Source organism: Pseudopipra pipra, chromosome 3 (genome assembly GCF_036250125.1).
Source record: "Pseudopipra pipra isolate bDixPip1 chromosome 3, bDixPip1.hap1, whole genome shotgun sequence".
Taxonomy (NCBI): Eukaryota; Metazoa; Chordata; class Aves; order Passeriformes; family Pipridae; genus Pseudopipra; species Pseudopipra pipra.
In genome coordinates, this window is record NC_087551.1 from 102804789 (window position 1) to 102924156 (window position 119368).

The following is a 119368-nucleotide window of genomic DNA, read 5'->3' on the forward strand; positions in this document are numbered from 1 at the left end:
AGAAGAGAAAACAGATTACCTAAGAGTGTTCCTAACAAATAACTAAAACCAGAATATAGATGAAGCACGTAATTAAGACCAGCATATATAAAAAGGCAGATTTTGGTAAATGTGACCAGGCAGAGTATTATTAAAATATTTCTTAATATTCTTTCCAGTGGAAGAAATTGGAGGATAGATTTCACAAGTTTCTGTCTTCTTCTTACTTCCTTACATGTCTCAAAGTGGTATAGCAGCAACCTGACACTCAATGAGGCATTTGTTAGAGAAATCTAGGATATGCAAAAGTTTGTGCCAGACCATCTTTAAAATATATGTGATTGTGACTACATCTGACTTGCTATCTTTAGCAACAGTGTTGCATCAATATTAAAACTTTCCTATGGATTAAATATTTGGACAGTTACCCAAGATATCATCACTTTAGATTCTATACAAAGATGATTTTCATTTTTAAGAACTTGAGATATGAATACATTTAATTTCACTCTGTATTGCTGAAAAAAAAGATGGACAAGAGAAAGCGATATTAAATAATCCAAGATGCAGTTTCTCAAATATGGGATAACTGTGATAGATCTGATGTTACAAGAATATCCTCCCATATATTAATACAACATTAATATAAACTCAACCAGTTGCATTTGTGGTTTTAAAGTTTTTTGAGAACATAGAAATTGCAGTCCCATGTGAGCTAATGCAATAATGCCATTTAAAAATAATCAAATGAAAGGCTTAAAACCCCTATCAAATTAGAAAATAATATATTTACAGCTGAGAGTTCATTGTGCAGTTTGATATAACAGACTCTCAAAAACAAAAGCTGGAGTTGTGACCTTGAGTGAGGTATTTTAATTAAATTTGTGATCATATCTGGCAAGACCTGAGCCATGTAAAATAGCCTAAAGATCCAAACAAGGATCCAGTCTCCTATTTTCTAGTGCTTTAGGATTTTTTTTGTTCCTGAAGTGACTCCCTTAGTCTGAAAAATTCAGAAGTATTTAATCAAATCACCTGTACTTGGTCAGAAACAGGGGGAGATATGCACTAATCTCTCATGCAAAAGTGCCACTTTCATCCAGACTAGGCAAGGAGTGAGCTAACCCTGTCAGTTGCTGGAAGAGAATATGTGATGATGAGGCTTGCTCTGACTGGATGGACCCAGGAACTCCTCGCGGCTTCCTTGCTCCCCAGTGGATTGACATCTGACTTAGGCAGATCACCTTGAGGGGTTGCTACAGTCAATGGAGAGAAGGAGTTGCCTAAGTTGTGTATCCCTTCAGCAAGCCTATCTCACTCCAGGCATTTATTTGAGAAAGACTAGTTAGGCAGCAATCAAATCTAAGTACTGGATTCCTACCATAATAAATGTACTATTGGTCAAAAAGAAAGCTGTCAGTTCTTCTCTGCCCCCCGAAACTAATTTTCTCAGATGTAATTTTTTTGGTTTTGCCTGCTGTCATGCAGACATTTCTATCTGATGTGAGACTTAGGTTAGCAGAGACTGCTGCTTCTCTGACAAAGTCATCAAATCAAAACCACACACAGACTGAATTCAGGGGAAGCAAATGTACTTCTTTAATTGCTTGTTTGTTCCTTCCCAAGCAGCTGTACAACCTCGACATAGATTATTAGTTAAGCTATAATGTCAGCCTTTCATTGTCAGACGCTGCCTAAATTGGATAATGTGAATTGCAACTTAGCAGTGGGTACTCCAGGATACACGAGGTCAGATTCACCTGCATGGATAGTTACTGATTTTCTCTAGACTTCTTTAACAGTCAGTACAAAAACAATAAGCTCTTCCAGACCTTCATTTTTCTAAAATAGGTCATATGACTCACTTTTTAAAAGCATCTATTTCCCTGTATTGAGCCTAAAGTTAACTACTTCCAGTGTAGACACCTAGACTGTAGATGGTGAAAGTCAGAGGAGATGGATTGCATGAACCATGCTCTATTCAGGCACAGGCAGCAGATTTTTAGAGGTATTTGTCTTCCAAAATTGGGTATGATCCTAATTTCAGCAATACTATCTACCAAGTGCCAAACTGAATGTCTGTGAGCTTAATTCTTTAAAAAACACTCTTTTGTGAGCACAGAGAAGTATGAGTCAGGGTGAGTTGGGAAGACTGAGTCCAACAGTTACATTTATCCTGGAAGGCAGACATGACTCTGACTGTGAGCTTGAGATGGGAGCTGCCAGTCCTTGCTATTTCTTGCCTTTAGTAGCATTCAAGAGATTGGGCAGGGAATATGCATTTAGAAACCTGTGTTTCTCTGCTCTGCAGTATGTTTGCTCCAGGATAACCTGAGCTGTAAGGTGTACTCTGTACCTGATCCAGAAGACCTCATGTGTCCCTTCTGCTCCTACAAAATTAGCTGGCAGACAGGTCAGAGTCCTTTCCAATGTTGCTTGCTATGAGAGGGTGGGAGTTGCCTGCAGTCTGAAGAGAGGCTCAGCGCAAGGCAGTAGACAAAGACTAGGTCAGCAAAAATTCTGACTTCAGATACCTCCTCAGACCAGTAAGATCAGCTAAATTTAGTCATAACACCTTTGACTAACAGTTTGGGTTTCCAAACAGCAGAGCAAGACAGGTTGTGTTAAGTAAGGGACACACAAACCCTCTGCAAGAGACTGCCTTCTTACCCTTCCCTTCCCTTCCCTTCCCTTCCCTTCCCTTCCCTTCCCTTCCCTTCCCTTCCCTTCCCTTCCCTTCCCTTCCCTTCCCTTCCCTTCCCTTCCCTTCCCTTCCCTTCCCTTCCCTTCCCTTCCCTTCCCTTCCCTTCCCTTCCCTTCCCTTCCCCTCTCCCCTCTCCCCTCTCCCCTCTCCCCTCTCCCCTCTCCCCTCTCCCCTCTCCCCTCTCCCCTCTCCCCTCTCCCCTCTCCTCTCACTCCTTTCTCCTTTCTCCCCTTCCCTTTCCTTTTTCTCCAATGATTACTGAATATCTACTTAGTGCTAATGGCAAGGTCAAGAAATATCTGTTTCTGAATATCTCTATCTGAACAGCTGTTCTTCTGACAGCTGCTCCATAGGATGTAAAAAGAGAAAGTTTCTTATTCCTGCTTCCAGACCTCCCAAGAGCATCTGCCCAGGTCTAAAAGTGAAAGATTTCGAATGCTGCTCTAATATAAAATGTGACTGTGAGGTTCTACATTCATTCACTGTTCATTGTGAAATGCAAGCAAAGTTTTTATTTTACCTCATGTTTGGTGTCTTGCTAAATTGCTGTCCAGGGGCAAATTCTTTTTGTCATACAGACCTGTAGGGTTGCTAAGCACACACAAAGATAAAGATACATTCTGATTACTCAATACTTGTTTTACAAAGTCTACTGCTGAAAACAGTATTGCGTCACACAATCTACTTTTGCAATACAGGGTGGATACCTAAAATCCCAAATTAAACAAGTTGCAGCCATAGGTGTGTTTTGGAATCATTCAGTTGTAGAGAAATAGACAACTCCTGAATGTTCAGAATGAAAAATGGAGATGTTAATTAAGGCTGTATAAAGACCAGAAAAAATGTTAAATCATTTAAGGAGCGGGATAATAACTATTTTAAATACATCAACTTTCCTGAAAATTTTGAATGAGGCAAAGTCTCCCATTTTACAGCATATTCACACCACTGAAGTCATTAGAGTAATTCAAGAACTTAAATTCAAACCAAAGGGCATTTTCAGATGTTGCCAATGGATTTCAGACACACCTGTTGACCAGTATGGCATGAATGGAGCTTGACCACAAGGTTACTAGCGATGTAAAAAATACTGCTATTTAACCTTTTTTGTGTCTTCGGTGTTTCTTCAGCTCATGTGCTCATATTGTATATGCAGTTGTGGCATTCAATTGGAGAAATTACTCCAAGAACCTGACAAGTCTGGGAATATGAGGCCTGGGGAAGCGAACATTCAGATTGCAACAAGGTGACACAGAATCAATGAAGAGGTTTGGTTTGATTCATGAATAAGAAAGACATAAAGATGACAAGTCAGTAGTATAAATTATGTTAGAAGGAAACTAACTTCTATGTAATTGGCTTGAGTGCCTGATCTTTCATTAATCTTGGCAGTCATCCATAGGATGGGTTCTGTTTTCAAAATGTTCCTCAGAACAGCAAACTTAATAAACACTTTGAAATTATTTATGCACATAGGCTGATAGGTAGGCAGGCTTTAGACTTTAGGCGAAACAGCACTCTTCTTTCCTGACCAGAAGTGCCATGAATTCAGGTGAATAAGAAATAGGCTGTGAATCAAACCTCACATCCCTAAAAATAAAACATTTAGGATTATGATTCACAGAATGACTTACAATCCTTAAAACACATTCTTGTAATGATGACTATGAAAGGAGAAAATAAGAAAACAGTCTTGTCTGTGAATTTCAATTGGAAAACAAGTCTTTTGTCTGTTGATGATTAATCTGGAATAGGGGAATTATGACTTGCAAAGAAAACCATTGGACTCTCATGCAGAGCTACTGGTTACTTCTAGTGGATCTGTACATTGGGAATAAGGATCCTCCCTCTTAAACAAGGCAGTGAACATTCTCTCAATCAAGTAATTGGGTTTGCTGGAGCTGTTCTTGCTTTTGACTCCAGCGACTTTTCCTACAACAGAGTTTTAGTACCATATTCTCCAAAATATCTATAAAGTTCACAATTGAAACTTTTCAGGGAATAGCTACTAAATTACTTGCAGTAGAATCTTGGCTGTAAAAGGCTGCAATCACACAATCATAAAACCAAAAAAAATACTGCTTGGCTTTTCTCACAAGTCTACTTTTCAATTTTTTGTTACCTGCAAAGGGGGGAAGGCAAGATCATTTTTTGAAAAAGTGGATACATACAGTAACATTTTTGTGTGAAAGGCTGGAGAAAAACATAAAAAAAACCCAAACCAACAAAAAGCAGACAAAAAACCCCCCAAAAACAAATGACCGTGAACTCAGACTCCAATAAAACACTGTTAAAATGACTCCCACAACATGAAAGAAAATAGCTGCTTGAATTATCAGGAATGTATCTAGCAAAACATCCCACTCAGAGTTTATGAAGTGCTTGGAGAACAAAACATGTACCACTACATAGTGATCAGCCACAATCTGCAGGAAAAAGAACAGAACAAAACTCATCATGATTTAGTAGAAAATTTAGCACTGGGGTGGACTTTAAATCTAGCTACTGGAAATGTGTCATGAAGAAAGTAGAAAATATTGGTGCCACCTATTGGTGAGAACTGATATTTGGAAATTATTCAAGCTAATTTGCATAAATCCAAAGAAAAGAGAATATAAGCTGAAATGTTTTACTTCATGCTTAAGAAGTTTTGAATGCAGAATCTAGAGTGAACTCTTTACTTTGGCTTTCATTCTGCAGAGGCTTACATATGTGTTTAACAGTGAATTACAAATTATCTGTGCTTGCAGTTAAGAAGAAGATTGAGAATTTAGGTTGTATTTTGCTTCAGTTTGCTTGCAGTAAAAGTTAATTGAAACACCCAGCATACTAGGAGTTGTTGAACAGGGAGATGGGTTATTAGACTCAAAATATATGGCTTTGCCAAGCAAATTTCATTGGATAGTACATTCCCTACAGAAATCTTGGAGGTGGTATGTTTGGCATAGTGCTTTGACACTGTTGCTATTCAGTGGTCTGAAAAGAGGATTCTGTTTGACACTGCACACCCCATTTACCCTGTATCCTGGTGAGATATACAGACTCAGAGCAAAAACAATCCTTCTTATTACATGGAAGTGACCTTTATTACATTATGGCAATGCACCAAGTTCTGCTTTAGTTAATCACAGTAATAGCCCTGGAGTTGCAGGGGACACATTCAAGGCACATACCTTGATGTTTGCTGCTGCAGTCTGTTTCTGCAGATGCTGAAGACAGGAGTGCTTTGGTATACTGAGATCTTGACTGTAGCAGTGGTTAAAGACACATTTTATATAGAGGAAATCAATCATCTGCTGCCACTGCTGAAAGAAGACTGGCTTGGAGACCCTTGTCAGGACTGAATAGTGGTGGTGCTGTGATTCCTCTAGAAAAAACAGGCCCATACCCAAGGTGTCAGGGTAGCAGATGAAAATTTTTAACATGCATGTTCAGTCATATCCTAACATTTGCTTCTTTTATAAGCATTATCTGCAATCCAAAAATTAGTAGACATGAAGGTTCTTTGCCAGGTATCAGACCAACTGGAAGGTGAGAACTTTAGTTAGTCATTTACAGATTTAATTTCAGGGTTAATTTACACATATAGCTCACTACAGTAAGATATTAAGAATTCTTTTTGCAGGTCACCTTTGTTACTGGCAGCTATATATATTATGCATGTGTAAAACCTGCTTGAACACAGCTGAATGAAATACCTAAATGAGACTGGAACAGAAGAAGTACTTGGTTTAAAAGCACTGAGATAAGATTTATCTGTTTCCCATGTCAAATATGCTGTCACTTACTGTGTTGTCACTCATCTTTGCACCAGCAAACACTTCTTTCATTCTTTGTCCTGCCTACTTATACAGAGACTAAGACTGTGTCATGTCATTGGAACATATCCCATAATGTGATATCACCTCTTTGCACATGAGAATTCTGGGCACAACAATTGTTAAAATCTTATAGATAATAAACAGGGGATTACATTATATAGCTAACTATAAATCTCTTCACATGTTGCTAGTTTCCAGTTGTAGGTGATCTTCTTAGAGAAATTTTGCAGTCTAATAATATATCTATATTAAGCCAAATAGGTCATAGGATTTAGTATTGACAAATGAATAGATCTATGCCATTTCCAGGGTATAAAATAATCCCTGTTATACAAGCACAGTCACTGATAGCAATGTTGTCATTGTGGGTTGCCTCCAACTGAGCACAGGCCAGTTAAAGCAAATGGCATGTACAAAAAATGCCATTGTCTTGCAGGAGGCTGGAGGGTTAATCTAATTCTAAGTACTGTCTGTTTCTTTGTTCCTTTTCCTCACACCTGCTTTATCTGGACTCTCTGCTGAGAGACATCTCAGACAGCAAACAGCAGTGAACAAGGAACCCGAAGAGTTTGGAACAGCAAACAGAGGCACAAGAAGCCAGAGCCAGTTCCCACGTATCAGGCAAACCCTGGTTGCCTGAGGCAGCAAAATGTTTAGTGGCTGTTTGTTGAGCAAGCGACTGCAGCCTGCGAGAAGCATTCATTTCACAGATTGCCCATAAGGCAGTGAAAACCCAGCAACTGTGACAGTGCAAGTAGTGGGGAAATGGGTTGGATCTTCATTACCAAAGAAACAGATCATGGTGTGGGTTTTCTATATGACAACTCTACGTTGTTCCACAAAGGAACTCAGTGAGAGTTCCAATGCTGCAGTTATCCTTATCCTGGCAGCTGCTGTGAATACAGAGTTTCCCAGTGGCACAAAGTCAGAAGGGAGCAAAGCTGCAAATGTAAATGATACTGCTCTCCCTCTTCTCTCAGCAGCCAACAAAGCCCCAACCAGTCTTCATTGAAGTGGCCCTCCCAGAGCCAGTAACAGTGAAGAGCTCGTTCTGTACCAGCCAAGTACATAAGAAAGTCAGAGGAGCTGTTGCAGAGCAAGCAGAGACTAGGCTGAGCAGATAACCCTGTGGGTACATGTTTTTATTTCTGCTTTAACCGGATTGCAATAGAGGAAACGTTGTAAGCACAAACTGCACCTGCTGGAAGGATGCCTCAGTGCTCTGACTCCATCTGGTTGCCAAGTAAACAGCCAGGGAGCTGAGCAGCAGCAAGGGAATGGGAGGTCATTGCCTTTCTTATTCCCACAGAATTTCATTGCGGTGCATTATGCCAAAGTTCATCTTGGTTAAGGACAACTTTTTTTTCCCTTCCCTGAACCTTGACATTCTACATAGTAGTGAAATTCATTTCCCAGTCAGCTCTAAATGAGAACTTTAGTGATTTAGTCAAGTTCTCACAGACAATCTGTTGCAAGCCTGGGAATCAAACCTGTATCTCTCTCTCCCAATTTATATTTTTTCCGACTTCTCAGACATCCCTCAGCTGCATAGTGAAGAAAAGAAATGGAAGGTAAACACATTTATTTCTAGTGGGAGATTTCTCCTGTACTCACACCTTTTCCATTCTTTTCCAAATTGATTCAGCTGGTAATGTTTCCACTGACTCCTTCTAAAGACTACTGCTAGAGCAAGAAAGCTTACTATTAGGAAAAGTTTCAAGGCTTTCAACTACGATTATCTTTTACTTAGTTTCATCTCACTGTTTCATTACAACCTGTTTACCCATCCTCATTATTTACCTGCTGATTGTTCCTATAGAGGTTAATATTAATCCAACTTTCTCTTTGTTATTTCCTCTTTTTTCTGTCTCTCACAAGCATTTCTACCCTATAGGGAATGAAACTCCTCTGGGTTTCAGGGGGCTGTAATCTGGAAAACTGCAGACCAGTGAGTGCATCTGCACACACTGTGGTGGAAACCATAACTACACATAACACTATATACAAATGGTGAATCATACATTAAATAATACCATGAGCAAGTAGAAAAACCCTGTGTTCTTCTGATTGCAAAATCAGTTCAATGATTTCACAAAAAAAAACTATGATAGAAACTTTGGCTTTAGAGCAGAATAAAATTACATGCTTGTGAGTAAGTCCTGGGTAATATGCACAAGAGCAGGGAGACTGTTACAGTGACTTAATCCTCTTATTTTGCCTCTTGGAGAAATGCTTGGACCTCAGTCAAACTTACTTAAGCTATTTCATTTACATTCAATCTACAACAGTTATGCCCAGACCAGTCACAGTAAGTTTTATATTGCTAGATCTTTCCACGCTCTTAAAGTGTGGGTGCTAAATTCTTGCCATTACTATATCTGTGTTGAAATCCTCTGTCTTATTTACCAGTCTTAAGACTGTGTAAAGAAACTGTTGACTGGTCTTCTCACACTTCATTGATTTCTGTTCATTGATACATTGTTAATGATTTCTTGGGATATCCTGGAAGAGTTTTAAAATTATTTCTGTTTTAAAAATTAAGAAGAGACACAGAGAAAATAAGGGCCGGGCTTTCAAAAGCTGTTATACACCTATTCCAATCAAAAAGCTGAGTCCTGCTCAATCCCATCCCATCTCAAGGGTGAAAACAGATAATAGGCAGGCACATTGGAGTTGCTTATTTTTCTCCATTGATAACAAAGACAGCCTAAAAAATTAGATACTTCAAGTAAGTAAGCAAAAGGGAGGTAGGATGAAGCTTAGATTTTCAAAGTCGTGTAGGAAACACATGGACAGAGAAGGTAACTCTGCCCGAATAACTAACCATGGGATCACCCTTCTATTGAGTTTATTTGGATTATCATGATTTATACATAGCAAATGCATATTTTTTATGGATATGCTGTCATTCCTTATTTAAATGCAGAAATTTAACAAGAGTTCTGTCCCCAAGAGTTTAGAATGAAATGTAAAAGAAAACCCAATTCCCCAAACTTTCTGCAGTATAAGGAAAGTGCATGTTGTAGAAGACAAAGCCTCAGAGTATGATTTGCAAAAATTAAAATGCCTTTTGAAATAATTTCCAGATTGTTCTCGCTACTGCTTATAAACAGGAAAGGTATACAATGTTAAAATAATGACTCACTTGAATTGTTTATTAGACCCTGGAAACAAAGCAGGCAAGTCCACGTGGAATGATTCACTCTGATTATTCTTTGATGTAAACTATGTTCCAAAGGGTGCCCAATGTGATCTATATATGTTTTATGGTATTCACAATGCTGCTTATTACCTGCAAAGTTCATTTTACCCAGACATTCAGAAAATATCTTGAAACAGAAGGACAAAATAGTTAAAGGATTTACCACAAATAGTCCCCAGGAAAGAGGATTCACCTATACCAGATGAATAATGTCAAGTCTTTTAGATGACGTTGCCCCCTTTGCAATGTAGCAATTATCAATTACAATTTGAATGTTAAATTTAAAATGCACTACTTTGGCACAGTGGAATCTCATTAGACATAGTGAATACAAACAAGGCATTGGGTAGGGAAAATATACTTCCCTACATCTCAGTAATCACTCTGTGAAAAATATTCTGAAAAATATAGAGGAAGCTGACAATAATATCTTTGCTACAGATCCAGCTGTCCTTCTACGTTTATTACTCTGGCACTGAAATCAATGGGAAATTTGCCAGAATAAGAAAGGAGCTAGGACTGCAGGATCTGGTCCTTATGTGTAAGCTTAATCATTTTCTTCCATCTGCTACAGATCAGAAATGTGGACTCTGAGCAAAGGCTGAAGGGGAGGAGGAACTTTCAGAGGTAATAGGCAACAGGCATATTTTTGATGGCAAAGGAAAGAACTGTGCCCTTCATTTAAATTATCTGCCTGTGATTACAAAGGTATAATAATTTTCTACCCATCCAAGAACCTTAATGATTGTACGGGGAAATTCATGAGAATGGTAGAAGTGAATCAGGAAGCTCTTGCAATTGTCAACAGTCTTCAGGAGACTGCTGCAGTCCAGAGAGTGCTCTGCAAGGATTTGTGCTGAGAAGCACTACCAGGATACATTCCAAGGCTAGTGGGCATTTTAGTGTATTGGAGTTTTGCAGCATCAAGCAGAGAAATTTAAAAAGCATTTATAAAGGGTAGAGGAGGCTGGAAGCCACAATTAAAAAAAGAATAAAAATCACTCCCTGATTGGTATGAAAGTATGCAGAGTCCATTCAGAAAAAAGCAGATGAAGAAACATTAATACAGACTCCAGAATTACAAGCTGAGATGAATCAGAGCATTTCTGGCCTGCAGACAGTGCTGTTATTAAGAATTATTGTTCATGCAAGGAGCCAAAAAATGTGCTCAGCTCTGTATGAGCTGCAAATAAAGACAATCCCTGCTGGAGAATTTTTATGTCTAGGATTCTGTCCTAAGTACTGTTCTTCACAGCTCACTGTGTCTGTGCAAAGGCTGGTTAACTCTCATAGGACACAGAAGTCTGTCTGCATCAAGACTGTCAACACAGGACATGTGACAGACATGTTAAAACATAGATTCTGATGGGATACCCAATGCCCGAGGATTCTCTCTGTTAAAGCATGAGTAAAAGGCACTGCTGGAAGGTCACTTTAGCCTTAAATGGCCAAATTGCTTCCTGGAAGATCTTCTCGCTTCCTGCTGGCTACAGAAGCTCCTGAGCATGAATACACACTCAACATCAGTGCTGCTGTGCCTGACAGTAGAAGAGATGGATTTTCCTTCTATGGCCTTATGGTGAGGTTAATACAGTATTTTTGACTGGAAATCTTGGATAAGCATGACAGATACCCCAGAAAAATCCTGTGACAAAAAGGATCATCCAGTGACAGTGAAAGCACAGTCATTGAAAACACTGTGGGATACCCTTGGTCTGTGCACAGTTCCCAGGCAGAGCAGAGAGACTTCAACCTTCAGGGAAATCTTGGAAGAATAACAGAGCAATAATAAAATGCAGGGCTTTGTTTTTAGTTCACATGGGGCCCCAGTAGGAAAGTTGAAAACCTGCTGAAAGAGCGTCTTATGAAGCATTATTAATAAGTTATGCATTGAGTCACTGATTACAGCAGCTCCTGAGAAGAATTCTTAAAATAAAAATGCGGTCGTTATTATGTCTTTGCTCATGCTTCATGCATCCTACTTTTTAGATTTTTTGGTTTTAACATATTCTATTTAGATTACTTAAATGCAGAACTTAGTTCTTTGTTTTATAAATGGATTAAAATATTGTACACGAATAGGTATATATATAGCTGAAGTTGACTGAGACATAATTCATTGACACAGAAAGAATTTGTTTTCTGTACCTCCTACAGTCAGCTTATTTATAACTAGTATTTGTGTACCTAGGTTATGTGAGCATGGTGCTCTGCCAAAAAAATTAGTATTCAGCCTTTTCAATCCCTCATATATAAGCTGCTCTTGAGAGTGAAAACTCCCACTTTTAGAAAAAAATTACATAAATCCAGTGGCTTGCATTACCATCTGCTCAATCATCTTTTCTGGATTGTAAAGTGGAAAATGTCGGATTTATAGAAACCACATGCAAAGATTCATATTTAATTCTGCCAAGTTTTGCTGTCACAGCAGCCTTAAAGCAGATATGCAAGCCACACAGAACTCAGTCACTCTCCTGGTGTTTCTGACAAGGATGTATAATCAGGAAAGTGCATCTTTTATTATAACATCTCCTGATAACTTAAAGTGATTAAAGTAATCTTCTATTTCCCGGTGGGTCAGTCCTGCTGAGATGGATTGTCTCACCTTCACAGAGACCTGGCATAAGTCCTGTTTAAAATACAAGGGACACAGGCAAGTTTAGAATATACAGGTCAAATTTCTGCAGTAATTTGGAAATTTGGTCCAAAAACTGCTCCAGATGTTCCTATTCAGTATTCTATTTACTATTTCTGCATCAAAGTAATTGAAACAATGAATATTTATCTTGGATAAGAGCAAATATCATGTTAGTTTTGTATTGCAATGAGTTCAGGATACAGTATAAGAGTCCAGAGCAAAGAACAAAGGAAAAACATTGTACAGAAAGAAAAAATAAACATCCAGCCTTGTCCCATAAGGCAGAATTGTCTCCTTTTATTATTTTTAGCAGTGCATCAACTTAGAGAAGAATCATACTGTAGTACAGTATTAAGAAAATTCCTATTCAGAAGAGCTTCAAATATGCATTTAAAAAGACACATAAAGAAGTGGCATGCAATCACTCAATAAGAAGCAGATGCAAGATCACTACTGTTTTTTTCTGAAGGCCAGATCCGGTACTGGCAACACCTTTTCTAGCATAGTAGGAAGAAATCTTAAACATAATTTTATTATTAAAAGACCTCTGTTTGGGGCCCAATGTGGCTGATGGTAGTTATTCCTTGTGAATATTCATGTTGGTTTTAGGAATACTTTCACACAAGGAGAGGAGGGGCAGAAGTCTTGTAGGATGTTCTCTACTGCACTTATTTCAAAGGGAGGCTTCAAGTCCGGCTCTGAAATGATTGTTATTATATTCAGATGTTGTCAGAAATCACACAACATTTCCTCATCAGCTATGTTGGAAACAGCAGAATAGTAATCTGTACCTGAATTAAAAACTATATGTGTTTTAAAAACAAAGCAAAAAATCGGATCATTGAACAGACTTGATTTCCAGTATTCAGGATAGACAGTTTATATCTTCTTGTGCTATAATACTGCAATTTTTGTGTCTCTGAACCTCACTCTCACTTTGCATTCACGTTTCACTGAAGCCACAGAAATGTTTGTTATGAATCAGATCAATGGTCATTGTTATTCACTCTTGTGCAATAACAGGAATCCATGTTAGATGTTCCAGAGGAAGGTGTCAGCTTTTCTGAACATGGGATTAATTTTGCACGCTTTATATCACAACGCTTGAGGGTCAAAATCTTTTATAAATATTTATCCTAGTTTGTGCAAATAAGATTGACATTCTTCTTTCCATAGCTGTGCAAAGAGTGAGTGAAAATTCTCTTTGGAGAGATAAATTATACCTTGCTTTCATGGCTGTGATTTTGTGGAAGACTGATTTTTTTCTGCATTTTGGCAGGGAAACCAGTTCCCTTGACTTCAGCAGACCTCACATTCTGCTGCCATTTAAGCATGATAATCCATATCCTCATTTGCAATATCTGTCCTACCTTTGTATTCCTATTACTTATCATCAGCCTGACTAAAAGCTCAAACCAAGATTTAGACCTCAGTCTACTTTTAGTATCACTCCATTCTCACTTTTATTCATACAATGCGATAGCACTAGACTACGAAGATCATGCTGGTGGACCTGACTAAGGTTGGATATCCAGTCAATATGTTATTCCTGTTAATTGCATAGCTAAGCCAGTTACAAATGAGAAGAGTGTTTGGTCTGAACCTTTTAGAATTACTAAAGCAAAAAAAAAGGAAGAGGGCATAGCAATGATTTGCCTATTTCATGGTTATGTAACTCTTTCTTCTTCAGTTTTTTGTATGGTAAGTCTTTATGTTACAATTATCCATGGGGTATGTTCACATGATGTGGAATATTTTAACAAAACAGGTAGATTCTACATTTTTCAGCTGTTATTAAGTGCCAAATTTACTCTCTCTCGGAGTTATGTTTCAGTCATAATATTGAAACAGGGAACTTCTTGCCTTTCCAGAGGAAGTTTTTACACATATGATCTAAGAGTTTTAGATAGAAGTATTAAGGGGTCTGTCAGGACTTTTAAAATGGAAAAACAAGAATAGTAGGATGTTAACTTCTAACAGATGGATCCTGTGCCATAGTGACATAGGGTGATCTTACCACTCATCAACATTAAATTCAGATTTTTAAATAAGGGAACAAAGTTGATCATGGGTTCAACAAGGTTTTTTACTTAGTATTGAGGAAGACATTCAGTGCAGGTAGCTTGGTGTGCAGCTTCAGTGTGAGCTGCAGGTTGAGCTCTGGAGGGTGGGAGCCCCTGCCAAGGGGCCATGAACTGCCACCCTTTGCATAACAAAGGGCCTGGGGACCTGTGGCCCTGCCAGGGGATTGGACACTTGGAGGCACAGCAAGAGCTTAGAATTCCAGGTTGTGACTTGCCCAGACTGTGAGGGTATAAAAGCCCAGGGTTTCCTTTGTTCAGGGTCCCTGTTTGGATGCACAGCTTGAGAAATTATTTTAAGGATCCAGGTGTCTGAGACTCTGCTGTGGCAAACCTGGGGTCGAATCTGTAAGAAGTGTGAGGTGCAGCTGTGAAGGGGCCTCGGTCCCAGCTCAGGTGGTGTGAGAGTAATCCCAGAGTGGCTCCTGGATGGTCAGACAGTGAAGTTTCTTTAACATTAGTTTTGGCAGCACCCCTTGAAATGTACCCGGATACTGCTTGATATTTTTGAGAATATTCAGAACATCAGAACAACATGTCACGCTGCCTGCCCTGTAGCTGGAAAACTTACCTTTTTTATGTTTGAAAAAAGATTTCAAAAGCTCTAAGAAGGTTATATACTGGAATCACAAAAATAGAAATCTACTTTTTTGACAAAGTAAAACATAGTGTAAACAAAAATGAAAGGAGGGATTCTTATACCGCTAGTGTGTCTAGATCTGCTCTTTCTGGTATCAATCCATTCTTATTATTTAATATAAATAGGGTTAAAATAAACATGGAGTCCTCAAGGATTTACAAGCTAAATTAGATTTATGTGGAGATAGGAAAACAAATACAAACAAAGAAAAAGCAGACAACCTCTAAAATTGCTTCTAATGATTAAAAGCAGACACATAAATACTTCTGGTAGGAAATGTTAGGATGAGTATAGCTCATGTGGCACTGAAAGTGAGGAAGAGAAATGTGTACTGAAGACTAAGCTTTAGTATGACCAAGCAGCATACAAAAGTGACAGTGCTGTAAAAATAGTGAATGAATTAATGAAAGACAACTTGCTAGCATTTAGAATTTTAGAAATGAAAAGGAAAAAAATAATAATTCTGGCTCCTAGTTTACTTATACAATTGAAACATGCAGTTTCAATTCTGGGAATCAGAAATAAAGTTTTCATGGCAGCATGACTGGAGAATAGGTTATTGTAGGCAACTTGAGGTCAGTCTCTGTTGTAACATCTCCTGCAATCTGTTGCAAAGCTCAGTCCCACAGTGTCCCTATGTTCGAAAATGGAATACTTTTAAACATATTTTAACTTTTTAAAGGCTATATATGTAAAAAGGGTCTTCTATTGGTTTTGACACTTAAAAGACTAATGCACACCAAAACAGCTGACTGCACTACTGCAAACACATTCAAAGTCAGATTGGATGAGGCTCTGAGCAACCTGATCTATTTGAAGATAGAGCAGGGGGCTTGGGCTAGATCACCTTTATAACAACGTTATAAAACTGCATCTTCTCGAGTATTGATGTGCAGTGCTGTTGCACCTCTTCAGAAAATATTACCTCTGTGGTGCAATTGGAGATGGTACTATGGCATTAATCAGTCATCAACATGTCACTTAACAGTATCAGTACTGGTGAAGAATTTACTGTCGTGTCAAAGGCTGAGAGCTGGGACTCAGAATTGCCAGTCAAGTCTGTGCATTCAGAGTGATGCTATTTTTTTCTACTAAAGCAAGTCCAAACTTGCCAGGGATTTAGTCTGTTGACGTGATACTACTAAGAACTGAAACATTTTCAGCTTAAGTTGATCAACTTTTTCCAGAACAGGGTGCCATGTGTCGGTTTCTGAAATTTGATAGGAGGCAATAATTACCCTTTTGCTTAGATTGTCTACTTAAGATTGCCTACTCTTTCTTAACACAGCTTTTTATTACTGGTATCACATTATAGGTTTGAACTATTCTTTTATCTGTAGGATTTTCTGAATGTGTGAAACATTTTGAATCTGATTCAAAATGACTGGATTACTTTGTTGAGTTCCAAATCTTGTCTTGACATATAAGGCTGAAACAGATAAAATTTCAGAGCTTTGTTCAGCTGCAAATGATTCAGCTTCCCATTTTCAACTAGTTCTAAACTATTAAGATCTGTGTATAGAATGTGATTACTCTGTTTCTGATACAGTATATAGAATTTGTACCAGTTGTTACTGTAGTTAGATAATTCTTATGAGATTGAACTAATTCAATCATTTTCCACACTTTCACACAAAACCCATGTACCCTTGAATAACTTCAAAACACATCCACTAACCTAAACACATTGCTGTATGCAGGAGATGCAAGGATGCCACATAGAGCTTTGCAAAAGGACAGGATAAAGAATGAAGAAATTTTTTTAAATTATGTTTACTACTCACCCCACTCCTAGAACCAAACATTTTCTCTTTGAAGAGGATTAAAACATTTTTTTTCTATCTTAAGCAGCAAGACCTCATGGTTTCTCTAGTGTGTGCTTAAAATAAGGCTAGTTGCCATACCACAATATTCTAGATATATTCTGCATCACTCTTTTAAATAGGGTTAAGAAAGAGGGAGACCACGCAGGGTTTAACTTTCACAATTGTTGGCTTCTAAGAACTTCTTAACAGAGATCATATACAAAGATCACATACTTGCTAAATCTACCAAAGATGAGTAGGTTTAAATCTATAGACACCTACAAAACTTCTTTCTCATGCATCTGAAAATCAGGTCCTAGCAATCTGAGTAAGGCTTGCAGCTGAAATTAATACTAATAAAATTACATCTTTAACTATGGAACAGAAATAACCAAGTGATTCAGAAAGTGTAAGGAATAGAAGCAAATTCAAGGTAAGCACAATATTTTTAAAAGCAAGGAACAAACAGAAATAATGCTAGGAGAACACTCTAGTGCAGCATATCACAAAAAGACCTCCAGCTAAAGCAGAGATCATCATCACAAATAATCATCTCTGCATGTGCTCTCAGGTATTGGATTCAAACTAAAAGCCTAATGTAATTTTTGAATGCATAAATAATAATATCTAGAATTTAATAATTGACCTTTCCTCTGCACACAGAGCTTCTAAGAATTTTACCAGAATATTGTACCCAGTACTAGTGTGGAAAAACTCTGGAAATCATAAAATCTTCAGGAAGTTTTCAAAGAGAGTCACAATTTTATTTTTTTTTTTTTTTAGAGGAGGAGGTCTGTCATCTCAGCTACTTGAAGAAAAGGCTGAGAGAAGGGAAAACTTGATCATTTGCATATAGGGTGATCAGATGCGGCAGAATTATCCAAAAGCAAGGGACTATTCTGCAGAGAAATCAATAACAGGAACTTTAGAGCCGGAAATTGAGGTTAGACAGATTCAACCTAGCAATCTCACAGTTCAAAGGGTGAAGACAGCCCTGGACCCACCCTCCACAGGAAGTGGTGACTCCCCAGACTGGCGAGAAGATTTGTCTGTAGCTGCATCCCAGAAACTGCTTCTAACACATGAGTAGGATTTGAGTTTAGGCCGCTGACCTGATTTAGGCTTTAATTCTGATTTTCTGCATCCTGTAGGCCAGGGTCTATCCCCTAGACTAGGAACTATAACAGGATCAGTCTCTCCTGCTCTTTCAGCAATGAAGCTCAGATGTCCAATTTAAGAGGACATTCTTAATGTAACATAAATCATTCATAGCATGGAGCAGAAAGGTTTTACTTTATTTGGTTCTTACTGGCTAGCCCTTTGTTTGGCTAGCTTAGCCTGCTTCTGAGGAGGCATTTCAGGGGTGTTTTGGGGCTGGCTTCAGTAGGTGAGAGGAATTCTGAAGCTAGAAGTTATATAGTGAACTCTACAGCTGTGAAGATCTAGCCCACATTCTCTAGTTATCATCCAAATATATGAATAAGACTACTTAACACAAAGATCAAGGAAAAAAGTTATTCCTTTTGTATCTCTTCTACCAGTACTTCATAGCAACTGTTCTATTTTACTTTGTAAGTGTGTGCAGCACCTAACACAGTAAGGCAATAGTCTCAGCTGGAAACAATCTAACAACCTTTTTAATATATATATATATACACACATATCTTTTTGATGACAGGCAAATGTATCTTGAAAATATGGTTTCTTCAATGGAATATGAAAAATGTTGGTACTTAAAACTGTATTGCAATATGTAGCATGCATATTGATTTTGACAATCATAACACTGGTTCACTGTAGGTATGACAAAGTGATTTTCATATTACCTTTGTTAAATGTGATGCACGCACACACTAACTTTTATTTGACCGTGAAATTACATTGATTTCCAGAATAAGATGGATGTAGTCTTTGTAATCACAAATGGCCATGGTAAGCTTAGTTTTACTTTTCTTCACTTATGGGAAAGCTTATTTTCATATACACATTAATCACATTAGGTATGTGATAATACAGCCTCCAGTGTTAATATGAATTCTGGAAAATTTGTGAGAAACAACATGCCAAACTGAATTTAAAGCAAAGGATAGCTCTAAGGAAAAGAATTAGCCCTTCCCCCCCAACACACACACCCCAAAACAAAACCAATCCACACCTCACATTCTTGACAGGGTATCACCACAGTGAGATTTATCAGTGGGTATTCAGAGCTGATCTGTTACCAGCTACCAGCTGATCTCACACCAATCCTGTTTATCTGCATGAGACATCTGAAAGCACTGCTGTGTCCTATGGCAAATTCTGTGCTGTGTTACCTATAGGAGCTTCCAGCGGGGCTTAGTGCAAAGGCCTCTCCCCAGGACTGTCTCACCCTGCCCTTTGATATGGTATGATACCAAACACCTAAGAATGGAACAAAACAACACTGCTGCCCATTCCCTTCTGAAAGTCACTGTCCGGTTCAAGCCCAGGCTTACACCTACATTTTACTAGCATAATTACATCTCTTAGTTGTAAGAGATCTCCTGCTACCTTCCCAGTTTGAATTTAGTGGATATAATCTACAGCATATGGAAATGAAAGGAATAAATATACTGCAGTAACTAATCTGAGTCCATGCTAGTGATACTGCAGCCCTACCTATTTGCTGGCAAGATTATCAGTGGACAATCTGGGGATATAGAAACAATGCTTGTTTACAGATACATTCAAGTAAGTTGAATTCATAAGACTAGGTAGTCTTTCTGTTGCTTTTGTTTCTCACATTTATTCTTTCTATTCTCCCATTAAATTATTATCTTCCTTTCATGCTTTCTTTTGAATAAAGATAAGTGGAGTTAAAAGGAAACCACAATAACGTGTGCAATGTGGGAAAAATCATATGACCAAATAACTCAACCACAGTTCTCATGAAAGAAAGAAAAACTAGTTAGATAATGATAAATCAGCCCTACAAAGATAGGAAAATACTTCTTGAATCCTCTAATTTCCTGCTAACACATTATGACTCATTATATTATCACTTTTTGCCACTGTAAGGATTTGTAAGGTAAAATGTTGTTGAAAAAGTGTGTGATACACACTATACAGTATTTAAGATGACACGCTGCATCCAAGGAAAGCTTAAAAGGCACAGTTTAGCTACAGCTGATATGATGCTGCCCTGAAAGAGGCTAAAATAGGCTTTTTACTCACAGCTAGTTCTTTTGTAAAAGCAAATGCAGTTTTTCCATCAATATTTGCTGATGCATTTGGCATTAGCTTGTGAAGTTATGAGTAAATCCCAGCTCTCAGAACAACAGCATTCATATAGCACAATAAAAGTCTGGAAGACTTGATAGAGAGAAACAGAAATATGTGTTAGCCATTTACTGATCTGAAAGAGCAGGAACAGAAGTAACGGTGATATCATGGCTGGGCTTCGCGAACGAAGATTTGGGAAGGGCTCTACCCACGTTTGTCACAAGTCCGCTGGTGGCTAAAAAGGCCAATACGAGACAGACATATCCGATTGCAAAAGGCACAGCAGAAAGACTCCTTAGGTGGTAAATTCTGCAAGGCACAATTCTGCGTTGCCTTTTCTCCTCAAGAGTGATCCTGCGTGCTTTCTCAAAGGAAGCAGCAACATTATAGATAGTGCGTCTCCAGACCTCCCAATTGGAGGCCAGAGTAGACCAATTATGTTGATCAATATGACTGAGGCTGAGATGTTGTCTCAGGGAGTCCTTGTATCTTCTCTTTGGTGCTCCTCTCTTGCAGCAGCCGGTGGCAAGTTCACCATAGAGCAAGATCTTAGGGAGGCGGAGGTCCTTCATCCTTGAGACGTGTCCTGCCCATCGCAGCTGTGTTCTCAGCAACATGGCCTCAATACTTGTGACTGCTGCTTGTTCTAGAACAGTCGTATTAGTTACATAATCTGACCAGTGGATGTTTAGGATTTTATGGAGACAGCGTTGATGGAAGCGTTCTAGGAGACACAGGTGGTGGCGGTAGATGACCTGTGATTCAGATCCATATAAGAGAGTAGCCAGCACAATGGCTCTGTAAACACTGATCTCTGTACTTTTCTTCAAGTGTTTATTTCACCAAACTCTTTTATGAAGCTTTCCAAAGGCCTTTGCTAGCCTGTTGTCTATCTCCCCGTCAATCTTACCATCTGAGGAGATGAGGCTGCCTAGGTAATTAAACTACTGGACTGATTTGAGCACTGATTCACCAATGGTGATATGGGGATGATGGAAGACTTCCTGAGGTGCAGGTTGATACAGAACTTCTGTTTTCTTTGAACTGACTTCCAGCCCAAAGAGCTCAGCAGCCTCTGCAAAGCAGGATTTTAAACGCTTCAGAGCTGCTTCTGTGTGAGCGACAAGGCCGGCGTCATCAGCATAAAGCAGCTCCCGGACAAGATGATTTAAGGTCTTGGTGTGGGCCTTCAGTCGCCTTAGGTTGAAAAGGCTTCCATCAGTAAGGTATCGAATGTAGATAACCGTCCTTGTCCTCGAGGTCTGCTGTGGCCCTTTGGAGCATCATGCTGAAAAAGACTGTGAATAGGGTTGGTGAGAGAACGCAGAAAAAATACAACATCCTGCAATGGGCTGGTACTATATGATCAATGATTATGGATGAAGCACAAAAGTGCTTTGAACATTCATAATATTGTTTTACTGCTATTTCTTCAAAGACTCTCCAAATAATCTCCTGTATAGAGCACTGTCTAGCACTTATTGATAAGGCTTCATGTATTCATTGCTTCCCAGTACAAGCATTTAGCTAGTAACATAAAGTAGAGGTCTAATCACCCCAGGTTTCTGCAGTGTCAGAAGACATGGTCATTTCCAGACCCTGATTCAAACTGCAAATAGGATCATTGCTCTCTGGAAGTAGAACTCTCTGCTCTCTTCCTCTTCATTGATTATGGGACTGAACAGACAAATTAAAATTAAGCAACATGATTCAAGTTCTGAACTCTATAAGTCAAGGCTCATCAGCTTCTCCTGCATCAGTGCAGCAGTAGTAAACGCAAAAGTCAGTCCAGGAAGAACTCCCTAGGTGAAATCATTTTATTGCTAGTATCTGATATTGAAATATATTAATATTTGCTGCTACCGAGGAATGCTATCAGCCTGAGAAATTACAAATAGAATGACACAAGGAGCAACGTAACAGTGAAACATTATGATTGCCTTTTTTCAGTGATATGGTTTGAAGCTGGCTCCCTGCCAAGTCTCCAAACCTTACCACAAGAAGTTGTGTTCCCCCCCCCCCCCAAACCGCAGGGAGAAGAGGGAAAGAAAAAAACAACCAAGAAAACCGAAACGAGAGAGAGACAGCTAAAGCAATATATATAAATATAATATAAATATATTTACACTTATGTTACAGTTATATACAATTTCACAAGGGAAAGGGAAGGGGGAAGGGAAAAGGAACAAAACCAAAATAAAATATATGTATATCCCGATTAGTAGCCCAATACCTAGCAACTAAAAGAGTTAGCAAAGAAATATCTCATTACTCTCCTTGGGACAACTGAGAGTTGCTCTGTAACGATCGCCGGTAACCTCCGCCTCCCAAGGTCGGCAAGGCCTAACCAGGCCTCGCTCCCCAACACGGCAGACCCAACAGCAGGGAACCTGCACCTCCAAGCCGCTGGAAGGAAAGAGAGCAGAGGCCTTCCCTCCTTTCTTCTTATAGCCCGGCTTATGTAAAAATCATAGGGAATACTGGGTAAATCTGAGCCCTTCCTTGGTTACAAACTGGTCACCAAGGAAGGCCTAGACCAAACTACCACATCCAGAAACTAAATAATATTAAAACCTGGTGGCTCTGGCACATTTTCTTTTAAAGAAATTCATAATAGATACGTCAGTTAATTTTTCAGCTAACCCTTGTAAATTAACCAGTTTTGACCCTAAAAACCTATGCAAAAGCTATATGCGAGATGTATACAGCAACTTCCATAATTTTTGTTCTTTTTCATCCATTAAACATTGCTTCTTCAGAGCACATATGAGTTTCCTTTTTCATATTGATCTATTGAGTCCTGTAGGACAGAGTAGTCAGAGGTTGCTGGAGTTACTATAGTACCTGCCTGTCTTCATTTTGGTAAGATGGAGCAATATGAGTAGATAAAGTGAATCCCTTCTCACCTTAACTGCAACAACATACAGTTCACACAAAATAAGTCAAGCCTTATTTTAAGAGACACTAGAAAGCTATGGAACACCATGTTTAAAAGTATCTTTAAGGAAGGTTTCGCTGTAGTTAAAAATTATCATGGAACCAATGAAAACAACATATATGATTCAGTAAGGAATGACCATTCCCCTTCAATAAGCCAGACTTAAAGATTTATTCCATAATGACAGGATTAATGAATTGCTGCTCATGTAGTTTTTTTTGTCTTGCCTAACTCCCCATAGACCTACCATAAAGCATTGTGTCAACAAGCTCAAACATTTGGAAAACAACCTTAAGAAATCAATGAAGCAGAATTAAGGGGCGATTTGGAAGACAGTTAAAAATATTTTTTCTTTATAATGCATGCTCCCTGCTTGAGAAGTGATTTAATCACAACAGCTGTGGGTCAGATTTGTCCTCTGGTTCCCCACCTGGTAAATCTACCAAGGGCTCTTTCCAAAAGCACAGAAGCCACTTTATAGGCCACAATGCAAAGATTAACTTATTTGGTCATTGCCCTTCCAGCCAGACAGGTATAGTAGGTCCTGCAGACCAAATATAAAAGTAAAGTAAGCACTGAAACTTCAAGCACTGTATTAGCTAACTTTTAGGCATCTGTCTGGTGGGACCTCTTATTCTGACTTAGGAACCTGTGTCTGCACAACCTTTGGGGGAAATTAGATGTTCCAAAATGCAAGCCATCAAACCCAAAAGGCTTGTTGTGGATGTGAACCTTTAAGTCTAGCTATCTGCTTGATAGAGAGTTGTCTTGAGTTCACAGTTCTTGTCTGCAACATTACTTGCCTTACACTAACTCAATTATGTGTATATTAGGACCTAAAAAATCCCTATCCCATTCTGCATTGTCTCCAGGCTATGCTTTTTTCATTCTGTGCAGAAACTCCTGATCAACCCTCAGCTGGAGGTCAATGGTCGTTTGTAGGCTTTAATCTTTCCTTCTCTCAAAGAAAATAATAAAATCACAGAATGGCTTGGGTTGGAAGGGACATTAAAGATCATCTGACGTGGTCTTCCACTAGACTGAGTTACTAAGAGCCCCATCCAACCTGGCCTTGAACACTTCCAGGAATGGGGCATCCATAAGTTCTCTGGGGAACCTGTTCCAGGTGATGAGCCTCATCACCCTCACAATAAAGAATTTCTTCCTAGTATCGAGTCAAAACCTACCTTCTTCCAGCTTAAAGCAATTTTCTCTTGTCCTATCACTGCACTTCCTTGTAGAAAGTCCCTCTCCAACTTTCTTGTAGCCCCTTTAGGTACTGGAAGGTGGTATAAGGTTCCCCAGATCCTTCTCTTAGCCAGGTTAACAAGTCCAACTCTCTCAGCCTGTCTTCATAGCGAAGGTGCTCCAGGTCTGTGATAATCTTCATGGCCTCCTCTGGACTCTCTTCAACAGGTTTACATCCTTCTTATGTTGGAAGCCCCAGAGCTGGACACTATACTCCAACTGGAGTCTCACGATAACAGAATAGAGGGGCAAGAAACACCTCTCTTGACCTGCTGCCCACACTGCTTTTGATGCAGCCCAAGGTACAGTTGGACTTCTGGGCCACAAATGCACATATCCAGGTTAAACTGAGCTTCTCATCAGCCCAAGTTTTTCCCCTCAGGTCTGCTCTCCATCTATTCTGCACCCATCTTGTGTTTGTGCTTGGGATTGCATCAACCCAGGTGCAGAACCTTCCACTTGGCCTTTTTGAACAGGCTCACCTCTCAAGCCTCTAAAGGTCCCTCTGAGCATGCCTTCCCTCCATCATGTCAACCACACTACACAGTTTTGGCAAACTTGCTGAGGGTGTACTTGATCCAACTATCCATGTCACTGAAAAAGATGCTAAACAGCACTTGTCCCAGTACTGACCCCTGAGGAATACCACTCATATTGCTCTCCACTTGGGCATCAACTTGTTGACTGCATTGTCAACTGGCATGTCATTTTTAACCGTTCCATTTGTGCACTAATTATTTTAAATAGCTAAATAAAAATACAGCCTGAGATGCTGAAGAGCTGTAATGACAATTGTGTTTTTTTCTGGCCACACTGGTGAGCATGGTGATATTTTTCCTCTATCAGTCTTTGTATGTACACTGGCAAGGTAGAAATGAGTCATGGACTCCCCTGTTGTAAGAAGTGGACCACAAAGTTACTGTAACATGTGAGCTGAAAAAATACTATCACTTGTGGCGATCAAGGCCTCTACTTACATGCCTAATTGAAACAAGCTCTCATGTCCTGTGTACCCTGTGCAGAGGAAACAGGCAGTTAGTTGAAGGTCAGCTCTCTCATATAACTGTCTCAGTAAAAAGAAGATAAAATCACAGTCGAGCTGCTAGTTATTTAAGATAGGAAACTATGAGGGCTATTGTAGCCTGTGTTTAGGTCATCAGAGGAAGTACTCAAGGAGCACATTTAGTACCTGAAGGGCAAAATATTAACCCTGTCCTTTCCTAATTCAATTAACAGAAGAGAAGCCTCTTTGCCTTTGTTTGCTTACAGTTTCTGGTTTCATTTTAGGCAGAAGACACTCTTCATCCTGAAAGACAGTCTGATGCTGTACTTTATCATTTTGCTGTGGATACAGTTAATGTCTAGTATGTCCATTGTAATGTAAAGCAACATTATTAGCATAGATAGGTAAATAGGGTTCTACTCATTAATTTATAGCGTAAGGGATTATACAGATTTAGGGAACGTCATAAAACAATAAAAAATGACTTTATGCTAACTTGGGTCTGTTATGCACTCTCAGTAAATGCTGTCAGGATGGGAAGGAAGTAGCTATGGATGCCAAGAAGATTCTACAAAGTTGAGACAGACTGCAGGGTCTGTCATGGTGAGCTGGGATGGGAGAAGGATAAACTATGTCTTCTCTGAGTGTCTATTCCTTCCTCTGACTACTAGGCATTACTGCATAGAACAGACGTAAAAAAAATCTTAAATTGTCATTACAAATGTGATCAGCGTGCCCGAGGCTAGAACCTCTTGCCTCTCTGCAAATAGTCTCTCAAAAAAAGCCAGATTGGCTATGAGTATATTATCACTATATGTGATTAGTCATCACAAAGTATAAAAAATCCTACTGGATTATGTTGTCCTTCCACAGAAAAGGATAAAAAGTGCCAAACACAGGTGATTAACTCTGCATGGGCAGGGACATGATCCTGAAATCAGTTACTGCATGACAACAGGGAGATTGGAATAACAGTAAGAGCACAGGAGCAAAAAAAAGAAGGATTACTTTTATTTTGATGTCTGTTGCCTTCACAAGGTGACACAGGAACGGGAACAGCCATAGGTGAAAAAACAGAAACTCAGTAACTAAAGCAGCAATAAAAATATAGAGATGTGGGAATAAAGGGGTCTCACCCAAATTCCCCGTCTCAGGGGTCTCAGTGACAGTCAAGCCCTTTCAAACCTGGCATTGTTTGGCTGATCAGAGACCACCTTTCCACACTTTGATTTCAGGTCATGGAGCAGTTCTCTTATTCCAAGCACTTATAAAATGTGAGTTTGGAGATTTTTGTGTGTGCTGGGTTGTTGTTTCAAGCACTCTAGGTCAAGTTGTAAACTGAAAACTGAACTTTCTACTTTTACTAAGCATCCAGCAGTAGAACAGAATAACTGCAAAAAAACCCAAGCCGTAACTCACCTCGCAGAGTCTGTCTCAGTCTCTTTCCATCTCTAAAACAATTGATACTGTTCTGAAAGTTTTCATTCATGTTCTGAATCTTCAGCCACTCTTCCTGGGAACTTTTTTTTCCACCATTAAAGTAATCAAATGCTGGAACAGGTGACTAAAGAAGGTTTATGTTCCCCATTTATAGTGATATTCCAAACTTGATTGAATATGACCATGAGAAATTTGAAGCAAGCTTCAAACTTCTAGTATCCTGTTTAAGCAGGATACTAGAAGTTTAAGCAAGATACTAGTTTAAGCAGAATACTAGACCAGATGACCTCCAGAGGTCTCTTTTGGCCTAAATTATTCTATGAATCTGTGTGACTGGATGAGATGGGTTATGTGAGTTGAGCATCAGGAAAACTAAAAGAATAATAATGTCTCCTGAGTCTGGCAACACTGTATTTATAAATTGATCTTCACAGAGGATAATTCACCTGATTGAATACTTCCTGCATCAGACATGAAGGATTTTGTATTATTTTAGAACATTGAGGAGTACACTTCATGTTTGCCATTTAATTCTGAAATTTCATGGGACATTCAGTATCAGACAAGAGAAAAAATCTAGATATTTTTTTCTGAAACTGAGAAAGCAATATGAGTATATGCCATATGTCACAGTGAAATAGAAGAGATTTGAGTCATAAGTAGTTTTCTATAACTTTTTCCTCTAAACAATAGAAGAATATCCTCGGGAAGTTGTGCAATGAGAATACAGTTCTTGGTTTCAAAATAATAGTGGGCTAATTAGTAAAAAAAAGTGTTCCTACCTCTAATTAACATAGTTCTAAACCCTATCCATGCTAGAAATAGCAAAACAAGCATACAACAGACTTATCTCAGTGGCATTACATCAGACATAATAAGTTTACCTAGATTAAATGACTGATAAATGTCAGGATGATGTATGACATTACTGATGCAATAAAAAATATTCTAGTCACTATAAATAAGATATTTTTCACAAAGCCTTTATTGACTGTTTATGCTCGGGACTATCAAAGGAAGGACCTTTTATCTGGTGTGAAAATCAAATCAAAATATTTCCAAGTAAGTTTTCTATTCCTTATGAGTCTGATTGTAGTTATTTAGAACTGGTTTTTTTAAGTATACCAAGATTCTTTTTATGTTTGGACTGTGACGATTCACATTTGATAGAGTTATAATGAAATTACCGCACTCAGCTTGACTGCTGGCGCAGTAAATACTGCTCTGAAGGGGAAAGTTAGAACATCATGGCAAAGTTTGTAAGCCATCAATGATCTCAGAGGAAGGGCGTTTCTTCCAGTTGTTAACTTAAACAAAAACAACTGAAGACTATACACTGGTCCTGAAAGGGAACAAAAGACACCGAGTTTCACAAAGTACACTCTAAATATCTTAGCTTAGAATATCTTTTTTTGTGAACCAGCTAACTCCATTGTCAGTGGTGGTCTACTGTGGAGAAGTAGACTTGCCCCAACAATCTAAAGTTATAGTAGATCTGAGACTTGATCAAATGCAAAGCTGATACAGACATATTTGTCTCCAGCTGACTCTGTCTGCCCCTCTACAGTCCCAAACCATCAACTGATCCCTCTTCCTTGCCCCCATGGAGCCCTGCAGAAAAAGAGAAAAAAACGCAAAAGCCAATAGTTGAAGTAGAAACCAAAAGGCATAAGTTCAAATTATGTTTTGTGGCAGGCTTCCTATGTGATTACAGACTAGTCAGTCTCACAGAGCTTTAGGAGGGATAAATACAGCTTCTTTGCAACCTTTAATATATTCTACAGAAATGGAAACTAAATTAGTATCTGAGATCTTTCTCCTGCCATGCTTCACGGTGATGGAGAGACATGAGGAAAACGTGATCTTTCCTTCCCTTTGATCACAGATAACTCATTTCTCTCTTCATTCTTCTCTATCTTTCCTCCTTACCCTGTAAGAAGCTCTGGACAACCACTGCAGGTTTCTGACAATCTTGTGAGCAGAAGTGCAAGATGGTGCACTACCTAATAATACAGACAGTGTCAAGACTCCGTCTCCCTCATTGCTCCTTTCAGAAAGAGGTTTTACACTGAAAATTTTCTTTATTTGCAGATTTAGGCAGGACAATCTGGGCCAAGATTCTTGCTTCAAGTAATTATGAAGGGCATAAAAATATGTTCATCTAGGCAGCTCATGTTTCTTTCATAAGAGTGTCTTTCAGGATTTTATCTGTCTTGGAAAAGGGCAGTTTTTTAACTGATTAAAGGGAATAAAAAATGTATCACATTCTACAAAAAAATTGTCGGTCTATTAACCAGCACTTTGACATTTCTGGTTTTGTGATCCAACAGCCAGGAAAGGAGGACTGTCAAAAAATAATAAGGAAAACCCCACCCTATTTTTATACTTGGTCCTTGCTTCAAGCATTTGTTGAGAAACATAATTGGTGATTGCTAGTATGAATGTCCAGTTCAAAAAAAAGCCTTGTTCTCAAGGGACTTGTTTGTTTAAGATCAATTCTCTTTAAGAAATCTTAAAAGGAACATCCACACTGAAGTGGGCAAGTAAGATATCATCCAAAAATCCACCTCAAACCACTGAGGTCCATACGGTCATCAGCTGTATATTAGTGTTCTCTTTATAAATAAAAGTGTTCAGTGGGTTTTTCCTGAATCTTGCACAGGTTCTTGTGTCTGTAAAGACAGAATAGAAGGGCTGAAGAGCAAGACAATGCCAAGGACATGACCAGATTAAGTGTTAAAAGCCCAGACAGAAGGCAAAAAATAGGAGCATCAGCTTTTCTTTGTCATCTTCTTCTTTTTTTTTTTTATAAATCTTAGAATGGTCTGAAGTGTTTACTTTATTTAGTCCTTGGAAATCGATGTTTCCTTTGAAAATGACATAAGTGATCAAGAGAGCAGCAGCATGAAGACATAGGTAACACTGCAGTGGAATGTGGCCTATGTGTGCAGAAACTTCTCGCTGAGATAGTGGCTTTTATTTCCAAAGCTGCTTTCTGCACAACTAAAAGAATAAGCTGTGTTGTTCTAGAAAAAGATAAATAGTAAGCTACAGAATAGCAATTTATTCTGAATATTTTATCTCTTGATTTCTTTAGTTGGTTGTTAGCATCTCATGCATCCTTCCATTATTATGTGCCAAACAATAGAAAATTAAAGCCAAAAATGTTATTTATTTTTCTTTGATGTAGTTGAATAAATTAAGGTTTTGAAACATGCCCTAAAGATGCTATTAATATGGATTTTTAAATGTAGCTTGTAATAAAACAGCAGTAAGTGTTTTTCGATTAGAATAATCTGACAGAAGTATTTACATTGGTCACTGGCCTTTTTAATCTGTGATTTAGAGTACTAAAGAGATTAAGTTTTAATTCCTGTTAAAAGAACAGTTCCTGTTGTAGCAGTTTCTATCAAGAGAACACACAACTTAGAGTTTAAAGACTTCAGTTTCAAGTTTTGGAAATTACGATTTATTTTTTTTTTACTACTTTGTTAGTGATCTAATGGACCTTCTCTGAGTGGGAGTTTGGACTTGATGGCCTCAAAGGGACTCATACCAGTGGTAAATTACTATTGGACCAACGATAGCGACCTTATGCACAGAGATTCTGGTGCATATGTAAGCATTAACTGCCAGTGAAACAGAGTTATGTCTACTTACTTTCATTTACACCTAAATTTAGGTTCTAGAAGTGGATATTGATAATGAAAGTGTTCTCTCTGTATTGCGTGCCTTTGTAAAATGCATGTTTAAATGTGCATATAAATACTCATACAATTGTGCTCAATGTGTGTGTGTCTATATAGAAAGATATAAACATATATTAAAGGCTAAAAATTACACTGCCACTAAAGAAGGCATTTAAGTTGGAAAGTGATGCAAATCTGGGTTGAGTTAAAACTTAAATATGTGCAAATGTAAAAGTAAAGAGATCACTTTTGACAAGGAGAAAATAACATCAGCAGTTGGCTTGAAGTCTGTCTCCTTTAAATCAGAACTGGACACTGTAAACCAGCAGAATTAACATAATATTTCTTCTATGTGTACATAACCACATCCAATGATGTCTATAAAATCTTATGAAGAGCTCATGATTAATTGTTTTGGGATTTTAGGAAAACATCAAATCATCATTTCAGTTAGAATAAAGTTATTTCAAGTTCTCAGCTAACTCACACAGCCTCCTCCAGGCCCTAAAAGAAAAAAGACTCTTATCTTGGTGCAAAGTCATAACCCCTTAAATTCTCTATTCAGAACAACTGCATGTTGCTCAAGCTAGATGCTTTTGCCCAGGGAGCTTACTTTCTCAGTTTCTGTGTCTTCTTTCAAGGCAGCAGTAGATTTGCAAATCAAAACCAGAAGAGGTATCTGCTGAGTAAGGATTTGTTTCCAACTGATAAACCAGTTCAGCTGAGTTAGCATCAAATTCATCACACTAGAGGTAAAGACAGAGCACTGAATGAAGGGAAATCAATATCTTTTTGCATTAGATGAAAGAAAGAGGTATTGTCCTGATGACAAGTTTTGATATTTTGTCCTGATCACAAGTTTAGATAAAGTATTTCTACTTCAGTTTAACTGCTGCTTATTGCTAGAGACAATACCCAGCCCACTCCATGAACACTCAGAGGCAGTTTGTACTTATGTTTGCATATAGCTCATTAAGAAGAACCACATGGCACATCTGCTGTGCTTGATATCAAATCACAAAAAACTTGATGAGTGTAATGAGTAACAAGAAAAAAGAATTAGGAGTTCTTCAAATTGTCATAGACACATATGCCAAACATTAGAATACATTGCCATGCAGTGTAAAAAAAGACTTGTTCAGTTTATATCTGAATGAAAGAGCTTTATAGCCTTTTTATTCTTTTAATGGAGTTTTGTATGTTTATGTGAAGAGATGAAAGATGAGGGAAGCTGGAGAAGAGGAGTAGAATGCCAAATAGACCACCAGATTAAGGACTGGAAGCATAGCCATAAGAAAAACCAGGAGACAGATATGGATATGCTTTCTCTGATACTGCTGGAGGAACTTGAAGCTGTGAGCAAATAAACTGTCTGATGTTGGATTCTTGATATAAGGGAAATGGAATTTTGTATGTCTTTTGCAAATAAACTGGAGAGCATCTATCACCAGTTGCTCAGCCTAACTGCAATTGGCCCTGCACCAAATTTTGAATAATCACTTGGGTCAGCAACAATTCATATCAAAATGTTAAAACATAAAAGCCTAACTCTATGCTCTCAGAAGTGTTAGAACATTGTTTATGTAGGTTTCTACATTGTTTCTGGCCTCCCATTTACAATTTTTGTTTTGTTTTGTTTTAAATACTGCTTTTTGCATTCATCAAATTATACCTCAAAATATGAAAAACAAATTTGACAACTGGCCAAGACAGAAGAACTTCATTGAAGTTTTGTGGAATTACTATAATGACTACTATCAACTGCTGTTATTAACTAGCATACTGAATTTCCCCTTCAAATACTGATTATTAAGAGATAAAATGTTCACAACAGCTTAGAATGAATGGGAGATATTTGTTCCAACTATAAACTATCTTTTTTTTTCTCTCTCCATGAAACTGTATATGATTAATTTACCTTAACTCTCTTGTAAGCAAGCCTTTTCATTCCACCTGCTAAGTGATTACATCAGCAACAACTAGAGCCAAAGTCAGCCACACCAAGAGGGAAAGAGAGTGGTGATGTTCACAGCAAAACCAGCTGTACATGATTTGACCTTGGCAGGATTTGTTTTTACCAGTGTAACTCCTGCCATGTGAAGTATGAGTCCAGTCTAAGCAGTTAGTGATGGGAGTGATCTTCTGAAGTGCATTCAAATACATAAAATGGGAACCACTGCAGAAGATGATGCTGCTCTAACAAAAATGAAAAAAGGGCTCACACAGAGCAACTTTCAGCAGACAGGTCCAATTCTTGAGGAAATAGATAAAGAATATTTTAAGGTAACTCATGGCAAAGGACCCTTCACCACAGTAGTAGCACTGACAAAGGGGCACAGAATGATTTCTGAAGTATCCATATTGGCTGTAGCTTTCCTACCACCTTTGGACCTGAGGAGGACACTTGTGAGTTTGGTGGGCGATTAGTTGAGTTTCCTTAACTTGTCTGGATCTGGAGAGCCAAAAAGACATCAGAGATCTCCAAGAGCATTTGAAGAATGTGCCGTCCACCCTAATCAAGAATTGTAGAGCCAAGAATTTTGCTCTACCTAACACATACATTTGCTTCCTGCAGGTGAGACCTCCTAGTCAGTCAAAAAGATGCATACCCCACTTTGATTTTGTTGCTGTGTATTCCATATCAATTTTCCTTTGCTGAGCGTGTAGTAGTTGAGGGCAAAAAATGTAATGAACTGTCCTATACCTTTTCTCAAGAGATAAGGACACCAAAAGACCTTGTTAGAATGTCTTTACCAAATCACAACTGAAAACCCAAATACACCAAGCCGTTAATTGTTCAGAAATAATTATTTATTTTTACAAAAATATTACTATAACTGTGGGTTTTTCTTAATTACAAAAATTGCAACTGAGGTTTAAAATAACTAAATGCAGTTTTATATTCCAGGAGGTTTTTTTGTTAGACCATTAACCCTATGAATGGGAAATATATTAAGAACTATTTATCCCTTTTCCAATTTTTTTCTTTTATGAAGTTTCAAAATTTCTCCCATGTGGGAGTGAGGATGGGAAAATGGACAGACTGTGCTCTGCTCCTTACGTTATAAAATTTTGATAAAAATTAAACTTTTTCTTTTCAAGTCAAACTGTCTCTTTTAATTTATTAATTTTCTGTAAAACTTTCTTGATAAAAATATACAATTTATGAATGTTGAATTTACAGTACTAGCTTTAATGAGAAACAAATGAAAAAAGATATCTCTGAAAGAGTTCACAATGAACATTTATTTATATTAAATTCTGGGATTGGATTTGGGACAGTGGTAAAATGAAGTCATATGTGAATTGTATTCCTATATATATATGGATTTATGGTAACGGAAATCCATGTTTGAGTCATTTAGAGAAAATGCATGGCAAACAGCAGACCTCTTCTGTGTTTCATTTATACAGAAATATAGAAAGTGATATAACACTAGTGAAGTTTCTTTTACTAAAGGAGTGTTAAGCTGCCAAAGACCAAATATTCACTGGACTCACTTTTCAGTTGTTCCTGGTGACTTCTGAGTACAAAACCTCAAACAAGGGCTTTTTCTGTAAGCAGATGTTTATAATAAATGTTTTTTACACATCAAAATTTATTTCAACCTGCAATGAAAAGATTTGGTTTTACCACAGAATTGCTGAATGACTGGATTTGTTTCTTGAAATTCTGAAGAAAAAAAAAAGCATTGAATTTTATATGGAAAAAATCTAAACACATTTTTGAGATTTTATTTTGTTTTGGGGTGGTTTTTCTTTGTTTTATTTTATTTTATTTTAAATTCACCTTTCGGCAAAGCATTTCAGGTCTATCCAATTTTTGCTATGAGACAGGATGGAGATTTGGGGTTTTTTCTAACAGCAAAACAAATTCTTAACTGATCTGACTGTATGAAAATATGCAGATAGCAACAAAAGCTAAATACATTAGGAAACTTCCCTAATACATTGTGAGTGGCCACTCACTTTCCCAAATTACAAACATATAATTGAACTGCCTTTCCTTGGGATTACAAGATGGTAATTGAAAATAAGAGGTATCATTCCCAACTGCAGGATCATAAAGCTCTTGTCATCTAGTGCTGTGTTCACTGTTGGTTTGCTTAACTATTAAAGCATTATCCAATTTTGCCTAGTTTGCCATAGGTTTCTTCTTACAAGACTACCTGCCATCCTTTAAGGAAAATTCTAGACCATAGTAATGAGATTTTGTCTTAGCTGAACACACAGAATATTTTTCTCTGTGAAATGCAAATTCAAATTAGCTACACCTCAGGAGACAGTAGCAGGACTTCCTAAGAGGGACGCCTTATGTAAGGGAGGTCATGAACTCTCTTTCTCTGGAGACATTCAAAACCCACCTGGACACATTCCTGTGTGACCTGTTCTAGACGACCCTACCTTGGTAGGGTTTGGACTAAATGATCTCCAGAGGTCCCTTCCAACCCTAACTATTCTGTGACTCTGTGACAAAAAAAAATATGTGCAAAAGAAGGTGGTTTTCAGTATAATTGAGTGGACTTTAGCAGATTTTTTTCCCCCATCAAGTAACCAGTAGACAGAATATTCTAATATAGATTCTTAATGTGATTTAATACACTTATCAGTCAGAAGGAAGAGATAGGCAAACTTCTTAGTTATTAATTTGGCTTAACACTTTATCTATTTGCGCCAGAGAAAATCAGTTTAGCCCATTTAAAGGGCCACATACCTGAAATGTCTGTGGCTCTTCTGCTAAGAAGGAAAAAAGAGACGATAGTGGGAAATGCAACAGGAGAAAGATTCTCAGGAGTCAAGAGGATGTCCAAGCCACAAATACATTCCAGTAGATCACTAATGAGTGAACATGTCTCATGTCTTACCGCCTGCTATAATCACTCATTTGGTTTAAACAACATTTGGTTCCAATGTGTGTTTCATTTCCAGAAGGCGGGTAAAACTCTAGCTGAAAATTATATTCAGTCTTGTCTTTGCTGTTTTGATTAATTTCTAGGCAGGATGATTGTGGTTTGGGTTGCTTTGAGCACTGGCATGAAGAGTTTCCACAGTTTGGCTTGCAGTTTACTATGACCAAGTTTTGTGGCAGCTAGATTCTTTGTTAAAGCCTGGTTGAAAGTCAAAATTTGATTTCCACAGGAAATACTGACATTTGGGGGCGAGGGGATGTAGAAGGGCATGCTCCAGCTAAAATTGAAAACTAATAATTTTCTGAACTCTGTATAAAGGGAGATTCCAGGGCGTAAGAACTGCTTTGGGAAGAATGAACTGTTGGAGACTGATTCTGAGCAACAGTCTGGGTGGTCCCTGAAAATTGGGGACCATGAGATCATCTAGTTTCAGAAAACCAAAGATAGTCTGAAGCATTCAATGTGTTGAAAAGGAAGGCCAGAATCTCTTGACACCAGCAGGGCCCTGTAGCATTTCCAACTGCATGGTAGGATGACTGAGAAAGTTAAAATTGAAAACCTCAGTTCCTTTAAGAAGATACAAATTTAGTAGCGGGAGGACTGCCCAGAGTTTCCTGACTCATCACAGGATGGCCTTGAACTGCAGATCCTGGACTTTGAGATTGCTACATATTGTGCTAGACAGAAACGGGAATGCAACGCACTTCAGTCACCGTGGAGGTTTAGAGCCGGGAGATATGTTGCTGCAAACAGAACACTTGTGAAGACCTTATTTTCAACTCTTAAATATCAGCCAAACAGGCTCACTCTATTGTTGATCTAAACTGGCTGCTTTCAAGCATATTAAGGACCCTATTCAGTTGGTTTTGCATTACTCTGCATGAGATGTCATTTGAAACTTTTTTGTATTGTAGGATTCAATCCAGGGAACACACAATATAAATGTACAGTCTTGCCTACAGCTGTAGAAAGAATGAAATATTCAAAAATAAAGTTTATCTAGAAATCAAGTTCCTTCAGTCCCACAGAAGAAAAATACCACTCCCTTGATCTTTCAAGAAGCATTTCCCTCCTCCGTTTTTCAAAGTTTAATTAAAGAATGATATTAAATTCTAATTTGGTTGCTGATCTCATTTCCAGAGAAGTGACCAAGAAAGACTCTGGAGTAAGTAAAATAAGGAGAGTAGAGTCATGGAAAAACTCTTACCCTTAGCTCCTTTCAGTGAAGCAACTGAGTCAATTAGTCTAAAATTGAACTGTTTTACTTGCCAGACTGTGAAAAGGAGTTGAAATACATAAAAGTCAGAGAGAATAAGTTCTAATCCCAAGGTAGCACACAGTGCACAGCTATCACTTAGATTTTAAGGTAGGTCAGTATGGAAGTAGATCCACTGAAGAGGAAATGATCAGTTCTCAACAAATAGCAATTCCATTACCTCTACACCTACAGCAGTAAATTGCCTTCTCTCCCGCTCACTTTTCTTATTCCTCTTTCAGTTATGAAATAGTTCCTTGTTCAGAAAATCATGGATTGACTTAGCTTTCAAAGCTACTGTTTTTCACATTTGGATGTGACACAATGAGCACTGATGAACTTCCTCACCATGGATTGACTTGCAATATTGTCCTAGAAACTGACTTTATTTAGGACTATTGTCTATGCTAGTCCTGTTAGTAAACTCATTCTTAGCCTTGGTACCAAGGTAGCAACACGCTGTCAATGCATCCCTCTATCTCCAGCTGTGTCCTCTCTTGCAGAGATGAAACAAGACAATCACTCAATTACTCTGATCATATAAATCAAAAAACTGTCTTCCTGTTAAGAACAATGGGCCTCGTTCTTCTCTTCATTATACAGTCCTTTGCTGGGCTGATGCCACTGAGAAGCTGTTACAACAACACAAAACTAGTCCTATACATAGAAACAGTCCTGAAAAATTCTGGAAATAATACTGAGAGGATTCTTTTTTGTAAAAAAACCCACACCCAGTTAGCTTTATTATTCTGTTCCTATTTCATTTCATCTCTTTTCTGAACTGCAGAGACATAGAAAAATAGTTATAGGTCTTGACTTTTTACCCTAGGATAAATTCAGCAAAATGGATTAGTGTTTCGTACCTTAAAGCCACATTTACTCTTGAAACACTCATTCTCTTACACTTCCACAATGCTATTGTATCCAATCCATCCCTAAATACAATAATGATATGTCCTTGATTATCTCCTCATCAAACAGAAAAATATTTAATTTTACCCATACCACATAGTTTAGACTAAGTATCTAACTTTAGTACTTTCAAGAAGACAACTAGAAACTGCAGTGGTATTTAGCTGCAATATTATGAAATTTTAAAGTCTTGAATTTTGTGAGGAAAAACCTTTAAACAACTAAAAAAAAAAAAGCTTATCTACAAACAAGTATACAGGCAAACACATATACATGTATGTATATGCAGATATATATGTGCAGGCTTTATATTGTGTTCCAACATGGAATGAGAAAAGTCTCCAGTATTTGCCTTAAGAATCCTTCTGACACATGGATCTTATTAAACTGTTCCTCAGTCTAACTATGGCTGAGCAAACAAAAGTGGTTCCACATGGCTGATAAAAAGTCTGATCAAGAATAGGAAAGAAAAACGTTTCTACTTGCCTTGCTGCCTCCGGAAATCTGCAGATTGAAGAAGGAATTATTTTGCCTCTACTGCAGTGTATGCAGTCACTGAAGTCTGACCATATCTCCATTCAAATGAGAAGGAAAATATCAGAAGTATTCAGCCAAACAAAGCCTAGTGATTCCACATTGAAACCTAATGAGAGCAATAGTTATACATGCAAAACCAAAAGCTTTCCTCCCCTCACATCTTGCAATCTATATCTGTTCCATAACACTGTGAGAGTAAAGAATTTGGAAGATAAATTGAGAAACTTTGTCTAGACAAGTGAGCTTTAAATTCTACAATATTTACCTGTTATGCTAATTATAATAAATAAATATGTTTTATATGATCCTTCTTAGCTTGCACAGTACTTCTAATAAGGCAGAGAACTTGTAAAACAATTTATGTGTCCTGCTGGAACATGAAGGTACACCTGTTTGTCAGCACAAAGTACTCTGTACAGTAGTCTAAAACTGCACTCTTATCTTTTCACTGGATGCAGTTATGGTTGCACAGACAATATATCTCCTCTGCTTCCTAACAAAGTACTGCAGCACTGCAGCTTACTGTGCCATGTATGAGAGAAAATAGCTGATGCGTAATCTGCTGATACAGAAATACAAATAGCTTCTCATGTTATATCACTGCTAATATGCGATCAAATATTTCTAAACTTAGATCGTTATAAATAGGGAGTCAAAAGGAGAGTCTAATAGAGACCTGTAGTACAAGAAAGCTTGTTAGAGATAGCAAGCAGTCTTGAGAAATGGTCCCCGTGAAATAACGCAAGAAAGGTAGAAGATAGTAATATAATTATTCATCTCAAATGGCACTTTACTTCATGGAAAATACCATGATATCCATGGAGATATATCTGAATTTAGACACTGAATTTAGTAAGATTAAAGTTACAGATATATACTGATTCAAATATAATAGAATCTTGATTAACAATCAGGGCATTAAAAATCAAGCAACTGGATTTGTTTTTTTAACTACTGAAAAACAGGTAGGAGTTAAGGAAACGAGCAAGTGGTATGCAAATTGGGTAAGCTGTGCAGTAGATCTCTATAGAATATTCTTGATCTTTCCTCACTTCCAGCTGTTTGATAAAGACAGAATGCTTAAAAACCACAGAAACCCCACAATAATTCTATTTGAGAGTACAAGTTATATCGTGAAGCAGACCCCTTGAAGCAGAAATAACTGTTTGAAGAATAGTGTAAATTCAAACTTGTTTTTTAGCACAGTCAGAAACAGTTTTCAGAACTTCCTGCCATATTAGCAAATAGTCTGATCTTCTGCCACAGCAGGAGGAATTTTCTCTGCTGATTGTGCTGAAGAAAATGGGCAGAACATCATGTTTTTATTCCATATTCAGGCTTCTAGGCAGGAGGAAATTCAGAGGATGTTGGGTTTCCTCCAAAAGAACTCCATCTCCTATCATCATTGTCATCAGTGTTAACATACATTATTTTGAGGGAAAAAATAGAGAGAATGTGAGCACACCCTAGCCTTCTCTCTTTGAGCAAGAGTGGGATCAAAGAAATCCCAACACAGTGAAAAATAACATTATTTAGATTCATTACCACCAGGTCCTTCAAGTTCATTGATTCACAGGATCATTACATTCAACCATAACTGTTAGATAGTTCACTCTTTATTTCAGCAGTCATAAAGAACATGAATTATTAAAATCTAAAATGTCCTATGATGTTTTGTTTGACAAATCCTTTCTGATCACGACAAAAAGACTAACAACAAAACCATGCTGTAACCTGTGGGAACCACTGATGGCCTCAAGGACAGCATGATTTTTGAAAACAAGGAGTGGACTAAAAACTTATGAGGTCTTTTTAGAACATAAAAAAATACTCTAAGTAGGCAATGTACAAAGTATCCTATAACATATACGACAAACGTTCTGTAGCCCATTTTCACCACAGAAATAAAAGGAATGCCAACATCACTAATGAAAAACACTTATAGAACAGTAAGTTGCCTGGAAACAGATAAATAGATTTAAACTTTCATACTTTCTTCATGAATCTACAGAGAATAATGGGAGAAAATAAAGGTAATTTTCATATTTGCATATGTACTGCATTTGCGTGTCAAGGCTTTGGAGAGGCAGGGGCAGAGCTACAGGGGTAGCTTTTTTAAAAGATACCAGAAGTTGCCCCTGTGTTGGAAAAAGGTAGTTCCAGAAGACTACAAAACATATCCTCCACTGGGCCAAGCTGAGCCCATCAGCAATGCTGGTAGCACCTATGTGATAACACATTGAAGACAGGGTAAAAATGCTATGAGGGATAGAGGAGAGAGAAAAAACATGAGAGAAACAACCCTGAAGACATCAAGGTCAGTGCAGAAGGAGGGGAGAAGGTGCTCCAGGCACCAGAGCAGATATTCCACTGCATAGTGAAGACCACAGCAAGGCAAGCTCTCTGCTTGTGGCCCATGGAGGTCTACAGTGGAGCAGATATGGCCCCTGCAGTCAGTCAACGATTACATGCCACAGCAGTGGATATGTCCTGCAGGAAACTGTAGCTCGTGGAGATTCCATGATGGAGCATGCTCCAGGCAGGAGCTGTAGTCTGTGGAGAGAAACAGGTCTTCTGGCAGCGCCTGTGACCCCATGGATGACCCAGGCTGAGCAGTTTGTTCCTGAAGGACAATGTCTTGAGAAAGGGAACCACACTAGACCAGTTCTTGAAGAACTGCAGCCCATGGAAGGACCCACATTGTAAGAGCTCACAAAGGACTACCTCCTGTGGGAGGAACCCCATGTTGCCATTTGCATCCCCCTGTGGCGCTTGGTGAAGGAGAGGAAAAGGTAGAAGAGTCAGGAAAAAAGGAGTGAAATTAAACATAGAAAGAAAAGCAGTGTGGGAAAAGTGGCTTTAGTTTTGTTTTTATTAATCATCAGTCTAGTCTATTTCTAATTGGAAATTAGTTAAATTAATCTTTCCCAAGTCAAGTCTGTTTTCCCATAACAGTAATTGGTGAATGATTGCTCTGCCCTTATCTCAACCCATGAGTTCATTCATTTTATTTCCCCCCCCGTCCTGCTGAGGAGGGGTAGTTGGAGAGCAGCCAGGCAAGGTTAACCCACAACAGTGCATTTTTAGAGACATAAAGAGCAATTAGAATGACAGAATGAAAAGAAATAGTTGGCTATATTTATAACAGAAGTATTTTGCACTCTCCATCTGATTTCAAAGTTTTTTTTATAAAGATAATATCAAGTAATATCAAACATTGTAATTATAGTTATTTGATAAGAATCATAAACCAATTTTTTAAAATTACGTAAGTACAGTATTTTTATTTAAAGCACTCAGTTCACATCTGAATAACAACCTAACAGAATATCCTGTAAATCATAGGATTCTCTTGTGAGTATTACAGTTGTGTGATAACTTACAGATCAAATTATTCAGGACAGCAACTGCAAAACATCTCAGCTTATACTGACACTTCTTACAGCATCCCTATTACTTAAATAGGAAGAACAACTGCTATGCCTCTGACTAGTACATTACATTTTTTTTTTATGTTAACAAACCAGTCAAAAGTGACACTTCATATTTTACAGCTGCCATATTGGATCACCTTTAACAAAAGTGTTCATCTTTCTTTCATAAAAAGAAGTTACATAAATCAACATGATCCTTTGCGTATTCACTGAATACTCTAAGCTTCGGTGAAACCCAGAGAAATAGGACTAGGTAGGATTTCAGCAGTTCATCTAGTCCACTGACAAGATCATCTGATCCTACAGGACCCCTCAGAGATACTTTTTTATAATCACTGGGAGAGATATCCCAGCCACCCAAGTACTCTATTTTACCTGAAGAAAGAGAAGGAAAAGACACAAATTGCCCAGGGATGAAAGTGAAAAGAGTAGCAGAGGATCCCCTGTCATTGAGAAACACAAAAATTGTGTAAGGGGAAGAGGGAGCAGGAGATGGGAGACGTCCACATTTAAAAAGAGGAAATAAGTTATGAAAGCAAGGCCTTTGAGTTAATGGTTTAGGATCTTGTATCAGCCCTGCTTACCTGTTGTTGATGCTTCCTCATAGTCACAATAATGCCAAAATTTGGGTTGAAATGAAAGGATAGTGGACAGAACCTTTTCTGCAGATTATAGAAATTAAATTTAAGATGTTATTTTTTACAGTCTTTAATTAGATGCATATTTCAAAAGGAAATACAAACACCAGATATTGTGTTAACAATTCAGTTCGATTTTTGCAGGTGTTCATGGACAATTTCTATGAACTTCAAATAAGAATTATTCAGATGCTTCAGGACAATGTCTGCTTGAGTGTCACCTGGGTTTTTACAAAGATATTTGAAATCTGGAATGAATGTTCAAAATTCAGAAGTGTTAATCTAGAAGGCAAAGTACCCCTCCTATAAATCTACATGTGAACCCTACTGCTTTTTGTGACCTTTCTGTAGGATCTATATATTTAGGGGGAGTATAACTCTGTGGTGAATTTCATTATGCAAATGTGAAGGGGAGGAAATTGCCCTTAGTAATTTTCTAATGATATATTTAAGTTCTGTGAAATTAAGTTTCATTCATAATTCAAGAGTACAAATATGTCAGACCACCTGATGGTAAATCAGCTATGCACATCTAAAGCAGTTCTGCACTTCCACAGAACCTGCTATAGGAGTGAGGTCTATATATAGACCCTAGTTTGACTGGTAAGATGTAGACCTAAGGGGCATATGATCAGGTGCTATATTACTCTTAACACAAATGGAAGGGAGTTAGATTGCTGCACACACTTCTTCATGGAGCTGGATAAAATATTATGCATGTGATGCTTTTGGGCAAGTCTGGGAAGGCACATTGCTCCTGGTATTCCCTTGAGTTGGGGATGAAAAAACATTGGCAGACATTTGAGAAGAGCTCCAAACCTGAGCTTACAATGCTGAAGTGTCAGCTTACATAATGCTGACAGTGAAGAAACAGTGCATGGTTTCTCTTTTTTCCTGTTTCTCAACAATTTTTAGTATATACTTATCCAAGGATGTGAATTTTCAGGAGTAGTTTAACATTGCAAAACGGGGAGAAGACAAAGACTCTTAACGTACAAAAGTGTATTAAACTCCAGTCTGGAGTCCATCAGTCTGGCAGGGTGCTACGGAATTCAAAGGTACAATTTCTTCTTACTCAAGGTCAGTAAAGTTCTAGGAGCATACTTTCTTCTGGGCAACAAATGGGCTTTGCAAACAAAACTGATATGAAAACAGAGAAACTTTGAAAACCCTGAGGAGATTTTATCATTTCAATGGTTCTGAAAACTAACAGGAATTTCCCTCTGGAGATTCAGTTTGTCCCCAGGATGTCTTGGCATAGATCACCAATTCAAGGATTAGCGCGTATATTTCCTCCTCCCAGTGTGGGAGTCATTTGTACAGCTGCTGCTTTGGGAAATGTTCAATAATCATTCATTCTCAAAAGTCATAACCACTCATGAAAGCCAAAATGTCCTTTTTGGACATGTGCTACCTCTTTGCTTTGGCTTCCATATGTTTGATACGCACACGCAAGGCACAGAGAAAGCTTTGTAGAGAGTTTGTCACATTCTAAGAATGAGAAGTCATGGAAATAACTGGTTACAGTTCAATGCCTTTTAATTCCCAAGGCAGAGCACTAACAGGACAGATACATTCAAAAGAATGAAAGCGGATGAATCTGGAACTGAAGCAGGGCCTAACATATGGGAGCAGATAAACCTGTCTATAGAAAATAAGGACAAACGGAATTTTGCCAGTAGTCAGCTGAAACTGGCTCTGTTCAGAGCCTTGAAATGTATATACTGTTTCCTCTCCAAGCCTTTCTTTTTGTTTGATTGCTCTGTTTCCAGTCCAGAAGACTCATCAGATTCCAAGAGACTATTCTATTGGGGTTGTTTTGCCCACCTACTAGCAGGATGATCTGAAAACCTTATGAGAACTGTACTTTAACTTGGCAGACAATCATAGCCCCGATAGAGCCCAGTCAGTAGAAAACCCTGAAGTCAGTAGAAAAGCTCCCTGTGCCTGAAGCCTAGGCTGAAATGTATTTGGAAGTCCCATGCCTGCATATGGCTCCAATGGTATACTTGATCAAGGAAACATATTGTGACTACAGTCAGGCTCCAGCTAGGATGAAGCATGCTGTAGGGATCAGGGATAAATGAAAAGCCAAATTTCTGAGTGTTTTTCCAAGCCAAACAAAGCCGCTGAACTTTCTGGGGTTTTCTTGGCACTTCTAGTGCTTCTGGGAATTTGAATGGTGCCTGTCCGAGGATAATTGACTCCCTCTGTATGCTATTGTGATTCTCAAAAAAAGCAGCATTTTTCTCAATCTTTCCAGGCATAGTCATATTTTTATAGCAACTGAACAGAACAGGAAATGGAAAGGGTTGTTCTACAAGAGCTAGATAAACGTCCATGAAAAGAATCCCGCACCCCTGGATCACCTCAACAGGTGATGACCCAGTTACATTAATAATTTATCATAGGATTTTATTCTCCTTCTTTACACATGGTACTTCCATTTCGATTTATTTGAGTGGTTCAGCCACAGCAGGAAAGAGTAGATTTAGGTCTCTGGTTTCTGCTATGCATGTTTTAAGAAAGAAATTAACTGTACTGTACAAAGGCAAAAGCACCTCGAGCTACAGAAGCTGACTACGCTAGAAATAAAAGCAGAAATGGCATCATAGCAGGGAGTTGTTACGAACACAAGTCACTATTTTTAAACTTCATGCTTTATTAAGGCAGGACATGATTCAACTTGTTGATGAAGTGGAAATTTTCACTTGATTTAGTTTTGCCAGTTCAGTAAGTTTGCCACTACTTATGCACTTCTGAAAAGAAAGCACAGACTATCTCAAGGTAGTTTTCCAACTACTATTCCAATTAGGATATTTGATTGTTTTGAGTTTGAACATTGTGCTGATACTCAAGCAAATCAACTCTTTTTTTTCTTGGTATGAAGAAGTTAATGAAAAATCTTTTTAATTTTAGGAGTCTAAAAGTAATGTTTTCTCTACTGACTGAGTGAATCCATAGCAGTTAGTTTGACCATCTTCTCTCTGTGCAGATTATAATGTTTGGATCCTTTGGGAGTGCAGGATGAGAGGGACAATCACCTTACCAGTAACTCATGTTAATTAAATTCAGCTAATAAAATTCTTGAAAGAATTATTATTAACATTTTTACTGCTGCTTTTGAGATACAAAAGTTCTAAATATTTTTCATTTTACAGAATTCCAAACAGAACTTCACCATAAGCACACACAATTATTATTAGACTGCAAGAATGCCCAAAGTGTGCTTGGCTTTTCTGGTTTTCCTTTTCATGAAAAAGAAAATGAAGTGAAAACAAGAAAATTAAAACTCCAGTAACTGCACAAGATAAGGAATTTCTTATGTCCCTGAGGGCATCCAGACCAAACACCATTATTTTTGCTATTATGGCATTATAGCAGATTGAGTGCTGGCTAATTGCCTCGTCTAGTGGATTTTTTTTTTCTAGCTGGGGGCATGGGGGAGATGGGAAGAGACTGACTTAAAATTTTATAACATCCCCATGACAAAAGAACCCCCAAAAGGCAACAGCTGCTCAGAGAAGTGAAAACATTGCATCTTCAGAGGCTATTCAAGCAGAGTATGTTTTTCCTTGATGAGCTTGTCACCTAGACTAACAATGAGTTTAAAGACTCATGCAGTCATTGACAAATGCCAAGAACACGCTAAAAGTACAGGAGTGTAAATGTATGGGACTTCACTAATGGCTATTATTGCAACCCTCAGTCCTATGGACATCCCAAAAGTTCACTTGTGTTATACTCTATGATAAACATGAAAGTCATTGTCTAAAAGAGGGAAAAAGCCTACCAAGCAGGAAACTTGCATTTAAAAATGAGTTATGCTACAATATGCCTTTGTATTTACATCTAAAAGATAAGGCACAGGATACTGGACCTAAGAGTCCACTTAACTGCACTGAGAGTGGACAAGAAGCAGGAAATCAGCTTTAGGATAAAGGCAGGTAGAGGAGTGAATGAAAGGCAGAAATGAGCTCAAGCTCTTACAAGGAAGTAAAAATCTCAGTAGCAGCTGAAACCCCAGTAGCAGCTGGGTAAAGGCAACGGTGACAGGAACAGCCAAGGCTGGGCTGGCCGCTCCCCAGGCCAGCATCAGACTGAGCTCCAAGGAATTCACCCTGCCAGGAAGGGTCATTTGAGGAACACTGAAGCCCAGCTTTTATATTCCTAATACAGCAGATAAATTGTACCTAAGAAACACTGAAGCCCAGAATTGCCCTTTAGGTTTCAGCCACTCTTTCTTAACCAGTGTTAGGTCTTGTGAAAGCTGAGAGTCTTTTTTTTCTCTTAATCTTTTCTAGAAGCTTTTCTGGGCTAACTTATCTAGTGCACTATCTCACTCTAGGTATGTCTCCAATAAGTAAAGTAGGGAGTATAGATATTACAAAGAGTTTGTGTCCCATAGCGTGGCTTAGGGGTAAATAAGCCAGCGTAGGCTGTAGTGAGCCCATCGCCAGATTTTGGGAGGTCAGCTCACAGAAGCATGATACTTAAGGAAAGAAGCAGAAGAATGCATCAGTCCTCTGGGAAAACACAAAAAAAATACTAATTTCTAAAATTTAAATCTCAGATTTAAGTTTAGCATCCCTTGAGAGTATTGTATCCAAAATATAGACTATCCTATTTAAAAGAGACACTCTCAATGCCTATCAACGATCTCAGCATGCACATAATCCGGCTACTATCCTGTTTCCTCTTACACTAGTCTCAACTTTGCTGATGCACTAGCAAAGAGGGACATAACTTGTTTATCCTCTGTGGTATGTCTCAGTCCAACAAAAGACTGAAGCACAAATTTTTGAGTATGCAGGTAATGCTGCAAAAGCCATGCTACTGAGCACTTTGCCCAGGAAATACATAAACCACGCTGCACTGTGAAGTCAGTACAGGTGCCAGAGCTAGACACTGGGATACCACACTGGTCACTGTGCCTCTGATTGCCACATACCTGTATCACCTGGACTCCACCCTGTACAGAGCCAGAACAGAGAAAAAAGAAGAAATGGCCGAGAAAAAGAGAATTTTTTGTTTTTTGCTGAGAGGTGAGGGTGGGAGAAGAGAAGGAAGTTCACATTAGTGTGCCAGGGTGTAAGATGAGATTTTCTGTAAGGGTTGATAAAGTTGTATAAAAAATCCCCAAAACATATTGGAAGGGACTTCTGGAGAACATCAAGTCCGACCTCTTCCTTAAAGCAGAATTACCTTCAAAGTTAGATCAAGTTGCTTAATACATTAACATCAGAGTGGGAGAGACTGCCCAGCCTTTAATCTACAAAATAACAGACATAGCAGGTAACAGTAACAGATATTCAGATAAAATACCTAATTGAAACCTAGGTTTTTCCTTAACATTTCAAAGCTGGCTTGCAAAGTAAGGGAATTTCTCCCTGTGACACACAGCTTATCATCTATAGCTTCATCCTTTGTTTCTACAGCCTTTCTGCTTGCTGTGTGCATGGATGAAGCAAGAGGAAGACTGGGAGCTGGATACCTGAGCTTAGACCTGGTTTACCACTATTCACTGAATGATCCTAGTAGACTGCTGCAACTAGAAACAAGCCCTAGTCAGAACACAAACCCTCAATTTGGAAAGCATCACAATTTGAATTTCTCCCAATACCTCCCCTCTACAGCTCAGTATTTTAAAACTTTTTCCTAACTATAATACAGTGATTTGCTAGCTTATCCTTCACACAGACCCAGTAAGACACAGTGTAACAGGGGAATGCAGAATTCTGGCAATGTAGAAGCAGAAGCAGTTTTATTAACAGAAACTGTATCCCCTTCCTTGATTTTTCCCTCCTAAAAATGTTTAATCTTGTTTATGTGACAATTTGCTCCTGCCTTCTTGAATAACAGGACAAATTACTGGTAACCAAAACTTGAATAATATAGTTAATTACTCAAAATGAGTAATGAACATTCAACAATATCGCTAGTGAAAATCATAAAGGACTGGGTTGAAACTTTACGCTTCCAGCAAAGGTGGGGCATGAACAACACTACACTGGGAGTGACTCTGTGACTCAGATGTACAGATTTTTCTTTAATTCCTCCTTGCTCCTGGCACATACTATTTCACTCCTGAGCTACTCCAGTTGTAAAATATGACCCACCCTGCAATGGCTCATCTACTGTTTATATAACCCTTAGCTTTGCCTGTGTTTTCCAGATATGTTGCAATTATAGAGGACAAGAAAGTAAAACCAAGGACTTCATTTATTTCCCTCTGCCTAGAACAATAGGCAGGTAGCTACCTAGATGAGAGCTGAGCATACATGTTTCAGACAAGGCTAGAAATGATACTCAGGTTAAGTAGGGGGTAGGGAGAACAAATCATATTTAACTCTATATATAACAAGGTAGACAGAAAAAAAAGCCCAACAGTTCTGAGATTCAGAGCACAGACAAATGCATATAGGAGAACCATGTTCTTGAAAAGTGAGAAAAGATAAAGGTGTAGGAAAAATTATTATATTACTAAGCTTAAAACTCAAAAAATAATAGGAATTTTTAGTGCTTTACAGACAAAATACAAGGTTCAAGATCTTCCAAAAGCAAAAGGACATTTAAAAATGATCTCAGAAAAATACAAGATGTTCAACCATGTTAGAAATGAAGGACTATCTTAAATTAATTCACCTGATTTTTAAATTCAAAATTCTATCTGTAAAAGCAGGAGTAGGAAAGTCTATAAAGGCCATTTTCTGTGTCATATTAAATAGAACCCTTTCCTCACCCCATATCTACTTCTCCCACTGAAAATTAGTTTGACAGGTTCCTGGCAGGGCTTCAGCAACTTCGTGTTTCTCTGGAATTAGCTAAAATGCTAATTTGGGCAGTTTGCTGCTAGTGCAAGTTTTTTAGCCTGGCTGAAGCTCCAAGGCTATTTGAGATAATATAAAATCCAAGAACAAAGGAGCACCTGTCATGAGCCCCAAGCAAAGGAAACAGATAGTGCTCAAGGAATTAAAATGAGTTTTCTTTATATCAAATGTCGAATGCTGTGAGCAGAGTGCTGTAGGAACAACTGGGATTGCAGCTCTAAATCAGGGTGGAGGGGAGGAGAGAAAAGGGAGGGAAATTTGTTGCGTTTCTTTTAAACAAGGGCTGCCAGTGAAAGGGTGGGGATGGCCCTAGATAAGCTTCCTGATCCACTTCCACTGAGACACTCGAAACAATGGGGTGGCAGAGCTTTTTGCAGGCAATGGGACACGTACCTCAGACTACACCCCTTCCTCTTGGATGAGGTTATGGCTGCTCTCATCCGGATGGCCCTCAGCACGAGACTGCTGGCTGGCTGGGTGTTGTGTCCAGAGCTGACGGCAGCACGGGCACAGTGCAGCACTCTGACCACCAAATCACAGCAGTGGGAAAACAACTCAGTAAAAATCCTACCAGCAATGTGACCCAATGAACCTTCCCCACCCTCCGCTGAGTCTTACAGGTTTGCAGCACCTGTTTGTGGTACTGCCTGCTATCTTTTCAGATCAGCCCAAACTGGAGACTGCTCCAGTCTCTAGACAGATTTTGTTTGCTTGTTTTTAATATTCATGTCACAGAATTTGGACTACAGGCAAGACTACAAGGGGAAGTTGCTAGTGCTGTATCCTCTGTAGAAGCATCTAGAACATAATACAGGCAAAGCTACATTGTGCAGTCCCAACCTCTGGACAGGACCTTAGTGTGGTAGGCAGTTAGAACAGGATTTTAGAGCTAGCTTGAATATTCATGGCAACAATACAGATTGCAAAGTGGAAAAAAAAAGATCCCTGATAGCTAACAGGTGTTTATCCTAATTCAGGTTTGGTTTTCCAGTCTTGGTTGGACAGTTTTAACCCTTGCTGGTATGGACATTTTCAGCTATGACCGCAATATTTGCATATTTCAAAACTTACTGGTAAAACTGCATAAATCTTAAAATAAAAAGAGCAAGAATAGCAAGAACTGCATTAGAAAAATATCCTACCAGAAAAGAATAGTGCATATCCAGTGTCTGATATTTTTAAAGGGTTTCTATATTTGCAGAAAAAGTTATTACACTTTCTGTCATGCGTTGAAATTAGAATATTTTGAAATGAAAATGATGAGGAGAAAAAAAATTTCAAAATATGACTGCCTTTTCTTCCTTTATGTGCTGCAGTTCCTCCAAAGTGCCGTTAATATGTGTAGGCTGAATTCAAATCTAGGGCAAAATGTCACAGGAACCTAAATTTAAGCTCTGATCATTTCTCCAAATGTGTAGTATACCAGGGGTTTTCATTAACAGAGAACTGCCTGTCATGGGTTAAGATTGGCCCCCCCTGAGAGTCGGGGGCTCAGGGGTGATTTGGTGCCAGGGCAGTGTTCCCTGGAGGGCCAATCACCACTCATCTTGTTCGCTTCTGCTGAAAATCATACATACACAGCCACTGGAACCTGTTGGCAATTATATCTGTTGGTGTCTGCTGCGTGTGGGTGTAGAAGGCCAGAGGGTGGCTGGGCTCCTTCTTCCCCCCTCCGGGGGGAGGGGAACCCTGCGGCCCCCAACTCTGCCTAGGCCAGAGTTAGAGACAGCATTGGAGTGAGTGAGTGTTTGTGAGGGACACGACTCACAAACAACTGGTAAGCGGGAGAGAGAGAGAGAGGCAGGTCTTGTGGCCAGGCCCTCTTCTTCTTCCCCCCTCTCTGCAGCCAGGCTGCAGAAGGGGGCTGGTTTTCCCTCTCACTGTTTAGTGGGAGTGGTGCAAGGCTCAGCATTGAAGCAGAGCCAAGTGGACGGGCTGATAACGAAGCAGCTCGAAGCCAGGGAGAAGAATCCCAGGTGAAATTGGAGACGGACCATAGAGAGAGAGGCTCGGGAGTTGCCCTGCTGAGGTTTGACTGGGGGCAGCGGAAAACTGACTTGGAGGAATGAAGATTCCAACGCATATTGTGATAAGCTACACTACAGCAGCAGCGAATCAAGGTATGAAAGCGTAAGAGAGAACCACGCAACAGAGATGGCACAAAACCATAGAGAAAGGACTTGGAGCTATCTTGGACTTCATGAAGAAGAAAGAACTGCAGCAAACAGCTGAAGGCTGGTAGGCAGTGTTCAGGGGTCCCGAACACTCCCACGAGAGAGAGACTGGTTACCCATCAGCCTGAAAAGGCTTTTCCTGGACTAATCGAGGGAGGAGCTTTGAAGGGACTGATAGAAGTGTAATATATATATATATAGTTGCTTTTAGTTTGTACAGTATATTTATTTGTGTAAATAAATGTATATATTCTTCCCCCTTCCCCTATAGAAGCTTCTGGCCTGAAAGTTTTCTCTTTGGTGTCAGGATAAAATTGTGGGAAGCCCAGAAATTGGATTTTAGATTTCTAATGTGGTTCAAACTGCCACACTATCTCAGAGGTTTGTCAAATTAAAATAAAATATAATATTGATTCTGTCATTCTGATTCCACAGGCATCTTTCAGACAAAACAATTGCCACCTCTAAACATATAAACATACATCCCCCCCCCGAAGACTACTTTAAAATTCTTCATTTCAGCTGATGTTCTCAAGTGAAGGGTGACAAATCCCCATGCAAATGGAGTTCTTTTCCCCCTGTAAAACACATGGTTATGTTGTGGAAATCTCTTGACACTGGATATTGTGTGATGGGTTACACCATTTCAATCCCCGAGCTTCATGAACAGGAAAGAGTGAATTAGGGAAGCATCACTACATTCTTATCCTGTTCTTATATATCTGACTATCTCCTTGACCTGGTCAAGGTCAGAGGCATGATCGGGGTGAACCCATGGCTGTTCTTTTGCTGAGTGACAGCAGCAGCTCTAAAGGAACTGTGACTGTCCTCACTGTATATACCAATCTTATTTTCAGTTCTATTTCACTGAGCATTTTACTTTATAGTCAGTGTAAAACCTCTGAGTCCCACTGCTCCAGAATCCCTTGGGGATCAGCATGACTTTGGCCTTTGTCTTCAGGCCATCATAGCCATCTTCTTACGTCCTTACCCAAAACTAAAGCCCTACATAGAGGATTTCATGTTCATATGACCTAACACTTATATCTATAGTGATTTTAGATAATACCAAGCTTGTAAAAAATATAATCCTCATGTTTTGGGACATATGCCAAGGAATTACTGCCTGATGCTAAAAAGAAACTTTCCTTTGGGCAAGTTAAAATATAATTGGCCCTTTGCAGGGATTCTGACACTTCCTTCCAAAGCACCAGGAATTAACATCAGAAAGGAAATATTGCAAAAACCTGCTTTTCCAAGGATTAAAAGATAAGCTTGCCAAATGACTCAAGAGACTGAAATAGAAGATAAAATCCTACTATATAAAATAAGATATAATTTTAAGACAGGCAATGCAAACTAAATAACGCTTTTGCAAAACTACCAGGCAATCATGATCTTCCGACTAGCTTGGAAAGGAGCATTAACTCATCTCAGGCAGGGAATTCTAAGGAAATCTTGTAGGAATGCTGTCCATTACTGAAGTTAACTGAACATTAGTATTGGTGTTATTTCTATGAAAGGAGGGAAAACAGAGGAATTCTAAGGGTCAAACCAGACATATCTCACCTTGAGAGGCTATGTGGAGGCTCCGTGGAAGAAGTCTTAGACATACCTTCAATTGTAAAACAGTTTAGAGATGCCCTACAGAGAATGGTTTTTATTATGTGGCAAATTACATGTTATTACGGAATTATGAAGAAAATCAAATAACAAATCATGTAGCCTTGGAGAGATGAACCAAAACATAAACTACTGTAACAAAACAAAATAAGTCTTTAGAGTATTTGGTATGCAAAATTATATTGGGCAAGTTTAAGACTATATGTAAACCTACATCTAGGAAAAGGAGTTAACAGAAACATGGAAGCAATACATCAGAGCACTTCTGGACTCAAAGACCCCTTCTTGAGTAAACTTTAGAAAATTCCAGTAGCAGTCACAGATGTCGAATGGTCAAAGTCACATCCATTGGAACTGAAGTGCTCTATGTTATTAGGGAAAAAAGAAATTTCAGAGCATGTCCAAAGAACCTTCATGTCAGATATAAAGCCCTCTATTTACCATATAGGACTGTGCTGCAAAGGCAGAAGCATAATTTGAAACCTCAAAGAAAAGCAAAGTTCATCTCTGGGAAGCCCTATCCAGCTGGGGAGAATAATTGCCATAACAACACAGACGAGCTCAATTTCAAATGTGATCAACATTTCTGAGAGATCTCCTGAACCAAGAGCTTGGAATGGAGTTATGAGACTATTGATTTTACTCTGTAAACCTATTTCCAAACTCTGTAACCTGTTGTTTGACCTTTATTTTAGTAGAAGAAATCAGAATATTTAACCTTTAGCCTTAACTTACAATAACTATGAAGCAACACCCACATACTACTCTGTCCTAGGGGGAGAGGAGAAAGACCTCGTTTATGAAGGCTCCTCATGTAACCTGACCTCAGGTCTGTGCTTCAAATCACACCAAGCAGGGGTCTGACCCTGGCCTCAGGAAAGCAGTCTAACCACTAGGGTAATGTGGACTAGCTAGGTTTGGAGTGAAACCTCAAGAAACCTCACCTTAAAGAAAAGAAATAATCTCAACAAATATTTGTCAAAACAAACGGCCACAAAAAGTTTCAGTTTCAACTCATCAGAATTTTTTGAAGTAAAATGAATTTTATGGTAATATCCTACCCAGCTCTAGCTGCTTTCCATATCATAGGTACAGACTAAAATGAGACAGAATGCATTTCTGAGGGAAAGTCATCTACAGACAGATGGCTGAGCTGTGACCCAGATTTTCTCTACACCAGTGGAAACCTGAAATAACCCTATGGAGTACAGAAAGACAAAAACAACTCTGTTACCTCAGCTGTGACGGGACTAGTGGTTCAAGAGTCACAGGCTGGGTTCTCTGTATTTCTCTATTACTAATGCATGTTTCTTACAAACTTTGGAGAAAACTTATGACTTCCCACACTATACACAATCTCACTGGGGAGGACAAAGGAAGTAAAGCTGTCAATGGCAGAATCCATGCACGTGCCTTGTCAGCTAAGTAGTTCTACCTCCAGAGAGGATTTGTATAAAAAAAGATCTACCACCAAAAAGTCTTTCTACTGAGGAGTAATTGCTAAGCTCAATATAATCAGCCAGCTATCAGCCTTACAACTGTCTTAATTTAAGAAAACCAGTCTTGACAAATTGTTATTTACAGAACTCAGTGATCTGACCAGAGTATTCTAACCTCTGGCCCAGGATGAATGGCATTCCCATTGACCTTAAATCAGCATGCTGTAAAGAATCTCAGCACTGGAAAGATGGATTTAACTTCACAATGAAAATAAATTCTGCATGTTTTTCATGTGTATGAACTCTGCTTCTGCTCAATGCACTGTGAAAAGCATTATCTAAATTGATAATAGATTCTCTCATTGTAGTAGTTTATATCTCTATATCGTTTGGCAACTGTTGACAACATTCAATGTCCTTTGACTAACCGAGAAAACAGTCACCTCTTGCCCCTCCCCCACCCAAAAAAAGAGAAATCTAGAGGCCTTCACTGTACTAGTAACCAAATTTTAACTATAAAAACCTACAAAGGCAAAAAAAATCTAACTGTTCTTCATCCCCTTCCAATCTGCCCAAAAGATGGCCTTTGCAGTTGAAAAAATGAATGGTAGGAAGCATATTTGTGCTGTTGCATCCAAGTTATCTTAAAATCTGTTTCTGTAGCTGGGATTACTTAAGTCCTTAGAAGGCTATCATCTATTGTCTACATATTGTCCCTCTAGCTCCAGGTGAAAAAGCAAGTTTAGATAATGTCAGCTAGATCAGACTCCATGTAGAATGTTTCCCAAAGGAAAATGATCCCCTTTTTTATCTCTATTGTGTGAGGGGTCTAAGTTAAGGTTCTTTCTGAATTCGAGGTAACTAACCTCCAGGTTCTCATGGAAAACTTCATTTTTGTTCAAAAGGAATAAGAAAGTTGAGTGAGGGAAACAATTCTTTCATAGATTCTTGTAAAGAAGTTCTTTCACCTTGGGTTGATCTTTCACCTTGGGTTGAATAGCAAAATATTCATTGTAGCAAAAGAACCTGGATAGTAACAAAGAGGACTCAAATGTTATCTTGTAAAGACAGCAATAGTAGGACAAAGGCTGACACTCAATTCTACTCTGGACCCTATAGAACATACAAATGCAAGGAGGGTAATTGAGTTCCAAATTCTGATGGCCCAGATGCCTACTCATGAACAGGTTTCTAAACTTCTAATGTAAACAACAATGTCTAGAGAGAAATTTAAGTCACCCTGAAGCAGACACCTATTTTGGTAAGCTGAAGAGCAATTTAGACTTTGCTGGATATAACACAATCTAAGATAGCAAGATCACCTGTAGAAAGCCACTGAGTCCTATTGGCTATGTCCAGCCTCTCAGATGACTGCTCTTTTTTCTCACCTTGTACTTAAAGAGGAGCTAACACCACTTCCTTGTCCTTGTGAGTTCATAGAGACCAGCTTGGTAGGTATGATCAGCAAACACCCACCCAACTAGGTCAGGAAGCAAAATAAGTTACAAGCACCCTAGTTCATGGTTCTCGAGGAGGCCTCAGCTGCACTGAGTCTCAAAGTTGTTAGAGTTTTGGGGGAAGTGAGAAACAGGTTAAAATTGAGAATACTTATGCAGTTTGTATGCTAAGAAGAGGAGAGGAGAAGAAGAATGGAGAAGCCAGCTGACCAGACCATGTTGCATAAGTCTATTACGCAATCACAAACTTTTCAAGTCCAGTGTTCTGAGGTAAAAACCAGCAGTATTAGATTTGCCTATACATTTGTCCTGATTTTTTTTTTATTATTTTGTCACATTTACTGCATTTTATTATTCCTTCTAAAATCTTTAATCCTTGCATGATCCATTTTAAATTATAAATACTATATGTACATGAAAATTATTCCATTTTATTAAATAATCCCAAAATCATTTCGTTTATTTTGCACAAAAATTCTTAAGCCATCTTTCAATACTACATGCCATGACAAAATAACTTAAAAACTTAATTTTAAAGATCTTTCAGTATCTATTTATGATTTACTTAACCTCTGATTTGCTTCTGATTTTATAACTATTTGCAGCAATGCCCCAAAACAAAACTACACTCCCCATTGCATCTTTCACTATCACATATTCTCTCTTTAGTGTTCATTGACAGGCAAATACCTCTTCTTTATTAACAGCATGTATATACCTCTGTTCTCATAAAAATTTGCTACCCAGAAAAGCCACAAGGCAAATGATTTTAACTTGCTCTACTGTTAGACTTTTTTGTGTGTGTTTAGATACCTGTTTCATATGGTACCCTGTGAAACAGTATTCAGTGTGTGGTAAATGTATAACCTCTAATAGATATACAGAATAATAAAAAAGTCAATAAATAAGAATTAAAATTACTTGCCTCATAACATGACTTCATAAGTCAAGAAAAAGTCCTGCTTTCTGCTCAGCTCTGCCTTCACACCTGCTAGACCTTCAATAGATAGTACTAAATCTGGACCAAGGTCTTTGAATTCCTTTAATTCTCTCTGTAGAGGCAGAAAGGGTAAAAATCACTGCCACATTAAAGCTGTTGGGAAACTACCAGATGACATCATTTGGGGAGAGTGTCTTAGGTAAGGGTCTTTGGCAGTGTTAAAACCAAAATTAAGCCTGGTAACAGTATTGATTTCATTCAAACAGGTTTAACCAAGGTGCCGTATAGTCCAGCCCAGTTAAAACAGAGTCTACTGCAAAATTACTTACTTTAGCTGTCTGAACATCAGTCAGGGAGACATCAAAACCATTTTAGAAAGCTACCCAGGAGAACACCTGCAATCTGTGAGAAGAAGGAACACCTGCTCCACCGTGATTACCGAGAACGGAAGTCAGCATCTTTCAGTGTGAAACAACCCTTTCTTCAGATCAAAAGCGAAGCAGGAAGACAGTAAGTTATTTGTGTGCAACTAGCATCAGCACAGAGATAGAAGCAGCATGCTTGGGAGCGTTTGTATTGAAAAACACCCAAACCCAACCCACTTGAAAACAGCCCTGAAATACAGGCTTCTACAATGACTTCAATAGAGCCTTTGTAGTATTACAAAGAAAGAAGTAGACTTCAAGTATAAAATTGGGTTTAGCACACATGTAAAGTAATTTACTTCTAATTTTTACTGTCAGTCCTCTGACCCCCCCCTTTTTTTCAATAATTCACAAAGTAAAAGAAGTCTAGTGCTATTCACACACAATTCAAAATGACATACGTTTTAACCAGACAGACAGGTCCTTTCCCAAGGGTCTTACATTACAGAGTCACTCTTTTCACCTCTAAATTCAAACTGCTTCTGATTAGAAATGCTGCAACTCAGGTTAAACAGTATATGAAGTCCCACAGAAGTGTTTATTAGGACTAGCTCATTCAAATCCTCATGGTACCTACTATAATATATAAGCTCTCATTGCAGATGTTTTCCCTGAAAAGAAAATTAGCTAAAGAAGCTAAAAATAGCTGGAGCCACTTACAAGTCAGTGTAAGCTTTCAGAGACATAACTTTTCTCCTCCTCAAACCAATATGCCCCCCCGACCAGTCTTTTGTCACTTGTTGACCTTAATATGAAGATAATTCACATAAGACTGAATTTAATTCCTCACCTACAAAATTATGACAAGTTTTCAGAGATGCCTATTCTTCTTTTTTGTGTCTGAGTGGAAGGTGGTTTCTTGCTCAAAGAAGGATAAGGTTGAGGAATGTTCTACAAGGGAAGACAAGACATACAAGTAAAGTTCTGTGCTTTCATTTATTTTCCCTTCTCTTTTTAACGTAGTCAAAAACTGGAATCTGCTGTACTGAAGAGAAGGAGGAGCAGATTATGACTATGAATGTATTTAACTGTCTGCATAGGTTGAACTAACCTTTACAGAAAAAGCACTATAAACTTCCAAGGTATTCTGACCACTTGACAGAAAAAGACAGGGGAATAATCTATATCTCTGTAAGGGGAACAGTTTAGCTTTTTGACAAGAAATTAAAATAGTACTTTCAAATAGAACTGGTATAGAAAAAAAAAGGAGGAAAATGGTGTATAATGCATTTACCATGTGAGAACCAAAATACCCTTAAATTGAGAAAAATATTCAGAGTAAGTACTTTAACAGATAAGCTCTTAATTAAAAAGTGGTGATTCCAGTTACCTGTGAAAATGAAATACTTGCTTTAGCATATGTTATGCAACATGTCAACTGGTACAGATGAAATGTGCTCTTGCTTCATCAGTTATTACAGTCAGGATATTTTTAAACTGTCCCTAGTACCTGAATGGCTAATGTTTAACTAACAGTTTCACTCTGGGAGGTCTCAGCTACTTCCAACAAAAGCTAATAAAGGCATGCTGGATTTCAGATTTCAGCTTGGCCTCTCCTACTTAACATCTAGAATCTCATTAGCAATTTTTTCCAGTAATGGTCTATGCATTTTACATACATACAAAATTTTATGTGTGTATATATATATATATATATATATATATATATGAGTATATCTGAATCATTATTTTACCAACATAGTTAAACAAAACAAAACAAAAAAACCCCAAACTGCCCAGATGCTAGTACTGTGCGTTAGACAGCACTGCTGAAACTCATCATCCCTAAAAGCAGGGTTGTTCTGGTTTGTTAATGCTTGCAAAATGTCTGCCATTTTTAGCTCTCCATTTAAATATCCAAACATTGTAGTAAATTAGAAAAGATAGGATAAAGGAAAAAAAAGAACAGTAGAATATTTTTATGTGATTATTACTTTAAATTTTTTCAATATTATAAAGAGATCTCTACTGTTGCTGCTAACTGTATAGGCATTTGACTACTTGTCTACATTTTTGATGCCTTCAGTAAATTTAGACTTGGGCCCCTCCTTTTTATGAGGCTAGAACACCAATGTCTGTGCCCAACAGCAAACAGAAGAGTATTATGTAGAGCTCATGTCCAACTGCCTTCACTGTTGCCTTGTGTGCAGGTGCTCCACTTGAGGCTGGATCAGCTTTTTAGCACATGAATGAGGTAAAACCTCATGCTTCTGCAGCCCTAAGCAAAGACTTTACTCTTCTACTAAAGATATATATTGAAATAGTGAAAATAACCATCTGTGTCCTACAAATTTCATGTTGTGCTGTCCTTAATAGCACCGGGGATAACGTAGCTTATTTTGTGGAGGGTCTTTAAAAGCAGCTGCCTGTGTGCTGTGTTCCGTGCCCTTGGAAGGTCAGATGGTGCTCTCACAGAGCAGCGCAGGGTACAAAAAGACACAGTGGCTCAGATCAAGTTGTTCTCCAGCTCAGCACTTGGTCCTGGGTGGTGCAGGCTCCTGTTTGAGCTGCCTGTGGCTGCAGCCAAACTGTTGGGGCAGTGCCAGGAGGAGGAAGCTTTCTAGGAGGAATCCCAGCTGTGTAGAGCACTGTTGGGCAGTATCCAGTGACTCCTGAGATGCCCTCATACGGGGTGAGGTGTTGCTCTGAAGCATGTGCTGCTCAGTGTTGCCTTCTGGTTTACCATTTGGTTCCTATGGTTCCATATTTTTTATATTTTGATCTCGACGCTCCTTTTTTCCCCTTCTCTTGGTAAGAAAGCCGTATTCTTTCCACAAATCTTGTTACAATAGGTGTCAGGTAACTGCTTAGCCCTGCTCTTCATTCACAGACCTACCACTAAGAGAATCCAGGGATAGGAACTCGACATATTACCAGGAAGATCATCCTGGTGTACATCAAGTCTACCATCTTCTCTGAAGCATTTTTTCAAAGCTCAGATCCCCACACATGAGTCACAAACGGAAGAGATATAAGAAGAGCTTTTAGCAAATTAGATTATTAGTTCCATCACTCCTCTTTCTAAGCATTCAAGTTATCTGCCCAGATGGCTGTTCACTGAGTCACATTCCTCCCTCACCATTATGTTTATCAACTATTTAGGTTACAATGGAAAATCCTTTAAGCATGACCTTGTCTCCTGAGGCCCTAATTCATCAACACATTTAAGTATGCATCAGCACGCAGCCTTATTCAGTGAAATGCCATCAATTTCTTTGATAACACCACACACCTCCTTTCAGCAAGCAGCTTGCTGAAATGGGACCATAGTACCGTCTGTGTACACAAGTAATATTTTCAGGCCAGATGAAAACAGGACCATATAAAGAATATATGGTCATGAAAGATATAATTTGCTGTTGTGGGAAAGTATACAGTTAAGAACCCACAGATTTATGAATGACTGCCAGTAATTAAATTTAATTTCCCTACTATAGACTTGGGCAGAGATGATTCAGTATCACTTCCAGTTATTGTTGTAAGGTGGAAAACCAGAAGACTTTTATTAAAGTAAACCCAAACCCAAACAAATTAAAAATATTTCAGCAGAGTGAGTGCTTCCACATTCAAATTTTTGATTCAAATTAAAAAAGGAGAGAAGGATAAAGCAAAAGAATACAAAATCATGGACTTGAGTTTTATTTTATCTATCTAAATTCATCTTGCAACTGTCCCAGAAACACAGCATTCAAACCAGAACAATTCTGGTGAGAATACAGGGAATAAAATAAACTTGCATCACTGAACATAGAATCTTCCTCCTTTCTTTTTATCAGCAGGTTGAGACACACAGGGTAAGCCTGACAAAACACTGAAGTACAGAACACTATTAAATAATCTACAAAATTTAAAATAAATAAAATTTAAAAAAAACCCTCAAAACAACAGCATAATTTCTACCTCATTAGAGTGCCTCAAAAGGCAATGACCAAGGTGAGAGATGAACACTTTTACTGCTGCAGAGTCCAGATTTCTGTTTCACAAGGACAACATCAGTATCAGTGTGTTAAAACACCCTGACAAAGATTGATTATTATGTTTTAGTCCTTTTAACTAGAAGAAGAAAAATGTTAACTCTGTATTTTAATTCTAAATGCAACTTCTCCTTTGCACAGGAAAAGTGCATTGACAGCACAACATCAGGTGTAGAAAAAGAATGAGACCAAAGTGAAAATGTGGGTACCTGCACAGTTGGGTAGCTTTTATCTCTTCTATAAAATAGCCACTATGCAGGCTCTACCTGTAGAATAGGATAAAAAAGGTAAGAAGGGTGAGGCAGTAGATAAAAATTCAAGGCAAGCTCTTAAGACAATACAGTGACAAGTATAATTAATAAGACTGTGTAATGTCCTAAATAATGAAAGAAGGAGAAAGAACTAGGATTAGAAAGACAAGTACAGGAATGCAAAACACAGTTTTGGTGCCATTGTTTCTTATCTGCATGAGATTGTGGAAACTTCCTCACTGTTCAAGTTGAAAAAAAGAAAACAACCCAAAAAATGCAAACCAAAACAATGATTAAACAACCGTTGGTACTTTTACATTGATGTGACCAAACCTTGTTTTGAAGTAAGAATGTATCATGTTTTGTGTCTCAGTTGGCCTTGCCTTCTAGGACTAGAAAGGATGATGAAAACTGAAAAAGATATACAGGAGAGCCACAAAGGCAATGGCTTCAGTGGCGAGTAACTCAGCACAGCTGTAGTGGGTCAGTAGATCAAGGTAGTTCTTGCTGATGCCTCTCTCTGTGATAACCTTCCTGGGTTAAATTTAAGATTTCTTAAAATATCCTTAACATTCATATGATTTAAAGGTGTCTGAAAGATTAGTTTGAACCTGATGTCCCCATAAGGGGGTAGAACATATTTGATCTGCTACTGGAGCAGATCTTCCTCTAAAATTTCTTCATGGGTAATCTGGTGCACACCACTGCTACCCTGTGAACCTATAGCAAGCAGCATCGACCAAGCAGCTGCCTTCAAAATGGCATGTTACTCCATGTCATCTTAACCTGCACACAGCCAAAGTATTTCAAGTACAGAGCAACTTGCCTTATGTAAAGATTTCTACTAAGCTTCTCAAAATGAAGACTGAAAGAAGACCAGACCTGTTGTAGAAAGGATATTTTGCTCTTATAAAGCCAAATACTGAAATATTCTTGAATCTATGCAGTGAAAGGCTTGATTATAGCCAGAAATTCCTAGTTTAATCTTGATGAATACAAACTTAAAATTAAATGCAGAGTTTTTTAATATCATCACTATTGAAATAAATTATTTGATCCCTTTATATTTAGCTCAATTATCATTAGCTTTCTGATACAGAGATCACATAGGGATAGACCTGAAAACTTTGTCAAGTTTAGAGGTAGATGAGATGAAGTCCTTTGCAGCCTGTGCATTTGACTGTGGATTTGACTTTCACTGGCTAGAGCTAAACAAGTTCAATTTTCACATGATCCAAACCATATGTATTCTGGAGGATGTAACTATGAATCTCTTTCTTTTATTGCACCTGTAAAGTCCTAGAGGCTTGAGGTAGCCAGTTACAGTCAGGAAGTCAAACCAGAAGATCTTTGCCAGTTTAACACTGGCTCTGTTTACAAATGACCCACGTGAAAGACTGCAAATGAATGCAGTGGTAGGAAAATCAGGAAGGGTAACAATTTTTCTGGAAGAGAGAAAGTACAGACCAATGACTCCTGCTCTAGACAGAGGCATCAGCACAATTAGCTGCTCTTCTGTTAACAGCACCTAAATATCCTTAACAATCTCAACTTGTTCCGACATTTTATTGGTTTTATTTTAAAAAAAAGTTAATTAGGCTTCAAACCCAACATACTTAACTACTGAAAATGTGTCATGTTTTTTTGGGGGTTTGTTGTTTTGGTTTTTTGTTTTGTTTTGTTTTGGGTTGGGGGTTTTAGGGTTTTGTTTGTTTGATTGCTTGGGTTTTGTTTTGGCTTTTTGTTTATTTTTTTCTCTGTTGTGTGAGAGTTTTTTGGTTTTGAGGTGTTTTTTTGGTCCTTAAAAAAAGGAATAAAGAACAGAAAGGAGCAGGTTCAGGTGAAGTTGAAGCTTTCACAGTTACTCACATATCTTTAATGCAGGGTGTAACAAGACTTTCAGTACCAGCTCTCCAAGTACACTCCCTGCTGTGGCATTCTCACTGCCTCAAAATAACTCAGAGTGCAGTGCAGAGATACTAGTCTTTAATTAGAGACCAGAACAGTTTCAACATATGGGTCCAGTTCTATTCAAAGCAACAGTACTACAAGTGCACAATCCACCTTTTGTTGAGTTCAGCAGAAACATAACCTCCTGCCTTCAGTCTGAATATAATACAACCTCCCTGAAACCAGTGTAAGTCACAATGGGGTGAATAATCAAGGCTCGGACTATTAACTAAAGTAACTGTTTACTGAAGTTTGTAAAACCCCTTTCCTTCACCCCTTTATAATCAGGCTGCCAAAGTCTGGAGGCAGGCCCAGTGGTTCCCATTCTGTTCCCACAGGGTTTTCTGAACAACAGTGCAAGAGTTTAAAAAGAAAAAATCTGAAACAATACTGAGGTTTGTGTATGTGTGTGATTGTTATGAATAAAGTTGATTTACAATAAAAAAAAGTAACATTAAAAAAGGTAACATTAGAATGAAATAGTGTGGTGTGAACTCGAAATATGGTTGGATTTTGCAGTGAGCTCAAGGGTGGACCCGCTGAGAAGAGAAAGCTCTTCCTTCTGCAAGATGCATGTAAGGTCCGGGTACTGGCTTTGGACATACATCTCCCAGCTACCTCCTCCCACCTCACCTCAAATTCAAGTCTTTAAGGAAAAAAAAACGAAATTGCTTTTGCTTTGGTTTTCTCTCTGAAAGCCAAGTGGCAGGGTGGTTGTTTTATTTTAAGTCTGGCAGTCCCATCAATTTCAATTGCCCCAACCACCTCGGCCAGGGCATGGTGAACTGACACAGTCCGATGTTCCAAAAAGGATGGAGGGCAAATGGCACACACTGACCATCTGCCCAACAGTTATGATTAAGGTACTTGGAAATGTAGCACATACCAAGGTTCTATTTAAGAAAGAATGAGACAGCAAACTCACTAAAAAGGATTTGTGTGTTTATTTTCATTTAGACAAGTAAAGGTAAAGTAGCTTTCAGCTTTGAATATTCCTGACAGTCTTCACAGAGCAATTTTGAAGACATTAAAAGCGCCTTTAAACTGGGATAAAAGCAGTAAATGAAGGTCTTTTCTTTGCTAGTGCTGGTTGGAAAAGAGCCGGTTGCCTGAGAAGGATAAGTATCCATCCAGATTAACAAGATATTTTAGGGTGTCATTATTACATGGCAAGAAATAAAGTGTGCTGAAGACTACATGAAGAGAAAAACGCTTCTCCTGAACAGCAAATGCAGTCTCCAAATCTATCAGGAATGCTACAATTAGTGGTCTAAATATTTCATAGAAAATAGGATCTAACGGGCTACTTCATTATTCATATTTCTACTAATTAATATTAGCTTTGCTTTCTGGACATCCTACTAAAGTTTGGTAAGGTGTATACTGGCACAGTGTGTGACCTGTTTCGTGAAAAACCTCCTTAAACAGATCAGCGTATATAAAAGAAGGTTTCCACGATAAAATGCATGCCTTCACAAAGGGAAGTCTAGCCTTTGGATAAGAAAGCATGCCCCTTTAATCTCTTTTTTCTTCCTATAGCTGCTGTATTCCTTGAAGATACATTTTAGAGAGTGTTTACACTAAAAAGAAACAAACAAAAAAGAATGACGAAACAATCATCTACATGGCAGAAGTTCAATTCAATTCCACACTGATAAAAATTTATCTAAGCAACAAATTATTTTATGATGCTCACTGTGCTTTCAGACAACAAAATCCTTCACCTGGAGAACAGTCTTTTCCCCTACTGAAAAGCTAAGATTAGAAAACACCTACTACATAAGAGAATTAAGTGAGCAGAGCATCTTACTGTAAAAGCAAGATAAAAACACAAACATCAATAGCAATTTTGAAAATGGAATTTTGTTAATAACTGAAGACATGATGACTTCAACATTATCTTGAAATGATTAACTGTATCTGTACTAATCTTTTCCTATGATAAGAGCTTCCATGCAATTAAAACAACTCTGTGGTTCTGGAAAACCTTGTAAGGTAAAAAAGGCAGAAAATTTTCCTTGCTTGTGATGATTACACAGTGAATACACTCGAAGCATCTGAAATGAGAGCCTGCATTTTTCAGCTGTGTTTGTATCTGTTCAGATACTCATCTGTTCCCTTGTGGTGAAAACACAAAATGTACAGTAATATGTAATGTCGTCCTCTAGCCACAACAGCCATGGCTCGTGCCCAAGTAAAGCATTTCTTTTTGTAAAAGAGACAACATTCATTTTCTGTACCCCACTTTGTAATTAGAATTGAATGGTCATCAAGTTTAAGCATCAATTTATCAAGCCTGCTTATCTAAAATGCACTGCAGGCAGCACAGTGCAGCTGTCCACAGCGTGATCCATCAGTACTGCATTGCTCAGCCCAGGACATTTCCATCATTTCCGTATGCGGGATACGTAGACTCCATTTGTCACTTGGAGCACTTGTGACTCCAGCATTTTGACTAGGAAGAAGACTTGAGAAGATCAGAATGAGAGAGAGACTGAGAAGTTTGCCCTGGTACTGAAAGGTGACTTCCTATGGGGTATCCTGAAGACAGTTTCTGTTTATTTAAAAAAAAAAAAAAATTGAAAAGAGCACAATCTTTAATCTCAAGTGAGCTACATTTGGGTTAATTTGACAAACTAAAAGCAATTCTGATACAGATACTCCTAATATGTGTGCTCGGAAAGCAAAAACTCCTCTTACTAGTTCTTTATAGGGCGTATGGAAACATTAAACACAGCTCAGAAGGTGACATGGATGTAAAAGTGCCCATGGTGCTGGGAGAGCCACTGCAGCATGCAGAGTGCCTTAGAATCATAGAATGGCTAAGGTTGGAAGGGACCTCAAAGACCATCTCGTTCCAAACCCTCTGCCGTGGGCAGGGACACCTTCCACTAGACCAGGTTGCTTGAAGCCCCATTCAACCTGGCCTTAAACACTTCCAGGGATGGGGCATCCACAGCTTTTCTGGGAAACCTGTTCCACCCTCAGTAAAGAATTTCTGTCTTACATCTTTATTAGTCAAGACACCAGTGGACAAGAAACTACCTTAAAGATGAGTGAGCGCTTCAAGCAACAAGTAGCTCTTTGGGTGTCCTGTGATCCTGTGGTCAACAACACTTTACCCACTTAGTTTGATGAGTACTTTGCAGTGCAGTCAGGAGGCATTTATCCTTTGCACCACTATTACCTGTTAGTTTACCTGACAATTAAGCCAGTGGGGTACATTGGAAGAAGTGAATAAAATGTAGCACAGACTAGTAGCTCCTATGTTTTTGCTATTATCACAAGCTTAGGAATTTGCTCTTGAAGCTCATGTTTCCAGCTGCCGGAAGTTTTCTGTGTTAAAGTTCAAATTTTAATGAACATGAGCAATGAAGCAATTTAACTGGAAGGGCTGTATTTGATTTGATAATGTGAGATATTCTTTTCACAGTGCAGAATGCTACTAGATCTTTAACCTAATGTGAGAATTTTTTTCTATTACAGTGAAATAATAGAAATCCTAGGAGCATATAGTCTGCTTTCAAAGAACCCTTCAAGTCTTTATATATTTTTCTCAACGGAACCATTTCTGGTTCACCCACCATTGGTGTGTTCCTGCTGTGAGTGTTTACCATTCTTATAACTGAACTGCCGTGCATACCTGCGTATATCTCTGTATATGTGCATACACACACCTGCCTCCTCAGATTTTATTAATGCAGCTGTGTACAAGCACATAAAGAGCTATGTCATGCACAGTGTTCAGGAGCACTGTCAAATGTATGGGCTAATGGAGTGTGTAGCATATGGTATGTTAATTGTCTCACATTGGAGCTGAGATGAGCAAGTGATGAGGAAACAGATTCAAGCTGACAGTAATGTATCAGTTCTGGTATTTCAAAGTATATGGCTTCTTAGCTGGGAATCACGGATAACCTGGAAATGGAAAGCATGCCGAAGCTGTCCTTATCTGGAGGCAGTGCGTACACGCAGCACTTCAGTGTATTCACACATGGATCTTTTAATTGACTAAGATATTTCTGGTCACTTTCTAAAATTGCAAAAGCAGATGTACGTAGATTAAAAATAACAGTAATAGATAGGAAAATATCTGAGAGATGGGGTTTAGTTTGTCTCACTAACCAACAGATTAATCCATGTTGTTCTTCAAACTGGGTGTTCTCCTCTTTGTCTCCACTACTATTCCTCTCATCAAGCCCAGAGAGGAAGAGATCAGTGCTAATGACACTATAACCTCTACAATCTCCCCAGTTATCTTTCAGTTCTCATTGGATTCACATATATATAGCACCACATAGCTAAATCCTCTGTGACAGTCACAGAGAGGCTCTTTAGTCTCCAAAGGAAAAGCTAAATCTAACAACATTCAGTTTAAAAGCTTTTCTAATTCAGACATACTGAGAGTGAGGGTGAGTCAACAAAAAAAACAATTTGGAAGCAGTTGTTCAGTGTGGTGGGAGACTTTGCCTGTTTATGCCACATGCTGTAACTAAAGAATTTAAGCAGCTCTCAATCCCAGGACTAAAACACTATGACCAATTATTAAAACAAGTGTTTTGCATTGGCATTTCAAATAATGGATGTTCTTTTTGTAATTGCTTTGCCTAGTCAGTGGAATGCTGTCATCACTTTTGGCCGCTGGTGCATAAATTTACAAACATCATGCAAATGCACTATTTGCAATAAAACTGAGTAATGAACTTTAAAGCCCAATTATTTGTACATGTCTGCTGGCTCAGAGTAATCATGCATCATTCAAATTTACACTTACATACTTGCTGTAGTTCAATTTTAATCACTTGTTAATCTAAGGTTCATGATAAGCATCATGAGCAAAGCTAGGTGGAAAATGAGTTTCTCAGACTGTGAAGGTCTGATACTTCCAAGATTGGGGTAGAAATAGAACTTGAAAGCTCTTTCAGAAAAAAAGACATACCACAATTGAAATTAGAGGTAGTCCCCAAAATTCTAGTGCAATATCATCTCCTGCAGGACTCCAGGGCATATCTGTGTCCCAGTCCCCTGGACAGGGTGGGACATTGCTGGAGGGGTTCCTCCTGCAGTGGATCTGTGCAAGGTCTATGCATCCATGTAAGGATGCAGATTGTTTAGTTGATTTTGCAAATGCATTGCCAACAGACTGTTGTGAGAGGATTTCTGACAAACTCACTGGGCCCTTGGTTTCTACAAACAGGTTTTCCAAGTATCTTAATCTGGCATCTTTTTATTTAAACACTTGTTTTCCTGATGCCACTCCAACAAAGAGGTTTTAGGTAGGTAGAGTGACACCTTGTTGGCCCACTTCTACATCTCACTTTTTGTTTTATGAATTAACTTTTCTTGCTTGTCTTCGTCTTTCCTCAACCAAATCAGCACTATCCTAGTTGTTGTAATAACAAAGGGTTATGATAAAGTGCCTGTAACAAATGTGGATAGAGCCTTCCTAAGTCTTCGTTCGCGAAGCCTAGCCATGAACATGATAAGATAATTAAATACATAAAGCAATGATCATCAGAAGCTAAAGGCTTTCTGCTTACCTGATGAAGATGATTCAGATTCAAAGCAAGTTCCCTGTTCTCCCTGGTCTAAGACTCGGGGAAATATGGTGGCCAGATTGGAATTACTGTCAATGATTTACCACCAGAATAGGAGCAGAGTGAACCCCCTGAGGGCTGCTTCTGACTCTGTCACTGACCTTGGATTAGTCCTTTGACTTCCCTACACTTCATCTTACCTATTGCAAGACTTAACTGTCTAGAGTACAGATTTAGAAGTTTAATTAAGCTTTACAAAAATGTTTAAATCCCTCAATATGAGGCTATTCTTTTTTTCCTTTCTTTATTTTCATGCGCTGAAAATAACAAAAGAAAAAAAGATACAAACAAACATCTAGAAGAAAGCTGCTGCGCTGCTCACTTCAGTCAGCATTCACAATCTCTCTGCCAAAAATGAGAATGCAGACTGGCTCTTGCTCAGGATGCTGTTTCTTCAGTGAATGAGGTGGCAGTGAGAGCTTGTCACCTAGTTGATGCTGCATGTAGTGACACTGAAACCCCCAGGAAATTCTTCAGGAGAACAGTTTGTTAATGTCAACACTAAAAACTCTCATTAGAAAAATCATTGCTAAGAGTAAATGCCTTCTGTCTTTATACCCCTCTTTCTGTCTCCTCAGAGCCTGGTATTTCCACTGGGAGCTGGGAAAGTGCAAGAATCTGTCATATTGTCATAACAGAAAGAATTAAAAGAACCTGCTAGCTCTTCCAAGCATTGAACCTTTCTCCATTTTTTTTTATCTTTTACCCAGTAAAGAAAATGATAAAATTTCACCTCAGGAAAGAGAAGAAGTTAGAAATGGGAGGATGGAAAGATATGAGGATAAATGTCAAAGATTCATTAAGAATCAATGTTAGGAGAATAAGCTAGAAAAGAATTCAGGTAAAAAAGCAATTGAGACTTTTCAGAGAGCCCCAGGCAAGTGCAAAAACCCTGTTTCAGTAATACACATAAGATCAAGGGACATTTCATTAAATAAGTTTTTATGTGATTCACTGGGAATCAAACTGTGCCAGTCCTAGCACAGGCAATTGCTTTGGTGAAACAAGGAGAGTTTTAGGGAGGTGAGGGTGGAGGGACATTGAGCTTGAATAAATCTTTTCAGGGTAGCAAGGCCGGGCTGGGTCCTCTAAACCCAGTACCTCCTTCTGAGATCTTTCCTCTTCCAGCCCACTGAGCAATTTCTCTCTGTTCTCAAAACTCATTCCTTTCCAATTTTATTCAATAATGCAAACCACTCAAGGAGTCTGAACGACACTTCAAATTAGAATACTAGCAATGTCTTGACAACTGACAGCCGTGTATTCCCTGTATCTAATCACAGCAGAACTGTATTACAGTATGTTGCTCATAGCTTCACCATCCTGAGAAAATGCTGGTGGGGTAGGCCTCAGGCAAGTGAGAGGTTCGAGCAAATAAGAACCGGAAACTTTTGAGAACTTTATTCAGCTATGACCTTATTTTCTATTGATCCCTCCAAGTCAGAGTTTTCAGTTCTTTGTGGGCATAAATTCAGTTTTTGAAGGGTAACACAGCTCCTGCTACTGCAAGAAAGGTCTCTGCAGATTGCTAGCTTTTCTAAATCTCCCTGGAAAGGTTAAACATCACTGCTTGAATCCTTTCAAGGTCTTCATCTAATCACTACACAGCATTTGAATCAACAAAGTCCAAAATAAAACACAATGCTATCTTTCCGACGGGCCAGGTGATTTCCTTTCTCACCAGATCTTCCTGTTTCTAGTAGCTACTTTCTACTTTTTCTAGGTACAGTTTTATTGAGTGAGAGAAATATCATCTCACATCTAACAGCTCCCTTCCCTCAGATCTTTTCCCCATGAGCTTTCTCCGGATGAGCAGTAGATTCTTACAATCATCTAACCTTGTGCTTGTGTGTTAATCTACTCAGACATGGTCTATACCTACATTTAAAGAGACTTAAGAGAAGGCTTGTTGATGCTGAAAAAAAGTAGCATATGTCTCCATTGTCGGTCCTACATATAAGCTCCTACAAGGCTAACAAGTGATGTCTTGCTCTGACCTCCTGGAATTGGTCTCTGTGTTGCTGATGCTGTATTGTGTCCTCTTGTTGGACTTGCCAGAAGGTTTGTCCTCAAGAAAGCCTCCAAAAGGACATCCTGTCACTACAGATACATTTTAAGACCACAAACAACCCTGGAAATGAGTGAAATTCAGTAAAAGAAAATACTAGTCAAAAGTAAGTGTCCTCTCTGGCTACCTGGAAAAGAGCTCCTTCTCTCCAGTCTTTGCTCTATCCATCAATTTCTGGTAGTTTCCAAAGTTGCAATAAATTACCCAGTCCCTTCCTGGTCCATAGGAATGGGTCCTCTCTGTCACCTCTGCAGTGAAGATGTTGCTCCTTGCTCTTCTCAAGCATTTCCACTTCTGCTGCAAGCAGGTACAAGGATAGGGATGTTCTTCATCACTGCAGGCTTCTTCCTGTTGAGCGGGTTCAGTTGTATTTGGTTACCCAGTCCCTATTGCAGAGGTTTCACCTTGCCCATAACAAGCACCCAGGCCACAGCAGGATGGCAGATTTCCTGCCTGCTGCCCAGCCACAGCCCTATAGCTGAACAAACATATAGTTATGAATGCAAGAAGGCAAATATAAGCAATGCCTTCTGTCTGTAAACCACAATTACAATTTATTTTACTAAGGAAATAAGGTGAGGAAAAAGCAATTCCTAATGATTTCGAAGTAAGTAGTCCTCATGCAGTGGTAGAGACTGGTGGCTGCACTGCTTTTCTCTGCTCCACAGCAGCTCCCTGGGGAGCATGACACACAATGATGCTCCCAGATCCAGAGCTCCTTTACAAAACAACACTGTTATTTCTTCTCTTTTTACTGCCTTATCCAAAAGAATGACTTAGCTTATCTCCTGCTTGGAAGCCAGAAGCAGCACTAACAGGAAGTGAACAATATTAACAATCTTCCCAGCTCCGACAGTGGGTTAGTGTCTCCCCTTCCTCACCTCTATGGAATCCAGATTCTGGGGTAGTAAACCCCATAATACCAGTCCTAGAGAGTTAACCCAAGCAAACCAACTCTCCAGAGGAACTAACCAGAGAACAAACAAGTAAATCTTCTGTATAACCAGTGTATAAGATACTCCAATAAAGAACACCTTTTTATTACTGTTATTATTGAGCTCAGCTTTATACAAATTGAATAATTTTTTTAAAATATTCTTTCACTTCTAATGTTACACTGTTTGTACACTGTTTATGATCTAAGCTTTCTCTGTTACATACTTGGAACCAGATTCTCATTCCTTACACAAATGTCCAACTTTCCACCAGAGATCCACTATGGTTTGGAGTAATCCTTCTCCCAACATACAACTGTACCACAGCCTCCCAGTGGCAATAACAAGCCAAGGCAGTGTACAGACTACTTCCACAAACCACTGTTAGTGCGACTATAAACAACAGTAGCACTAACATCTTCTCCCTCACTATTTGAAAATACATCCTTTTCCTCAGTGCTATGAACAGAACTCAACATAAATTTAAGAAGTGCCAGCAGCATGCCAGCAGCTGCTGCTTTTATCAAAAATGAGAATGATGCTTCTGATGTCATATTTTCTTTTACTTCAGGAAACAGTTTTTAAGTAATTTTGGCATTCAGAAACAATATAACACATGACAGAACACAATAGGTGGTTTATGTTTGCTTCTTATTAAAGTAGACATTTTTCTGTTGCCCTGTGAAGAAAGCTAGTTTGCTATTCTACTCAGTGGTTTCCTTTTCAAAGGTTCACTCATTTAAGTTTCTGAATAAAAGTATGTAAAAAGCCCACACCTTTGTTATTGTTTTCAGGAAGGTACCGTAGCACGTGAAGGTGCAAACAGCTCATCTGTTTTGTGACTATTAACACCTTAGTCTTACACTTGGACATTAAGTCATGAGAACACCTAAAAATATGTGTAAAATTTTATTTTACCTTTCCTTTTAAAAAAGCAATACACAGAGTCACAGCAACATTCATTCCAATAGAAACCTTTATAGGACAGTAATTTTCCCCTTAAATAGTAGCTTTCCAGATCTTTCTCGCACAAGCACTTGTTTAATCAAAAGAATTTATGTCAATCTTGCAATGAAAAACAAAGCACTTGGGTGCTATACAAGCTACAGATGGATTCACGAAGCACTTCTGCCAGCCTTACATAGAACTTGGAATATGTCAAGAAAGTACTTGCTGGACTGAGCCACAGTGCTCTGCCCAGATATACTGCTTTAGACTTTAATAACTCTTAGGGGGAAGTAAAGAGTAAGGAAACAGCCCTTGCAGCTTTTCTAAACCATAAAATCTCAAAAACTGCTTCTGTTTATTTAGTAAGACTAGCAGAAGGATGCTTTTCATGTGCAGCCATAGGATGCACTGGCAGCATATCAGTGATATCTACATACGGATGAACTGAGCAGAAAAACAACTCCCTATTTGTCCCAAATGTGTAATATTTGTTTGTTTGTTTGTTTGTTTGTTTATTCACATTCTGGTTTAGACTGGATCAAAAACCAGTTCTGCACATTTTTTCCTCAAAGGAGTAGTTCCCACCTTGGCAAATATTTTAATGAGTAAAGTATTTTCTGAGACATAGGAGCCCAGCTTCAAATATCCCGTTTGGATTCAGTGATCATGTTCTTATATATCTCAGAAAATGCCCTTTACACTTGTTAACCATATTCAGGAGTCTCATTTCCTAAAATTTCATCCAGAAATACTATCCCTAATCTGGCACATGACTCCTGGTGACTTGCATCACTATTGCTACGTTCTTGAGGAGATTTTCAATGTCAGTGAATTATTTATTAATTTATTTTTTTTTTCAAAGTTGCTGGCAAATGTACAGGTCTGGCTGTACACAGCCATAAATGCATAACCTTGTTCAAGATCCTCCAAGTTCAGGAAAATCTCTTTTTTCACACAGTGACATGTCAGTGCATCACAGTCCCTCTCCAAGCTGGTAAGCTTATTTTAGGTCTTCTCAATTGACCAGGCTGCTCCTGAGCTCTGCAGTTTCCCTACCTAAATATCTGCTTCTTACCCTCCATTTCAACATCTCTTGTCACTTTTGCTTTAACTCCACAATTGGGTCAGTTTTGAGGCTTTGACAAGCCCTCCAGTCTTTGTAAAGCTTGGAGTTCCACATTATGTTTTTTGGATAGACTACTGGTACTTATTATAATAGAGAAGGGCTCCAGATCTTGGAGTGGGATTTTTTGGACATCTTGGATTTATTCTTATACGAATAAATATAATTTTTAAAGAAGAGATCAGAAAATGAAGGCATTAGAAAATTTTATTTAACATTGCATTAAAATCTATGTATAAAGCAAGTCTGTGCAGCAGGCAGGAAATTCCACCTCACAGATCATGTTTCCCTTGCTCAGAATTGCTCCACAGAGCCAGCGAGGGAGTTCCAGCTACATCTGCTCATGTTTCAGGTAAGCAAGGAGAATGCAAGCACATAGGCACTCTGAGAGAGCAGAATAGAGATGGTGGCCCCAGAAATCCTGAACTGGCTGCAGCTGTGCAGTCCAGAGCTGCTCCACTAGCAGGGCAGGATGAAGCTCACTGCCTTCCTGGGTGGGATCTGGCCACTGACCCCATCACATCCCACACATGCTCGCTCTACCTACAACAGTTTCTGGCTAAAAGCAGTTGCACAAAGTGTCAGTTGGACTTTTTTCAGTCTTAAATAAAAAAGGAAGAAAGAGGTCAGCTTATTGATTTTCACATGGTCCTGACCATTTAGCAGAAGGAATGGTAGGAAGTTTATTTCTCTCCCCTCTCTTTAAAGTTCAGTCTTTAAATTACTGTTCTAGTAAGTTTGTTTTGGTTCTCTCCTCAAGGTGAGACACCGCAGTAAATTTCCACTCTAAAAGGCTTATAGTACATGAAGTACAGTGGTGTACTGTGCAGACCTCTGTAGAGCATAGCCAATTCACAGCAATAAACTCTTTTGCCTTGGCAAATTCTGCCTCTGTAGGAGAAATATTATCAGGACGTAGCAAATGCATGTGATTTAAAAAAAAAAAAGGAGTGAGAAAGAGTGTTGAATGCTGCTAAAATATTTGCAATATGAATTGATAAAAAGTCAGCTAATTTAAATATTCATTTTTTGTATGAGAGCAAACATCACAGCCTTTAAAATCAATACTGAGTGAAATGAGATGCCAGTCATGGTGGTCTGGCATGGCACTTTGCTTATGTCCCCACTCCGATCACAAAAATGAACTGTCTTAGTTTTAGCTTTTGTGTTTAGTCATGATCTCATTGAAGCAGCATGGGCTTCCCTGTTAACTGGTGTCACATCCTTCTCTGTCAGGCTTTGCAGCAGTGACTGCCATAGGTAGCAAACCCACAGACTGCAGCTAGTCTCATGTCCTTGGTATATTCCACTCAAACTTGTAAAACAGGTACCAGGCAAGCACAGGTGTACCAGGCAAGCACAGGTATACCAGCAGAAGATGATGATTCCTACCAGTATAGCTTCATCAGAAACTCATGAGGGTTGCAAAGCTAAAAGAGAAGGGAGAAAATCAGCAGATTTAAACAGACTCAGTAGAAAGATGAAAGCGATTTGTGGTGCAAACTGATTGCACAGCTTCAGAGAAAGGAAGACGAAGAAAGAACAAGAAAAGATGAAAGAAAGAACAAGAACAAGGGAAGGAGAGGGAAGGGAAAGGAAAGGAAGGGAAGGGAAAGGAAGGGAAGGGAAGGGAAGGGAAGGGAAGGGAAGGGAAGGGAAGGGAAGGGAAGGGAAGGGAAGGGAAGGGAAGGGAAGGGAAGGGAAGGGAAGGGAAGGGAAGGGAAGGGAAGGGAAGGGAAGGGAAGGGAAGAAGAAATAAAAGATACGGGTTTCAAATGGTCAGATATCTGATAGGTATAAAGGATAAAGCATTTCTGAGACTGCCCATTTTAAGGTGTTCCTATGTTTTGTTGGGTTTTTTTTAATTTTCTAAAGCTCATTTTTAGTTTTCTCTTATTCAAGCTCAGATGCTGGACAAATAATCTTAGGCAACTACTCAAAAGTTTAACAAAAATATAATAACAATTCAAATAAACAATAGCTAATAAAAATGAAGTCAGATTCAACTGCCCAAATTCAGTTTGATTATGCTAGTGTAATATTTTGCATTTAAGCTAACACGGATAAGTAATATTTAGCTCATACTTTTGAAAGTCCTTTGGGATAAACTCTTAAAATGGAAAATTAATGAAAACAAAAATAATTAATAAAAAAAATAATTAAAAAAATGGTGAGAGGGGGCTCAGGTAGAGGTTTAATTCACTAGAAAACAAAAACATAAAGGCCCTTAGCCTGCTGTCCTACAGGCCAGAATTTCCACCTGCACAAGGACCAACTAGTTATTGCATCAACAAGCAAATACAGGAATCAGCTCAGGCAGGTTAGAGGCTAGAGGGACAAAATTCTGAAGCACTCGGTATAGGTTATTACCATTTGTTGTCTGAAAGCTGAGTGGCACACTTCAACCTTCACAGACAAACAAAAAATTGTTTTGCCTCCAGTTCACCACTGTTTGAAAAAAAACCCGGTTTGTTTTGAACAATCATATTGACAAAAAAACCATCCAGATCTGTTTCCAGATGACTAGGACCTCTCCTATGTGGAGTAGTTCCTTCCACTAATAATTTCTCTGAGAGGAAAAAGAGATCTTATACACAATGTACAGATGAGATTGTGTTTCCCCATCTCTCTAGCACTTGTAATCAAGCTTCCAGTCCTTCCTGTTCTGAAGAGAGTAATTTGATGCAGCTGTGCTGTTGGAACACAGTGATGTAAATCTGAGCTTGCCTGGCTACTTTGGCCCTCAGCTATAACTGAACTGCACTTTGCTTTTCCAGACCAATGCTGGCTTTTATATGAGCACTTCTGATGACGGTCCAATTACTAGGCTTTTCAGAGATTACTAAGATGTTCAGAAGAAAAAACTAGCCAAATTTGCTCACTGCTCCTTGTTCTCCTCCCTTGCTCACCCAGCAGGAACCTGCTCCTCTGAAACCAAGATTATTAGGGAAAGTTTGGTGTGGATGCCAAAACCAAAATATTTTTGTCAAATATTTACTATGTGAAAGGTATGTAGGAAACTGCATGTGGCATATAGCATTAACCTTGATTCTTGTTACAAATTCATTGAAGGAAACAAAATTATATTGTAGATGTTTATGGGAACAGAACTGTATTTACATGTCAGTCAGGACCTGTTAGGCACCCAACTGGATGTCAGTGGCCTTAGTCAGAGCTGCCAAGAGGTGAGGGAAATAAGACACTCCTTTAGAGTGAAGCACTAGATGGGGGAGTTCCAGAGAACCCCTTCACTCCTCCTTCCCTGTGCCAATAGCTCATATCATAAAGAACTGAAGAAGGCAATGGCTAAGTGACAGAGAAAAGGGGTAACTTTAAATGGGACCAATAGGAGAAGTCCAAGAACTGTGTTTTCTGGCTCCTGAAACCTAACTCTCCTACCTGCAGCATAGCTTCTGACTTGATTTGCATCCAAAGGAAAACCCCTCTCAGAAGGTGGGCATAGTTTAAAATTCAAGCTGGGTATACACAGGTTTTTTAAGTCTCTGGGTATGATTTCAGTGCTAGAAGTTTCCTTAAAGTTTTTAGGCCAACATTCAGATTGGTAAAGTTAAAACACATATTTACCTGATTTATATTTTTAAGAGCTCTCTTTTGTACCTCCAGCTAAAGCATAAATTTCACATAAACTCTGCTCAGAAATTCAATAAAGTTTAAATTGTTTGTCTATTTCCAGTGCTGAAATCCTTCACTTCCTCCAGTCGTATCTCTGACACTTACTGGGGTTGGTATGGGTTAGGTCCTTCAGGAGCTTGCAGAGCTCAGGCAGTGGACCCAAGGCACTGCCCCATTGTGTTTCAGCACATGATCTTCTTGGCAGTTGAGGCTGAGTTAAGAAAGCCACTCCTCACTCAGACTTCCAAGGGACAGGCTCCATCCAGAGGTCTGGACCAAGTATTTTAAGAAGACAGTTCCCTGTCAGTGCCCAGCAAACTGGTTCCCAGATGACATGGGCTACAATCACTTTTCTTGCAAATGAACAGGGCCAAACTTGGAATGGCTGCACGACCTTTCGGCTGGAACAGTAGAGGAAATTCACCTTCCTTTTTCTTGCTTTAATTTTCTGTGGTTTCAATTTATTTATTTTTATGTGAGAGATATTGTGCAATGTTGAACAATACCTTCCTAGCTATGTCACTGTTCTTGCCAGTTGACATTACTAAGGCTGCTGCTAATTTCTTCCCTCTGTCTTGCATTCCTGCCTCTTTGTGAGGTGAGGTGGGGGTGGAGGCTTCCCCCAAGGAACAGAGGCTGGTGCTGTGCAGAGTGGTTTGAGCCATCCCAGCACTGCCCTGGAGTATTTCAGATGGGACTATTCACATCAAGCATCTGCTCCACCAGCTGGCTATTTGCCTCTTGAACATCTCCAGCAGAGCCAAAAATAAACTCGTGGATCAATTCATCTCCCACTGAGTTTGATGGAATGTTTTCCATTGATTTCTAATGAGACTCGGATGACAAACGTTTTTGCACAGAAGGCCTGTCTCTGACCTATAGGGAGGAGAAACTAATATGGTTTCTCCTTTTCACATAGTGCTATTCCCCCAAATCTTGCAAATAAGTGAGTATGTGGCCTGAGCAGCAAAGGAGATCCACTGATCCACACACTTTAACACTGACAATGTTGGCTCCCAGCCCTGAGTGTAGCTATTCAGTATTATAACATTCAAAATAATTATACCTTTGAAATACTTCATTTGAAGTTGCAGTGACTTTCTTTCATGAACTGTTTCTAATTATTGTACTTCAAGTGACAAATTAAATGGCATTTGAAGCAATTATACCAAATATTCAAAAAATTATACATAGGTATGTCAATTAATATAATTAAGTCAGAAGTTACATTTCACAGCTGATTCAGCTTTTCCATTACAGTCTTGAAATTGCTCATGAGTTGAAAGCAACATTTGAACAAATCTGTAGCAAACCTGAACACTAAAGGACTTATTTATTTTTATATCTTTATTAGACAAGTGAGAAGAAGCGTGAGTGATCCTACATGAATAAGAAGGAATAATATGGGGGGTTTTTGAAAAGCTGGTTTTTTCCTTCAATAATTTTGTTTGTCAAATCTCTATAAAGGAACTCGTTGTTCCTGAGGCTCCACTGTTTGTTCATGGAAAAAGCAAACAAACATATTCTATAGGGATTTATGTGTTAGTTTTAGTTTCACAATGGATATAGTGCAAAGATTCAAGTGAGGCAAAGCATGCTAATTTACTCCTTTCTAAATATCTGCTAAAACACTGCTACCTTTTCTTGAACCACTTGGTTAATGAGAATCTGGGGTCAGTAGTCTTAGATAGAAAAACAGGTCAGGAAGCCTGAGATCTTTAATGTACTCTGGATATGGGCAGACCAAAGGAGTACACTTTCTTTGCTAATTGCCCTGAGAGTCTTCAGTGTGCTTCTCTATCTTGTATTTACACTTCCCAGACTTGTTTTTTTTCCTGTGACAGAAACTGCTTGGTCCACTTGGTTAAGCATTTACCCAACCTTGATGTATTGTGGTGTTTTGGTTGACATCACCCATAAGAGCTACATGATCTTTATTGAATGCAAGAGGGCTGATCAGTCCAGTCTTTAGCAGATAACAGTCTCCAAACCATTTTTGCACGTCTGTGTTCATAGGTTACCCGTAAAGAGCAGCCAATGGGATTCAAAGGGCTACATGTGCCTGAGAAGTGGTGCAGAGGTGCACGAGGAAAGGTATGGTACTGCACAGAGAGCATGAGTTGCCAGCAGGGAAATACAAGGTGGCACTTAGCTCCCATCAAGTGCCTGGGGAACAATAGTGAGGTCACTGGGTACAGCACAGGTTGACTTGCACAACTAATTTTCTCCCAGTATTTTTTTTTAATAGCACTGTCAATTAACAAGATTAAACTGACGACAGTGACACAGAGTGTAATTCTGTGACCTTTTCGAATCTCTTATGATTTCTAAGTTTTCTTAAGTTATAATACTGCACCCGTGGTCCAAAATGCTTATCTATCTCTAAGAAAAAGTGCTACACGTTAACAAAATTAAGAGGAGAGAACATGACCCATAGATAGAATCTAGAGTTCTTGAAAGGTGCTGAAATTACAGCACAAGAGACAGGTGGTACTCATTAATTCACAGGTCAAATTCCACATGTTTTGTCTTCTCTCCTTGCTGGTTAGTTTCCATAATCAAAAATAAAAATCATCTAAAAGGAATGTATATTTTGCTCCTCCTTTCATATTAAAACACTACTCCCTCGTGCTCTTTTAAAGGATAAATTATAATGTTTGACTTATGGTTTGGAGCCCAGTGTGGGATGCAGTGCTGAGATACCGTAATAATGGTGGCCATGGTGTAAATACCCCTCTAGATAGATACTCACAGTGGGGAACCCAGAGACAAAATAAATGCTTCAGAAAACTAGCAGTGCAAGAAGCTGTGAAAGACCAGGGACTAATTAACACACTGATAGCCAGAGTTTCACTTTGCCACAGTGGTGATGTGAGCAGTTTAAAAAATAAATGTAAGCCCATTGCTAAGTGTACATGTCAAAAAAGAACCATCTAGATGTAAAATGAGAGATCTATGCCATTTTAAATGATAATGAAGAAATGTGCATGCATTTGGCTTTTCTGGAAAGCTGACTGTACTTGCAGCTGATCTTGAACTGTAAAAAGGAGGGAGATCAAAAGACCCTTCTACAAAAAAATCTGTCCAATGAATAATGATAAAAGTTAGTGACTCCAGTACAAGATGACTAATACCTGGCCAGATGAGGGATTCACACTGAAAATAGGGGAATATGACACTTATGTTTATTTTATTAAAATACTAAAAGAAACTAAATATCAAAAAGAGAAAATAGAACCACATTATAATTTGTGGAAAGAAAATTAGGAAAATAACTCTGAAAACACAAGGTATTGATATGCAAATTAGCACACTTTCATTAATAGGCAACTAGGATAAGGATTTTATAATTAGTCTCTTGAGACTAATGGAATGTTCAGCTATCTCTTGGATACATATTTCTACTTGTGATTTGTCACTGTTACTTAAAAACAAAGAGAAAGAAAACAAAATTCCTAACTAGAAGCATCACAAAAGTAGATTAAAAGGTATTCAATAAAAATAAGGAAGCAGTAACAGGAAGATATTTAAAGGGTATTTTGGCATGTAGTTACCCTAAACACCTTGCACCAGTTCTTTAGAAGGTTGCTTTGCTTCAGTCAGAAAATATTTTGAAGGGGCTTTGGGGATTTTGTGAATTTAGGGCCTGATAATCCCCAAGTGAAGACAAGTAATGAAATCAGCAGCAGAAAAGCGTTGGCATTCACGATACTGCACTCATCACTTGACAGCCCAGGGAGACTTCAAATGATTCTCTGTTTATAATGAAATGTCCTTTTATTACCATGCCATTGTTTTAGTTGCAATTGAATGGCAAATGGTTTGCCTGGAATTTACAGATATAATTTCTGTGGATTTTTTAATTGATAGTATACTGATTTGGTTGATAGAAACTTGAGAAAATAGCTTGTCTCTGATAAACTACAGCCAGAAAGCTGGGGCATGACTTTGCTAAGTTACACTCTGTTTCTGTAATGGTAGACATGATAAAAATAAACTTTAAAAAGGTAAATAGGCACAACAGCTTCCCCACATATTTTTTCCTCCTTAATTTAAGAGTACTAGAACGTGTTTTAGCATTCACAGTATTTTCCATCTGTTTTGCAGTCATTATCATGAGGCTTTTATTAGCCTGACTCCCTAATAGTAAAGTAGTCAAAGAGTTCTGGGTAACATATTCATGTAATGGAAAGTTCTTCACAGATGTGACAGAAAGGTCTGGCAAGCCAGTCCAAGGGCATCTGGGGCAAACAACCTAACTCTCTTCAGTCCTTCTCTTGCTAGGCAAAGCATTAATATTTAAATAGTTCTCAGTTGATTTTTGTTCACTAAGGTCCTAATACTACACCATGCTCCCTCTACATTGCTCAGTCAGGGCAAAAGCAGCTTTGTGATTGGTGAAACTTGGCAGAACAGGATAAAAACACTTTACTTGTCGCTGATATTTTTGCTTCCTAACCAGGTCAGTGTTGTATACGTAAGAGTATCTAAATCAAATATTTGTGGATTAAATTATAAGGGTGACTGAAATTAGAATGTCTGACAATATTTGTCCATTTACAAACAGATCCTTTTTCTCCTCATATTTATTGAGGCATTTTATCAAGTCAGGACCTTGTTCCTTCTTGTTAAAAACCCAGTGGACTGTGTTTTGTTCCCCCACCTTCTGCCTGTCTTTAATGATACCTTCTAATTATAGGTTACTTTATAAACATTTAATTAAGCCTGGAGATAGTCCTACATGACAGGACATATTTCCTTATCCCTATCTGGGAGATAGGTATCTGAAGTGCAGATAGGACAAGCAACTTATCTATGAAATGAGGGCACAAAATTCTGATTGCCAAGCACATCATTCATGCCAAATTTGTTTGCGGTCATGTCTATATGAAATGAGTAAAATACTGAAAAATAAATCTCAGGAAAACATTTCACAAATAATAGTTTCAGTTTTGTAAAACCTTTTACTGAATAAGTTGAGTGGCCCATGCAAAATATTATACCATTACCTTAATAGAGTCCCTATTAAGAAGCTTGGCTAGCATATTCCATGAATATGCTCTACAAGTCGATTAGCCATGAAAGTTTAGCCATCTCTCCCTCAGATATCTTATTTATAAAACACATCAAACATATACCACACATACAGACACCAGTACAAAGCCAAGTGTGCTTTGTTGGAGTTTTCTGGCTGCTACATGCTTGAAGCTAAATGTAAACATGCTCCTAAAATTCTTCTTCCTGGTGCTGCAAGTGAGGTGCACACACATTGAATCAGGGTATGTTTAGCAAATCTCTATCTAAATGGTACATCTGTCAAAGCTCAAAAGGATATTTCCAGTGTCCTCACTGCTTTTCTCCAGGTTTACTGTGTGAGTAAATGATATTCTACACTAGGCCCATAATTTTCTGACCAATACTTTTTTTGCAAGGAATTTCAATGACTGAGATATAAAGAGTGGGGTATAATGAAATTCTGATGGACCATTACCTATGGCAATAGTAAGATTACTTGGACAAAGCACAAGCACCAGTATTAGCAGTCTTTCCTTTTACCTGTTTTTAATGTTAAGTGCCTTTTCATCCTTATAGTAAACAAAAAAGACTTAATATGAGGAAATTTCGTAATAGAAGAACCAAAAATTTATGTAAATGTGAAAGTCTTATCTTCTGTCAGCCTTAAACAATAATCTATTATCTGAGTTGCTCTGAAATTCTGATTTACTCCAGTTCTCTGCATCCCAATGGATTTTTCAGATATTGATTTGAATATGACTGCACGCAATTAAAACAAATTATTTCCCAAGAGTCTATGAAGCTATTTACCATTTTGCCTCAATAGCTAGCTGCCACAATTTACCAGTCCAGAGCCTTGCAATTCTTTCATTTGTTAAATACATTGAAACAATTATTTTTTGTTTCATTTGTCACTCTAATATATATTTTTTTCTTCCTTGATATTGTGTGTTTATTCTGTTCTGTGTTAAACGGCAACCATCATTCTATACTACAGTCTTTTTTTTATTTGGCCTTTAAAGACTATTTTCCCACATAGACTCAATAACAAGTTTCCAGTCTTCCCTAATTGTAAAGACAATTGAGAAAACAGTGAGAATAATTTGAACAGAATATGGACATAAAGGGAGTTAAATATGGGCATAGGGAATGTAAGAAAACAGGTATAAGTTTAACACAGAGCAACAGTTCCTGAGTACTTGACCCAAATCAATTCGTTGCTTAAAACCCTAAAATAGTTATCAGTCTTACGAAAGATGAGGTGGGACTCAAACCTTTCAAATGATTGCCTAGCCTGATCTTTAATGTTAGTTAACCTAAATCCAGTCTTTTTAAGATTTCCCTTACTAGTCAAGACGGATGCTTCGAAAGTCCTGTTTTGTAAAAAGAGTAGTCAGAGTTGTTTGAAGATCTTCAAGTCAAAAAGCCTTGGCACTTCCGTGAGTCAGTTCAAAGCTCCTATACAATAAGCATCGATAAGCTCAGGATTTCCCAGCAGGAACTTCTGCCTGCTGAGGACTCAGGCTGCAGGTTTTTCTAGGCAGTAAGCATATATCTTATGATGCTGTAACTTAAACTGTAAGGTCAAAGGTTCAGAAGGAAGGAGAGAGGTGAATCCATCTGGCACAGAGGGAAGATAGGATGTTCAGACAGCAATTCTAATCAAAAGGAGGAAAGATTTAAATTTGATTTGAAGAGGACTGGGATAAATATCCATGAAGAATTAAAAGGTAGATTCTTACACACAGACATGGAGTGAGAAAGGAAGGAAGTAGGAGACTGCTGTAGTCATAATTAAGAGGAAGAATAATTGGAAAAACTAATATGTTTATGCACAAATGTCCTGAAAGAACAGGAAGAACTATAAGCTTTAGACACCAAGACTTGGTGATACAGAACACTAGAACTGTTACAGGAAAGCATGGCTTGCTTAATAAATACAGATAAAAGAAATGGGATGAAACACCATGTCATCTACTTGAGATACATATGTCATTATGAAACTCAATAAGATACAAGAAGCAGATTTGCTGAAATTTTTTTCAGTAAAGATAAATGCTTAAAAGAGGAGAGTTATTGAGGTAAAAGTCCACCATGGATCACCTAATCAAAAATCTCTTCTTTTTAAAGCATGTTAGGATAGTAGCTGGAAGAAATGGGAAGCTGTGTCAACACTAGTTAATAGGAAAGGAAGTATGGAAGGAGATAAACATCCTTCAAATTCTTAGGAAAAAAGAGATAAATTCTCTTTCAAATTTGCAATATCTTATCAGGGTCCCAGTTACACCCTGAAAAATGGGGAGAAATCTCCTCCTTACGCAGAAAAATTAATGGAGGTACTGACCAGTACTAATGGAGGTACAAGCAGGACTTTCACCTGCCCCAGTGCATGTTGGGCTGCATTCCCATTTGATATGTCTTCAGCTATAAATAAGCTGCATTTTTCTTGCATATGTGTGCTTATAGTGCATGGTTCTCAAATTATATTGAAAAGAAAATATATTGAACTTCAATGTCTGTCTCTGTATAGTTTGCATCTCAAAAACATCTGTGGATATCAAAGGTAAGTGATGTAACAGATAACAGTCAATCAATAGCCTTATTAAAATAACTGTTGTGTTTAAACCAGAAAACTTTTGAGGTACTTTTATACTCTATGATCTGCACTGAGAAAGGAAGTATATGTGTGTATATATACATGGGTATATATATAATTTCAGTTCAAGAACTTTATTCAGGGAAAAGGATGACTGGAGAATGTTAGTATTTTAAATTACTGGGCCCTAACTCTAAAACTATCTTTTCACCTGTAAGGCTCACCTCCCAGACGTACTGCAGAATTCTTGTTCACTTAGCTACAAAAGCCTAGATACAGGCTTATGATGAGACAATTAGTCAGGAATATAAAATGGAGAAAAACAGTTTTGTTAAAAGTTATTATGAAGAAATAAAATAAATATTCTTAGGAAAATTAAGTGTTGGAAGATAGAAAACTAATGACATAATAATAAAAAGAACAAAATACTAGGACTTGTAGGTAGGGCTTCTTAACAAGGTAATGTGAAAATTGGTACACCATATGAGATCAGGCTATTGATGCACAGTGGTGAACTGTCCCAAAATAAACAAATAAGAGAGAGTAATCATAGAAGCAGACTTATGTTGCTCCATTAGATACTCTTTGGTTATCTGAATGTTTTTTAAAGCATCATCTAAAAAGTAGAAACAAATACAATAAAGGGTAATACAAACAGGGAAAACATATGGAATTAAAAAAAAAAAGAAAAAAAAAACAGAAAGAAGGAAGGAAGAAGGCACTCTTAAAAATTGTTTTAAGAGTAAAATTGTACCAGAAATAAGATGAAAACCAAAAGAAAGTAACTATCTAATTTTAGATGGAAAATTATAAAACTGGGTGACACAGAGAAAGCTACAGTGCTCCACTCCTTAAATGTATCATTTAAAAAAATAATAACAGAAGCTAAAAATCAGGTTAAATCTTAATTAGATAAGCTATACACTTAATGTCATTTCAGGAGAGAGGAGTGCAGTCAAGACTTCAAAAAGAAAAGATGAAATATTTGATTCCCACTCTATAGCTTGTGGAAAAATTGTTGACTACAAAACATTCCATCCACGGTAATTTTGAACATAGATAAACTGAGGCCAATGAGAACAAATGATTGTGTTGCCACAGCACATTGTTTTCTACTATGGGCTAGGGATGACCAAAATCAAGAGATTTTGGATAAGATAGTTGTGTCAAACTCAGCAAGCCCTAATGTGTTGCTGGAGAGCACTTCAGTATGGTCTTGGAGAAGCCTCTGAGACATTGACCACTTCAAGGAGAGGATAAGATAGGGAAAGTCCCAGAAGACTGGATAAAGGCAAGAAATATACCTGTCTTTAAAAATGTGATCGTGGTAGACCTCAGAAATTATAGACTGGTGTAACTTAAAGTGCTTGAGAATTTTGAAAACAAAAAATGTTGGAAACTATGGGTAAGTTTACTTAGAAGGTAGCAAAGTGACTAAAGCAGCCAATATTGATGTAGCAAAAGAGGACCATACAAGCAGATTTTTTTTTTAATTTAGGAAATTAACTGGCCTTACTGGCATAATAGAAGGCACAGATGAGAGACATCTCAATAAAAAAGACTTTTCACTTTGTCTTATGCATCATCCCCATATATAACTAAAGAATTAAGTTTTACACTTAATCTCTATCAGGTGCATTTATAATTTGCCATAAAACAGCTTGGGTTGATGTGTGGGGGGGGGGAGAGGTCACTGGATAATCTGTTGCACACAAGTCCTAGTCAATGCTGTCAGATAGATTTTGGAAAAAATAATTCAAATATAAAATTTAAGTATAGAAAAAAGCATCAGATGAAAGGACGGAAGCTTTCAGAAGACAAAAAGAAAAAAAGGGAATTGCCTCAAAAAATAAATATTTGAAATTAATACAAGTACGAAGAATGTGTACTTACAAATTTTACTATTAGCAGTATAGCAGAAGGATCTGAGAGTTGTAACAGCTCACAAACTAAAGTCAACACAATGTCACAGTAAAAAAAATACAAATCTCCTTGACTGCTTTAAGAATTTTGAATGTCAGATATGAGGAGCTGTTCTATTTGATGCAGCCAATGATGCCAGTGATGCAGCTGCTTAAATACCACATCCAGAATTGGACTTTCATAATGCAGGGTAGAGATGTCTGAAAGAACCAGCAGCAAACAAAAGCTTAGAAAACACACACAAAGAAAGGCTGGTGGGAGTGGGAGATGAGTCTCAAGAAAAGTCTGATGAGCAACATGGAAGGAAAGACTTCAGCCATAGAGGGTCTGGCAAGGGAATAGGAATCCCTTGTTTTGCATAGCCCTATGGAGAGCCTGAGGAGTTATGTTCAGCACAGAAGACAAAGGAAGTATACTGAAGGAAAACACATCTGTTCTTGGTAATTTTGAGAGGCCCTGACAACCAAGTGTTCTATAGACTCTTCACCACTGGAGACTGAAAGCTGTTGAAAATTATTTGTTTTCTTGTCCTCTTGTGTTGATCTGCCTCAATGTGGAAATTGAACTAGTATTTTTTGGTTTGTTTTGGGTTTTTTTTAGATATGGGTACCTGCATCTAATCATAGACATGCATGTGAAGCACTCTGCACCCCAAGGTCTTCAGTCTTTCAGTGCTTCAGCTGGGAAACTGGAGAAAGGCCTCAGCTCTTCCCTTCTCTGATTGTCCCCCCTGTACCTCAGCAGAAGATGGTAGGGGGTCTGTTGGTCACCTGTTTTCTGTCCTCACTTGATATCTTGGGGTCCCCAGCTTGGAAAGAGCCTTTCATCCTGAAACTCCATAATTCCTGCTATAAATCTGCTTTGAAATCAAATTAACAGGAACTGTGCAATCCCCTCAATGAATGATTGACCATGCCCTACTGTGCACAACACCTTTATGCTACTGTGTGTGCTTATATGCTGGGGAGAACAACATGCATTATTCAATTTTGCCTCAGAAGAAGGAGTACTGTATATTGAGTTATCAACATTTCCAAACAGAAGATCAAAGTTTGCTCAGGATGGTTTCTCTTCAAGCTATGACCCTCCTTAGTCTTTGTGATCTTGTGTTTCTTTGTATGAAAGAGACAAACACTGTCTAATTAGACACATCCAGTGTCAGTGGTCTGTGAAAGTCTGGATGTCCTTGAGTCGCACTTACCACCACCTTATCTGCTGGCTATTTACATTTACATATTAATGAATAAATGGATTATGACTGCAGACTTGTGACAATACTTCTGTGTGTTACTTGGTTAATGCTTTACACTTTTTCAAAAGCACTTTCCTTCAGTATTACTGTCATTGAGCTTTTATTTATGTGTGTGTGTGCATGTGTGTATTTGTCCAGCTTTTCCTGACTTGCTGTTATTTCAGTTTATTAATAATTCAGGCTTTTTGAACTGCCTTGTACGTGATAAATCCCTCCCACTTTATTTGAGGATGATAAATTAAGGTATTTAAAGAACTACTCATTACAAGTATATATCCTGTTGGTGCCACCACCCTCCTACACATAATAATTATTGAAGTTTGCAATGTGACGCACAGTCAGCACTTTCAGAGCAGGGTATCAGTGCTGGCGGCTGCAGTGCCTGAATACCTTACTGGCACTGGTTACCCATGGCAACTAAAATGATCTATTTGTGGTGATAATGCCTTGTTGTTCTGTTTCATAGTTTTGCTGTATTCCTTCCTGTTTCAATTGCAACAGGAATCTATAGATTTAAAAATTTGTTTTGAAAAACAGAACAATGAACAAAATTTAACACTTAATGTTTGTGCAAATAGGAAGTAACAGAAATACATCGTCTCATTGCAGATTTTATCATTGTAACATACCTCCCTGAGTCTAAAGTAATGAAATTAAATCATTCCACCTTGTCTATAAATGTATCCTTTTATTGTTTGCTAGTAAGAACTCACCCTGGAGGTTTTGGCAAGCGTAAGAAAGTGGGAGACCATAACATGATTTCTGCTTACTGTATGCCTATTATTTGCAGAACATCATGATTTCTTATTGTTATTGACAGTATTTTAAGCAAACTATCTCAAAGGTAGGGAAGGCAACCACTTGCTTCTAATTTGTTAATACAAATTTTTGTATATAACACACAATTTGATTTGTAAGCTAATGAACATTTTTCCTGCTACAAGCAGTAGATAATTGGCAAGTATTTTTAATTGGCAATACTGAACTGCAAATATTTTGGATTGTGCAATCAAACTCAGTGTAACCACGATGTCTTTTGGCAGCTTTTTATACCATAGCATGCTTAAGACCAGAATCTCTCCCTCTCTCAGCTGTTAGATACCCAATAATGGAAATGAAAGTAGAAATACCAGAATGATTTTCTTTTTACATCACTAGTTAACAACAAGAGTATGACATCTGGGCAGAACACTGCCTTGTGGACAGAAGCACCATCTCTGGGCACCTGTGCCAGCTGGTGTTGACCCTGCCTGGGAAGAGCCCTCCATCTTCTCTTCTGCAAGTGTCTTAGAACTGCAAAAAGACATTTTTGTCCCTCCAGAACCTTCTCTCTGAAAAGATCCTTACAAGTCATGTTGAAGATCTAAAGCCTCTTTTCTCAGAGTAGCAACAATCAGCAATTTTAGGCATATCTGCCCTCATTTGGAAACTTACCATACCATTATGTGCTGATCCAGCCTGAGGTTATTTCTGACTTCTGTTCAAGGGCAAAAATATTTCCTTTGCATCCAACCTGTGCAACACCCATCCCTTTATGTTGGGAATCAAATGAGATTGCTTATAGAGCCAAATGAAAACTTTGCTTCATGTTTAGGGTATGCAGGTGTGAATATATGATTCATTTTGCCAATTGAGGGTCATAGAGCTTAGAGAGAAACTTGCAAGGATTTTTCTTGTCCATTTTACTCACAGTATCTCCTTTGAATCAAGGATATAAATCCTCGTGTTCTTAAACTGGTAAGTTTCAGGGAAGAAAATAGGACTTAGTCCAACAATTATCTAAATAAGGTCCTCAAAATTTGGCCTTATGTCTGAGAAGCTGTTTTCTGTGGACTGTGGTTAGGGATGTGGATTGTGATTAGATAGTATTATTTTTAGCTAGTCTCACCAACATTTCCCATAGCCCAAACATCCACAGTCCTAAGGAATTTAATTAATCCTTTCATAAAACAGCAATGTAAAATTCAGGAAGCCTACATACTATTATCACTGAAATAAAGTCTCAGTTTTATTTTTAGCTGGGTGTTCCAGGGAAACCAGCTGTTCCAAGGGAGACAGGAAGCAAACAAAGCATGGGTAAAATTTTTTTTGGTTGAAGATTGGGTTCCTTTTTTTGTGGGGAAGGGAACAAATGATGATGTTTAGGCCACAGTATACCTTTATTTATGCAATTTCAAGACTATAATATAATATAATCTCCATCTTTTAGTGAAAACTTTTTAAGTCTTTAATTCTTTAGTTTTGTAGGAAACTGGACACTTTGTTCCCACCTTAATAAATAAAATGTAAGGAGTCCAGCCTTTGTTGTAGAGAATCCTGTGTTAATACTTACATCATAACAAAACTCATGGAAAATACTGTTATTCTAATTTACTACTATTTTACACCAATACTCTCCTTGCACTAGCATGATAATAGCCTTAAGTGTACAAGAAAAGCCTTATTATACTAGGCTCTATTCTACCTATTTTAAAACCAGTGCAATGGTAATTTGATTTTGCTGAGGCTGAGATCAATCTAAACTCTGCTGCAGAACACAAATCATCAATTTTGATTTCACTGACCTAGCATCTTCTCTACTGGGAAGCTTTATGAATGATGGACCACATCAATGAACACTTACTCTGAGAATTGCTCCATATGTTGTAGCACAGGGATGATTCACCTCATTCATTCAAGGACTGCTTCAGTGAAGGGACAGAATGGTAAGATGGTTGGTCATATATCAGAGCAATTTTGTGTATTGTAATTTGCAGACTCACAGGGTGTGGTACTTCTGTGTACTGGGTACCCCAGTGAAACAGGATGTGGTCACCAATACCCAAATCTTTTTGGGGAAATGAATGGCACTGTATACACATTGGGGAATGTGGATTTCAGTGTCACCCTTATAAGTTGTGATTCTTAATAAAGAAGATTTCTAAAGAAAGAAGCTTTGCAGAAAAAGCCCTGTGAGCCCTAGTTATCAGCAAGCTGTGCAGGAGTCAGCAGGGTGCCTTTGCAGCAAGGGCAGCCACCTACATCCTGGCCTGCATCAGCGTAGAAAAAAAGTGCAACCAGCAGCTCCAGGGCAGTGAACCTGCCCCTCTGTTTGGCACTTCTGAGACTGTATTCAGACATTTGGCCCTGTTTGCAGCTCCTCAAGAAGAATATTGTTATGCTTCATTAATTCTAGTGGCAGACCATCAAGCTGGAACACAGAGTACAAAGGAATGGCTGAGGGAATGGGCTTTGTTTAGCCTTAGGAAGAAATGGCTGAGGAGAATCCTTTTGCTGTCTGCAACTTTCTGTTAGGAACATATAGAAAGGCCAAGGCAAGAGGTGCAGACTGGAAGGAGGAGAGGCAGCAGTTACGAGCTGGAACACAGGAAACTCCAGCCTGATAGAGGGGAAAATTAAGATGGGAACTGTCAAATATTGAATTAGGTCACCTGGAGAGGCTGTGGGAACTCCATCCTTGGAAGCAAACACACCCTAAGGATATGGAGCCCTGAGCAACCTGCTGTTGCTGGGTGAGAGTGCATGTCCCCGTCCCCCCCCCCCCGGGTCCCTTCCTTCCAGCTTATGCAATGCTGTGATTGTCACACACATCTCATTTGTTTTGTTGCAATGACAATGTGTTATTTTTGCATTACAAAAATTTATCACAACTCAGTGATTTTCACGAGCCAATGTAACACTGTCTCCCATGCATCCTTACAAGGATTTGCATATCTTAGTCTGCATCTGTACCAGCTAACTGAGCAGTTGCAGGCCATGCTCTGTCCCCGAGCCCAGCTGCCATACTCAGCAGCCAGACTCTAAAATCTCTTAATCTCCAAAACTGGCTGGTGCCACCTTTACTTCCCTTTGTCAGCTTCTGGTCTGTGCTGGCTTCTGAGTCGTGCCTGGGAGTTGTTTGGTGGAGTGTGAGTTGGCCTCAGCCAAAACTGTGCAAGGGCTAGAGATAGAAATAATAGAAATGGCCATTTCCCATCATCTGTGTCATAAACAGTGTCAGTTTTAAAAAACTTGACTTCCCTGGGTTGGCGTGCAAAGGAGAATGAGGTCTCCATTTTACTGCTTGAAAGAGAGAGACATCTGCCATAAACAATGCTCAGGAGAAAAAAAACCCAAGCTCACCCATCGCACAAAACTGACCTGGGCATCCCTGGTAACTGGTTGTGTGCGTTCGTGGTTTTGTTTTTTTCAAGTAAACGGATGCACATTGGTAAGACAGTCTCTGTAAATATTGTTCTTTCAGATTTTTTCTTTATCTTGCTCCCCCTTCCTGATTTATTCTACATATAGAACACTGCTTGAATCAGGAACACAGTATTGTTAACATCCAAATTATGTGATTATTCAGGTTGCTCCAAATACACAGAAAATGACCTTCAAAGAGACACCTAGAGAGTAAATAGACTAAATACATAAAACTATTTCAGTGTTTCTCATATATACTGTCTCACACAAAAGTGAATTCTAAGGGAAAAAATGTGAAAAATTTTGTAACTGAGATGCAATTATGTTTCCAGATTCCTGGTAAACTGACAGAGATGGTAAAGAAGGAAATACAGCAAAGCTCATCATGTTTTGGGAGACATTATTAAATTAAGCTGCAACTTGAGCAATAATTAATTAATGCAATGAGGAAGATATAGGGTGGAGATCTCAAAACAACTCAACATCAGCCTGACTTTGTTCCAATTGAAGTTAAATTGACTTGCTCCCAGTGACGTCAATGGGAGCAGAGCTAGATCAGTACTGAGTATTTCTGACAACCCAGTCTTTAATATGTGTTGACCCAAATTGTCAAGAATCATTTGTGGTTTCAGGTGTCCAAAATAAGGCTCCCCAGTAAGGTGCACCTTCTGAGATAAGTGTTCAGCATTAAGATTACCAGGTGCAGTATAAGAAAGATTCTGAAAAGAATCACAAATCAAATTTAAACAGTTAAACCTTAGCAAACTATTTGCTATAGTATCACCCGTATCTGGGATAAATTGAAATTATATTTGTGTTCAGTTCAAGGAACTGAAGTGCTTTGATTTTCAATTGTGTTCAACAATGTATTTTGTTTTGATTCTTTCACTTTCTTCATGGAAAATTACAGTTTCTGCAGAAATTGCTTTTTCTTTTGAAGTGATTTTTCTTAGCAAAATTCCCAAGCAACTCTATTAATTAGACATGCTCAATCACGCTAAGGAATATCAATATATATTCCAAGTGCCCTTGAAGTCAACATGGAGAGTAAGTTATTTTTAAATCAAGTAAATGTTTTGTTCTTTTCATTCCAGTGACATTCAATGTATACCGGATAGTCATCAACTTCAGGGGCAGACATGATTCCTTTCCTACATGTTATCCAGACATAGCAGATCTCCTCTTTCCAGTTTCTTCAGACTTACTCTTTTAATTTGCAGCTTGACTTTGCAATGCATTTTCAGTCAGTGTAAACAGGCTAATCAAACCGCAGCACCTTATGTGTAAAATATTTTGGGTTTTGTTCCCATTTGGAATCTGTGCTCTAGTGTAGGATCCCACTGACTTCTCCTGGTCACAGGAACAGATACACAAATGAAGCAAGGTGCACTGCATGAGACTTCATAGGGGCTTTGAAAAAAGCTGCACACACCAGCATTTAGGTATTTTTACAAGGTTAAAGAAAAACCTCTCCTTTAGTCCAGACTTCTGCTTCAATGCAAGATCCATGCAAAACTTAAATCCTCAATTTATATCTATGAAAAAATGACTATGTTAAGCAGTTGATGTTCACTCAATATTGTCCTCTCATATGAAACACAAGTGTCAAGAGATAAAATGCATTTGTAATGGGGGAGATTTCATTGTACTTCTGCCAATCCTTCTGCAATCAAACATGGAAACTTTTGTCCCATCCAATAAAAGTGTTAACCTTACTGTTAGCTGTGTTTCAAGTTTGTTCTGACTTGAACAAGCTACTGATATGACAAAATCCGTCCTAACACCAAGACGCTTCTAAATGCAAGTCACACAACATGTATTATAGGTGTAAGATTGATAAGATTCTCTCTGGATATTTTTGTGGCTCTTATAGGGACCCAAAAAAAGGTTTTTGATCTTTCCAAAAAGCAGCTTTATCTACAAAGCATGTAGCAGCTCAAACAGCAGAGGGTGCTTTGTAAGCAAACACAAAACACTTGATCTAAAATTATTGCTGTAGATAGATCCTGCAGCTGTGCGGATGCTTTACTACCAGTTCTATTCATGAAGTGGCAGATTCAATGGCTCACTGTTTATTAGAATTGTTTCAGACGCTCTAATAAATCTCCTGTGAAAACCACCCCCCAAAAATCTACATGCAGGGGATGAAATTCTATATATGGAAGATAGCTCCATGTTTTTAAATAAGGTTCACAATATGCTATGAAATAATGCATTATTCATAGATGCATACTGTTTTAAAAGCTTAATAAAGAATTTGATTAATAGTCTAGGCACATGCCCTGCATATTTATACCCTTGTATGCACACAAATGTAATGTATAACATTGGATACTCTTGTCTTTTATGCTTTTTAAGCACTTATGATGCATAGCAGTTAAGCCCAATTGCAAAACAAAGCCCAGCACACCAAATTGTTATCAATCTACAAAGCAGATGTTTGGTCATCCTTCACAAGGAAATCTATTTCATAGAAACAATATCTTGAGTTGGAAGGAACCCACAAGGATCATTGAAGTCCAGCTCCTGGCCCTGCAAAAGATAGCCCCAAGAATCACATCAGATGCCTGACAGTGTATATTTGGGATCCTCCAAATTATGAGAAGTAAGAACCTGAAATCTTGATAGAAATACTTTTCTCAAAGGATTTCACCACCACTGTGCTGACTGGGAACAGTTTTAGTGAAAAAAAAAAAAAAATGCTTGAATGGCCAGAGCTGCATATTTTGCTGTGATCACAGGATACCATCTTAAGTATAAAAATGAATCGACATGCAAATTGAAAAAAAAGGTGGTCTATTCTGCACTTCACAAAAATATTTAATCTTATTTGAAATCTGCTGCCATCTCAGTTACTCTGAGTAGCAAGAGGACAGACATGTTTCTAGGAAGTTTTGAGCTTTTGAGACAGTCATGTAGGTATTTGGTAATGGACTACAGATGCTAAAGAGTGCCATGTGGAACTAGAACTAAGCATGTCCCTGTTCTCCACAAGAACATGGGGTCTGATATCATCCACTGTAAAAACTTATGTCATAACCAATGAAATAAATAAATAAATCACAGTTTTGAGGAAACTTCTGGAGAGGGAAGTTTTTAGAATGCAAGTTTACACCACCTTTCAGTATTTCCTGCTGCCCATTCTTCTGACTTCACACTTCTTTCATACGTAGTTTACTGGGACCTCATTTTTAAAATCTGCTTGTAGTTAATTTGCCTGTTTATCTCTTTTTTGTTCTTTCACAGATTCACTTTCCCCTCTTTAACATTGCAATATTCTCTTTCCATTGCATTTCACTTCCAACAAGGGAAAGAGAAAATCAGTTCTGAGCAATGAAAAGAATTACAGTGTTTTAAGGCATGAAGGCAAACAGGTGGGAAAATGAAGACATTGAGGGAATCATTAGATCTTCAGTGTTAATATTTATTACAAATCTGCAATTTTGAATTTTGTAGTTTTGAAACTATGATGACTTTCACCAGAGAGCTTTGGAAGAAAAGGTGAAATAAACTAGATTTTGGTCCCAACCATTTCATCTTGTTATAGTGATAGATGGTATGTTGAGTAAAGAGTCAAACAAAAAGAAAAACAGAAGACATCCTCTTTCAAAGGCATCACTACAAAGTTGACTCACACAAAAAGGAAAGATTGGAATAAGAAAGAGAAACTAAGGTATTAAGGCAGAATTACTATTTGGCACAACTGTAAGAAGACAGAAACAACCAGATTCACTTAGGATATCATTGGGGAAAAGACAGTTACTGAGGTAGAAAGCACTCCATAGAGGACAGAAAAATCCCAGGATGTGAGTTTTTCAGTATTTTTTGCAAGATCCAATTCTTCAACTGAATTTCCATTGACCTGCAGCTTCTGTCTACACATGCCAATGACTACACCAAGACCCCTGAGTTCCAGGACAAGTTCAGGACTAGAGTGGACCATGTTGATCATCATGTTTGACTTCTATCAGCAATACATTCTCAGCACTAAATATCTAAATTCTCAACTGCATCCTACTTTTTCAGTAGTGATAAGAAATGCCTTCAACACCCTGACTTAAGTTATTCCATTGGCTACTTCTCATGAATAAAACTTTTCTGTACTTTTGTAATCTGAACTTGCCAGTCTTTTCTTAGTCACATATTGCCAGAAATCTCTTCCATATTAGATTCTCATAATGTAATGAAGTAACTTTTTTTTTTAATATATATATTTTTAATTAAGAGAGGGAAGAGATCTAACTCTTCCATTGTAGGTATCTTTTATATATATATAAAAATTTACAGCCCTTTTCAACTCTTTCTGGTTATGCATAAGTTTTGAGAAGTTGATGAATCACTGGCTGCAGTATTGCAGCAATCCCGTTTCCTTGTTATTGTTATTCCCTGTTAATGAGGTATCTTCTGCATTGAACTCCAGAGAACATGAGTAATGGGAAAGGAGAAGCAGTAGGAAGTGGTTGCTGTTAAATAAAAGGCAATACACAGGTTTGTCCTGTCAGTAGGCAGGGTTACAAGTTGATACATAACACAGTCACATTAGAGATGAACACTGAGTGAAAAACTTGAGGAGTAGTTTCAAAAGAAGAGAGCAATCCAGACTAAAATGAGAGGGAGGATCCAGCATTGAGCCTGTACTGTGGTAGTAGTAGTGGAAGGGCACCATCAGAGAAAGATACCGTGAATAAAAAGGAGACATTATGGCAGGAGGGTTGAAACTAGATGATCTTTAAGATTCCTTCCAACCCAGGCCATTCTATGATTAAAGTGAGATTACAGACCTCACAAATACTGTGACTGAGAAGGAGGGAAGGCAATGAAAAAAAGAGTTAGGGAGATGAGTGATGACATGGATAGTAAAGGGTGAGGGGGAAGCAGTAGGAGACAAAGGCAGAGAAAAAAGTTTGTTATGGCAGGAGTCACCAGATGGCATTGTTACACGTAGTCTTGATGGTTATTTTCCTTGGCATGTAAGAAGTTTTTGTTTAAGGAAAAATATTGTGTTTTAACTCCTATGAATCTCTACAGAGGAGTCATAACAAGAAATGGAGCTAGAGACATGTTAGAGGTGGAAACTCTGAGGAACTGGTCAAAATGATTTGATTTTAAAGCAAAGAAAAAAAATTAAAATTACTAGCTCTTCATAGTTGACTTTGTTAATCCATGACTGATGTATAGATAAAAGAACTGAGCTAAAACTACAAGCAAGTCCAACTTTTTTTTTTTTTTCTCAAAGTAGTGAGATAACCTACAGGTTCCTGACAGCTTCTATCCTTCAGTAGAAATGCAGTCTGATGATATCAGGAAGGATGTAAGGTCTGAAGACAAGAATCAAGTAAATGGAGAAGAGAAGTATGAAGTGGAAAAATAGAAACATTGGAAAAGAACAGGGAAAACATTAGATAAAATCAATGGGTAGTGAAGCATACCTGCAAGTCAAGGCAGTTGACAGAATGGCAAACACAGAATAATGAAAATGGCTTAAAATACCATGTAGAAGTGACATGCAGCCACAGTGGTGTAGGTACTGCAATAGACTGTTTCTTTCAGTCTCTTCTCAACATGTTAGCATATTTAAATAGCACAAACTGCACTAGAAATAAGGACCTGGGGAGAAGAGCATTTCCGGGCTTGGGAAAGACTTTGAAGTAGAGGGTGCAAGCAAGGTCTGCAACATACACTACTTGCATTGCTGCTAAATGGCAACAATTGGCTTCTATAATACAACACAAAACCATTACATTTAATACCATTTTTATCTGGTTTTCAAGCCTAATTCAGAGCTTCTTCCTTTCCCAGTTCTTCGGCATTAGTCTAGTATTAGATTTGAATTCTCTAAATGAAAACAAAACAAAACAAAACCCGAACAACCCCCCAAACCAAACAAAAACAAAACAAAAAAACAAAAAAAAAAAAAAAAACAACAAAAAACCACAACAAAACCCCCCAAAAAACCCCAAAAACAAACAAACAAAAACCCAAAACCAAAACAAACAAAAAAACCAAAAAACAAACAACCCCCTCCCCCCCAAAAAACCCCAAACAAATGGCTTCTAAATGACTGCCCTTTTCAGAGAGGAAAATCCCTAATGAAGAAGTTCAAGAGACAGTCTCTGAGGCACACTATTCACTATTCAAAAGGAAACTGGGGAGAGAAGATGTAAACATGCATATTCCCACTCTTCTCTGGGTAGAACATGCACTGTGTGTTCATTCCAGATTTTCATCCTTCCTGTGGCCTGACCTTTTTAACACAAATGACAAAACAAAAGCCTAAGAGTTCTTCACAGTCTTGAGTGCTCATGGATCTTTCCAGAGAAGCTCATCTGTCATAAGGCTCTCTTGCAGAGAGAACTCTTCAAGCCCCTTTACACTCTTCTACAATAAAAGTAAGTTCCACTTAATTGCATATGGTAGTAAAAATCCACCTAGGTGAAATCTTGGAACCCCTGGAATCTGACCTCCTTCTTCATCAATGGGTAGCCTCTGCTCTGAACTCAGGCTGCAGCACAGAATTGTCCCAGGGGAAAAAAAAAAAAACAAAACAAAACAAACTGGGAAGAAAAAGGCTGATTGCTAGCAGGGCTAGGTCAGCTAAGCTCTGCAGCTAGCTAGATGTCAGCTTTCCAGGGTGATGTGTTGGATCAGACTGTGCAGTATGTGTATAGCTACCTCTATGGGCTGTGGAGACACACTTGAGTTCCCTCAGCAGAGCTTGCTCTCCCATACTCTGACTGACGGAGGTCTTTCAGCTCAAGTAAAGCTTTCAAACTACAAACAGTGCACAGCAGTGGAAAAAAATAGCAAGTAGCTGATAGCTGGAAATAGAGTAAAAAAATAGGAGAAAAAGGTAAGCCTTAGAGAGTTCAAGGTACCAGAGTTGGGGATATTGAGTCTTTGAAAGATGAAAACAAGCTTGATCAGGAGAGAATGACCATGCAGACCACCCATAAATGCTCTTAAGTGACATAGGCTACCTTTTCTGTGGTCCCACACCATTCTCCCTCTCAACTTCTCCTATTAAAAGGAGCACTCTTCTGTGTTCAGCTAGATCTTATAACCATCTCCATACATCTTTTGTGTCCTCAGTCCTATTCCTCTGGCAGTCGCTGCATAAAGGACTTTTTAGGAACATAGTCAACCACTAGGAAATTCCAGACCCAATCCAGACTAACCCGGGTTTCAGAGACAGCTACTCAGCTCTGCCTTGCCTTCCTTCTCTACTCTGGGAGACCTTTCAGAACTACCTGTCTTAGAAGGGCCATGTTTTTAAATAGCAGTAGCTATTTGCAGCTAATCAGGGCCTGCTCTACTTAAAAGCATATTACACCTGCTGGTATTTAAAGTAAATTTAAAAAAGGAAACAAAGCACTAATACATGCCTCTGCCCATCTGTTCTCACATCCACATGGACTCATGAACCATTTAGCATCTCTTTTAACATAGCAAGTAAGAAGTTATTTTGTTAATACAGAAGACTAAAAGGAAAGATATCGTAGTGGGAGGATCTCTTTTTAATAGAAATCATTTTTAACACTGTAATGAAACTGGTCCTTCAGCAAAATTTTTGAGCAGCAGTTTATGTTTCTGTACTAGCACTTTTCTGGGTCTGGATTCCATCTCTTCATATTTTTGCTCTTTTTGGTTTAGCTGATCCCAGTTACGTAACTGTTCTCTTTAGTCAGTAAACTTAAAGGTCAGTATAATATAACATCAAAATCAGGATTATGTCATGTGAAGGGGCAACATAACCAACTAATATGCACTGTAGTTGACTAGTTCCTCCCCAGATCCTATCTGTCACTGTCCTGTGACTTACATCTCATTGATACAAGCCAGAAGAGAAGCATCTGTGCTGCTGATCGGATTTAATGCTTTGAGATGTCATTAGTTCCCAAGAAAGGAATGTTTTTCAATTTACTGGAAACTGGGGAAACAGAGTATGTAAAAAAATACAAAGGGGAACAATGGTTGCTAGGAAATTCAACGGAGTCAACAGGTATGATCATGCTCTTTCAGCCCTCAAAAATGTATCTGAATGAAGTACTGGATCACTTCCAAACTAAAGTAATAGTAGCAAGGAAATACAAGGATACTCCTCCTACATGTTATAGAGACGACTTCCATTGTTTATGGTCCAGGATCTTCAAGTACAAAAAAAAATTTTGTTTCCAAAAACAAAAAGACCAACTGTATATTTTTAAAGTATAACCGTGAAAAGTCAGTGAAGAAGCTCCCAAGTAGCGCAAGAAACTCTCAAATCCTCTGGGCAAATGACACAAACAAAAAGAAAATTTGCAAAACATAAGGCTCTATGTGAATTTAAGAATCTTCACTAGAAAACAAAAATATCAGGGTGTGGGTAATTTAACAGTTTATCAAATGGATCAATCCCATATAATTTGCATTTTCATACAAGAAAATACACATTGGCTTATGAAAAGGAGGTACCCATTGTCTTAAATAGTGTGTTGCTGCTGAACTTCTGCTGTTCACTTTTAATCATCTGCAAATTTTGTCTCTGTTCACTTTAATTTTGGCACGTGCTTTTGAGGCTTCTTAGAGTCCACTGGAATTTGTCTATGTGTTTCAAAGTTTGGCAGTATCAAGAAATGAAGAAGATTAGAGAAGTTACATTTATGAAATTACAATTCTAGTCATATTAGTAACAACTCATTCATTTGCCATTAAAATTTTAGAGATGGCCATGAGTAAACATGAGCATAGGAAGATGAGACTTAGAACACAGATACAAAACAGATCCTGAAAAGAACAACTCTAAAGATAACCTCAAACACCGTCATTGGTACTCCCTTTTTTTGGTAAAAATACCAGAACCATTTTTCCACATGTAACCATTCAGCTTGCACCATTCATCTTGCAGCATAGATACAACACTGTCACATTATGCTCTCCAAATCAATGCTGTTAGTCTAGTTTAACATCACATTTGCTATCTTTCATGAACTGAAGAGTTTGTCTGTGACTTTGTTCACAAAAGGCCACATTTCAAACCCACTCAATTTTGCATGCATTAAGGACGAGCTCCTAGCAAATGAAATCCTGTTTTAACCTCTTACATGAGGGGACAGAATTATGGTTCTTCCACAAAGGGGACAGTTTTGATTGCGTATGATTTCCAAGGGCTTGACTTAAAGCTGAGACAAATCATCTGATGGTTGGTCTATTTTGTTATTTGTTTTAGTGTGCAAACTAATATTGGCTTAGGCTAATGGTTTGAAAATCTATAATGCATTGTCTGTGAAATTTTAAATGAGTCAGCCCCAGATCATAGCTCTTGTTTTTGTTCTGTCTTATCAGGAGAGAGATGTAGTCCATGGAGGGAGATTATGACAATAAGCTCTCTAGAACATACCAAGCCGGGTGATTCAGCGGTGTCTCCACACACTGTAATTAAAAGGCAGGCAGACACACATTTTCAATAATGTGAAGGAAAGTGTTTTCTAATTGTTGGCTTTTTTCCACCTGAAATACACTTGTTTAACCTATAGTACAACCCATCCCTTCCTATCATTATGTGTCATCAGTGAATCTGAAGGTTTATTCAAACTCTGTACAATACTCCCCCAACCATTTAATACCAGGAAACTTTAAAGTATGGGTTCTCATTTTGCAAAATTATCTCAGGCAGTCTATACAAACCTTTTCAATATCTTTACTAAAAATTCAGAAAGAATGGACAAATCCATTTGGAATTAGGACTGAGAACATTTAATGATTATACATAAAAATCATGCTACCAGCAGGTCCTATGTGGAGTATATGCATCTATTTACACCTCTCTATGTAGGCGGAGTGGTTTGTTCTCACATATCCTTGCAATGATACATTTACATACAGAGCCTACTCACAGTCCATATCAACTCTGAAGCATTTGGCACCATGTTGCATTCTATTTAATGTTAACACTTATGTTAAGAAAGGATATACCAGGAATACAGAACAGCAGTGTAAAAGCATTGCTTTCTTTCAGTTTCTCTCCCTTTCTAGCTTGCTGTCACCATATTATTCTCTGCAAACCAACACTAATTAATATTAAATTCTAAATTTTCTTTCTATAGAGCATAAGTAAGTCCTTTTTTCTTCTTTGCTTTTATTTTGATAATTCCAAATGCTCCAGTTGTCGTTTATTGCTAGTAGATGTCATTACTTCGTGAAGTTTTTTTTCATTCACTAGTATTTGCACAGATGAATATATTTAGCTTTGGCTTTCTTGTAATGTTCCAGAGGCAAACTTTTCATGACCTTTGCTGAGGCAATTATGTTGGCTAAATTAACTGAAGAACCCTTCTACTGCTGCTGATTCAGGGGATCTTGACTTTTCAACCGCTCTTCAGCGAAGACCCAGGAAACAGTTTATAGATTGAGATTTGGACCTGAAATTAAATAAAAAATGGAAGCAATACAAAGAGAAGTATATAATTTTAGTGATTATTTTCCTCAGAAATATAAAATAAATATTCTTTTTAAACAAAGGGATTCTTTCAGCTGTAACTTAAAGCATGTAGAATAACTGTATATAGTCAAAAAAAAAAAAAAAAAAGGGTGAAGAGTTACCCAAGGAAGAGGAAAGTTCATTACTGGCATTTTGACCACTATTGAACGTGCATTGATAGCACTGAGGTTTCAACTATAGCCTAACAGAGGCTCCTCTCCTATTATTTGAATACTTTGTGTTAAAGATTATTCTACTGAGGAATCATGATGGAATTTAAAGTCTAAAAAACATTATTCCCATTATTAAATAATTTTTCCCTATGATCAGTGTTGACTGAATAAAGCCTGAGGTTGTAGAGGAGCTTGCACAGAGGAAAATTTTGCTGCAGCTTATTTTGTTCCTAACTAATGAGGGGTAAGAGAGCTCATCTGTATGATGACTCCACTTAGTGATGTTCAGGTCCAGGCTTTTACTGAAAAAGCCCCAGGCAGTGGAGCTGTAACAGGTAGATTAGGTGAACAAACCTCTGCTAGGTTTCTGATGCCTACTTAGTTTACAATCAGCAATAAATATTAAAGATCATCCTGGCAGGTCACACAAACAGCCTCAGGCCATATCTACAGTGGGGATTTATTCTTTTATCAGTCATTAGTAACTGTCCCATGGAGCTGCTGCACCAACACTGTCCTCAGGCTCGACAGGCAGGGCTGGAGTGTGAACAAAGGTAGCTCACACTGGCTGCAGGCAGAAAGGGCAAATCACTGCTTGTATACAACGGGTGTGTGTGTCTACCACAGCCCCCCAAAACAAACAGGGACAGATACCTAAATGGGATTGCTTTTCCTGTTGGCATAGATTTACCACTTGGTTTCCAATCTTCCTGGCAATTCCTCTGCACACATTTGAAGCACTGAGAGTATCTAATGCTAAAAGCAGGCTTGGTCCTGCTCTTAATGAAATCACTAGAAATGTTGCCACTAACATTGACAGGTGCAGGACTGGGCCTGTAGCACACATGTATCATGTTTCCTGAAATATTAGCTAGACCACGAATTGCAGAATGCCACACAGCGTCCCTGCCAATTCCTGTCCCTTCAGGAGCTGTTTATGTGGAAATCACCTTGGCACTCCTGATCTGCTTTAGCTTACCAGAGGTTAAGGGACTTCACAGACTTTAATTGAATGAAGTCTATAAATAATTATCATTTCCTGCACCTGGGGTTGAAAAGGTGGCTTGGAAAGGATTTTACTTTTGTTTTGAAATTATACTTGCTTTCTTCCTGACTTCTTTAAGAAGATCTCAGCGCAAAAGCTGAAGTTTTCATTGTATTTTTAGATCATGATATTTGACAGCTCTTGGCCTTCTTTTATGTACAGGGCAGAATCTCCTGACCGTCTCACGGAATGAGCATTAGTTCCCACAATTTAACAGCTAAAAGCTCAATACACCCACTTACTTCCTTCCTCCAAACTACTATTGAAATAAAATAGATGTGAACAAGGGCACCAAGAGGTGAAGAAGTAAGAAATTTGCCTGCTATCCTTTCCATTTGCAAAGGCATTTGAAAGCACACCTCCCTTAAACAGTCTTTTCTTCTACCCCATGTGAGCAAATTGGGTGGAGTAAACATGTCTGTGCAGTGATAATACAAAGAGAGCCATGTATCATTTCATCCCGAGGGAAGGAGCATCTGGTGCATCACAGATTTGTCAGGAATTAGGTTGGAAGTCACAGTACTATGTTTTTTAATCTTGTTTGACTTAAAATTGTGTTTTGTAATCAGTGTAATAGAAAGGCAGCACTGAGACTCAGGGATTAGCTATAGAGAAGAAAAACAATGGTACACATAGTGCTTTGATGTGTTTCTATTTGAATTAGAAAGTGTCACTTTAACAGCTCAGAGAGCTGCATACAAACTCTCAGCTTAGCAGTCACACTGTCCAGCACTTGAACTTCTTGCAAAGCACTGTCAAAGACAGACAGAAACAAACTCTGAGCAATTTAGAAGTGCAATAAAGGATTCAGTGTGTAATAAATCACAAGAAACACAAATCTTAATGACTGGCTACAGCTATCAGTGATGTCAAACATGTGAGCAGAAAGGACCATTCAGTAATGAAAATGAAATGTTTAATAGAAGATATTTAATGACAGAGTGCCTGTTCTTTGATTAGAGAGAGAGGAAGGGGATCAGGGCAAACACTACATATGACTTTAGACTTCGCTTTTGGGTGATTTTTCTGAATCCTGGCTTACGAACACAGGCAGAATGATCATGGAGACCTTCCGTCTGTGAAACATAAACTGGGATTTATCACCCTAGAGGAACTGCCACTGTAGAAATGCCTGTTTCAACATTGTTAAAAGCTGAACATATTTGGCAACAGAGTAAAGCATTAGGAATTCTTTAAAACCCATTTTTTGATCCAAAGTTGTATTGTAAATAACACAGCAGCAGCTGCAAAGGATTCTCATTTTCCACCATGAACTTGGTAGGCAGAGATTTTTCTTTTAAAAGAAACTTGCTGAGCTGATTCCATGAAGCTTATACACATTTGTAAGACCAAGTAAAAGCAAAATATATGCTTATTATTTTTATTGTTTTAGTGGATCTGCTCCTACACATATTACACTAGCAAAGTGTAATAGAAGTAATAGAAGTTTTGCAAGAACTTAAGCTACAGAATCAAAGCTAAATGTACACTGAATGGTTCTTTTCTGCTGAGAGTCAAGTTACATGCCATCAGAATTCCATGGGAAACCAAAAATGTTTAATTTGGAGTTTAATAAATTAAATTTTAAGGAGTGAATATTGGCCTAAAACCTGCCTCCTCATGCCACAAAATCTCTGAGAAAGCAGGTGGTTTGAAAAAAAGGGCTAATGAGACTACTGCTGGAAATCTGGTTTTGGCTGTATAGAGAGAAAGATCCCTAAGTTTAACTTAAGCAGAAAACCTAAGACTGTACTCCCTGAGGTATGAGCCAGTGACCAGTTCAGCTGTGGCCAGTTCTGTTTCTATCCATGTTCAGCCACATCCCTTTCTTCAAGTGCTAAGCAACTTAATACCTGGTTCATGACAGCCTACAGAGATATGTGATCTAAACAAAGTCTTTTCTATCTCCCAAAGGATTGTTCTTTCCTTCTACCAGAGGCAGAGACTTAATTTTCCTCAGTAGCTTAGTCTTCAACTAAGAAAGCAGAGTTCCTTCACTCACAGAAGGAACTGAAATCCACACCGTTGCTTAAGGAAAGGACACTCAACACCCAGCTGCAGACTGCCATAATGTGGGTGCATGGCAGACGTCTCTCTCCTCATTACTTTGATATTCCAGTGGGCCTCTTTCCGTTACAGACAATTGAGTAAAGTTGCTTTCTAGTGTGAAGACATGAACTTAGATCTTATTCAAAAATATGAAATTGTTCTTTGAGCAAGGAGTACAACCCAGGCTGCTTCCACCTTCTAAGGAACCTGGTCTATAAACCATACACTTGGAAAAACTGACTCCACTGAACATAAGATAATTGTTTTTTCTCACCTAAGCTGACTTCCATTTTTTCTTTTTCAGGGTCTGGAAATGGTCAAGTCACTTCATGGTCCATCAGCACCTCTAAGAATTGACCACCTCAGACATTAAACTTGCCAATTCCCCATTCTATAAGCCAACAGTTTTGCTTATAAATCAAATCCTTTTAATGGTCAGGAACATCAAATTGCCTCATAAAGCATAAGAGTTTGGGTGGGATGCCTGCAGGAGCTCTCCTGGCAAGGCTGAGTGCTTCCCATGCCCAGTAATGAAGACAGTCATATACAATAATATGTTGAAACTGTACAGGAAATTGTAATTGCTGCTAAGAAAGTTTTACCCTACTCCTGGCAGCAATCAGAGGTGAAATAGACCCTTTTTATTTCCACAGAAATTCAAGACTTCTTACACAGGAAGAATGCTGGATCTCAGCAGAGAATTGATGCGAACTATGAATCTAGAGGCATATATAAGGAGGACTTTGATTTTCTTCTTTTATGAGATTCAGGGAACAAAGCAATTAGCAAATATTTTGTATATCTAACACAAAAAATATAGATATCTTATTTTCCCTTTGATCTGTCACAAAAACTTTGTCTTTCTTTAAATTGCTAATATGCACATACCTTAATCTAATTCTGACTTGTGATTTTACCTTGAACTCTTATTAATCAATAAAGACAACTTCACCTGTTTCATGACTATTTTGTAGCACAGGTACCTTTTTAACTGTATCCACAGTAACACTAGGGATGTTTGGGTGGATGGCTTGTTCATTAGTAGAAAAGTATTACATCTCTATATCTAAGTTGTTTCAGGTCCGGTCTGAGCATATGGAAACCTGCGTGGATCAAATGGGTGTCTAAAATCTAGATCTCAATGAACCAGTTCCACGTAACATAAAAATCCTTTTATCAGGAGCTAAGGCTAAACACGGTGCATCACCTGTTCTGGTTACTATCCATGGAGAGAGATGAGGCATATGCTAAGGAAGACTCCTGGGTCCTGTCAGAGAAACTGGTATAGTTTTTTCAACAACATTTTTGACAGGGTGCCATTCAAGAGTGTTATATGTAAATGAACAGAGAAGTAAACACAAGGAATATGCTACAATCTACTTATATGTGAGATTCCACAACACCTATCCTTTGACCTTTCTGATTCTCAGATGGAGATCAGAGAAGTTACCCTTCATGCTTCTCTTTCTTTCAAGGCAAATTCAATGAGGCTATGTTAGTTTTCACCTGATGGGGATTTGGCTCACTGAATATGAGACTAATGGCTTCAGAAAAAGCTTCAGCCGTGGCAATGATAGTGAATAGTTTTTCATGTTAGTTATGTATACCTCACACACTTAGCTCTAACTTACTGTAAATAGAATGAAGAGTGCTTTGTTGCTGAATAATTTATTACACATTAAATACGGCCCAAGGCAATAGAGTTTTCAAGTTCCACAAAGGCCTTATATATTTCCTGCTGTTATAATTATGCAAAGGAAGTACTGACAGTCTGAATTATGAAATATAGATTATCTATTCAGCAACAGTGAGGGTAGTGAGCAAAGATAAGGGATTTCAAACATCATGTGTACTCTTACGGAAGGTACAGGATTTATTTAAGTACCTCCTTGCTGCATAGCAAAGTTTTAGAACATGAAGAGACCTTCAGTTACCCCAACAAACAGGCATGGCTGACACTACTGACTCATATACCCTTTAAAGTCACATTTTTTCCTCTTTTCATTGTTTCTTAGTCTCACTTTATCCTTCTTTTCATGTTTAATGAGACATAAAAATACCTTTACTTCACTGAACATCTTTCATCCAAGCAGCTCAAAGAATACCACATTAAGGCTCACAACACCTCTCTGAGGTACCCAGGCAAGAGGTACCCAGAGATTTTTTTCATGTGCTATAGGTGTATGTATCTCTGAAATTGAGGGTAGTAACTCTTCTGAGAAGCAATGTATCTCAAAATTACTCTTAAACAGCATAATATATTGATCTAAAAAGGTGCTGCAAGACAGATCCTTCCTAAGTTAAGAAAAATACTCAATACTTGTGCTTAAATTAGATGTGTAGATTTGTTGAAGCTACATGTTCTTAAAATGGGAGGTGATTAAAAGTTTCATTTCTATACCTCACAGAAGTAAATATTTTAGGAAATCAGGAGCAATGGATTATGAAGCACCAGTGAAATCTGAAGAAAATACCAAGCAACACGGATGGGTTTTCAGCTATGGACAAATTTTAAGAATACTTTGCAATTTTGCAATTACTTCTATCAGAGTTCAAAATGCATTATAAAAGTTATGAAGCACATTAGCTCTGTTTTACAAAAGAGGAAGATGCACAAACAGATGATGTGATTTCCAAAGGTTGACAAAAAACTAGCTTGGCACAAATGGGAACACCCTGCTGGCTTTCTGACTGCTACTTATTACACTCGGTCATAATTCCTCTCATATACTTTTTACATAGACTTATGTGCTCTCTTTTGAATCTGGCAAAGATATGGATTGATCTTAGTGCTGGAAATTCTGATCTAGGATTTATACTTTATTTTTTAAAAAGTCTTCAGGCAGGGGACAAAGATTTTGAAAATTATAAACATAGATTTAAACATATTTTGATTATTCAGGAGTGATTTTTCTGTGGGTGTGTTTATGTTTCTATGCTTTTGAAATGGAAGGCTTTCAGAAAACCCACACCTTTGGTAGGAAGTTTGCTTACTTTTCCAGATCCTCCCAAAACATCCCTTTCCAAATGGAATTATGAAAGTTTCCTATGATATGTTTGAGTGACATATCATATTACCTGTGGAGATGATGCATCATAAGATTTCTGTTATTTTAGAGGATAGGAAAAGAAATAGTTTGACAATCAATGACATGCCGACATTCTAATACAAAAGCTACTTGTTCTGAGTGACATTTACTATATGAATGTCAGATCAAATGCACTTTGTTCTATATACGTCACATATCTACCCTTAGTCATGGAGTCATGGAACTTCACCCTTGCTACAACACTGTATGAAAGGAAAACAATCTGAGAAAGCAATTCCAGCTTTTATAATAAGGGTAGGTTGGATTAAATTTAACTGAATCAGAAGTGCACTGCAGCCACTGGGAGGGGAAAGTGAGAGAAGGCATTCTTGGCACCTGTGAAAAATAGCAAAACAAATGTGGTTTGACTAAATGGAAGATTTAGGGAAGGGGGCTTGATTTGTCCATACAGCATCTCTGCTCTTCCTTGTACTTAAGCATTATTACTGAGTATTTAATTATATTGATCGTGTACATTTTTTTAAATTCTGCAGAATCGCTGCCTCATTTAGTGGGTGGTACTCAGTAAACAAGGCAGCTGTTCAATATTCCTTTTTATCCACTTCATTCACTGTGTGTGGTCTCATGCCTTATTTAGTTCACACAATCCCAAATCAGCCCTGGGTCTGGAATTATTCACCAAATAGTATGTGATTATGCAATTAAAGACTGTATCAAAACACACAAAAGGGTAGAATTAGGATTGCACACAGCTTAATTTAAGTTAGTTGAATTCCCTACATTTTGTGTCCTTGATTTTTCCACCTTAGTAAACTTCTTTATGTAGTTTTGTTTTTATTTTTGCTAAACTTCTGAGGAAATGTCTGCGGTGGACCCTCACAAACCTCAGTTACTAGAAATGCAAAACTGTGGCCTAACTTGTGAATGATTTGCTGTGTGGAGCTAAAAAGTCTTAATTCTCATAAGAGTCTCAGGACTTTCTCTGCGGGGTCATTGCTTGATGCAGCAGCATTGTTATTTCCTACGCCATTCTCCTAGTAGAGCCTTCTGAGAAACAACTTCACCTTTGCTGAAGGAGTAAAAAAGGCTCATTGTAGATCTTACCTAATATAACACTGTGCCTTACACAAGGAAACCCACGTGGATCTGGAGAGAGATGACACATCCCGTTCAACAATCCCTGGTGAGATGGGGATACCTCAGGTATGATGGCATCCCTGATCACAAACTATGGCCTATGCTTGCAGATTACCAAGGTCACTCTTTGTTCCTCACTCAGCAAACAAAAGGTACAAGCTGACTCTCTATATTAGACATAAAAGACTTATGCTGTCACCTACTTAATTTACACTGTGGTTTTCCCTCATTTTTGCCTTATTCCTATGTACAAGGGATCTTACTGTTAGCGTGGCTGTTTTTTTCATGCTGCTTTTTTTTCCCTTCTATTTAATCCAAGTCTAATTATACCCAAGTATGTCTAATTATATCCCCTAATAGTAGGCTAAATAATTTCCAACCATTTTTGGCTTTTACCCTGTTCAAATATTTAAAACCAGGGCCAGAATCTCCTCTCATTTCTACTAGGCTATGTCAGTGAGTAAAATTTAGCTTAGACCAATGGAGCCACACAATCACAGTAGTGGCAACGTGGTGTGAGAAGAGGGGAGCAGCTCATTCTCCAGGATAGTTCTAGGATACAATCACTTTGGTAATTGAGGCCTAAATGGGTTCAGTTTGGCAATTTTCCATAAACCAAACTTCTGAGGCTTTGTGGGGTCTGGGAGAGAGGAGGTGGAAGGGAGCAGGAGGATTAACTCATCAAAGAGTAAACTGATTATTTTGAATTTTAAGTGAAGAGGCTTTGGTAAATGAATGAACAGAGGGCTCCAAGCCCACACTTAGAAGCACTGATTTGTGGGCACTACAAAGGGCTAACTGTTAATTAATTATTGTCAAATATGTTGTGTGGATTGTTAAACCACAATTATTTTACACGGGGGTCTAGCTGGAAATGCTACCCTTGTCCTTGCTTTATATGACCTGATGCGAGACACAGATGAACATTCATCTAACTTGTGTAAAGTAGCCTGTGTGTTGGCTGCTGCTCACATTTTTTTCCTCTTTATGTTGGCTGTCTTCCTAAATCTATTGCAAAATCCAGCGTCCTGCACTTACCACCACTGCCTCCTCTTCCTGCTGTTCCACCTCAAGCTATGAATAAAGAAAGGCCACTAGATTTTCTACGACTTTACATATTTAACAACTATGTAAATTTACTTCAAAACCACCCACCACCCACCCAAGACCAGACCTTGACAGTGGCCTGGAACTGTTCCCACAGAAGGAATCCTAAAAAATTACATTGATCAGTATCCAGTATCAATTATTCAACACCAAAACTGAAAAGATAAAGTAATACCAAAGGAGTCTTTCTGTTGAAAGGAGCTGAAGTCCTTGTTTTGAAATAAACAAGAGCCAGAGCAGAATACTGGAAGTTCTTGTTTTCTAACCTTGCAGGGAAGGTTTCCCATAAATTTATTGGGAAATTACATCTTTGGAACAGGATGTTGAGGAAACAGTCAATAAAAATATTTTTAGCCAACATTAAAAAATTTCTAGATCTATCTTAGGAATCCCTCTGGAGATTTCATAAAGATTGGTCTTCACGCACGAATATAAAAGATTTATTGAAAATGTGTGAAAAACACAGCATTTCAACTTTTGTCTTTGACTCAGACTGAAATGCCCAAGAATATACAAACAAATTAGTACATGTGTAAATTTAAATTAATTTTCAAACACAGCTTTTAAAGAACTGTGGACTTTGTATCTTTCCTTTTTAAAGTACTTTTGTAAGAAGGTTTTGTGAGAGGAATATCAAACCCAAGCCAGAGGGTTGGGTCCATTTTGCAAAGCATACACCTGGCCCATCCCATTCCCTGATTGTCCCTTTCCAATCAGCCCTTAGTCTGGACCTTAACAAACACAAAAGTGTTGCCTTCAGCTGAAATTGACCCTGAAATGGAAATGCAGGAAACAGGGCACAATATCACAATATGTTTCTTCTGCTCTTCTCCTCTCGGCCTCCATCAATTTCTGGTGTCACCCAGTAGTAGCATTGTTTTATATTAATTTGACTGACAAATTCCTTTTTAGTCTCCAAATGAAGGTGGAGACTGCAGTCCAAATGTGGACTGCACTGACCAGAAGGGTGTACATCCAACTGCTGTGAACCACTAACACAGCCAAAACTCACTAAAATTTTCTCTTTCAGCTGCATTTCAAACAAGGGATGTGGAAGAAGGAAGAAATTAATTACTTTATCATTACATTAATAATTATATCAATGTCTTCCATAGAATAGAATCATAGAATCAACCACGTTGGAAAACGCCTCCAAGATCATCAAGTCCAACCCTTGATCCAACACTGCCATGGTTACTACATCATGGCATTAAGTGCCACATCCAATCACATCTTAAAAACTTCCAGGGATGTTCCCTGGGCAACCCATTCCAATGTCTGATTACTCTCTCTGTAAAAAATTTCTTCCTAATATCCAACCTAAACATCCCCTGGCAGAGCTTAAGACCGTTATATAATTATGTTATATTATTGCGTATTATATTAGTCTTCTTTATAAATATATTTACAAAGTGTTCCTAAATGACTGGAAACTTGGAGTTGACTGTTCTTTCACAGAGAATTCCACAAATAACTTATTTTTTTCAAATTAGTTATTCAAAAGTCACTGTTTTCCAGAGGAATGAAGTTGCAGAGCTTCCATTGGCAAACACTATTTTTTGAAAAGGATTTTTTCTTCATCCTCCTATCCCATATTAATGAAAACAATTCACTTGGAAAATATGGTAGCCCAATGTATTGGGTTTGAGCAGCAAGGTTTTTGTAGGAGTGAGGCTACAGGGGGGACTTCTGTGAGAAGCTGCCAGAAGCTTCCCCTATGTCTAATAAGGTCAGTGCCAGCCAGCTCCAAGACAGACCCGCTGCTGTCCAAGGTCAAGCCCATCAGTGATGCTGGTAGCAGCTCTGGGATAGCACAGTTAGGAAGAGGAAATAAAACCAACCAGACAACAACAGAACACAGAGGAGTGAAACTATGTGGAAGCAACAACTCTGCAGACCCCAAGGTTAGTGCAGGAGGAGGGGCAGGAGGTGCTCCAGGTGCCAGAGAAGAGATTCTTCTGCAGCCCATGGTGAAGACCATGGTGAGGCAGCTGTGCCCCTGCAGCCCATAGAGGTCCATGGTGTAGTAGATATTCACCTGCAGCTCATGGAGGACCCCATGCTGGAGCAGGGGAAAAGTTCAAGGAGTCCTCCCCCTGAGGAGGAAGGAGTGGCAGAAATGAGGTGATGAACTGACTGCAATCCTGAGTCCCTGTCCCACGGTGCCTCTGGGGGGAGAAGGAGGGAAAGATCAGGAGTGAAGCTGAAACCGTGAAGAAGGAAGGGGTGGGTAAGAAGGTGTTTTAAGGTTTGGTTTTATTTCTCATTATCCTTCTCTGATTTCATTGGCAATAAATTAGGCCAATTTACCCAAGTGGGGTCTTTTTGTGCATGAAGATAATTGGTGAGTTATCTCCCTCTGCCCTTACCTTACAACTTGCATTTGTGCTTCTCTGTGCATACTAACTTCCATCCAGCATCATGGAGGTCTTATCTGGGAATTTCAATAGAATTCTATGATTCCCATGCACTACTTAATATGCATCTCACATACACTTTTCAAGTCTGGAGTGATTCTTTGCTTGAAGGTTTGCTCATAGTTCTATGGTAATTCCAAACTCTGCAAAGGATAACACAGATGCTTTAGTCTCTGAGTGAAACCTCTGCAGGTCTGCAGACTGTTAGTGACAGTTTATCAGCTCCTGATAAAACCAGTAGGTTTATATATGGATCATGATAAATCTTCCAACAATATAATACAGTGTTCCAAAACTTTGGGCTCTTCAATAACTGTGCATTATTTTATTTTCAAAAAGACTTCTTGTATTCATTCCACTCATAATTTTTACAGTTGGCATGGTAACTGCCTAAAAATGTGCTAGAGGCATTACAGCTCCAAGCTTTTCTTGTAGCCTATGATGCTTAATCAAAAAGTTTGCAATACATCCCAGTACTGTAAGTGGTAAAGCTAAAAATATTGCTCTCTTCAGAGCACAAACAACTGCAACATGCTTCAGGAAAGAGTTTGTGCTTACAATGAAATGGAAAAACACCAACACTTACCCCTTTATCCACTTCTGCACTCCAGCAGTGTGCAGCAGTCCTGGAAGTCTTGAATGTCTAGTATTGAGTAAATTTTTTCCTTACAGTACTATATTCTTTTAAGATTGAAGTAAGTATGTAGGTTGAAAGAGTCAGCTGTCTTTAATATGTGACAAAGATGCTATTTAAAACCACAGTACTGCAAATGAATACACATGGTGGGATTAGCACAGAAGCGAATAGTAGCACTGTAAGTCATGGGGATGACTTACAATAGCAGTAACTTCTATGTTCAGCTACAGATTTTGGGTCCAGACCTAATATATCATTCAGGTGGCCAAATATTTTCTTAACAAATGACTGGTATTGTAAATATTCAATATTTACTAGAAGACACAGATGCAAACTTAAAGAAGGAAGATGGAGACTGTGAAACCATCACAGCACGATGCAGAAACCTGTAATGCCAACTATGTGCTTACCTGCACATAGCTATCTTAGATAAATCTGCATCTGTCTAAAGGATGGAACTGGAATTAGGGCTATCATAACAACAAACTGTATGAACATGGAACATTCCTTACTAGAGTGAAATTCCTTGTATTAATAAGATGCACAAAGTGGTTCTAGACTTTGCTTCAACACATAGGGCAAACATCTCCTTGTAGGGGCAAATGACAGCCCTCAGATGGCTTGTTTATACTCCTAATATGTGTGAGAATGTTGCCTATGGGCAATACACTTCTTTTTGGTACAATGGGTCTGTAAAACCAGGGATCACACGACACTTTCTTTCTAGAAGATTACGATAGTCTCAGGTCAATGCACCCTGAACTGGCATTTATGCACTCGGCATGAGGACAGATGAACTCTCTGACACTTAAGCAAACACACTCTCTGAAGGTGTGTGTGTGAATTCTAGGGCAGTGTTCCAGCTGTGCAGTCTCTAGCACACAGCAAAAGTGACACAGCTATTTGCAGGGCCTGTTATATCTCCTAAGATGCTGGTCTTCTTGTTCTCACTCCTTTTTCTGACAATTTTCAAGCAGGGATATTAAGTCTACTCCTGTGTAAGAAGCATGATTAGTAGTGCACTGGTGGTAATGGTAGTGCAACTGATGCTGACTCTGAAATTGTTGCTTAGATTTTCTGGAAAATCCTATGCTGCAAAGCCTTATCATTTTAATATGTGGCAATGTGAATGCTTTGATGGCAGTTAGAGGTGCTTAGAGCTTCTGAGGATCAGGTTTCTCAGTGACTTGTGCAATTTGCATTTGAAAACCTTGCTTTGAAAGGTTTGGCCACAACGCTGGATGTTGTACTCTAATGAGAATAGGAAAGGCTTTTTGGAGGTCATGTACAGCTCTAATGGGTGTGTGTAAGGTTGTAATTTTTTTTTTTCTAGTCTGAAGTGACAAACAATTTAATTGCAATAGAGGAAGGTCATTTTTATGGTCCCAACTTTTTGGATGCAGTTACAATTTCCTTCTCTGTGCATCACCAACCACTTGAAAACCCTTTGATAAGACAAGGGTAGAAGAAACAAGCTCCATCTTCCACAAGCTGAAGTAAAGATATATCCATAAGAATGATGGTCTTGTTGAATATAAACACAGAGACACTTGAGATCTCCAGAGTGTTTAATGAGTTTACTTTTGTTAAGGAAACACTATGTGCTTGTTTGCAAGGGAAACCTTCATTCAAACATATAAAAGGTAATGATTGTACTGGTGTGAGTTCAGTCTGTTCATACAGGCTTGTAGAAGTAGGTGTGGGGGGAGATGGCAGGCCCATGGAACCCCTGGGCCCCCTGGAAGTGGAAGAGCTGGAGGCATTGAGGGGAGTAAGGCCGTTCCCCTGAGAAAGGTGGAGGTGGCTGCATATTCCCATGGAAGCGGCCCTGAGAGTTGGACAGTACAATGTGGGGGGAAGTCACAGCCCCACAACTGAAGTTTGAGGAGTTTGGAGTGTTGCGGGGTGTTGGGCCATTTTCCATGGGAGCAGTGAAGCTAACTAGATAGTTCCCATGGACACAGCCTTGAGCTGTGTGGCTTGAAGTGCAGGTGCGCATTCCTCAGTATTTTTGTAGAAATATGTTTGTGTTATGTGTGTGAGAAAGTAGAAGCAGGAGAACCTAATAAAAGGCTGCCTGCTGCTCTGAGCAGGCAGACATCTCTTTGTCTCACCATCCTCGTGTGTGTCGTCTGTCCTTCTTCCCCCTTTCAAGCTGAGACCTTTCGACGGATACCCAGCGACAAGTAGGCTCTGAAAAAGCATCCTATTCAATTTTTTTAAAATCTAAGTTTCTTTCAGGAGAAATTTTAAGGTATTACTGAAACAAGATGGTGGCTTCCATGACAAGAAGAAACACAGTGATCCTACTTCCCCTGGAGTTTGAGTGACAACCTAATACTGAATAATTATAGTCTTGGGATGACAATGCTTTCAAATCACTGCCTTTCATTTGCATACACTTAAAATAAACTTAAAGTAAAACAAAAACCCCAGTATCTTCTAAAGGTTAAACTATTATGTTTTGAATACGTTTTCCATTTAAAATATAACTTTATATATAGAATGTGTGAGATACTTTATCAAGGAGATTCCAGAGGTTATTGTAACTTCTTCCTTACTTTGCAACTCTTTGGTGGCAGTATTCAACCTAATTTATTTGTTTCAACAGTTAAGACTTTCTATTAAATGCTACCTGTGCTGCACTAGCCAGGAAAGCCTCTCTCCTTCAATGGCTCTGATTCCTGCAAGAAAATTCAAGATACAAACAGCCTCAGACCTTGAATACACGTAACCATGTCTATCCTTAAGATAAATGTGAAGTTACATATGTTAGTAAAATATGTGGATATGGGCCAGGGCAACATCAAGGGACATTTGCCAGGTCCTACTTGAGCAATAAGGCAGGGTGTAGACTCTGATCCCATGCTTGGGTATGTTGCTAGGCACAGGGCAAAAGCTCTGCACTATCACTCAACAAGGTGTGCTGTCATTGCACAATAACTCCGTCCTGTGCACTGGGATGATTATAGAGTGCTATTTTCAGCGTGTGGAAGATATTTTATTTATGTATATTTTATTCTGCTGACATGCAGAGGAAATAGCTTGGTAAATGTCATGTTATAGTAAGTGTATGGCCTATTTTTAGCTAGACAATAATGTGAAAGGTGCTGTTCTTTATAGGCCTCTATGGGTGTGCATGGTCTTGCACACAAAGTCTGGATGGAAGACTTTAAAAAAACAATGCCTTGTTCCTGCTACGAGCTGTGGGCATGCAGAATCCTACCTATGTTTGAGAGTGAGGAAAGAGGACTTCAGCACTTTGCTACCTCTGAGACTGAAAGTACACCTATAGCAAAAAACTTCCAACACATTTTGTGAGGAAATCCAGGTTATGTAAAAAGATAACACTGCTTCTTGGAAACAATTTCTCATAGGAAGCAACATGAAATTGTTTTCAGCTTCACAGTTATCTTGTTTGTTTTGCTAATCCTCACGAAGATTAATAAAGGAATGATGAGACAACAGCAAACTGTAAGCACAGGAAGCGACTATTGCCTAAAGCATCTGGATACGATTATGCAAACACGATGTAATAAGAAAGCTGAGAGATTTAACTTTCGAAATCTCTGTTATTCCCTTCTAAAAAAACACCCTCTCAGAATATTTACCTTATTCCCTGAGTATCCTTTGAGCTGTTAAAGCACTGCAATTTTCACTGCAAGTTCCTTGCTACTATTGATCAATCTACCCTAGATTTGATCTTTTATCCAAACTTTTCCTGGCATGTGTTCTGGTATCTGACCCTTTATTGAGAGAGAGGTGTCATTAAATCTGAAGAGGACATTCTGTATCTAAATGTTATATGTACTATTTTCCTCCTACCCACTGGTAAATACAATCAATATTTTGAACATTTATTACATGGTATGATTTCTTTGTCACTAAAACAGTGACCTATTCTTTAAGAGCATGGAACACTCTTCACAGCAAGCCAGGCTAGTCACACCAGCTGACAACTTTGCTATTTACTCGAATTCCCAAGACATAAACCTACTGTTCTATCATATATAAATGTTAGCAATTTTAACATTAATTCTACTAGTTTTTAGCTTTTTTTCTCCCTCAGTAATTATATTTGGTACAGAGTGCTAGCTGTGAAGGATACTTTTTTTTTTTTTTGCGCTTTTGTTCAGAGTCCAGTTTTATTAACAAATTACCTTGAATCTGTACTTTTTATAAAATACATCCTAAACTCACTTTGGCCTCTTTGTCATTATCTCACCAAAGATAATTATGCAAGAGACATTGAGAAAAGTGCAGAGGATGATCAACTGTTCACTAACTTAAGCACTTTATTAAAGCAAGAGAAATATGCATCTTTTCTGTCATTTTATACCCATCCAATAATGTAGAATGACAGGAGAGTCCAGAAGGGAGAAGGAGCAGGACTGGTTCCTGTCTGGCACTTCTACAGCATCCCCTGCAATGTGCAGAAAATCCTGCCTAATCTCAATAGCTCTTGGCAGAACATGGTCATTGCAGAGGCCTCTTCAGTGAACTTAGGTCTCATATTTTGGTAGTATTAGGGTAGGCTATGATTTGGTCAGGTAGGTTTGTTTCATGGGACCACCAAAAACATTTCTCTGGTGGTAGGAAAAAAAGAACCTTCTCTTTTCCTCTAGCTTTTGCTGTTTAAGCAGAGGGCTGAAAGAGCCATCAATGACACAGACGAGGCCAAACACAGACTCCATTGTCTTTTTTTTTTTTTTTTGTCCCAAACAGATTTTAGCTGAAATTTTCCAAAAGGAAACACATAAAACAAGTTTGAGACAGATGTCTGGCAAGGGTATTTTCAATTCAGTTTGTTGGAGTCTGATAAAGTCATAAACAACAAAAAC

The 119368-nt window shown here is 38.4% G+C and overlaps 2 long non-coding RNA genes across 2 annotated transcripts; one reads left to right on the plus strand and one right to left on the minus strand.

Moving 5' to 3' along the window:
- Positions 1-7867: 7867 nt before the first annotated feature.
- Positions 7868-12624, plus strand: LOC135412120 (uncharacterized). The gene is made up of 2 exons (XR_010429506.1): positions 7868-8075; positions 10281-12624. It is a non-coding gene; the product is annotated as an uncharacterized LOC135412120 (long non-coding RNA).
- Positions 12625-20799: 8175 nt separating this feature from the next.
- LOC135412121 (uncharacterized) lies at positions 20800-68766 on the minus strand. The gene is made up of 3 exons (XR_010429507.1): positions 68721-68766; positions 61189-61245; positions 20800-21401 (listed from the first exon to the last, which is right to left on the minus strand). It is a non-coding gene; the product is annotated as an uncharacterized LOC135412121 (long non-coding RNA).
- Between the last annotated feature and the right edge of the window lie 50602 nt (positions 68767-119368).